This window comes from Geotrypetes seraphini, chromosome 13, assembly GCF_902459505.1.
Source record: "Geotrypetes seraphini chromosome 13, aGeoSer1.1, whole genome shotgun sequence".
Lineage (NCBI taxonomy): Eukaryota > Metazoa > Chordata > Amphibia > Gymnophiona > Dermophiidae > Geotrypetes > Geotrypetes seraphini.
The window spans coordinates 11293070-11437248 of record NC_047096.1 but is presented as its reverse complement, the minus strand read 5'-3'; the positions used below and the strand labels follow the sequence as shown (position 1 = coordinate 11437248).

Below are 144179 nucleotides of genomic sequence, written 5' to 3'. Positions count from 1 at the left end.
TTAAAGTGCTCATGTGGAGGAGTGGTCTAGTGGTTAGGGCTGCAGTCTCAGTGACCTGAGGTTGCAGGTTCAAGCCCAGCATTTCTCCTCGCGACCCTGGGCAAGTCACATAACACTCCATTGTCCCAGGTAGTCAGATTGTGAGCCCACCAGGAGAGATAGGGAGAAATGTAAACTGCTCAGGCTAGAAAGCAGTGTATAAATAACTTAAGGAGTTGGAAATTTTTCTCTCCAGTGAAAAATGTATTTCCTTAAGGTTTTGTTGTTCAATGACAGTATTTGTTCTTTAATTTTCCTTTTAGCTGTTTTGCCTTTTCTGACCTTACTAGCTCTTCTACCCTTCATCAATATAGTTTGTCTTTGCTTCAGCATCTCTGCCTCATCACCCACATCCAACTGGTCACACATTTTTAGATACGGAAAAATCTCACACCCATCTTTAGAATATACAGTATAGCTGTGACCAGATATAAACTAAAATGCTAATATTCAAAGTAAGTTGGCCTCTGAAAATTTACCAGGCCAGAGTGCCTAAACTGATAATTAAAGCTTTCCTAACTTAATGTCTACCTGCACATCCCTAGCTGATTGGCTCTTAAGAGGTAGTCAACAGTACCACTTCATTTCATCTACTTTACTGAAAGTATTCTAAGAACTTCTGCTATCCCATATATTCAATAGAAACAAAGTGGTAATTATCCCTTTTTCTTAAAATGTGATTCCACTTTAGTTCAAAATTAAATCACACATTCTCTCTAGGAAATCAGCCTGTTGTGTACCTTTCCTTCACCCCATGCCTACTCAGCCACCAAGAATTTCTGTATATGAACACATTTACTGTAATTCAGTATTTTACTTTTTTTTCAGAGAGATGTCACCATATGTACATGCAGTTTAAACCAGTCACTCAAGAGATGGTTGTGACTTAAAAAGCTTGCGAAAACTGCTTTTTTTTTAAAGCTGATGTTTTTAAATGTTTAATTATAGCCCTCTTACTGTATAGCCTTACTGATCTTAATACTTTCCTTAGTACCCTGAAACTCATCTGGGAATCTAAAGCAGGTTGTAACCTACACTAAGCAGGCAATCCTGTGTATTTATACAGGCAGTAAAAAAAAAAAACACAACAAACCCTAGTGGATGCATTAACTTTCTCTACATCAAAGCGTGAACCAGAAAGAACAGGGGGAGAAGAGGTGATTCCCATGTGCCTTGACTACAACCACTAGACACACTGATTTTAAAGTTTCATGTTTGAATTCCATTTAAAATCCTAAATTAGATTGTTACCACAATTTGGACTTGAGAGGAAGGCTTTTTTTTTTTTTAGCAGAAACACAGAATAGAGTGTGTTGGATTTCTGCACCATACATTGACTAAGGTCTATTGTCTCTACATCATTAGCACTGTTTGTATAGCAGCTACACTGATTGCACCTTGTTTTAGGACAATCCTTATTGCACTCCCCTTTTTGGTTTTGGGTTTTTTTTAATCTTATGCACCAATAAATTTTTACAAGAACATCGATCCCACATTATGTTTTGTTGTGTTAGAATTAGGATCCCATTTGGAGAGAGATCATTTAACCTGCAACTCCAAAAGACAGCATCCTAGCCCCCCTCCCCCAAATACAAAAATAAATAAATTCAGGGGGCCGCCTTTTAATGGACTAACAATACATTTCTTCAACCAGCCAATGCTCCACTTTGTTATGGTTACTGAAAGAAGTCCAATAACGGGATAAATAAATAGCACCCTTGCAAACCATGGGGAGGGGGGCATCTACATGATTAGCGGGGTGCTTTGTCGTTGATATCTATTGCAGTGGTCTCAAACTTGTGCCTGCCAGGTACTATTTTGAGGCCCTCGGTATGTTTATCCATAATTGCAAAGGTAAAATAAAACAGTTTCTTGATCATACGTCTCTTTAGCTATAAATGACAATATTATTAGTAAGACTTGGCCAAAAGGAAAGATTTATAAACTATAAAGAGTTTTACCTCATGCAAAATTGTCATTTCTTTAATAAGACATCAACTATTTCTTTTCTGAGGCCCTCCAAGTACCGGCAAATCCAAAATGTGGCCCTGCAAAGGCTTTGAGACCACTGGTTTATTACTACATCTTGTTAATTCCCTGCCAGCAAGTGGATTGTCAGATTGCTTTTAATATGGGTGTAGATTCAGAAAATCGGCGGTAGGTTTGGCCGTTGAACAATCAAAAGATACGGCTGAGCCCGGCCTACACCCATAAGCGAAACAAAATAAGAGAAGAGGACAAGAAATTAAAGCAAATTATTGGTGGCCGCAACGGCCCCGTAACCTGCCCGCCACGAGGCGGCACAACATGGCGCTCACGCCCCGGCCGTCCCACCTCTGTGGCCCGGGCCTCTCACACTATCTTCGATTACCGCAGCAGAGACATCTCGGGTGGGAGGGGGGGGACGGGACAAAAAAAAAAAAAAAAAAACAACCAAGCAAAAGGACCCAAAGCTTCCCTCAAATTCGACCTCCCGCAAAAATCCCCCCCCTCAGAGCCGGCGCACACACCACTATGACAAAATGGCGGCTGCCCTTTGTTTCCCAGCCGAGGCTAAACCGCGCCAAGGGCTGGGACCCCTTTCCCTCCCCACCCCACCCCCAAACACAAAACCTACAAAGAGAGAAAAGGGAGGAAGATCGGGCTGGACTGCTCTACGGGGTTCGTTTACCGCTTTTTGTTCGTTGCCAGAGACGCTTCGCGCCGCTAACTCGTGCTCCTTCTCGCCGCTGCGTCTCCTGCTCCGCCGGTGAACAAAATGGCCGGGCCCGCGCGATCCGCCGCTGGAAAAGTAGCTAAGAACGTCGGGTCACGTGAGGCGCCCAGGCTCCGCCTACCTGCCGTGCAGCGACTGGCCAGGGGGCGCGCGCTGCTGCGGGCTGCTGTGGGTATAGAAGACTGCGCTAACAAAAGGCGCGAAGGGAGGGCGAATGAATGGGCCCCGGGTAGAGATGCTGCCCCCCCCCACACCCACATAACACCATCTCTTCCTAGGTAGTGAGGACAGCGCGGGAAGATGCACATTTTCTTCAAGCTGAACTATTACAATTAATACATTCAAGAAAAAAAAAAAAAACCACCCATGTCTGAGTATTTTATACATTTCTATACCGTTTAAAACGAAACGGTTTACAGACCGTTTACAAAATCATCATAACCTTGACATACAAATAACCCTTAAAAATCATATTTACGAACCAAAACAATGGGCTCCTTTTAATAAGGTGTGCTATGGCTTTAAGGCGCGGAATAGCGCACGCTAGACCTTAACGCCAACATTGAGCTGGCGCTAGTTCTAGAAGCGTAGCACGCGGTAATTTCCTGCGTGCGCTAAGAACGCTACCGCACCTTAGTAAAAGGAGCCCCATGTTAAAAAAGATCGTGAACAGTTCATCAGTTTTGCCAAAGAGGGCAATTATTGACTAGAAAAAGGCATCTACAAATAGTTGCGTCTTGAGTAGTTTCCTAAACGTTCCCTTTTCACCACAATTTCGTATTTGGCCACAAGGGAAAGTCATTTTACCAGTCTCAACATGCCTTGGGATCACATTCGTCGTCAGTAAAGCTAGATTTTCAGAACGTAATGATCTGTTTAGCGTAGTGTGTCTCTTTTCTGGGTTTCTTTGGGGGGTGGTAGGACTTCTGGAACAAAGTCAAACTAGGATCTCCAGGATTCTCATTTAACAGTATTGAAATCCTGTTAAAAAGACAGGATTTACAGGATTATCTACCAGATCTATTTCTTCTCCCAGGGGTAGGGTTACCAGATATCTGGGTTTCCCCGTACATGTCTTCTTGAGGGCTCCATCGGGCATCTGGGCGGCTTTTGTCCATTTTTCATTTAGTCCAGATGTCTGCTTGGTGCTCTGGTCCGCTGAAGGCAAGCCTGCATTGCCTTGCAATCATCAAAGCGCTGGCAGCATCATGCAGCTGAGTACGCTGCCTTTGGCGGCCCTGAAGCTTTGCCTCTGCGAATGATCAGATCTATATCAAAGGTTTTAGAACCCACTGCTTTAAATATCCTGATTCATTCACTAATTATATCAAAAACTGACTACTGTAATTCTCTGTATAAAGGTTTACGTCAAAAAGAAATAAGGCGTCTTCAAATAGTACAAAATACAGCAATAAAAATAACAAACTCAAAAAAATACAATCATGTCACACCTCTCCTAAAAACGCTCATTTGCTTCCAGTTCAACATAGAGTATCTTATAAACCAGCCCTCTTAACATTTCAAATTAAACAGTTGAATCAACCAGTATTTCAGGACAGGTTACTTATTCCCCATACTACTTCTAGCACTCTAAGATCTTCTAATCAGCATCTTACATTACATTAGTGATTTCTATTCCGCCATTACCTTGTAGTTCAAGGTAGAGTACAAAAGGAGTTATCTGGCCATTTCCAGAGGAATTGAAGAGTAGAGCGGGTTGCTTTAGAGAGAATTGGGACAAGTCTTGCGGTGTTAGTTTGTCTTCAAGGATTTCTTGAAAAGCATGTTTTTTATTTATTTTCTGAACGATTTGTAGTCTGGGGTCGTTATCAGTAAATTGGAGAGTTGGTAGTCTAGTTTTGCTGCTTGTGTGGCTAGAAGGCCATCGTTCAGTTTTTTCATTTGACATCTCTGGTTGGGGAATGTGTGAACGGTTTGTGGGTTCTTTTATGTCTGGTTGAGGTAATTTGGATTAGGCAGTTATTTAGGTAGGCTGGGCTGTCTCCATTTATGGTTTTAAACTGTAGGCAGTAGAATTTGAATAGTATTCTTGCTTGTATTGGGAGCCAGTGTGAGTTGAGGTAAGCCGCTGTGATGTTGTCTTGTTTACTCAGTGAATAGATAAGTATTGAAGGTTATAAATAGTCCAGGCGAAACAAAATTTTTTCAGTAACAGCCCCCAGCAATGTGCAGATCGAGACCATCCCCCAGCGCTACACTACAGTCTCTACACAGACAGAGGAGGCCGCGCAGCTGGATGGAGATCTCATGCAGGAACTAAGGAGGTGATGATACGCCTGGGAAGGTGTGATACGCCTGAGAAGCATCCGAGAAGACGAGGCCTACATCGACGGAGTTGTCCAGGAGCTGTCCCAAATCACCGAGCAGGCCCATGACAAGTCCATCCTCAAGACGCCCAAATCATCAAGGGTCTCTTGTATGAAGAGAGACTGAACAAATTGCAGCTCTACACTCTCGAGGAACGTAGGGAGAGGGGAGACATGATTGAAACATTTAAGTACCTCACGGGACATGTCAAAGTGGAAGATGATATTTTCTTTCTCAAGGAACCCTCGGCCACAAGAGGGCACCCGCTCAAACTCAGGGGCGGAAAATTTCATGGCGACACCAGAAAGTATTTCTTCACAGAGAGAGTGGTTGATCATTGGAACAAGCTTCCAGTGCAGGTGATCGAGGCAGACAGCATGCCAGACTTTAAGAATAAATGGGATACCCATGTGGGATCCCTACGAGGGTCAAGATAAGAAAATTGGGTCATTAGGGCATAGACAGGGGGTGGGTAAGCAGAGTGGGCAAACTTGATGGGCTGTAGCCCTTTTCTGCCATCATCTTCTATGTTTCTATGTTTACAGAATTCAGCGGCCCGATTTCTCTGTAAGGCTAAACTGTATGATCATGTTACCCCATTATTGATTTGTTTACACTGGCTTCCAGTACAGTATAGGTGCATTTAAAAAATATTATGGGGAATATTCTCAAAACTTTGTGGTAAAAACCGATGGGCCGCTGTCACAGCCATATTCTCAAAAACCACACATGCAAATGAGGTTGGTGGAGGATAGTGAAGGTTTGCTAAATTTACTTGAGATGAGTCACTGGTGATAGCAATTGGCACATGCTCAGAATACACCTCAAAAGATGCATAAATGTGTACATGTGCTGGGAAAAGCAACACTGAAAGCACACATATGTGCATGCCTTATTGGAGCATAATAGGCGTGCCAGCGCTATTGGATGAAGGGGAAGAGAAAGGAGGGGAGATACAAACATCGGCTTTCAACTACTATAATTCATGTAAGAAACAAATAAGACATGCCTATAATATGCTCAAGAAGTGTGCTTTTGCTCCCCGCCCAAAAAAAACCAACTACTATAATTTAAGGGGCATATACAATTTACATGTATGTGATTATTGTCATTTTATTTTTTTGTTTCATTAGCCACAGTCAAAACACACGCCAGAAATGCACTTTTCACAGTGCTGGCACAATACCAGCACCCCCAAACCAGTCACTGATTTTTGTTCATCAAAAGCCAACGCTGCGCTTGGAGAATCACTTGGCGATGATGAAGAATCAACTGGAATGCTCGTTTAAACTATTGTTGGACAGAGGGCGCCGAACTAAAAGGACCCCTTTCTGCACTAAGATCATAGGTTCCTAGAGCTTTTCGCATACTCCTCTGAGCCCATCTCACTATACTTCCATGCTAGTCTTGGGAAGTGTAATTTGACAAATATGAATATACAGGTTATCAGTAAAATGTATTTATTTAAAAAGTTCACATGTGCCACCAATTAAATGGCTGTTTAAGAGACTCTCAGTGAGATTGTAGCTCCCTATAGTTTCCAAGGAACCCAAGAGTTTCATGAAACCATGCCTAGACAAGAGTCCTCTTCCTAATTACATTTTCTGATTCTAGCAATTACTGGGCAAAGTGAAGTCCCAAACATCTAATCTAATTTGGCCACAAACTTTATCTCGTAAGTTTAAGGACACTCATTAAAGACCGTCACTAGACTACCGTTATTATAAAGGTTGAAGCACCTGCTTCTATGCAGGTGAAATCTAAAGGACTGATTGATCATTGATTGCACAGACACTGTACATTCTGCACCGTTTTTAATGCATTGCCCTAGCTACAGAGCTAAATTGGACTTTTTATGCAATTCAATAGCCTTTGAAACAAAATTGAGATCCTTTCAACAACTGCTTCCAGAGACCTGATACTAAAAATACAGGCAAGATTTGGAGCAAGGTTCCTTAAATCATCTAGCATCTAGTTTATCAAGCTTGTACATGGGAATTAGTCCCGGTAATTTTCTAAATAAATAGTATGGGGTTGGGGCCAGTTCTGGTCTCCATCTGCAATGAGGTAAAGGAAATAAACACAGAAAGCATGGAAAGTAGTAAAAGATAAAAACCAGACAGCCTATCAAGTCTGCCTATCCATACCAACTATTAAGCTCTAATATCCCTTCCTCTCCTTCAGAGATACTTTGTTCTTGTCCCAAGTATTCAGCAATTCAGTTAAAGTTTTTAACTCCACCATGGGAGGTTGTTCCATGCATCCACCACTCTCTGTAATAAAATATTTTCTTAGATGACTCCTTTCCTCTTCCCCCTTCATTCTATGCCCCCTTATTCCAGAGCTTCCTTTCAATCAAAAGATTTCCAATTGATGACCTTGCATGATGGGTTTACATTAGAGAATGACACGGTGACAAAATTCATAACCATTCCCGTCCCCGCGGATAACCGCGGGAAACCATCTTCATGTCATTCTTTAAGGAGAGAGAGAAGAATCAGAGTATGAATGGCCACAACCACTGACCCGCAAGCTTTGCTTTGAAGAATGATGGTGTAGAAGGACCGAGTTCGAAATAGACACTAGAAAATGACATGGGATATTTCCCGCGGTTATCCGTGGGGACGGGAACGGTGATGAATTTTGTCACCGTGTCATTCTCTAGTTTACATTCAGGGCCAGTGTCAGACATACTGGGCTCAAGGCAGAAATTAAGGAGGGGGCCCCTGATCCCCTCTTCTTCACACACAAAATACAAACTTTCATCAAATACAGAACAAGGGATCACAAATTAGAAATATGAAGACCAAAAGTGAGCTGGGAATTCCAAGAAGTTAAACTAGGCAAGGACTGCAACGCTGAAGAAATAAGAACAGACTGGGAATTTGAGTTCCTGCAGGAACGGGGACAAATTTATCACCATGTTATTCTCTAACCCCCCCAGTTCGCACCAGCCGAAGACCTCCTTTTCTGGTCCAGTGACCAGAACGCTTCAAGCTCTGCCACTGACATTTGTGTGTCCCTGAGTTGCCGTCCCCACTACCACTGCTCCTTCCTTCCCTGCACAAAAAACGAGCATGCATGGCAGCAGCTCTACCACTATACTACTACGATTATTTCTAGAGTGTTACTAGAGATACGCAGCACTGTACAGAGCCATAAAGGAGCCAGTCCCTGGTCAGATGAGTTTACAATCTAAAAATCAAGACAGACAAACAGGATTACAGAGTAGGGGTTTACAGTTAGAGGGGATGGTTAAACTAATGGCTAGGGAGGTGAGCAGAGGGCAGTGGGGAATGGAGTTATGAGTTGAAGGCTAGCGCAAAAAGATGGGTTTTTCAGCTTACATTTGAATAAGGGAAGGGGCGTGGTGGACGGACTCGGGTAGTTTATTCCAGGCATACAGGGCAGCGAGATGAAAGGAATGAAGACTGGAATTGGAAGCAGAGGAGAAGGTTACAGATAAAAGCAACTTATCTGAGGAACAGAGTTCTCAGGAGGTGTATAAGGAGAGATAAGAGAGAGACTGGGGGGCTGCAGAATGAATATACTTGTAGGTTAGTAATAGGAGTTTGAACTGTATGCGAAGGTGGATAAGAAGCCAGTGAAGTGATTTGAGGAGAAGGGTAAGGTGAGTGTGCAGCAGATTTTTGTACAGATTGCAGCTGCGGAGAGGTGGTTCAACGGGAGACCTGTTAGAAGTAAATTGCAATAGTCCACGAATGTGGACAAGGGTTTGGGTAGTGTGCTCAGAAAGGAAGGGCAAATTTGATGGTTGTAGAAATAGCAGTAACTGGCTTTAGCAGTCTGTTGGATGTTTGTAGAAAATGAGAAGTCAAGAGTGCATTCATGACGACTCTAAGGTTATGAGCAGAGGAGACAGGACATGCATGGGGAATAGAAGGATGAGTGGGAGAAATGTTGGATATGGCGGTGGAGAAGGCAGATTGAAGGTGATACAACGAGGAGGAATATCTACCTCACTCCTCTCTCTCTATGCCCAATTTTCCTTTCTTTCTTTCTTTCCCTATGTGCACCATCTCTCACTCACACATTCATACCCATCAATTTTCCCTTTCTATTCCATCCCTCCTATGTGCCATGTTCATGCCCTTTCCCTTCCTTCTGTGTCGAGTTTGTGCCCCCTCCCTGCCTTCTAGCTTTGTCCCAAAATTAAGTTGCACGCCAGGGATCCCTGCCTACCCCGCCTGTACCCCCTCCCCCGAAGTCTGCCCGCCTGCCTGCCCCGTGATGAAGCCGCTGCCAGGGATGCCTCCCTCCCTGCCTGTCTGCCCATCCTCCCGCTGCACCATCACTGAAGCCGACCCTTTTACTTTGTTGGAGCCGGACTCGCTCCATCCTCACCCAGCAGCAACTTCATGCAGGGTCAACGCGTGCAGCGATTCACACGCTGTACATGGCTGGCCCACAAGCTTTCCCTCTGACGTCAATTCTGGTGTCGAAGAGAAGGTTCTGGGTCAGCTACGCAACGTGTGAGTCGCTGCCTGTGTCCCTACATGGAGTGCTGCTGGGGAAGGAGAGAGAGCTAGTCCGGCACCAACAAAGTAATGGGGGCAGGGGGTGGTGCAGCAGCTGGGCAGACAGGCAGGGAGGGATCCCCGGCAGCGGCTTCAGTAAGGGATGGGTGAGCGGGCAGGGAGGGATCCCCAGCAGCGGTGGCCAGGCCGCATACCCACAACAAGCAGCTCGTGTACCCCCAAGGGTACGCATATCGCATGTTGAGAAACACTGTTGTAGAGGATCAAGAGTCTTTCAAGATGAAAGGAAGTCAAGACAGTGACGGTGGATGGCATGCTCGAGTAGCTTGGATAGGAATGGAAGAAGGGAGACAGGGCAATAGTTGGAGGGGCAGGTAGGACACAGCAAGGGTTTTTGAGAATCGGCTTAACCACCACATGTTTGACCATCAAGAGAAACTAGAAACTGCCTGGCTGGCCAGGAACATTCTCTCCGACGTCAGAATTGACGTCGGAAAGAAGAATTCTTGTCAGCGATTGGCAGCAGCAGCGGGGAGGTAAGATTGCAGGTGCGGACCGGGGGAAAGGAAGGGCAAGAGGACCCGGACCTGGCCGGCTGTGCACCCCCCCAAACCATGCACCCAGGGCGGACCTCCCCCCCGCCCCCTTTGGTACGCCACTGGATCTCCGTCAAGCTGAAGGTGCCCAATCAAGAGCCGGCAGGAGTATGTGTACAGCCACAAGAAGCGTTGCTAGAGATGTTTTCCCTGACGCAGCGGGGAGGTAGTGTATCCCGCGAAATGCAAACCGCATCGGATGTTTAAAAGTTACAAGCAACGGCCTTGGTTTTCTAGAGCAGGAGATATGTACTTTTAAGTTTTACAAGCAGAAAAGAACTAAAGAAGTTTACAGCATGGATGCACTTTTCAATACAGCACTTTAAGCACCAGTGCACTTCCTTAAGATAAGTACTATTTTTCGGTCGGTTCTGTGTTCCAAAATGAATTGCTAGGTAATAGTAAATTTAGTATGAATTAGTAAATTTAGTATGAATTAGAATATTTACATTAAATTAATTTTATGAAAAAAAAAAAAAAAAAGAAAAAGTAGTGAATTAAATGAATGAATTAAAATATTATAGTATTGACTGAATTTAAAAAAGGTAGGTAGGATGGGCTGAAGTCAGTGATGTAAGTAGGAGTAAGAGAACAACTTGGCTTGTCTCTTTGAGAAAACCTGGAATGGGTGTAACTCCACGATCTGAGGCTTGTTCCCTTATTTTTAAAAAAATCCTTTCAGTATAATTTTGGTTACTGGTGGTTCATACATTTGATCTCTTTAAATCTTTGCCAGCATGAGTAGCTTCTCTGGCCTGCTGCTCGCGCCATCATTGGCTTTCCTTCTGACGTCACTTCTTGACCCCGTGACTAGGAAGTTATTTCAGAGGGGGGAGAAGGGAGGGTGCGAGCGTTGCATGGGGTGGGGGGCAGAGATGTGTCGGTGCCTCCACCAAGATGGTGCCTGGGGTGGGCCACTCCCTCTTTACTATGCCAATGGCTGCAGTGAGGAAGTCAGAGTACCAGAGATGTCAAGGCTGGAAATTTGGGGACAGTCCTGGATTTCTGACCACCCCATCCTGATGCATTAATGGAATCTGCAGCACTGATTTCAATGGTCAAGATTAGGCATGTTTTAAACTAGGACTGGCCAAAAATCTCCAGCCTAAAACTGAGTAACTATGGGTATACCCTTTACCACTGCCTTCATCTCTAATGGGTGTCAGCAAGGCTTTCAGGAAGAGGTGTGCAGGGGAATGAGGAGATAATAGATTCTGGAGTTTGACAGGTTGTACTGTGATTACAGTCTGGGTCAACTAGTAATTCTGTGATGAGAGAGATATGTTTGTGAGTGCCAAGGCAAGGAATGAGATGGGACACAGGATGCTGAGAAGGGTGCTAAATACATATGCCCTGGGAACTGTGACACCAGGGTTTGATCTATTGACAGCTAACCTCCAGCAGAAGTTGTATTGTCCATATTGGTCCACAAAATATTTCACAGTGACAGGACCTTCACACAGGCAACATATGGTATAAAAGTTAGCAGAGCTTTTCTGTTACCATGCTAGTGTTTACTTTCTCCTGGTATCTCCTGACCATCTTGGAATATAGACTACTGTTTGTTGGTCTGTGCCACTTTATGTGTGCTTTCTATGTTCGGTTTGGTTCCAACATGCAGAGGTTTTAATTTGAAATATTGACAAGAAATCCTCTCCACAAAACTTTCTGTCCCACCCTTGACCCTAGCGAAAAAATGCTCACATTGTGACTGCATCCAAAGTGAACGGCATACTCTCTACACTGCACAGAATACCTAAATTAGTTCATCAGCATGCATTTTTAATACAGAATGCAATTATATCTTCAGTGTGAGAAAACACCCGCACACAAGTCCTGTTTACATCGCTAGATGCATACAATCACAGTGCATACAAGCCCGTGGTTGCTTTCTGCATAGGTTCCTAAGAGCACCTTGGGTCTTGCATGGTACTCTCATTCATTTCCTACAATAATTGACTTTTATCCTCAATCTGCCATGTATATGGGCTCCTTCTAGGCTTGTGTCTTGGAGGCTGCCTCATTCCCCATCCCTTAATCCAGCACTGATAGTCCTTACTTGCTCCACTTCACGCTGACCCATTCTGCTTCTATTCCTTTCTCTCCTCTCTTCTACCTTCCAAAGTATTTAGATCAATGCTGTCTTGTTAAAATGTTTATTTTATTTTTATTTTTCCTCTAACTCTACTTTTCACTTCTCTATTACCCTCCAGGTACTTTAGTTAGATTGTGAGCCTTCGGGACAGTAAGGGAATTTTCCAAGTACCTTTCTTATTTTTAATCTTAATGTATATTTTCTGTAAACCGCTTAGAACCTAACGGATGTAGCGGTATATAAGAAATAAATTACATTACATTACATTACATTACATGATGTTGTGCATCAGTATAGGAAGACAGGACATAATTGCATTCTGTGAGTCATCTCAACATCTGACTTGAGAGGCTTGCTAAGGCGACGAGAGAATTTCTGGAGAACAAGGTGTTAATCAGGACCATTGGCCAATCTCCGCTCATTGTTTGCTTGATATTGCATTGGTATAAAAGATGCAGAAATACAGAATTTCTCAGTGCACCAGTAACTATAGAACCAGGAGGGAGAGAGACTGGAGCTTGTCAAAAGTCTGTTCTACACTTTCAGATCTGACCAGTAAGTATCGGCTAGGCTGGTAAGCGTAAGAATGTATATTTCTAACTTCTTGGAATTCACGTTACAAGCTGGTAATATGGTCAACTTTGCAATTTCTTTTATTGCAAGGGTGATTTTCTGTTAACACATTCAGGTCCTTTTCCAAAGCTGTGCAGTCGAACAGAGCACACTCAATTCTGAGCCACTCACTCTATTCCTATGGGCGCCATGGCATTTAGCATGTGCTGCTTAACTGTGCAACTTTGTAAAAAGTCCACCATTGTTTTTAAACAATTTGCTTTAGAAAGACAAGATTTTTTATATCTGTTTATATCTTCATTTGTGCACGGCTGTCCTGCAAGGTGACATATTACATTATTTTTATTTTCACTTTTCTTTATCATATTAAGAACATAAGAATAGCTTTACTGGGTCAGACCAATGGCACATCAAGCCCAGTAGTCCGTTCTCACGATGGCCAATCCAGGTCGCTAGTACCTGGCCAAAACCCAAGGTGTAGCAATAGTCCATGCTACCAATCCAGGGCAAGCAGTGGCTTCACCCGTGTCTTTCTCAATAACAGGCTATGGACTTTTTCTCCAGAAACTTGTCCAAACCAGCTACGCTATCTACTCTTACTATATCCTCTGGCAACATGTTCCAGAGCTTAACTATTCTCTGAGTGGAAATTTTTTTCCTCCAATTGGTTTTAAAAGTATTTCTCTGTAACTTCATCGAGTGTCCCCTAATCTTTGTAATTTTTGACAGAGTGAAAAATCGATCCACTTGTACCCATTCTACTCCACTCAGGATTTTGTAGACTTCAATCATATCTCCCCTCAGCCGTCTCTTTTCCAAGCTGAAGAGCCCTAACCATTTTAGTCTTTCCTCATATGAGAGGAGTTCCATCCCCTTTACCATCTTGGTCGCTCTTCTTTGAACCCTTTCTAGTGCCACTATATCTTTATTGAGATAAGGAGACCAGAATTGAACGCAATACTCCAGATGAGGTCGCACCATGGAGCGATACAGGGGCATTATAACATTCTTAATCTTATTAACCATCCTTTTGTAATAATTCCTAGCATCCTATTTGGTTTTTTTTTCCCCAGCAAATATTTTTTATTGAAATTTTAAACATAATAACAGCATACAAATATAAAAATCCACTTTTGCTTTTTTGGCCGCCGCCACACATTGGGTGGAAGATTTCATCGTATTGTCTACGATGATACCCAGATCCAGATCCCCAAGGTGGACCCTAGCATCCAGTAACTGTGATTCAGGTTATTCTTCCCAATGTGCATCACTTTGCATTTGTCCATATTAAATTTCATCTGCCATTTGGACACCCAATCTTCCAATTTCCTAAGGTCCGCCTGCAATTTTTCACAATCCACATGTGTTTTAACAACTTTGAACAGTTTAGTGTCATCTGCAAATTTAATCACCTCACTCGCCATTCCAATTTCCAGATCATTTATAAATAAGTTAAATAGCATTTGTCCAGAAAGCTATTTTTATGGGGCTTAAGACTATTCTTCAGTGCTGGTTATCCCCCAAAACCCCTACAGTGTCGCACTGGCGGACTCAGATGATCCAGTTGGCGGGGTGTGAACGCCTGGCTATTGCTGATATGGACTCTAAGCCCGGTTCTCTTTATTTACGCTGTTGGTTACCCTTTTGTTCTACTTTAACACCCACTGTACGCAGTAGACTGCTGAATTGATTTGTTGCACATTGGAATGGCTGTTCCCATGGGTGGGAGGGTGGTCGGTAGGGAGGGTTGGGGTGGGGGGGGATTTTCTTGTGTGAAGGTTTGCTGTTTGCTTGTTTAGTTTTTCTGCTTCTTTGAAACTAATAAACTAATAAACAGATTTAAACCTAAATAAGTTAAATAGCACCAGTCCCAATACAGATCCCTGCATCACTCCACTGTTTACTCTCCTTCATTGAGAAAAATGATCATGTAAAGGGTTACATAATCATTTTGCCCTCGGATAGAAAACCCTCTGTTTTCTATCCGATAACCAATTCCTAATCCACAACTGAACTTTGTCACCTATCCCATGACACTTTAATTTTCTCAGGAGCCTCTCGTGAGGAACTTTATCAAAAGCTTTCTGAAAATCTAGATACACTATATCAACCAGCTCACCTTTATCACACCTTCAAAGAAGTCAAGCAAATTTGTGAGGCAAGATCTCCCTCGGCTGAACCCATGCTGACTCCGTCTCATTAAATCATGTTTGTCTACGTGTTCCATAATTTTATTTGTAAAATCGTTTCTACCATTTTGCCCTGCACTGAAGTGAGGCTTACCGGTCTGTAATTTCCCAGATCTCCCCTGGAGCCCTTTTAAAAAATCAGCATAACATTGGCCACCCTCCAATCTTCAGATACCACAGATGATTTTAGTGACAGGTTACACATCACTAACAGCAGGTCAGCAATTTCATTTCTGAGCTCTTTTATTACCCTGGGATGTATACCATCCAGTCCTGGCAATTTATCTCTTTTTAACTTGTCGATTTGGCTCAGTACCTCTTCCAGATTCACCAAGATTTCTTTCAGTTCCTCCGCATCATCACCCTTGAAAACCATTTCCGGTTCAGGTAGATCTCTTACATCTTCTTCCATATAGATCGAAGCAAAGAATTCATTCAGTCTTTCTGCTATGGCCTTATCCTCCCTGAGTGCCCCTTTCGCTCCTTGATCATCTAATGGTCCCACAGATTCCCTCACAGGTTTTCTGCTTCTGATGTACCTAACATAGCACCCCATTATACTTCCCCAGGACCTTACTACCCCTGTATTGTGCCATTTTTAATGAATGCTGGCTGAAACCTCATATAATATCAACAGAAGATATGATTGTAGGCAGTGTTCCTTCTAAGGTACATTTGAGTCCAATGCCCACACTCCTATTGTTGTAGGTAGATCTTAAGCACAGAACTTTCAATTGCACTGGACAGGCAGGCACCCTGGGAGTCCAGCAGAACTTGCATTTCCTGTATGATTGAAACCACAGAATTATTCTACAACCCTTGACTGGAGGAATAGGAGTAGCAGATACCTGCATCCCTTAGGGGAGTTGCAGGTTTGGGGTTTTTTTTTACCGTTTGACCCATGATTGTGAAGGAGAGAGGGGGCTGTTGGATCAGCAATTGTGGAGGGCTGCTGTACCCATGAAGGGGGAGGGGGTTGCTTGGGCTGGTGGACCAGCTGAAGGGAAGGGAGACAGGTGCTGGATCGGGATTGGGGGAGGGAGGAACTGGAGCTAGAGGGAAGGGAAGGGAGAGGTACCAGACCCACACCTGGGTGCTGAAGGGAGGGGAGAGAGGGAAGGGAGAGTGGTGCAGGACCTGCAGGGAGGAGGAGAGAGAAGGGAAGGAAGAGAAAAAGCTGAATCAAGGGGATGAAGGAAGAGTGAGTGAAATATTGAAAATAGCAGAGGGAGGAAAAAGAGAGTATGAGAGACACATTGGTGTATGGAGGTAAGACACAGTGAGATATACAAAAAGAGGGGAGATGGTGGGCATGAATGGGAGCATAGGAACAGGGACAAAAAGGGAAATGTTGCTTGGGGTGGTATATGGATACATAGGGGTAATGCCAGACATGGGTTGGTATATGGATACATAGAGAAGATAGCTAGACATGGGGGAGAATAAGAATGCAGAAGGAAGATGCTGGACTTAGGGTGGCAAAGGGATAGAGAAATGATACTGTACACAGGGGGAGGGGATCATAGAGTGGTGACGTGGTGCAAACCTCTGTTGCATCAGGTATAAAATTAGGTTGTCAGCATACCAGAGATAGTGAAACACCTACTGTACCTGAATGTAACTCACATTGAAAAAGATATGAGCAAAAACCCGATAAATAATACCATGGCACACTTCATTGTATAGAAACCTATATATCAGCCTGGGCTGTCATTTGTAATAAAAACTAAGAGAAAAAGAGCAAACAGAATATCAGGAAAGAGTGTTAAAATCCCAACAACATTGATCCTGTGATAACATATTGATGGTTGTATTTTAACTGAAAATGGAAATAAACACAATTGGAGGAAATAGAGAGATGTTTATATTTTGCTATATTTCTTTTTGTGTTTAAACAGGTTGTAAGGAAATTAAGAATGATGTTGTTATCCCCAAAATCTCTTCATCAAGCAACATGTCTGGGGATCCTTTTTCTTGCCTCCTTTGCAACCTGCCAAGAAATTGAAAAGTAAGACAAATACATTCAGCAGAAGGCAAGAAGCTTTCAGTTTGAAGGGATGGTCAGGGCTGACCCTGCGGGAAGACCCCCCAGTTCACTCTTTGTGTTGGCTCAAGGCTGGGCTGCTTTGGAGGCAGCCTTTACAACTCCTGGGAAAAGCATGATGTGGCAATATGATTAAGGATGACCCCTGATGGCCAGATCTAGAATCTTATACAGGGTGCCCATCTCCCAACCACAGAACCATTGCTGCAATGACTAGACTAGGAAGGAATCTATTTAAAAATGGAAAAATGCTTTTGCATTTGTGAACAAAGGATTATACACCAGGCTCATATAACGGCACTGGATTAGAAAGAGGGAATTATGGGAACAAAAAAGATATACAGTCAATATTTAGCTGTAGGCAGTGAGCATTTTTTAAGGGCTTACCATCGCCAGCTAAGTTAATCTTGAATATTCAGTGCCAGGCTTTATGCAGTCACTGCCATTTAATATCCATGCAACACTAGATTAGAGGCAGCCGCTGGTACTTATGTGGGTCCTAAATGATATACAGCCAGACACCCACATAAGATATCCTCATAAAGATTTCTGATCAGTTTCTTTTCTTGCTGTCAATTTGAACCCCCTCCCTCCACCTTCCTCCCATTCCCAAAAGCAAAGACCTCCCTCCCTCCAAGCCAGTCTCCCTCTCTCTCCTCCCTCAACATGGACTCCATCCCCACGTCTATGTTTCAAATTCCTGGTGATCTAGTGCCCAAGGGGCAGGTGTGATCCTCTTTCCTGCCCATTGTGGCTCCAGATTCAAAATAGATGCTACAACCTCTAAAGGCATTCTTGCATTACTAGCAGTGTAGCTCTGTTGCAGAACATCAAAAAGTAATGTAATTATTTTCAGTTCTACTTTTGGAAACTGATGTACCTCTACACCCTCCTATTGAGAGGAATACAGTGAGCAGATAAGAGCCTGTTGAACAAGCAAACGTGACCAATTCACTGGTTCATCCATTCACAAATAGCAATACACCAATGACACAGCTTTGATCTGAGTCCTTGTCCATCATATCTCTTTCTTTCAAGGCTTCTCTCTTTTTAACCAACCCCATGTCCTGCTCTAAACACCTCCCTCCCCATACCCCACGATTGGGCAGCTCCCCCATGTACCTTTTTCAATGCGGTTTTGCCGTTTGGAGAAGTGGCAACATTTCACATTATGCTGTTTTGGCCCCAGTATCTTCCCTCTGCTGAATCACACCTCTACAGAAAATGAAGTTACGTCAAAAGGGACACAACACAGCAGAGGGAAGACACCAGGGCTGACACAGGCAGCTTAATGTGAAATGCTTCTGCTGCTCTGAAGGGAAAAAATGCATTGAAAAAGGTACTTGGAGTTGCCTGATTGCGGGGTGGGGGTAGGGGAAAGATGTTTAGAACAGGCTATGGAAGTTTTAAGAGGGAGAGAAGCAGGGGATGTGGGAACCTATTGCTGCAGTGGACCAGGTGGAGCAGGCCTTCAGTGCCCCCTCAGGCTTTAGGTGCCCTAAGCAAGTTCTCACCTGGTCCATGCCGCGAGCCATTCCTGTATCGTAGAAAGTGTGGATGACTCGAAGGAAGCAGCCGCAGCTTATGGAGAGCTGTGGTCCCACACAGCTTTGTTATATACAGTATTTAGTACTTTGGCCCAGCTGGCAGAGAAGGTAACAGAAAGGAGCAAAGGAAATGTGTTATAGCTGGGTGAGGTGGCAGAGAAAGGCAATGTGGAGATGATCCTGGTTGTAGCAAAGGAGACCTAGACTCCCAAGCCTCTTATACCAGGCACCTATGTCCCCAGTTGCTTTTACCCATATCAGCTGTAGTCTCAAAATGGCTGCTATGAACTCTTGTGGCAGTCTCACAACATTGCTACTAGAGATCATGGAAGCCATTTTGAGAGCAGAGTCATCATGGGTAGGAGAGACTGGGGATCACTCCTACCCTGACTATAGCCCTAGAATGCTAGGGGTTGTAAGACAGTTCCAAGGAGGGCAAGGGGGTAAGGCAACTCCTGTTCAGAGGGAAGGGGAAGAGAGGGAGCTATAAAAGAAACAGTACAAATTGTCAGCTTCCACCAAAAACACACAGTTTAGGCCAAAATCAAAACCATTGCTATAGCCTTTTGACCAAAACCGAAACCAGACAGAAAAATGATTTGGGGCCAGTTTCGGCACCATAACCAAAACTGAAACTTGGTCAGATTCTATAGAAAACATTGAGAAAGACATGGGGGAAGCCATTGGTTGCCCTGGATTGGTAGCATAGAATATTGCTACTCCTTGGGTTTTGGCCAGGTACTAGTGACCTGGATTGGCCACCGTGAGATTGGGCTACTGGGCTTGATGGACCATTGGTCTGACCCAATAAGGCCAGTCTTATGTTCATATGGAGTACTGTGTGCAATTCTGGAGGCCACATTACAGTAAAGATGTGCGCAGAATTGAATCGGTTCAGCGGACGGCCACCAGGATGATCTCGGGGCTCAAGGGTTTCTCGTATGAAGAGAAACTGAACAAATTGCAGCTCTACACTCTCGAGGAACGTAGGGAGAGGGGAGACATGATCGAAACATTTAAGTACCTCACGGGACGTGTCGAAGTGGAAAATGATATTTTCTTTCTCAAGGGACCCTTGGCCACAAGAGGGCACCCACTCAAACTCAGGGGCGGAAAATTTCATGGCGACACCAGAAAGTATTTCTTCACAGAGAGAGTGGTTGATCATTGGAACAAGCTTCCAGTGCAGGTGATCAAGGCAGACAGCGTGCCAGACTTTAAGAATAAATGGGATACCCATGTGGGGTCCCTACGAGGGTCAAGATAAGGAAATTGAGTCATTAGGGCATAGACAGGGGGTGGGTAAGCAGAGTGGGCAGACTTGATGGGCTGTAGCCCTTTTCTGCCGTCATCATCTTCTATGTTATGTGGCACCTGTCCACATGGCTATGAGCAGTTTGTTCTTGGATCTGCAGTGTAAGAGAATGAATGTATATACAGTATGTACTTTGATTTCAACTAGGCATATTTAGTAACTGCAATGCATTGCTACATTTCAGTAAAAGAACAGTGACAGAACACCAGCTTATGCATGACAGAGGAAAACAGCTGGAAGAGCTGAAGAGAAAGATGTGGGTACAGAAGGCAATGGAGGCTGTGCACACCGCTAGTGGCAGAGACCTCTCTTACTCCAGCTTTATGTGGGACGTGCCAAAAAATCCTGCTATCCCCGACCTAGTCAAAGATATTCACACAGAAGCACGAGATCTGAAGAAGCAGTGGGGTGCTTCAACCCATGATGGGAACGGTTCATTCCAGCATGTAAAGAAGGCAGTGTCTAGTTGGGATTTGCGCGATCTCTCTGCCAGATTTCAGCACCAAGACATGGAGCATTAAGATTACCACCAGCCTTAATACAAACTAAGTAAATCTTCCCTTTGATTATGCCCTCATTTCTCTCCTTGCTTTTCTCAAAACATTTCTTGCCACTTACATTTTTATTTCACCAGCTGTTATTAGCACTGTAAAAGTCAGATATCAATTTGTCAGTGATATTACAGATGTGTATTACCAGTGTGTTAAGAGATTGCATACATATTTTCTTTCTGTCTCCCTCCCTCCTATTATTTGTCTTTCTTTCTATTTGTCTCTCTTCCTGCCCCCTATGTAGCATTTATCTCCCCTTGTCCACTTTCCTATACAGTAGCCATATCAGCATTTCCTTCCTCTCCATTTCCTTGTGCATTAGCATTTCCCCCCTTCCTACTTCCCTGTGCAGCATTTTCCTCCCTCCCCACTTCCCTGTACAGCAGCTGCTGCAGCATTTCTTCCCCTGTCCATTTTCCTGTGCAGCAGTTTGTATTTTTTTTTAAATGCGAGAAGGGATGGATCTGCAGTATACGAGAATGAATGTATATATAGTACTGTGATTTCAACTAGGCACATTTAGTAACTGCAATGCATTGCTACATTTCAGTAAAAGAACAGTGGCAGAACAACAGCTTATGCATGCCAGAGGAAAACAGCTGTTGAAGCTGAAGAGAATGATGTGGATACAGAATTTATTGGACACTGTGCACACCGCTAGTGGCAGAGACCTCTCTTACTCCAGCTTTATGTCGGACTTGCTAAAAAATCAGACCATCCCTGACCTAGTCAAAAATAATCACTCAGAAGCACGAGATCTGAAGAGCCAGTGGGGTGCTTCGACCCATGATGGGAACGGTTCATTCCAGCATGTAAAGAAGGCAGTGTCTAGTTGGGATTTGCGCAATCTCTCTGCCAGATTTCAGCACCAAGACATGGAGCATTAAGATTACCACCAGCCTTAATACAAACTAAGTAAATCTTCCCTTTGATTATGCCCTCATTTCTCTCTTTGCTTTTCTCAAAACATTTCTTGCCACTTACATTTTTATTTCACCAGCTGTTATTAGCACTGTAAAAGTCAGATATCAATTTGTCAGTGATACTACAGATGTGTATTACCAGTGTGTTAAGAGTTTGCATGCACTATTTCCCATGCTAAACAGCGAATGTGGAAAACACCATTTTAGGCTGGTTGATGGGCAGGAACTCTGTCTTACATTTACTTTTAATGATATTTATATCCCATATTATCTCTATTATAGTTCAATGTGGTTTACAACTTGATAAGCATCATAAAACAATAATCCAGAACCTTTAAAAGTTAAAGCAGAAGTTTTTTTAATGCACTAACTGTTAATGCAGCAGATAATGCTGTGTTTCCGCTATCTGAAGAGTTGAAGCTAAATGCTTTGCAGTTAACAGGCATTACCGACTTTTTCTATGTAATAACTGGATGGTTGCTTTCCTCCTGAAATGTTCAGAATGCCCCCAACGCTTATTGCAGAGGTTTAACAAGTTCATAATTGAATAAAATAGAAATTAATTGGATGATAGGTGCCTATCTTCTTAGGCGTGAATCTACAAAAGGTAGGCACCTATCGCATAGTGCCTAACTCTAAAGTAGATATGTTTAGGGGCAGAGTAGGACTTAGGTGGCACTAGGCACATTTCTCTAAAGGAGTTAGATGCCTATAATGTAGGCCTTTAAAACTCTAGATCCGGTTTCCCCATACAAAAGATATAAAAGTAAAAAGTCGCCCGGATTCCTGCCACAGGCCTCAAAAAGAGGACATGTCCAGGGAAACCCTAAGAAGGGGTTACCCAGTGGCATATTAATGGGGGGGGGGATGCAGACCACCCCGGTTGCCATCTTGGTGGGTTCGCCAGCAGCTCTCTGACCCCCCCCATGCCACACTCGAGCCCTCCCTCCTCCCTGTACCTATTTAAAATCGCCAGCGCAAGCAACTACTCTAGCCTGGCTCACTCTGAAATTGAAAGGTCACTTGGACACACAAAGTCAGAGGCGTGAAGAAAGTACAAGAGGTTTATTACAGCACGCCGGACTCTAGTACAGTGAACAGTCTGCCTACTAGAGTGTTAGAATCAGAAAATGCATGGACTTTTATGCCCTTTTCACTAAACATATGCAAACTAATACATGCAAAAACTACAACTTCTCATTTGTTACTTCTATAACTTTTCTATAATTATTATTGGTCCTAAGCCAGCACTTATGATAGGTTCAGGGCTACAACTTATAGTCCTATAGGGAACTAGCTCATTTCTCTGCTTATCTAAATCTTACAGGTCTAAATGTTACATATACAGAAGGGCAGGGTACATCATGGCTCAAACTCTTATCTATTTAGCTTACAATGTGGTAAGGCAGGGACATACATTTCAGGCAGATGAGGTCAGTAGATTATACACTGTTTTCAGCTATGTAGGCCAGAGCAATATTTTAAACAAGTTAACCATTTCATGACCATACAAAATCACTTCTGGGTCATGGGGCCAGGAAGTGACATCAGAGGGAAAGCCAGGTTGCAAAGCAAGTGGGAGAAGCTGCTCGAGCTGGTGTGGAGGGGCAGAGAGGATGGTGCAGGGTGGGCGCCACCGTCCCGGTTGCCTCCTACTCTCACTATGCCACCGGGGTTACCTTTGAAAGCTAATCATAAGCTACATTAAGTTAATTCAATAAGAAAGGTATTATTTTTTTCCCCTTGATATTTTCGTTTTATTTGCACATATTACCCTGATATACAGAAGGAAACAAAGAGTAACCATATTGGGTCAGGCCAAAGGCCCGTCTAGCTTGTCACCTAGCAACAAAACACCGCCTTCCCGTTCGCCCCGCATGTCACGTGATCGACTTCAGGCGGCGCCGGGGCCTGCGCGGCCACGCAGGCGCCTCGCCGACGTCGTACGTGCGCCCTACGTCGCGCTCGGGGGAACACGCAGTCCCTTCCCTGCCGCGACGTTTCCGCGCCTCGTTCCCGGTCGCGCGACCATGGCTGAGCCGCTGGACGTCGTTCCCGCGAGCGCTCTGGAGCGCGCGCCGCGGCCGGAGTAGCCGTCTTTCCCGCTCGCGCCTTTTTTTTTTGTTTTGTTTCGTTTCGCTGTGGGACTTTTCTCCTTCCCCACCTCCTCGTCCCCCGTCATGGCCACGACGGGCCAGGCCCCCTCCTCCTCCATGAGCTGTCACACCAAAGAGCGAGTCACCGTGGCCAAAGTGACCTTAGAGAACTTCTACAGCAACCTCATCGCCCAGCACGAGGAGCGAGAACTGAGGTGAGGAGGACACGGAAAGGCAACGAGAGCTACGAAGCCGCCAGTGGAGGTCGAAGAGCCTGGACCATAGGAGCCCACTGTTTAAAATGATGATGAGATTTGGGGGGGGGGGAATGACCCCCCCTCAAGGAGTTTGGGGGATGACCCCCCTCAAGGAGTTTGCCCGAGCACCCACAGAGCTGGCTCCAGTGGCCTGGATCAACTTTGTCTGTGTGCGGGGAAACGGGTGTAGGCAGTGGGCACGGGGAGTTCGCCAACTGAACAGACCAAGGGCTCCTTTTACAAAGCTGCGCTAGCGGTTTTAACGCACGCACCGGATTAGCGCCCGCTAGCCGGAAATCTACCGCCTGCTCCAAAGGAAGTGGCTAGCGCCTGCGGCAGTTTAGCGCACGCTATTCCCCGCGTTAAGGCCCTAGCGCGGCTTTGTAAAAGGAGCCCCAAGTTTCAAGTTTAATTCGTATTTGATAGAATCGCTATTTTCATAGGTTACAAAGCGGACAAACAATTTTTGGAGAGTCACAGACGTACATTCGATAAGAGGGAAATGCAAGGAAGAGCTACAATTTGGTATAGAAAAGAGAAGAAAGAAAGGCTAAAATAATAGAAGATTTATTAGATCAGTGCTTGCCTTTTTTGCAATGATTACTACAAACAACTATATACATTCTATGTACGCAGTTGCGTTATTTTACCTCTTAGGGTTTGTTTGTTTTTTTGCTAAAAAAAAAACAAAACTTGAAGCAGTGCAAAGTTGTAGTAATCCGCTCTAAAATCATGCCTAGAACTTGTATGATTGTGTCTGAAAGCGAAAAGGACAGGCTTGCTAGTTATTGAATTGTATTTGTGGAGTGAATAGTTTTCATTTGCCAGACATTTCACTGGCGATACTTTAAGTGAGAGCAGTTATCCCTAATCTGTATGAAATCTGAAGTCGACAAATAAAAAGTACAAGTAAGCCCCTTATTTTCTAAATTGTAAAAAGCTGTAACGTCAAAGAATCGGGAGAGGGTGGGGGAAGTTCTAGAAAAGAATCATAACATTTCAACACACCGGTTTTGTAACAGACTAGGCTGATATGCTCTTCCTGGTATGCATTTCCTTTTGCTGTACACCCTTATTAACCTAAAAACATAACAATTACCATCCTGAGTCAGGTCAAAGGTCTGTCTAGTCCAGTATTTTGCTTCCAAAGGTGGCCAAGCCAGATCCTAAGTACCTGGCAGAATTTCTAGAAGTTCGGATTCCATGCTCCCAGCACCTGGGATTCTCAGGATCTACTTTTAACTTTATCTCCAGGACCTTATCCAATTATTTTTAAAATCAGTTACATTAACTGCTTTTACCCCATCCTCCTTCAAAGAGTAAAACATATGTTTTCTTCTTTTTTTTCAAAAAGTGTTGCTCATTCCTGGTAGAATGATCCCTGGACTAGTTTATGTTGAGGTGCTGATTTCAGTTCAGTTTCTTTGATATACCATGTATATGAGTATTGACAAAAGACAAATCTAGGCAGTTTACAATATAAAAGTAAGAGAGGGGACATTTCTAAAACACTAGACATATAGTAAAACCAAACAGAAACACAAAAGGGGAAAGAGGTGAGTAAAGATTATAAAAAAATTATTATACAGTAGGTTAAAAAGGGATAGAAAATAACAAAAGGATAAAAAGTAAAAAGATTGCTCTGGTTTAGAAGTAAAGTTGAGATTATGAAAGATGTTGATTCAAAAGCTATTGTGAAAAAGTAGGCCTGTAACTTTGTCTTGAAGTTTCTGAATGATGATTATGCCCTAAGATATAGTGGAAGAGAGTTTTCTATAAATGTCTAGGAATATTTGCTCAAAGGAGGGGACAAACAAAAGATTTTGTTAAGAGCGAAGATTCTTACGAGGAAAGAAGGGAATTTAAAAACTGAAAGAAAGCCTGAAGACTAAGGCCTCCTTTTACAAAGGTGCGCTAGGGCCTTAATGTGCGCAATAGCGTGTGTTAAATTCCCGAGTGCGCTAGCAACGGAGGTGGTAGATTTTAGGCACGCAGTAATTTTGTGCGTGCACTAAAAACCCTAGCACACTTTTGTAAAAGGAGCCCTAAATCTGAAGAGAGAGGATGTTGTACTTAAAGGGAATTCTGTAGGTGATTTGAAGTATGTTTTTGGATGTAGTGGAGTGATGCGGTCGAATTTGGAACAGTGGTATAATATACAAAATACCGTACTTCATATAATTTGAAGTCTGTGAAGATGATAATGAGGAAGAGCAATTAGAAGAGAATTACAGTAGTCAAGTTTTGAGAAAATGAGGGAGTGCAGAAGAATCCAAAGACACTTTCGATTTAAGAGCGGATGGAAAGAATGTAGGTGACGGATGAAGTTTAAGAAATGAAGAAAAGACAATTCTAGAGATGTGGAAGTGAAATGATAAAATGTTCATAATGTCAGAGGACTTAATAGCACAGCCTAATTTTTTTTTTTTTTTTCTTTCGGTCTGAAATGATGTGAAAGCTAAAAGACTTTTGGGAGTGCCTGTTGTAGGCAATCCATAAAAAGATTCGGAGTAGCTTTTGTCATATTGTGGCATAAATTGTATAATGGCAGAGATGCTCTAATACCAAGTGATAAAATAATTATTTAAAATTGTTTTGTAGCTGATGTTTTAAAGGAAAGGCAAGGAACCCTTTTTTGACTGATCTTTTGAAATATCTTCTGATTTAGGTTTTTGCTATCTAAGGGCTCCCTTTACAAAGCAGCGTTAGGCTTTTTTATCGTCAGCTGTGGCAGTATCAGCACTGACACTCATAGAATTCCTGTGAGTGTCAGAGCTAATACTGCTGTGACCAGCGATTAAAAAAAAAAGCCTAACGCATCTTCATAAAAGGGGGCCTAAAGTTGTGGTCTGAGCATTGCTATAGGATTTGATAGGAAAATGATTTGATTACTGGAAATAAGTCCCTGTGCTAATTTGTTGTCCTATCCTGTCTAACCCATCCAAAGCCCTATGAATGAGACTAACCTTTTGTGGGGGTGGGGGGAGGTGAGAGAAGCAGTGTTCAACATGCATGAACAGAGTGCAATTTATATTAATTTTACACAAGTAATAACATTTTTGAAGGTCTAAGGGCCCCTTTTACAAAGCTGTGGTAGCAATTCACCTGCGGCAAAAGCACAGAAGCCCTTAGAATTGAATGGGCTTCAGTGCGTTTGCCACGGGGGAATTGCTACTGCAGCTTTGTAAAAGGAGCTCTAAATGTAGCTCTCTCTGACTTTCAAGAGTAGCAGTCATTAAATCAAGCAGTCTAACATAGGAAGCCTGTTATTTTTCCTATTTTACAATAGTTGTATACATCCAAAGCGCACACGTCGAGGATGAATTGATTCCAGACATAACCAAGGTTCAGCAATCTTTATCGCCACCTCTCGGCACATTGATATGTTTGTTGTGGTATGTGTTGTAGATAATGCATCTACTCTCATTTTAAACAGATCGTCAGTTTATGCATCAATGTGGGATTCTTTTACTATGCTGCAGTAAGAACTGGCCTTACAATGCTATTAACATAGATAGGTCTTTCCCATGTGCTAAGGCAGTGTTCAAACTTTTTAGCTCACATTATAAGTGAAATTATAAAATTGCAAAACCAACAAAAAATTAAATTTGAGAGTTATTTATTTAAAGTTCTTTAAGCTATGTATGGGTAATTGTAACAATGGGGAAACAAAAATAGACAAAATAGAATTGATTATAATTAATTGGATGAATGTGCTTGTTTTTGAGTGCAAATTAACTCAAAACGCAGCTCAACAGTCAACAAGCAAACATCTCCAAGAGTATTCACCACGTGCCTAGTGGTGGTTGCAGCAGCTCTGTGGAACCATGGTCTTCAGTTGTTTCCTTACCTGGACGACTGGCTCATCAAAGATTCAACATCTCAGGGGGTTATTGTAGCAACCCAACGGACTACGTGGTTCCTACAAAGCTTGGGATTTGAAATCAACTTTCCCAAATCCCACCTTCAGCCCTCTCATACCTACAGTTCATCGGAGCTGTTCTGGACACTGTTCAGCTCAGAGCATTCCTTCCTCAGCAGCATCTGGATGCTCTCCTTCAGCTTTGCCGCAAAGTGTCTTCCCTTTCTTCACTCTCAGCGAGACACATGATGGTACTACTCGGTCACATGACCGTTCACGTGACTCCTTTTGCCAGACTTCACCTCAGAATACCCCAGTGGCCTGGCATCTCAGTGGGCGCAAGCTTGCGACCCACTCTCTCAACACATTACAGTTAACTCCTTCCTTGAGACAGTCTCTCCACTGGTGGATGCTCTCTTCCAATCTCTCCAGAGGTTTACTGTTTCAGACACCCCCTCATCAGAAGGTCCTCATGACAGATTCCTGTGTTAGTCTGCTTGACTTATTGACTGCTACTCTTGAAAGCTACATTTTTAAAGCTGTGACTTCACTTGCTTTTTTTGTTTTATAAAATTATTTCTTTTGTAGGCAAAAGAAGCTGGAGAAAGCGATGGAAGAAGAAGGCTTAAAAGATGAAGAAGTAATTACTTTTGAATTGATTATAAATAGAGGGCTCAGTCCAAAGATGGACATTATTACTGTCAAGTAGTCTGGTTTTAGAATTAGCTTATTAGGGTCTTACATATTCTGCATGTGTTATTTTAGAATTTTAGAATTCTGTAGTAATTTCATCCAAACGTGTTTTTCAGTTTAAGAAATATTGGTGATTTCATAGGTGGGTATTTTGAAACTCAGCTTTACTTGCATGTGTGCTGCTGAAAATTCTCATGAACTGCTCCCACACTATCTGTAGTACCAGAGCGGGGCGAAGGCATTTTGCAAAGCTATTGATAGCAGCAATATTCAGTCACTATGAACAGATAAGTGGTTTAATTTAGGGCAGTCAAAGTTGTCCTATGTTTACCAGATTAGCTATATATGTTGTAGAAGCAGAGGGTAAGCATTTGTTATATGTTCATGCTGCTGCTTATTTGTATAGCAGGGCTGAATATATTTTTAATGCATGGCCAGCATTTAAGCAGCAGGATATTGAGCATTTCATGAAACCCAAATATTGTTAGATAAAAACCAACGAAATAATGTGACTTACCCTACTTTGCACAAATGCAGAAGAGAGAAACAAAGAAACATGACAGCAGATAAAGGCCAAATGGCCCATCTAGTCTGCCCGTCCACAGTAACTGTTATCTCTTTCTCTCTCTCAGAGATCTCTGAGAGGCTCAAAACTCATTCCTCCTTACCTTGTATTGTCCTTAAGGGCCTGTTTTACAAAACCGTGCGACAACAGCCCAGAAGCCCTTTAAATCTCTATGGGCTTCAGGACCGTTACTGCATGGCTTTGTAAAACAGGCCCTAAGTGTCCTGATCACCAAACCATGCTTTCTCTAAGAAACCCTGGAGGTGTTGGCCAGCAATTACTATACCATAGTCTTTCTGTTGAAATATATAGAAGCGAATGAGGAGGTCAGCACATGCCCGAAAAGAGACAGAATTTCTTCGCCTAAAGAGGACCAGACTGGGGTTGGAAGATTTTGAGTCTTTAAAAGTAATAGGAAGAGGAGCTTTTGGAGAGGTAAGCAGATCTTGGAAGAATATATGACTGCTAAATAGACCTTTTCAGTAAAGTCACTTTTCTGGCCAGTGTTATAAAGAAGGTATAGGGTTGGGGGGGAGGGGGAGGGGTTTCATAGTGTTTGGGTGAGGAAGTATACAGTAGTGTAACATTTGGGTCATTGTATAATTGTTAGGATTTGATTCTATTGTTTGCCCAGACTTACCTCATATACCTCGCATCAAATTCTGCTTTTTATATCTGTATCTCTGAGATATTTTGCTTTTAAAATTTAGGTTGTTGGAAATAACAAGGATTTTCTAATGAGACTTTTAATTTGTAATGGCAGAATCATTTGAACATACTCTAAATTGGGTTAAGATTTGGTTCCCAGTTGCTGGAGTTTTTCTTGGTGATAAAGAAATGGTGTTTTGCTAACGAGTGTGTAGTTGTGTGGCAGGAGGAAGTAGAGATTAGTGAGTCAAGGCCTCCTAGCTAGGCAGGATCTCAAATCACAGTGTGGTCCCTTCACAGCCATTTGGCTGAGATTGAAAACCTATTCTACATTGGCCAGTGGATCCCATTAGTGAGGCAGTGATATAGCCAATGCTAGAACAAAAGGATTAAACAAAAAAAGAGTCTCTGTGGAACAACCAGCTTTGCACACTCTGCTAGTTTTGGAAAGGCCACAGGAAAACAAATCCAATCAAGTATGAAAATATGCAGATTAGCTTGTATTACTAGTAGTAATATGAGCTACTGATGCATCTCCATTCCTTTCTGAAACATTGCAAATGTACTTTTCATGACAGCGTGTGAGACATTCACAATATTTGTGTTATTTATAGGTACGACTAGTTCAAAAGAAAGATACAGGCCATGTGTATGCAATGAAAATATTGAGGAAAGCTGATATGTTGGAGAAGGAGCAGGTATGTGCACACAAGCTAGTTTGGTTTGGCCGATTTTATTTAGCTGGAGAAACCAAAACATCTGAAGTGCAGAAATGAGAGACTTTTTATCAGGATGAGATAGATTGTAAATTCAGGTTTTTTGCTCTCAAAGAAAAGAAATACAAAAGTTGCATTTTATGGAAAATTATTTTGTCACAATGGAAAATTGCTTTATAAACATTTTGTATTCTTGCTGTTGTAATACAGTGGTTTTAACCCTGTCCTTGAGGTGCAATTTAGTAGTTAAGCTGAATATGCACGAGGAAGAGTTGTATATACGGGGTCTCTAGTCTGATTGGTTATGCCATCAGGATTGGATTGGGAGCACTGATGGCAACATATGTTGAATATTCTTATTAAAGTATAAAGAAGCAGTTTAGCCTTGGTTCTACATGTAACTTGTTTATGGAAAATACTTTATCTTGTCAAAGATAATGGAAACGCACATTAATGGGATATTTCAGATATGGCATAATGAACACTTTGTAATGTGCATCTTATATTAGGTCATCTTCTGGGTGCATCAGTGACTAGGTATCAAAACCTTGTACATGAGACTAGTAAAATACCAGAAAACCTATTGAGGCTTCCTTTCTTTGATTTATAATTCACCTAGTCACCACAGTTCAAGGCAAGATATATTAAACATTTGCAATGTTGACATTCAATGACAAGTTACAACTATGTAGTGAAATATGTCAGTTCAGTATATTTTCACATGAAATCATGGCTCTGCCTGTTGAAAATATGAAACAAAATAACATTTAAAAGTGAGACACTGAACTGTCGCTGGGCATTTTGAGTCATTTTAATGTTAGCATATTTATAGTTTTGCATTGTCTGGTACACTTGCTTTTAAATATTAAGTGTTATAACAACTGTCCTGTGTCTCATAGTAAAAGCATTGCAAATGTTGTTTCTTGACAATTTATGTATTTTCCTGCAGTCTGCTGTTAGCAGATTACTCAGAAGACTCCATATGTGCTTTGCATTCTGACATTTTGCTTTTAGCTTTGAGTGTTTATTCAGAAAACTGATGTGCCCTCTTAACCCAAAGCTGCGTTGAAATTAATCCTGCTGCGTATACCTCCAGGTTGGACATATTCGTGCAGAACGGGACATACTAGTGGAGGCAGACAGTTTGTGGGTTGTGAAAATGTTCTATAGTTTTCAGGATAAACTAAACCTCTACCTTATCATGGAGTTCCTGCCAGGAGGTAATTACTTATGACCTAATGGTTATTTTTCATTTTCTTCTCTAGCAAGCTTCTTTCCTTTATAATGAAACTTCTTGTAGGTTTTTGTTTCCTGCTTTGCTTACACTAGTGACAGGCTGGGCTGGGCTGTGCGAAAGGTGGGACTCTGTCCGATCACTGTGTTGACATGACAGTTCTTCACACGGTTGGTATGAAAACAGTATGCTAGTCATGTCCTCTCACCCTTTTTATTTGGGATTGCAAAATGTTCTTTAAACTATTTTTTTCATTTTTGAAAACATTAAAATAAGTGAATGGGATTTTCCTGGAAGCTGCAGCCCAGAATTTGTACAGTATTGATAGTTTCTCAGATGTGACTCTGGCAGTATTCTCCAACCGCAAATTTAATATTTTCATTGAAATGATTCGCACAGCCCTCCTTGTCTGGATCATCTTATAGTGCCGACCATTGAAATGATCCCTTCTTTTTACCTCATTTCCATTCTTTTGTGCAGATAAAAGCTGGTAATTTTCCCTATAATCATGAATTCACTGCATCTAGTATGACAGTACCGTATTTTCACGCATATAACGCGCGCGTTATACGCGTTTTTACCTACCGCGCATACCCCTCGTGCGTTATATGCGTGAGCGCGGTATACAAAAGTTTTAAAACATAGTTCCCACCCCGCCCGACGCCCGATTCACCCCCCCAGCAGGACCGCTCGCACCCCCACCCCGAACGACCGCTCGCACGCGCTCCCACCCGCACCCGCATCCACGATCGGAGCAAGAGGGAGCCCAAGCCCTCTTGCCCGGCCGACTCCCAAACGTCCGATACATCCCCCCCCCCGGCAGGACCACTCGCACCCCCACCCCGAAGGACCGCCGACTTCCCGACAATATCGGGCCAGAAGGGAGCCCAAACCCTCCTGGCCACGGCGACCCCCTAACCCCACCCCGCACTACATTACGGGCAGGAGGGATCCCAGGCCCTCCTGCCCTCGACGCAAACCCCCCTCCCTCCAACGACCGCCCCCCCCAAGAACCTCCGACCACCCCCCCCAGCCGACCCGCGACCCCCCTGGCGACCCCCACGACCCCCCCACCCCCCTTCCCCGTACCTTTGGTAGTTGGGCCAGAAGGGAGCCCAAACCCTCCTGGCCACGGCGACCCCCTAACCCCACCCCGCACTACATTACGGGCAGGAGGGATCCCAGGCCCTCCTGCCCTCGACGCAAACCCCCCTCCCCCCCAACGACCGCCCCCCCCCAAGAACCTCCGACCGCCCCCCAGCCGACCCGCGATCCCTCTGGCGACCCCCACGACCCCCCCACCCCCCTTCCCCGTACCTTTGGTAGTTGGCCGGACAGACGGGAGCCAAACCCGCCTGTCCGGCAGGCAGCCAACGAAGGAATGAGGCCGGATTGGCCCATCCATCCTAAAGCTCCGCCTACTGGTGGGGCCTAAGGCGCGTGGGCCAATCAGAATAGGCCCTGGAGCCTTAGGTCCCACCTGGGGGCGCGGCCTGAGGCACATGGGCCCAACCCGACCATGTGCCTCAGGCCGCGCCCCCAGGTGGGACCTAAAGCTCCAGGGCCTATTCTGATTGGCCCACGCGCCTTAGGCCCCACCAGTAGGCGGAGCTTTAGGATGGATGGGCCAATCCGGCCTCATTCCTTCGTTGGCTGCCTGCCGGACAGGCGGGTTTGGCTCCCGTCTGTCCGGCCAACTACCAAAGGTACGGGGAAGGGGGGTGGGGGGGTCGTGGGGGTCGCCAGGGGGGTCGCGGGTCGGCTGGGGGGGCGGTCGGAGGTTCTTGGGGGGGGGCTGTCGTTGGGGGGGGGGGGGGTTTGCGTCGAGGGCAGGGGGGCCTGGGATCCCTCCTGCCCGTAATGTAGTGCGGGGTGGGGTTAGGGGGTCGCCGTGGCCAGGAGGGTTTGGGCTCACTTCTGGCCCAACTACCAAAGGTACGGGGAAGGGGGGTGGGGGGGTCGTGGGGGTCGCCAGGGGGGTCGCGGGTCGGCTGGGGGGCGGTCGGAGGTTCTTGGGGGGGGGCGATCGTTGGGGGGAGGGGGGTTTGCGTCGAGGGCAGGAGGGCCTGGGATCCCTCCTGCCCGTAATGTGCCCGTAGTGCGGGGTGGGGTTAGGGGGTCGCCGTGGCCAGGAGGATTTGGGCTCCCTCCTGGCCCGATATTGTTGGGGAGTCGGCGGTTCTTCGGGGGGGAGGGATGTATCGGACGTCGGGGGGGGGCATTAGGCTTTCAGGATGGGGACAGACCTTCAAGGGGGGACAGTGCACGGAAGTCAGGGGGGGTGAACGGAGAGTCGGGACAGCGCACGGAAAGTCAGGGCGGGCGAAAGGAGCGTCGGGCAGCATGCGCGGTATACCCGTGAGCGCGGTATACCAAAGTTTTTGTACATATTATCGTGATTTCTGCGCGCTATACCCGTGTGCGCGTTTTATACGGGTGCGCGTTATTTGCGTGAAAATACGGTACATAGCAATGGCCAGTACTGTGCATGCAAATACAAAATTTACATTTAGTTGTTTTTTTTAAATTTATTTTTTGAGTAATAATACAATGTTTAAATGTTTTGATGTCTTAGTATCTGATCCTTTATTACAGTAAAAGTGTATACAGACAGTCCTCAGTTTAAGAACGAGTTACGTTTTTAAAGCTGTTCTTAAGACAGATTTGTATGTAACTAAGAACTTGCAGATTTTAAGATTCTTGCTGCTTACCTCTGCTCCTAGCTGACAAAAGGGCCAACAGCATGCACAACCACACTATTATTCCTGAATCTATTGCAGGAGAAATGGAGGAGTTTATGCCACTGGAAATACTACTCAGTGAAATTGAATGAAGCCGCAACCGCATTCTTGAGTACGAGTTGTACTTAAGTCGGGTGTCTGTAAATCAGGGATTGCCTATATAACAGACCAGTTTGCACAAGCTGTCTCCTGCTGCTAAATTTAAAATAAATGTAAATACACAGACACTTTGCTTTGTGTAAATATTTATATACTAGTCAGATTATGTGGAGGCTATGGCTGAGTTTTTAAAGTGTATGTGGGGGAAGGAGGTCCTCAATGTTTCTTTACCTTAGAGAATACTTACCACTCTTTCCTTTTAAAGTAGCAGTGTCTTTGGAAGGTTTTAACACCTTTACTTTTGATATACTGCAAAGCATGATTAAGTTCTGATGAATGTTTCTTTTCTGTTTCTCTTCGCTCTGGGTCGTTTGAAGAATCTGGGTTTAACATGAATAAATATTTTCCTCTTTATATGTCTAAGAATCAGAAACACTTAGGGCTCCTTTTACTAAGCTGTGATAGCGGTTTTAGCATGCGCTAAACATGCGCAGAATTGCCACACATGCTAGACACTAACGCCAGCATTGAGCTGGCGTTAGTTCTAGCTGCGTAGTGTGGGTTTAGCGTGCGCTAAAAACGTTATTGCAGCTTAGTAAAAGGAGCCCTTAGAGTTAGATGCATTAAAGTCAGCGATCATCTAACTGGTTTAGCGACAATCGGATTTGTCAACCCGATGCACAAAACAGCTCACCGCGTGGTTTTGTGCACAATCGCTCATTCTCTGATCCGGCCATGCAAATAAGGTCAATAATATTGAAATACCATGTAAACTAGCAGAGCGATTGATGCTCTAACATGACTTCTCGATGCACAAAAAAACAATGATCGCTTATCTGTCCTACTAATAAAAATTAATATATTTATAACATCCCATACCCCACCTGGTGCGGGAGGGGCCTCCATTGGCAGGAGCGAATGTGCATCCCTCCTGCCATTTTTGCTGCTGCGGGTTGCTGAGGCAGGAGGGAGTGGCCATCTCTCCTGTTGCAGGGACGGCTGTCATCGTTAGGAGGGAGGGGGGTTTCATAAACCTGCGGTTGTCATCAGGAGGGGGGCCAGCACAACTTTTTTTTTTTTTTTTAAATGGAGACAGATATTGTGCATGCACAATATTTGTGTTCATTAAAAAGAAAAAAGGTTTCCTGCACTGAACAACTGAGTGGCAGGAGGCTGCTTCGGGACTTCCCCTGCCGGCTCTGCACATGTGTGAGAGTCGCTCTCACAGAGATCCATTGGACAGGAGAGACAGGGATTATGGCGAACCTCTGCGCAAAATCATTTGCATGCAAACTTGTTTGTGCATCAATCGCTTTTTTGGAATTGCCCAAAAATTGGATTGCAACGGGCCCACGCGTATTACCTACCCTTTTTAGTGCATCTAGCTCTTAATTATTTTTTTAATCCTGGGAATTTTCTTCCTCCCTATCTTCCCTTGCGTTTTCAAGCTCAGTAACAGCCTCTCTTGGGTTGTGATGCCTTGAATCTCTGACAACTAACTGGTATATTTGCCTTTAAAAAAAAAATATCCTACCTTCAAATTAACTCAACCCAGCCATCATAGCCAGAGGCCCATAAACCATCGGGGCTCCTTTCTGAACTTAGTCAACATGAGCTATTGGTGTTGCAATTGTACTAATGAGATATCCTCCCCTGGTGGACTGCAAGAGCTCCTTCTACAGCATTGCCAGCCAGTTTTTGCTCAGATATAAAACTTGGCTCCCTCTGCAGTGTTGTGTGCAACACAGCCACTGAGCCATCAGGCTGGCTGAAGAATTTATAGGGCTTCCTTTAGTTTTTTTTTATTGAGGGAGGTGAAACAGGTTTCCTTGGATTGTTCCAAAATTGACACTATAATTGGCTAGACTGGATAAATCCTCAGGAGGACTGTTTAGCCTTGAAAAAATAGAAGAGTAAACCTATTAAAAATATTGGTGAACCTCAGTATGAGCTCTTCGTATGTAAACGAGGGATTTTTTCAAAGCTCATGCAGCAACTCATGGGTGACCAGCACCAGACACTTTGAGGGGTTCTTTTAGTTTAGAGTGTATTTATCATTAACTTTTCTAGTTTGGTTTATTTATAACACCTTGTACTTTATCATACTTTGCACCTTATTACATTCACATGGTAGATTCTTGGGAGCTAAGAGAGTTTCAAAACTAAATATCTCAGGTGTGACTGTTTAACCTTGATTCTTCTAGCACATTATTTACCTGCGTGGTTTGCACACTCTGGACCAGATGATGTATGAGGCAGTGCTTATTTAGACTTTGTGTCTGGTGCTGGTCACCCATGAGTTGCTGCCTGAGCTTTGAAAAAAAAATCCCTCGTTTACATACTAAGAGTTCATACTGAGGTCCACCAATATTTTTAATAGGTTTACTCTTCTATTTTTTCAAGGCTAAATAGTCCTCCTGAGGATTTATCCAGTCTAGCCAATTATAGATTATTTTGTATATCGGACATATTAGTAACATAACATAGTAGATGACGGCAGATAAAGACCTGAATGGTCCATCCAGTCTGCCCAACTTGATTCAATTTAAATTTTTTTTATTTTTTCTTCTTAGCTATTTCTGGGCAAGAATCCAAAGCTCTACCCGGTACTGTGCTTGGGTTCCTACTGCCGAAATCTCTGTTAAAACCTACTCCAGCCCATCTACACCCTCCCAGCCATTGAAGCCCTCCCCAGCCCATCCTCCACCAAACGGCCATTCACAGACACAGACCGTGCAAGTCTGCCCAGTACTGGCCTTAGTTCAATATTTAATCTTATTTTCTGATTCTAGATCCTCTGTGTTCATCCCACGCTTCTTTGAACTCAGTCACAGTTTTCCTCTCCACCACCTCTCTCAGGAGCGCATTCCAGGCATCCACCACCCTCTTCGTAAAATAGAAATTCCTAACATTGCCTTTGAATCTACCACCCCTCAACCTCAAATTATGTCCTCTGGTTTTACCATTTTCCTTTCTCTGGAAAAGATTATGTTCTACGTTAATACTCTTCAAGTATTTGAACGTCTGAATCATATCTCCTCTGTCTCTCCTTTCCTCTAGGGTATACATATTCAGGGCTTCCAGTCTCTCCTCATACGTCTTCTGGCAACTGTTGTGTCCATAGGGTTATATTTTTTTACTCTGTACAAAGACCATGAACTGGAATCTTGAACATAACTAAAATTTAGCTGTTTTATTGGTCATGACACATTTTATTGAGCCAATATATTAAATAATCTCTGAATTATCCTTATCTGAACTTTCCAGACAATGCGAGCTTTTCTTTAGACCAAGGAAGAGATGTAGAAAGCTCAAATTCTTCATCTTTGGATTAGTTCTCTGTTAGTATAAGAAAAGATAGCAAAGCCGGCAAACTGGGTGTAGTGTTTTCCTCCAGCAGTAAGAGCTAAACTTCTGCTTCAATCAGTTTATAGAATATCCTTGTTGGTAAGTGAAGACACAGGAGACATAGTATACAGCAAGCAGTGTTGGGTGTGGGCTTGTCTGGAATTGCTCTCAGGGAGGAATTCTGCATTTTTCCCTTCCCTAGAGTAAAACAGACTAATATTTTAGCTAGGTTTTGAGATCAAATGGAGCAGTGCTGCTTGTGATTCCTAGTATTGCTGTAATACTCTTCAACAAATGCTGTAGAATCAGAACATGTTTTTGAAACATGCACAATTTTTTTCATTTTAAAATGTATATCTTAAGAAATACTTTCCACAGTGGAGAGGGGCTTCAATCAGTTTATAGAATATCCTTGTTGGTAAGTGAAGACACAGGAGACATAGTATACAGCAAGCAGTGTTGGGTGTGGGCTTGTCTGGAATTGCTCTCAGGGAGGAATTCTGCATTTTTCCCTTCCCTAGAGTAAAACAGACTAATATTTTAGCTAGGTTTTGAGATCAAATGGAGCAGTGCTGCTTGTGATTCCTAGTATTGCTGTAATACTCTTCAACAAATGCTGTAGAATCAGAACATGTTTTTGAAACATGCACAATTTTTTTAATTTTAAAATATATATCTTAAGAAATACTTTCCACAGTGGAGAGGGGCATCAATTTGTCTTTTTCTTTGCTCTGTTTCTTCTTTCTCTGGTTTTATTACAGTATTCCTTTCATGTCTCAATCTATTTTATGCATATATTCTTAACTTAAACTTTTAAATTAATGGTATATGCCTTATATTGGAACACTGCCGTGAAAGTCGCCTGAGTTTGGTTCTGTATTTGTGTTTTGCCTGCATCAATGCAACATTTGCATTTGTTGGGGTGAGGGAGAAGATTTCTAATAAGTATCTGACAGTAGATCACTAGTTTACTTGGTCACTGTCACCTGTTAGAATCTAAGTAGAATGAGCTTTCAAACACTGTACTACTGTCTTCAGGTATTAAGAGCAGTGTTGGAATAAAAAGAGGTTCTTTGAGGGTTTTTACTGTTGGCAAGTTCTTATCAATAACATGGTGGTGAAATTGTGAGCAAATCGCCCCAGAGTCTGCCATGAGGCAACCTTTCCTTCCTTACTAATTTGCTCAAGATAATGTGCAGTCGGCTTCTTTACCTCCTGCATTTCTGTTGGTAACTGAATGCCAATAGCATTTTTGCCCTCATTTGCCCTCTGCTTTCCCCCCAAACTGACATTTAACATTTATTCTTATCCTCCACCATGTAAAACCAATATAGTTTGGTGTAGAAATGATAAAATGCAATAAGAGATTCTAAAGTTTGTAAGCATGAAAATGTGATTGCTGGGATTTTCTCAGATACTTAGCATCCCTTGAGTTGCATCCCTCAGGGTTCGCCACTCTCTCCTACACTTTTCACCTTATTAGTGCAATCATTGGGAGCTACCCTGGAACAGAGAGGGATTAAACATTTGATCTATACAGATGACATTACTATCTCCACCATGCAACTTCACTGATAAGAGTATTAAAAAACAAAATCTGTAAAACAAAGGGATGGAGAGGAAGAATCTAGTTAAGGATATAACAACTTGGTTTCAAATTGTTTGGCATTCATTGTTGTGGTGTTTTAGGTGATATGATGACCTTGTTGATGAAGAAAGACACTCTTACGGAAGAGGAGACTCAGTTTTATATTGCGGAGACAGTGTTAGCGATTGATTCCATACATCAGCTTGGATTTATCCACCGTGATATCAAACCAGATAATCTTCTGCTGGATAGTAAGGTAATTCTGCTTGCACTCCAGTTCTAAGGGCTCCTTTTACAAAGCCGCACCAGCGCATGCTAGATTGCCGCACACGCTAGCCGCTACCGCCTCCTTTTGCGCTGGCGGTAGATTTCTGGTTAGCGCACGCTAATCCGGTGCGTGCGATAAAACCGCTAGCGTGGCTTTGTAAAAGGACCCCTAAGTTATTTTGCTTGTGCATAGAGATAGAAAAAAAAAATAGGAGAGGGGGAGTGAATGACATCTGTAACATAGTTGTACTTGGATGAGGTCCATCTGAACACTAATGACAAATTAAAAATGAACCTCAGAGCAAAATTTGGATAAAGTCAACAGGGTAAAGCAGGGGCAGCTGTAAAATATTCCTTTTTTACACAGGAGCTGTAGTTCTTTAATGCATTTTTTGGCCAGCAGCGAATGCCAAGAAAAAAATTTGATTTGGAGATAATACTGATTTCCATTGTAACTCTTTATTTCCTAGAAGAAATTCAGGTTAATGAATTTTTAAATTAAGTATAACACACAAGTCCAGTTTTCTGTTTGTTGTTAATGTTGTTTTAGAAATGGAACAGAAGCCATTCCTCCCAGAAGAGAACTTACTGTCTCCTACTTTTTGATGTTGCAGTGTCTAAAAATAAAAATAACAAAAGTTGTCATTTCTGCTTTTTAGTCAGTTGTATGACTGTTTTTGTAATGGGACTTCCTGCAGGATTTGGTATCCTTTAACTAAACTTAAATTTTGGAGATCAGCAGATGATTTGTAAATTGCACAGGAGTTTCTAGAATCCTTGTGCTATTAGTCATTATAGCTTTGACCTTACCTTTGGCAGGATAGTCCTGAAAGTCTGAGGCAAATAGCAGCAGCTTATCAGGTTTAAGTGGGGACCTTGTAGGGTTAAAAAAATAACACTTTATTCTTCATGCACTATTTGTTTTATTATTAACTCATTAATTTGCATCTCCTGGTTAGGGTCATGTCAAGCTCTCTGATTTTGGCCTTTGTACCGGACTAAAGAAGGCCCATCGGACGGAATTCTATAGGAATTTGAACCACAGCCTTCCTAGTGACTTCAGTAAGTCCATAGGCATGTACATATAGGTTGAAAATCATACTTGCAATTGAGTACTGTATATACTTGAATATGAACCAAGATTTTGGGGTGAAAAAATGGCCCAGATATGGGGGTCTTGGTTTATATTCGGGTCCTCAAATCTGTATTCTTACCCCACCCCTGACCCATTTCAGGTCTCGCATGGACCTGCCTTAAGCCCTGGGGATCCAGGAGTGTGTGGCGCAGTGGTTTGATCTACAGCCTCAGCACCCTGGGGTTGTGGGTTCAAACCCCGCGCTGTTCCTTGTGACCCTGGGCAAGTCACTCAGTCCTCCATAGCCCCAGGTACGTTAGCTAGATTGTGAGCCCACCGGGACAGAGAGGGAAAATGCTTGAGTACCTGATTGTAAAACCGCTTAGATAACCTTGATAGGCGGTATATAAAATCCTAATAAACTTGAAACTTGGTGAGCTGCTTCACTGCTAGACCACCAGGGTTCAAAAGGTATGTTGTAGAGGGGTCCAGGAGGCAGGAGGGAAGTGGGGTGGTTAATAGTTGGCTGGAACAGGATGTGGTAAAGATCGCTCCTGTTCTGACTCTCCGCTGGACCACCAGGGCTTAAGGGAGGTCTGAAGTGGGCATTGGAGGCTGGGTGCAGAGCTGGGCAGGGAGAGATGGAGGAAGGGAATGGAAGGAGGGAGGGGAGGAGGGCTGGGTGCAAGACAGAGCAATTGAATATAAACCCCCCCGGTTTATATTTGAGTGAACCTTTTTTTCCCCTTTTTTTTTGGGGGGGGGAAGTTACCTCAGTTTATAATCAAATTGGCTTATATTTGAGTATATACAGTAATTCCGATATCAGACATTTGTATGTTTATCCCTAAATATTAAGTGGTGTGGATAAATAAGAGCTAGAAAGCCTTCTTTTTTGCATGAAAAATTTTGGCACTTTTGTCATGAAATATTTCTTACAGATATAGTACAAATAATAACCAGATCTACTTCTTAAAAACTGGGGGGGGGGGAAATATTTTATTTGATCTTTTGGGTTTATGTTAATGCTTTCTTTATATTAAGTATGATGAGGTCAATGATGCATGCCCATATTTAGCTAAAGAATAGAGTCCATCTAAAAACTTGTGCACATATCCTCTCTTCAAAGCTTTCCAGAATATGAATTCTAAGAGGAAAGCAGAGACCTGGAAAAGAAATAGGCGGCAGTTGGTAAGTATAGTCTTTGTGCTCTCTGGTGTGTTAGGCTAACGAAAGCAAATGTCAGGGTCTCTTAAAGGAGAGTAAGAGAGAGTAGAAATTAGTAGTTATGAATGAGTAGATTGGATGGGCCATATGTTCTTTCGCCGGCTGTCATTTTCTATGAATGGCCTCATATGGATCAAGATGAAAACTGGATTTCTCTATGGCAGTGTCCCCAAAAGGAGTTAGTTATGCGTGTACCATGACACCAACAAATCTTACTATTAAGCCAGGATACGTGGACTGTGATCTCAGTGTCTCAAATTTACTTAATTTATCTGTGGGCTTGGTTGGGATGAGTCGATGTGATTCTGTGGAAGACTGAATTTTTAGACAGACATTGTTTGACAGCCATTCAGCATCACTGATTTTAACAATGCAATATTAGCCAAACTTGGCCATTTCAAGCTTTGAGCTTGGAATTAAGTTGTAGGATAATGTTCACAGCAGCGGGCTAAAAACCAGGGAATCTAAGGTTCAAGCCTGCTGCAGCTTCTTGTGTCCTTGAGAAAGTCATTTCATCTTCCACTGCCTTTTTCCTAATCATTTTTCCTGTCAGTCCAAACTGAGAATGAACCTTCGGCAAATAGTTGTCTGAAATGTTCAAATTTTATGGTTTTCCTGGAAAACTTGTACTGTAACTATGGGAAATTGTAACCTGTTAACCATATATTATGTATGTTAACCTGTAACCCATCCTGATTTCTTTGGGGAAGATGGGCTAGAAAACAAACAAATAAATTCAACATATCTTAAGTGATTTATTAGGGGAAAAATAATTTTTAAAAAATCACAAGAGGAAGAAGAGACAAAAATGAACAACAAATTCCAATAAAAATGTTTAAAAATACATTAACTACTTTAATAATACAAACTATAAAACTACTTTAATAATACAAACTATAAAAAGTTGTAAACAATCTAGGGGCAGGGAAATATACTATAATTCAATGCCACTCACTGAGCTATTGGTGGAAAGCTGTAACATGAAGAAATAAAAAAACACAACCAAACACACCTACAATTAAAGACTAGATTCTGTAAATGATGCAAAAAAAAAAAAAAAAAAGAAAAGAAAAGCATACAGAATGCTATTCTATAATTGGCACATCCAGTTGGGTGCCATGTATAGATTAGCAAGTATAGCTGAAACTTGGTGTAAATCCTCATGCATAAATTGGGTATGGATCCCCACAATTCTGTAATACTTAAGTGAATGCCCCTGACCTGCCTATACTTCTCCCATGACCATGCCCCTTTTCCGTTACACACTATGATTTGCATGCACATTTATGATATGCTGTAGGAAGGAGAATATGGAGTTTTATGTATGAGTCTTGGTTATCGAAAACTGATGCAGTTTTAGTGAGACAATGTTTCCCACCTGAGTTTTAGTGGTTTTGGGCGTGTCAGGAGCGAAAGCATGGGGAAGGGGTGGTAGTGTTTTATAAATTATATATGACTTTTAAGTTGGTAGATACAATGGTATGTGAGTTGGGTGAATGTTTGGTGATGAAGAATGAGAGTATGGTGTTGTAAATTTGCCTCCAGGTGTGGGAACTCAGCATGGTTTTCCTTTTTTTGGAATTTTTATTGAGTCTGCTGGTAGATATGGTGAAATTATGTCAGGTGGTTTCAATTTGCCGTTGAAACCAGAAGAGATGTGTAATGAAGATTTGGATTATGCTCTTTTTTATATGACATCTGGCAGGAGGGAGGGGCTTTAGGTATCTGTCCAATTGGAGTCTTAGGCCCCTCCCAGTGCATCCCAGAATGCACTGGGAAAGTGGCCTAAGACCCCAGGTGCCTAAGGCCCCTCCTATGGGATATGGGCAGCTACATAGATTAAAGGCAATGCTTGCGCCTCATGATTTTTGAACAATGGTACAAGCAATGATATTAAGATTGGATTATTACAATGTGATATATGTAGGGGTAACAAAATTAAAATGTAAAACTTTACAACTTCTGATGACAGCTCCTGTGATGCTCCTTTTGAAACAACTGCATTGGTTTCCTGTTCAATACAAAATGCTGTCAATAATCCATCAGACTGTAGCTCCTGTATGTTTTCCATGACTTGATGGAAGTACAGTAGACCCCTGCGAATTCGCAATTCGCAGACTCAGTCATTCGCAGTATTGTCTGACTGCCTCTTCCAGTCAGAAAATACAGGGAATGACTGAGTCCGCGAATTACCCTTCTGCATAGCCGTCGATTCCTTCTCCTCTCCTCCTGGTCAGCCTTCTGCACAGCCAAACTGCCTGCCAGCCTAAATATTGATTTTTAGCACCCGTCGCTGCCCCTGCAGCCTTCTCCTGCCTCCGATCCACTCCTAAACTGCCTTCATGGTTTTCTCGAAATTCGCGGGTGCTCCTTGAACGGAACCCCCATGAATTTCAGAGGAGTACTGTATATCATCCCAGGAGGGTACTAAGATCTGAAAGTAGAATGAGATTGTCAGAAGATAAAGTAGCCAGGGTACGTCATGCAATGATATGATTCAGTGTTCTGAACGGCTGGGGTAAAACTTTGGCATGCCTTATCGGGGCAAACAAGCTTGTGTGCTGGTAGAGCAATTTTCAAAAAAATTATTAAAGAGACAGCTGTTTGTAAGTGCATTTATGTTAGGGTTTGAGCAGTAGGGCAGATATTAGGCTGTATTTTTATACATGTGTATGTAATGTATTTTAAAAGGATTATGTATTTTTGGAAATCACCTAGGTTTTTAGGTGGGATCAAATTTTTTTTAAATAAAATCTTTATAGAATAGCATTTAGCAAGATGCACATGCATATCCAAATTGTTGGCAATAATTGTTAGCGGTCAGTTGCTACTAATTGGCTCATTACTCAATTAAATTGGACACATGTCCAAGTTTGGGCATACAGTTTTATGTGCCATATATAGAATCTGGGGGTAAATGTCTTTTTCCAGCCCCAACCCCATTTAAATCAGTTCATTTACTTGAAGAACCTTGAGGTACAGCATCTTCTTAAGGCATCAAAGTTTGCATAGTTAAGTTTTGGAAAACAATCATGCAAACAACATTTTTCTGGAAAAGTTTTCCATGCAATATTCTTTCCAGTTCGGAGTAGGGCGTATCAGTTGCTTATTGCTGAAGCTGATTTTTGTGGTAATTGGTGAAATGATCTATGTGATCACCCTGGCAATGAGAATTCTCCAATGAGTTGGTCCAGTATGTTTCTACTGTTGTAGCAGAGCCAGATGTGACTAAAGGGCTGGGAGGGGCTAGAAGAGAAAGGAGTTTAGAGTTTACCAGGCTATAAAGGTGGTGTTTTTCTTAAACTGAGTTACATCATTTCTTTGGAATTAGCGCTAGAGAATGACTCGGTGACAGAATTCATCATCATTCCTGTCCCCGCTGATAACCACGAGAAACAATCCCATGTCATTCTTTAGTGTCTGTCTCAACCTCAGTCCTTCTACACCAGCATTTTTCAATGCAAGGCCTAAGGGTCAGTAGCTGGGCCCATTCATACTCTGATTCTTCCCTCTCTCTTTAAAGAATGACATAGAGATGGGTTTCCCCCAGGGTCAGTAACTGTGACAAATTTTGTCGCCATGTCATTCTCTAATTAGTGCATTCACCAGTATCACAAGCTTATTTCAGGAATGCATAGCAGGGAGGCTCCCTGGATCTTATATTTTATGTTTTCTTTTTGACTCTTTTGTGTGTTCTTGATGTGAAAAGAGTATATTAAATGCCTCTCCCCTTTTTGAGACACAGATAGTCAAAAGATTTTGATTTCTTAACTTGTAACTAAGGTTATCCATTTCAGGCCTTTTCCACAGTGGGAACTCCAGATTACATTGCCCCTGAAGTGTTCATGCAGACTGGATACAACAAACTTTGTGATTGGTGGTCTCTTGGTGTCATCATGTACGAGATGTTAATTGGTAAGGTTGATAATGTACCATTTAGAACTTGAGCTTAGCTTATACATGGTGTCAAGAAGATGAGTGGCCTAGTGGTAGAACTGCTGCCTCAGCACCCTGAGGTTCTGGGATTGATTCCCAGCGCTACTCCTTGTGACACTGGGCAAGTCACTTAATCCTCTATTGCCCTAGGTACAAAATAAGTACCTGTATATATGTAAAACCACTTTGAATGTGTAACCACAAAAAGGTTGTATACAAGTCCCAACCCTTTTCCCTCTTATGGCTATATATAGCAACATAGTTAAAGAACCATCTAAACATGTACTGTATTGAATCTTCTGTTTATTGCACCAAGATCTCATGCATATTCATTGGGGAAATCCTGAAAACCCGACTGGATTGCGGCCCTCAAGGAAGGACTTTGAGACCCCTGATCTAAACTGTCCATCCTGCTGTTAACCACAGTGTGTGACTATATGCAATGTTACTCCTTAACCAGACCACTCTTTAGTCTGGCACCTTTGTACTTTCTTATGTTTAAACAATTTTTATTGATGACAGCAATAAACAGAAGATTCAATACAGTACATGTTGTACTTTCTTTTAAGAAGAGAACATAGAAGATTAAAAGAGAGGTTAAAAGATTTATGGATGGGCACATTGGATAAGCTTTGTCATAATTTTCTGTTTCCCACTCAGGCCCCGATGCTCAAAAGCTTGCCGTGCAAGTAAGACTGGTTATAGTCAGTCTTACTTGCAAGGTTGCTCAACCTCCAATGCACAAAAGGGTTCTCGGGGCTTTTACTAATTGCGGTAGCGGTCACTGAGAATCTTATGCAAATGCATTACAAGGAGCTCATTAGTACTGAAAAGAGCACCTTTTAGCAATCAAAATTTTCCAGCTGGTCTGGAACTGTTAGCTTGAATTTTGCTTGAATAGTTGCTGTGTGTGCTTTGTGTGTGTGTCCCGCACCCAACAGCTGCTTTAGGCATGGGACACACATGCACACAAAATATGTACAACAGCTGCATCCAAATTGCACTGTAAAAATACTAGAAAAAAAAAGACCTCTGAACTTGCTTTCGCTGGAAGTTTTGGTTTTGTTTTTCTAAATCTTATTTCTGCTTACCGGAACTCTGTGAACACAGCTCTGCACTGTACTTGTACGGCACACGAGTTGTGCACAATGCTCCGCTCTTGTGCATGGATGCCAGGCACAGTTCCTCCCCTTTTCATTGTGGTACTTGACACAAACAGGGCGTATATACTTTGCATGCTGTTTGTGCTGACCATCGCTCACAACCTGATGTTTTCCACTGGATTGCTGGAACTGTGCGTCTGGCCCTCAGTCCTCCAGCACCCACCTTTCCAGTGCCTAACTACAAGGCTTTCTCTCTCAGTAGCTAGAAACATTGGTGTGGCCTGTTTCAAACATCTGGCTTTCTAGATCCCCTAAATAGCTCCATCTTTTGGCAAGCTAAGTGAGGGCTTCTGTCATTTAGGACTTCTAGTTGATACCGAGATCATAAACCAGCAGTCCAGTTGAGGGAGAAGGATGTGCTCTTTTCCCCTGATAAAAATTACTTTTGCTGGTAGGGATGCCTGAGTTCCATGACCCAAACATCCCCTGGTGCTTTACAGCTGCTGACAGCAGCACTCCTTGTTCATGCTTGGTTCATGTGTGTGAACCAAGCATGTGCAAAGATTGCTGATTTCCTCACACTAGGAGAGGTTCAGACTATGGAGCTCTTTGGTTAGCAGGGCTTGGGCATCCCTGTCAGCTGTTCAGAGAACTTCAGGTTTTGTTTTTTTTTTTTTTTTTTTTTTTTGGGGGGGGGTTGGAAGGGGGGTGGGAGCTACACCACTGGTGTTAAAAACTTGCAGCCTACCAGATGGACCCAGCCACATGGCTGTTACCACTACAACTTCTAGCATTTCATATTAAAGCCTTTGTCATTCATTCTAACAACATCTATTGTAAAGCGCTGTGAATGTTTAAACATGTGTTGCTAGATTATGCTTTCAACTCCGTGTATTTTTAACAAAATGCTTATCTTGTGTCCTCCAAATTTACTTACAATAAATTGTTAACCAGGAAGCCTTTTATGTGCAGGGCAGTTTAGATAAGTTGAATGCACCATTTAAGCCTAGGCTTAGGTAGTTGAGTCTCTGTCTGCAACTGCCTGGGAGTATTTCCGTAATTAATTTTATCTCCCTGCCTAGCCTTGCAGTGATACTTGGCCAAGGAGCAGCAATTCAAGAAGATGTGAGATAGGCACATGGGATCTCTCAGAGAGAGAGAGAGAGAAAGAGATAATGGTTACTGCGGATGGGCAGACTAGATGGGCCATTTGGCCTTTATTTGCCATCATGTTTCTAAGTTTAAATCCTGACATTGGATATCACTATTGCACTCCCTCTCACCCCAGGACTGAGCATTGTCTCTGCAGCAGCTTCAGCTAACCCAGGGAAGGGAAAATCTGACCCAGAAATGGAACTGTGCTGTACTACTTGCCATAGGGCTGGTCCCAATGTCATGTATATAAACTACAGAGATGCACAAATCTTAACTACTTCACAGAAGTTCACATACATCACCAAACTGAGACAGATCAAAGGTCCACCAAGCCCAGCATCCTGTTTACAATAGTGGTCAATACAGGTCATGGCAGATTTCTTAGCGTCGGTTCACTGTTTTGCACAAAGGGTTATCCATTCCTACCAGCAGGTCTTCTCGTGATTTTATAGACCTCTTTCGTATCTCCTTTCAGCTGTCTCTTTACCAAGTTGAAGAGACCTAGCCTTTTATCATAGGGAAGTTGTCTCGGCTATATCATTTTTGAGATGTGGTGATTAGAACTGCACATATTTAAGGTGCAATTGTACCATGGAATGATACAAAGGCATTGCATAATATTTACCATTCCTTTTCCTAATCCTTAACATTCTATTTATTCTCTTAGCCACCACTGCACACTAAGAGGATTACAGTAGACCATCAGTGATGGCTTCTAGATCCATTTCCTTGATGTTAACTCCTAATGTGGAACCTTGCATCATATAGCTATATTTTGGATTGTACCTTCCTGCATGCATCTCTTTGCAATTTCTCACATTAAACTTAATTTCTTTAGTGTCCCTTCAGTCCGGCACAGAACTTTATGCTCCTCTGCCAGCAGGTGGAGACTGAGACATAATGACTTTTAGCAGCAGTACAAGTGGGTTGTGCAGTCCTATCAGCAATCAGTCTGTTCTCAGTGTCATGCAGGTGGAGATGGTAAACCTTTGCATTATTTCTTTTGGTTAGTTAGGGCCTGTTGGATCTGTTCAGTAACTTTCTCTTGTCCCTTTTTCTGTCCGGGCAGAGCTTGGGGGACCATCTTGGGGGGGGGGGGGTCCTACCAACCTTGGAGGTGCCACACTCAGAAGGGTCAAGTCCCTCCCCCCCATTTCCAATTCTTAGAGGAGCCTCAACTCTACACATTAGCCACCCTTTAGGTACAGACTACAGTTTAGTGAGCCAGTGGGGTCTGCTCTATTAATCTTTGCAGTTGTGTGCTGTGAGATTGAAAACAAAAAGACGCCAGTTTCCTTGGTTGGGGAGTTCAATGTCTCGGTCGCTTGGTGCAAGCTTCCTGGTTGATCAGTGTTCTGGAGATCAGAGCCATTTGGTTGGTGTTGCTGGCTTTCCAGCTGTCGCTGGAGAGCAAGTCCATTCAGGTTCTCTCAGACGGTACCATGGCTGTGGCGTATGTCAGTCATCAGGGGGGAACCAAGAATTATCTGGTATTGCAGGAGGCAACTCTTCTCATGGAATGGGCAGAGGCTCATCTTCTGGACATATTGGCCTTCCACAAAGTGGGAGTGGACAACATCCAGGTGGACTTCCTCAGTCTCTTGTTCTAGATCCCGGAGAGTGGTGACTCAGGTTGGAAGTCTTTGAGTTGGTGGTTCAGACCTGTGGTTGGCCAGTCATGGACCTTATGGTCATGAGTGTCAACACCAAAGCACTGAGGTTCTTCAGTTGGTGCAGGGATAACCAGGCGGGCTGCATGCTCTGGTGTAGGCTTGGCTGATGGACAGATGGATGGTTTTCTTCCTTGGCCTCTGGTGGACAGAGTGTTTCATTGGATTGCCCAACACGAAGGCTGCGTGATCCTGGTGGCTCCAGGCTAGCCCCGCGGTATATAGATCTGGTTCATCTTCTGGTGGCAGATTCTCTTCCTCTGCCCCTATCACCCAACCTTCTGACTCAGGGTCCCGTTCCCATGTTCGATCACGGTCCCTTTTGTCTTATGACTTGCCTCTTGAAAGGGAACGCCTAAATAAGAAAGGTTATTTGGATAAGGTGATCTCCACTGTCTTGGGGTCTCAGAGACTTTCTTCCTCTCGATTTTATGTGCACATTTGGCGTCTTTTTGAGGAGTGGTGTTCCATACTTGGCATGTTCCCCTTCGCACGTCTTTGCCTCGCTTGAAGTTTTTGCAGGATGGCTTGGTGCGGGGCCTTGCCTGGTCCTCTCTCAGGGTTCAGATTGCAGCTTTGTCTTCTTTTCATGGTCTGTTGCATGGTCGGCGTTTGACCTCTTCTCTAGATGTGATTCAATTCTTGAGTGTCGAAATTGCTTCAGCTGCCGGTTCGTCCGTTGGTTCCGTCCTGGGATCTCAGTCTGGTTCTCTCTGTGCTGGTTTGTCCTCCTTTTGAGCCTCTTGGCTCCTGCACATTGAAGGACCTTACTCTTAAGGTGGTGTTCCTGGTAGCCATTACTTTTGCGAGGTGCGTTTGTAAACTGCAGGCCTATTCATGTAGGCCTCCTTTCCTGGAATTCTCTAGGGAGCGGGTTGTGCTGCGGTTGGTTCCCTCCTTACTGCCGAAGGTGGTTTTGCCTTTTTTATGTTAACCAGTCTATTGTCCTTCCGATCTTAGGTAGTAGGGAGGGCTCTTTGGAGCAGCGATAGTTGCGCAAGTTGGATGTCCGTAGGGTCCTTCATGCTTATGTTCAGCAGAACCAGGAGTTCTATCAGTTGGATCGTCTTTTTGTCCTTGTAAGGGGGATGGCGCTTCCAAGTCTACAGTTGTGCATTGGATCAAGGAGGCTATCACTTCAGCGTACCTTGCTCAGAAAAAGCCTGTTCTGGATTTTGTCAACGCTCATTCCACTCGGTGGTCAAAATCAACCATTGTTGTTGTGTTCTTTAACTTGTTAGCTTCCTTAATTTCTGCTAACAGTTCCCACATCTGTCTGTTCATTCTGGGCAGGTGAAAAGTAGTATACTCTCACTATCTTCTTCTCTTTCACACATGGAATTTCTATCCATAAGGATTTCAAGGTGTATTTTGTTTACAGCAGAATTTTTATTCGAGGTCCTCTTTAACACACAATGCTGCTATTCCACAATTTGATTCACTGAATCATTGTGATATAATTTATACTCTGCTATGACAGTGTCCCATTTTCGTTATCTTTCTTTCATCAAGTCTAAGAGATGCTTATTATATTTACCTTTCCATTTTTTTTTAAACTATATATTCTAACATTCATTCTTTCCCAGTATGGCAATTCTTATTTCTTTAACTCGCCTTTCCTTTTTTTTTTTTTTTTAAGGCTTCTAGCATTTGATATAGACACTTTAAACTGTTTTTTAAAAAATTCCTATTAATAACTTGCTCAGCAATTAATGGTGATAATTTGTAAGTCTGTCTGCTCTTTATTTAAAGGCACTTGGTCTACTATGACCTTTGTTGCAACCTGTTTATTGGGATGTCCTGACTTTCTTGTTTTGATGATATCCTTAAGCTATGATTTCTTCAGTGATGGTCAGCTTTCCCCCAGTTTCTAGTTCAAAAGCTGCTCTGTCTCCTTTCTAAAAGTAGATGCCAGAAACCTGGCTTTCACCCTGATTGAACTGAAGCTAGTCTCTTTGGAGTTGCCCAAACAGGAGTATCTGATAACTTTGTTAAATAATTATTGCTGTGTAGCCATTGTTAACTTCTCTGTTCTTAGGTTTCTGAGGTATCAGTAACAAGTTGGCATAATCTGACTTACTGCAATTATTGTTCTGTGAATCTGCATAAAACTGATTGTGTCATTCTGCTAATTCTTTGTTGCCATTCATACACTTGGCTGCTTTTACCACTTGTACTGTCTATTTTCTGCCAGGTTACCCACCATTCTGTTCTGAGACCCCACAGGAGACCTATAAGAAGGTGATGAACTGGAAAGAGACATTGAATTTTCCTCCAGAAGTTCCAATCTCAGAAAAAGCCAAGGATCTAATTCTGAGGTACCGATGAGAATGTGTTTACTTGATTCTTGTGATGGGATCATGGGGAAGTCTAGTTGTTTTTGCTTATTTTTGTTTCATGGTGCATGAAATAAGCATTTGCATTGGAAGGGGAGGGAGGAGTGGATAGTTACTGGCATGGAACGTGGAGGAGTTTAGGGGATTCTAACTATAACATTTTAGAGGTCTTAATGTTGACCATCTGAGATAATCAAAGGGGGGTGGGATTTGATATACTACTTTTTCTGTGTGGTTTACATGGGGCAATGAAGTGTTAAGTGACTTGCCCAGAGTCACAAGGAGCTGTAGTGGGAATCAAACTCACAACCTCAGGGTGCTGAGGCAGCTGCTCTAATCACTAGGCCATCCTGCAAAGGAGCATGCTTAGAACCGTGAGTATTAAGGTGGTGATTCTCCAGTTTTGTAATTGTGATGGACATTCTCTGACTGAATGAGGCCAATTAGTATGTTTGTTGTCAAGTTCTAAGATGGCCCCAGTTGCCATATTTTTCTCTTCATAGTGTAGCTTTGGAAAAGTGAGGAGTGGAGTGTGGGCAACCTCTAAGAGAATGCTAGTGATCTCATCTGGGAAATATTTGGCTTACCATGCATGAAAGTGGCTTAATCTTAATTGTTAAAGCTGCATGTAGAGCAATTTTAGAAAACAAAAATCAGTCTTGCATAGAAAGTCAAAACCAGCAATGGTTCACTTTGTCTATAAATTCTATTCAGTTTATTACTTGACATATCAATTTCATCCTCTGGATAATAAGCAGTGTATAGTAATACAAATGCCAATATGTTGCATATCTATTTATCTTCTCCAGTTCCTTATAAAAAGTCTTGAATTGAAAATGAGTGCATTTGCTTTTCTTGGGAAAGAAGGAGAAGCTATGGCCGTTGACGCCAGTTACAAATGCAGTTTATCTAAAACGTAATCTAAACTTGCTTGCTTTTGGGAGGAAGGAAGTGGGGAAGGGATGACTGAAGTGTTTAAAAGTTAGTTTCTTGGACATTTGGCATATGGAAAGCCTGCTGCTGCTCCACTCAGTGCTGTGGCTGTCAAGGAGACTATTCATTTAAGCAGTCACAACCTTCATTCATGGCTGGATGGTTTCTTCTCATGTATTTTTCATTTGTCAGCCTTGTGCTTTTGAAGTGAGAATCTTGGCTAGTTTGTATTTTTCTACAGGTTCTGCTGTGAGTGGGAGCACAGAATTGGAGCATCTGGAGTAGAAGAAATCAAAACAAACTCTTTCTTTGAGGGTGTTGACTGGGAGCATATAAGGTACGATGTTTCCTTACTTCTAGACAGCACAAGCCTTGGTAGTGCGTGGTTGGGACTGAGTGCTTTCTTGGTCAGTACACCTCTGTTACATTGTGTTAATTCTTCTTGAAGTTCCGCTCAAAGAATTATGTTTAAGTGCAGCTCTTTTTTAATTGCAAAATGGCAGCTATTCAGTGCTGCATGTAGCAGATGAACTGGGCACCGAGTAAGAGGCAGCTCTAGATGGAACTGCCCAGTACCCGATTCAGATGGGTGGAGCAAGAATGCATTTGGCAAACTTTGGCTCTCTCAGTGGTCAGACTGCTTCCACGTGTTTGTAGGTCACTGGATTTCTGATAATTTCAGCTTTTACTCTGAAGATGGAGGTCTTGAAGAAGAGAGAACCTTTTTGTTTAAACAGCAGTTTTGAGCTGTCAGATTCTGATTTGATTCTGTTTCGTAGGATGGAATTGAAATACTTATCTCAGATCAGCCCTCTGATCGCCTATTATTGCCATCCACGTATCACTGGCCTTGATCCAGGCACACCAGTATTAATTGCATTATGAATCTACTGCTACCTCAATACTGCCGTAAGACCATCTCAAGTATAACGTATAACCCAAGCCCAGTCCTCCACCAGCTTTGAGGAAAACATTCTTATTTGTACTTTTGAGCTTATACCGTAGTCTCATTACATTTTAAATTGGAAAAGGTAATTAAATTGCCCCACATTCAAAAACAGGAAAAGATACGTTGTGATTGAAGGCAGTGGTTTGTTTTATTGTAGCCAAATGTGGAAAAACAGATGTCATGCTGAGGGTGCTATACTAAAGTGCAAAACATCCTGTATGTAAATTTTGTGTGCAAAATAACCTGCTATACTTAAATGTAACTCGCCTTGAGCTACAACTGGAAAAGGCATGAGCATAACATGCAGAATTTGAAAGAATGTGCATTAATTCAGCTTTTGACGTGCAACCTGCCATTTGTAAAGCTTTTCTGCATTTTCAGGTAGTTCTATGCACAAATGTTATTCAGATTCATACTTAATAATCTGTTGTGCTGGCAAATTATGCAAAACAGATCATTAAGTGTATGTTTGGCATTTTTTGAAAAGAGATATCAATAAGATACGCATATTCCTTTTTCCCCCCAAAAGTTTTCAATTCCAAAATTGTGTGCAGAGCTTTTTTTTTTTTTCTATCCTGTCCATTTACATAGGTAGAATTATGTGCAGAATTTCTGATTCTGCTTGAAAAAACAGTCCTAGCACAGGTCTTCTGTCTGATGGCTTTGTGGGTTCCCATGTCATATCCTTTCCAGCTGCCTAGCCACTCTTGACATTTCCATTAGTTCACTCTTTTTTTTTTTCCCCACGACCTGGCCTGATCTTCACATTCATATGAAGATCATGTTAAAATGAACTCATTGAGGACTGGGGGGGACTTGATTAGTTCTTGCAGCCTCTGTCCAGGGCAGCTCACCTTATGTAGCCTGTACTTATTTGAAGTAGTATGGTATGTGACATGCAGGAAGTCCTGCATGGATAGATGATGCTTTATTTTGTTAATACTATTAACTATGCTATACCCCTACCTCTGAAGATCTTTCAAATTATCATGATGAAAATGAAACTCTTGCTATTAATAGTTAATCCTTGTGTGTATCCTCTTATACTCTCTGTATACTTTTTCCCCAAAATAACTGCATCACTGTTCTGACATGTCTTTTGAGAGGAGGGGGTCCCTATCACATTGAAAGTCAAGGCAGAGACTGTGCATAACAGTGATCTTTCAGCATAGAACTGACCCTCGAGTTACAGCTGAAAAAGGCATGAACATAGTGTGCATTATTTCAGCTTTTGGTGTGCAAAGACTGGAGTGTTAGGTAGATTGTGCTTTAAGATTTTTTTTTACTGCCGCTGTCATATAGTCGTTATGTTCGGCACCAGTTGGCAATAGCAGAAACATACGAGATTTAGATAATATTCCTTTTTTGAGTTTTGGCAAAATCTATGTGAGTGGCAGCTTTCTTTGAACATCATTGTTCGTGATTCTTAAGACTCCTGAGGCAGGCCTGTTGGCCGAAACATGTACATGTCGAGTCATTGAATCATTGAGTCGTTGAATGTACTATTGTGACGTTGGAGGAATAAAGATCTTCACATTACCAGATGAGTTGGAGGACACTTTTTTAGTGCACATCATTCTGATCTGGACAATTTTGTTTCTTTATATATTTTCTATTGCCATAACCAGCAGAGAAAAGAAAGGAACACTGAATCTTCTATAACCTGTATACATTTGACATCTACCATTTCCTTTTCGGGGTGCAATATTCTTGCAATGTAACCTTTCCCTTTAGTACCACCCTATCTTCTGTGAATACAGACAGATACATCCACATCATTCCAGCACACTTGGTTTCTGTCCTGGGAATCCATTAAAATACACAGTATTTTCACAGCATCTACCATATATACTCAAATATAAACTGGGATTTTTGGTCCCAGTTTATATTTGGGCTAGTGCCCTCCTCCCAGAATTATTGCAGGCCGCTACCAGGCTCTGCACCCTGTCCCCCCTCCCTACCCTTGTGCCTCCTCTGCTGATCCCTGGTGGTCCAGAGAATTTGCAGGAGCCAGTCAGGAAGCCGCTCAGCGCCAAAGTGCGTTCCTGCTCGGTGCCGCTCAGCGGCTGAAGAAACCTGATCTCGTGGCAGCCATTGGGAGGGGGGCTGGGTGCAGAGCCTGACAGGGCAGGGCACTTGAATATTAAGCCGCCTGACTTATATTCGAGTCAACCATTTTTCTTCCTTTTAGGGGGAAAAATGGGGGTCTCGACTTATATATTCAGATCAACTTATATTTGAGTATATACGATAATTAGAGAAGTTTAAAAACATTCTATGTACTGTAAGGTAATGGGTTGAAAAATACATCCCCTACCACTGTGACTTTTCATAACCTTGGACTTATGTAATTGCCCATAAAGATGATTCTCTCTTTACAGGGAGAGACCTGCCGCAATTTCCATAGAAATAAAGAGTATAGATGACACATCAAACTTTGATGAGTTTCCAGAGTCTGACATCCTGAAACCACTCGGTAAGTTTTTTTTGTGTGTGTGTGTGTGTGCAGGGAGACTTATGCAGAAGCCTCTCGGAGGACTTAAAGTTGACCCAGTATGCTATCAGAATTGAATGAATTGTTGCAGAGCTGATTTCCACCTTTCTTATAGTGGATTTTTATGCATTTTAGCCAGATAGATATAGACCTCTCTCTCATCGATCCACTTGTAGACATCAATCATATCTCCCCTCACCCATTTCTTTTCCATTTTGAAGAGCCCTAAGGTCTTTCTTCATATGAGAGGAGTTTCATCCCCTTTATCATCTTGGTCGCTCTTCTTTGAGCCTTTTCTAGTTCCGCTATACCTTTTTTGAGATAGGGCAACCAGTATTGAACACAGTACTCAAGGTGAGGTTGCACCTTGGAGCAACAGGCATTACAACAGTTTTGTTTACCACCCCTTTTATAATAATTCCTAGCATCTGATTTGCTTTTTTGGCCACTGCCGCACATTGGGTGGAAGGTTTCAGCATATTGTCTACAATGACACCCAGATCTTTTTCTTGGGTCCTGACTCCAAGGTGGACCCTAGCATCTGGTAATGATGATTTGGATTATTCCCAATGTGTATTACTTTGCATTTGTCCACATTAAATTTCTTCAGCCACTTGGATGCCCAGTCTTCAGTTTCCTGCCTGCAATTTTTCATAGTCTGTATGCGTTTTTAACAACTTTGAACAGTAGTGTCATCTGCAAATTTAATCACTTTTCTCATCATCCCAATTTCCAGATCATTTATAAATACGTTAAATAGCACCGGTCTCAGTATAGATCCCTGTGGCACTTCACTGTTTACTCTCCTAGATTGAGAAAAATGGCCATTTAACCCTGCCCTCTGTTTTCTGTCCGATAACAAATTCCTAATTTACAACTGAGCATTGCCTCCTATCCCATGACTTTTTAAGTTTCTCAGGAGCCTCTCATGAGAAACTTTGTCAAAAGCTTCCTGAAAATATACTATATCAACTGGTTCAGCCTTATCCACATGTTTATTCACAGCTTCAAAGAAGTCAAGCAAATTGGTGAGGCAAGACCTCACTTGGCTGAACCCATTAAATTATGTTTGTCTACGTGTTCCACAATTTTAATTTTTATAATTGTTTCCACTATTTTGCCCGGCACCTAAGTCAGACTTACCAGTCTGTAATTACCTGAATCTCCCCTGGAACCCTTTAAAAAAAACCAGCATAGCATTGGCCACCCTCCAATCTTTCAGGTACTACAGATGATTTTAACGATGGTTATAGATCACTAACAGCAGATCTGTAATTTCATGTGATGAAATTACCCTGGGATGTATACTATCCGATCCAGGTGATTTATCACTCTTTAACTTATCAATTTGGCTTAGTATATTTTCAGGTTCACTGAGATTTCTTTCAGTTCCTCTGCATTATCACCCTTTAAAACCATTTCTGGTTCAGGTAGATCTCTTACATCTTCTTCCGTAAAGATCGAAGCAAATAATTCATTCAGTCTTTTCGCTTTGGCCTTATCCTCCCTGAGTGTCCCTTTTGCTCTTTGATCATCCAACGGTCCCACAGATTCCCTCACAGGTTTTCTGCTTCTGATGTACCTAAAAAAAATTGTTACTACGAGTTTTTGCTTCTTTAGTAAGCTGCTCTTCATATTCTTTTTTAGCTTTCTTTATCAGTGCTTTGCATCTAACTTGTCAGTGCTTATGTCTCCTTATTTTCTTCATTTGGATCCTTTTTCCATTCTTTAAAGAATGTTTTTCAGCTCTAATAGTCTTTTGGCCAGTAGGAAAAAGGAGGTATTGATGTCCCTGTATAAGACTCTGGTGAGACCTCATTTAGAATATTGTGTACAATTCTGGAGGCCGCACCTTCAAAAAGATATAAAAAGGATGGAGTCGGTCCAGAGGAAGGCTACTAAAATGGTGTGTGGTCTTCGTCATAAGGCGTATGGGGACAGACTTAATCTGTATACTATGGTAGAAAGGAGAGCTATGATAGAGACGTTTAAATATGTGGCATAAATGTGCATGAGTTGAGTCTTTTATTTGAAAGGAAGCTCTGGAATGAGAGGGCTTAGGATGAAGTTAAGAGATGATAGGCTCAGAAATAATCTAAGGAAATATTTTTTTATATAAAGGGTGGTAGATGTGTGGAACAGTCTCCTGGTAGAGGTGGTGAAGACAGAGACTATGTCTGATTTCAAGAAAGCCCGGGATAGGTACATGGGATTTCTTAGAGAGAGGAAGAGATAACAGTTACTGCAGATGGGCCGTTTGGCCTTTATCTGCCATCATGTTTCTTACTTTTTAGCCATGCCGGCTCTCATTTCCTCTTCTTTTCACCTTTGTTAATGCATTTAATACATCTGGTCTGGGCTTCCACGATGGTATTTTAAAATAACATCCAGGTTTTACAGTCTAAACCTTTGCCAACAATCCTTTTAGCTTCTTTTTAACCAGTTTCCTCATTTAATCGTTGTTGCTTTTTCAAAAATTAAGTACCGCTACAGTAGATTTCTTTAGCGATGTCACTCCTGATATCTGCTCAAATTTGATCACGTTATGATCACTGTTTCCCAGCGGACCCAACACAGTTACTTTCTGTATTATGCTCTGGATTCAACTAAGACCAAATCTAAAATAGTTTCCCTTCTTGTTTGTTCCTGGACCAGTTCCAAGAAGCAGTAATTTATGATGTCTAGGAATTTTACCTCCCTAGCACTCCCTGATGTAATATTTATCCAGTCAAGGTTGAGGTAATTTAAATCACAATGTAAACAATATAGCAACTCTTCTCTGTTGGAGAAAAGAGTGTCATCGGCCACTCAGCCAAAAAGTGGAGAAAAAGACCTCAAAGTGAACAAGAGTGACACATTGCAGTACACAACTGCTTCAAAGATAGCTCACTCTCATCATTAGTCAAAAAAAAAAAAAATCCACAAATCTTCTGGCCAAACCTCTCTCTTTGGACCAACAGGAATAATATAGTTAAAGCTGTACTTATACATACAAAAAGTATTGGGACAACAAATATATAAATTCAATCTCCATGCAGTCAAAAAAAATTGTAGTATTTAGCTTAAATCCAATAAGTCACACACGGCATCCAGTCCCAATAGGAGACTCCGTTTCACAAAGGTGTCTTCAGGGGAATCACGGATACTATATGCTTTACAGCCGCATGTATTTAGGCTATTAACTAGAAGATCCCAAACGCCGACATTAAGAATTATCAGCGTTGGCACGCTAGCAAAAAACCTCTCCTCCAGCATTTTGACACATCAGAATTAACTCCAATCAACTGTCACACTCCATTGCTGCTGATTGGTTAACCCGAAGTTCATTCAGAAAAACAGCAAATTCCAAATTTACCTTCCAAGCAGACACTCCTTAAACATGTTGGCATCATCAAAGCTGTCACCGATCAGTTGCCACATTCCCTCGCTATCAATGTGTAAACATTTAACTCCTTCAAAAATGATAACATCAAGAAGGCAACTTAAAAAAATAAAATGCCTTCCATTCAATGGAGTGATTAAGACCTCTTGGAGCCATAGAGCGCAGCTTAAAAATCCTTTGCTGCTCTTTCTGTCTTAGACAACAGTGAATGTTGCCTCAACGATTACTTAGTATAAGTTGTTCCAATATTGTACATCAGAGCTAAAAGTCATGATTCATGTTCAGCTATAGGTTCTGAAATTTTTTTTAGTAGTGATATAGTATCAATGCTCTGTCAGTCAAGTGTTAAGTTGCCAGGAAGTTTGTCCCACATAAAGTTGATCATAGAGACAAATCAACACATAACATTACAGGATGTGAAGGTAGTATTAGAATACGATATAACACCCATTATTATACTGTTGCCCAATTTGGCAGTTTTCCTATTCTCCTCTAAAAACATTTCATCATCTATCTGCTCATTCTGTCCCGGGGGATGGTAGTATAACCCTACCTGTATATTCCTTCCCTTCACACATGGAATTTTTATCCATGTGGATTCCACACGGCTATGTATGCCATGCAGAAGGTTTATTTTGTTTGATTCAATTCCCTCTTTAATATATAGCACAACCCCTATCCAATCTGATCTACTCTTATCCTGAAAAACGAGCTCTTATTTGAGGAAACTAGATTTGTTGATTTAGGTAGGATAGAATCTAAAACCTATTTGAGCTCCTATAAACAATGCTGACAGCTGTACAGCAGTGTTATTTTCCACGCTCTCTTGAAATGTATATACAGAGGAGGTGTCGGCGTATTGGAGTAGTAAGATCACAGTTCAGTATTAGCTTTCATGGGGGAGGAAGCTTTTTCTTTCCTGTTTATTCTTTGACTAAATCGGGATGAAATGGGCCAATACTTTTTATCAATTTATTAGACTGACTTTTAGAAAAGTATGCTGATTTCAGTCTGTTCATGATAAGCCATCCCCTTTTGTATAAAGATCTTTTGCTGTCACATCCAACAACTACCTTGTGGCTGATCTTGAATTTCCTACAGACAACTTTTCCTTGTGCAGAAAGGCCAACGGTCAGAGCTGAAGGCCTTATTGGTATATAGTTTTTATTTCTACACACACAGAAATAAATTAAAAGAAAAGATGGGCATGCTGTAGGAGACACAGGCTTGAACTTGAATTTCAATTTCATCACCTCCCAAATCCCTCCAAAAGTAAGAAAGTTCTGTATACATCCTACCAGTTATATAGCACTTTGGTCCTTGAGAGAGAAAAGTTGTTATTACAAAGTGACAAATTATAACAGGACTACTTAAATTGTCTTGATATATTTACTGGATTTATAAACTTGTTCATTGGCTAATAGTCTTTCCAGTGCAATAGGTGAGACATTCCAAAGACAGTAGGATTATTTCCTGCGTGCTGCAGCAAAAGGAATCTACTCTGGATTTTTCACTCTACCTCTGATGTACTTCAGTGAGCTCTCTAGCTCCATCTTCAGTTCTTTCCTTCTGCACACATGCCTGCAGGAGTGTTTGTTCTGCTCTCCCGATTTTATTATTTTTAATTCAATGTAAATTTGTCCCTTTTTCAGGCAATTTGGTGCTTGGAGCGAATTTGAAACTCTGCTTGCTTGAGAATTCACCAACTTCAGTCTGTAGCTCACAGGCCGATCCCTCTGGGTACCTGTTAGCCAGCCTGCATAGTTTCTCTGGAGCTCAGGGCTATCCCTGAGGTGGTCTCACCTGAATAAGATGTTGAGCACAGGTGTTAGGCGCCCTTAGTAGGCTTGGTGGGGTTTTGCAGGGTGCCGACTGCATCGTGTTAAAGGACATGCAGGACCACTGGGTGGATGTGGTCCTCAGGCAATGTTTTGATGCAGCTACTTTAAGTATCTGATGTTGTTTGTGGCACATGACTGTCTCTCTTGTCTGATCACCCTGGAGAGTGAGGCAGTGGATCCCCCTCCTCAACTTCTGATGGCTGAGATAGATTATATGGCAGATGCATTGTATGACCTCATGAGGATTTGGCAAAGGTGTCAGCATACTTCCATCTCTGCCCGCCGAATGCTCTAGGTTCACCAATGGGCTGGGATTCCACTTCCAAGGCTACTTTGGTAGGCTGCCTTTTAAGGGGCAGTTATTGTTTGGTAAAGGTCTGGACATCCTTATGGATTCTGTGATGGACCATTGCACTAAGACTGCCTGATAGTAGCTCCAGACCCTCCAGGGGTTCTGGGCGCGCTATTTTTGTGGCTCACTGCATTCCAAACTGTATGCAAATGCCACGTTGCAGAGATTTCCCAGGGCTCCTGCCGACAATGTACCGGCTACAGGTGTTCCCAGCCTTCCACCTCCTGTTCTGCACCCTCTGCCAGAATGGCTCAATGACGCCAGGTTGAGGGATGCCCTCTGCAGATAGGGGGCCGGCTCTCAGCGTTTCTTCCTGCCTGGATGTGCATTACATCTGACCACTGGGTCTTGGACATTATTTGGTCAGGTTACAAGCTGGAATTTGCTCGATGTCTGACAGATTGGTTATCTCCTTCAGGTTGCTCGGACAAAGCGCTCAGGGTTCAGATCACCGTTCAGCACTTGCTGGATGTTCAAGCTATAGAGCCAGTACCTCCTGACTTCTCAGGCTCAGGCAGATACTCCATTTACTTTATCATGCAAAGAAAGGCTCAGAAGATTGGAGGCATATTCTGGATCTTCAGCACGTGAATGCAGGTCTCAAGATTCCTTGATTCCAAATGGAGACTGTGTGTTCGGTCATTGCAGCTGTGGGAGTTTCTTGCCTCTCTGAATTTCAGAGAGGCATACTTGCAAATTCTCTTTTTTGCGGTTTCATGTTCTGGAACAGCATTACCAGTTCTCGGCACTTCCCTGTGGGCTGGCGACAGCACCCCAAATCTACACCAAGGTGATGGTGGTAGTGGCAGCTTATCTGCAAAAGATGGGTCTCCAGGTTCACCCTTATTTGGACAACTGGCTGATCAGAGCTTCCTCATTGGCCAAGGGATGACACATGGTGGAGAGGGTGCTGGAGGACCTGGGCTGGATTGTCCACCTTCATTTCGGCACGGACAGCAGCACATGCTGGTTCTTCAAGCTAGCCATTCAGCCGCATATGCAGGTTTCACACGGAGTGGTACTTTCCACGATGAGTAAAAGAGCATTGTGATTTTATCTATTACGACTTAACTACAAGACTTCTGAGGCAAGCTCCTTTTGGGCCGAAATACACCAGTTAGTCACCTTTGTTGTTATTCTTTGCAACTTAATCGCTGGAATACCTGGGAGTCATTTTCGACACGGTGGCAGGCTGCATCTATCTACCAGAAGCCTCCAGATTTCTTCCCTTCCAAGACACAGGACCGCCTGTTGAAGAAACTGGATGTGCTTAGAGTTCTTCTGTGTTATTTGGAGTTCACCAACGAGTTTCGTCACTCTGACCATTTGTTTGTGCTAACTTGTTCAGTTAAGCAGAGCGCTCCCACTTCCAAGGCCAATGTTTCCAGATGGATCCGTAGGGCCGTTTCATCAGCCTACATTTTGGGAAATGATCTCCTGTTTCCATCAAGGCAAATCTACCAGGAGTGTAGCTTCTTTGTGGGCCAAAGCTAGATCTGTCTCTCCTGAGGAGATTTGCAGAGCGGCGACATGGTCTTCTCCACACGTTTGCCAAGTTCTACAGAGAGGATGTGGTGGCAAGACAGGACTCCGCCTTTGTGTCCTCAGTCTTGAGGGTCGGCGCAACAAGCCCACCCTAGCTTTTTTGTGGGACTTCTTTTGTACATCCCTACTGTCTAGAATATCTCACCTATTGCATTGGAAAAAGAGATTATGTACTTACCCTGGTCAGCTCTTTTCCAGTAGATAGGTGAGACATTCTAGACTCCTGCCCTGTCCTTCCTGTTTACAGTCTGTTTATGCTTCTCCAAACTGATCTTGGATGCCTGTCAGCCCTTGTGGGCTGGGAAGAATTTGTATATGTGTTTCATTTTATTGGGGAGTAGCTCTGAGCTCCTTTGAAGCCAGTGTTGGCGGTTAACGGTACTGTTTAGTTACTTTTGAGCAAAACAATTTGTTTAAGCCTGTTGCCACAGGTGCCTCTACTTCACGTGTATTAGGTGGCTCCAAGTGCTTGGGTACTAACCAAAGGTGGAGCCAGTGAAGTACAACAGAGGCAGAGTGAAAACTCCAAAAGTGGATTCATTCTGCAGCAGCATGCGGCTATGGGAAAATAATCCTACTGTCTAGAATGTCTCACCTATGTACTGGGAAAGAGCTTACCAGGGTAAGTACATAATCTCTTTATTACATATGCTTCATATTTTGAATATCATAGCAGTATGCTGAATCTGCTATAAGCAGACTAACACATTCATATCAAAATATCACATCATAAATCGAGGCAAACAGCATTGAAGCTTAGGTCATGAATGTCCTGAACTTCTTGAAACTAATGTTGACCTTTTTTTGGGGGGGTGGGGCCACGAGTGCAGTGGGGGAACCATGCATTTCCTTTTTGCTCTCCACCACCCACATTAAAAATCATCTTCTGCTCGCTTCCCTCCCAGTCCTCCAGAGTCCCTATTCTCACTCACCCCAGGGCCCCCCAGTTGGGTTCAATATCTCTTTCTCTTCTTCTCTGCATCTTGTTGCAGCCCAGTATCTGCTTCCCTTCACCCACCTGCAGTTTGATGTCTTGTAGCAGCATCAGAGATCAAGTCAGCCGCATTGCTTGCTGATCCTGGAAGTCTTCCCTCTACACAACTTCTTGTTCCTGCATAGGTGGGATGATTCAGAAGGAAAGCTGCTGGGGCCAGCAGGCAATACGGCTGACATCTTGATCTGTGATGTTGCTAGAATACAACAGTACCGTAAGGCAAGAGGAGAAGAGGAAGATATCAGACCACAAGTGGGAAAGGGAAGGGAAGCAGATACTAGGCAGCAGGAAGATGCGGAGCAGAAGAGAAAGATACCAAACCTGACTTGGGGGAAGGCTTGGGCGCCTCACCACCACCTTTTCTACATCCCTGAACTGAGACAACAACAATATAGTTGATATACTGCAGTCCTCTTTGTTAGGATGTATCTGTGCTGTGGGAATGCTGATTGCTCTCATCTGGTCAGGAGCCATTGGCAATATTACAAGAGTGTAACAACCTTTCTGAATAGACTTTTATTTTCTTCTTCCTAGTGGCTGTGAGTAACCATCCAGAGATAGACTACAAAAACAAGGACTGGGTCTTCATCAACTACACCTACAAGCGCTTTGAGGGTCTGACGGCTCGTGGAGCTATACCTTCCTATATGAAATCGGGGAAGTGACCCCTACACTCTGGGACTGCTGTTTAGCTTTTCTGTACTGCCTGTGCCTTTGAAACTTTGCTCTTTAGGACTTCTGATATTTAATGCCATTTGGCAGGACAGTATTTTTTTTTTTTTTACATGGATGCTGAAGTTTTTCTTTTTTTTTTCATCTGATTCATTGATACTAAACTCCGACCCTATCTAACACAGGCATCTGTTTTGCCTGCATGCTCCTCCCTCCTCCAATTGGAGTATGACCTTACATTGCTCCATAGGTAGCATTTATTCTGTTACAAGTTGAATGCAGTGAGATAACTCCAGTGAATGGAACAGACATTCCTGCTGCTGTCTGAAACCACAGACCACTACAGAGCACTTCATTACGTCAGGATTCACTCTGCATTCTCCACAGCATGAGGCTTCCATGCAGAAAGAAAATTAAACCAAATCTTCCTATTTCCACCAACCAATGTTTTTTGAAACCCTGTTGAGCATAAGACTTTGCATCATCTTGTCAACAGGAGTAGTGCCTGCTAAGAGAGAGAACTGGGGAATGCATGAATTTTTGTGTCTAGAATCTCACATTGAGAGGCGCACTTTAATATGATCAGTAGGGGTTCAGAATCAGAAAGTGAGTTATCTGTGCCAGTACATGTGGATATAGCTGACTGTATATGGCTCAGGTTAGAACCATTGGCAGGAACCTTTGAAAAGTCATCCTTAGCCCTTGCACCTCCATACTGTGCCTTTGATGCTCAGAGGCAGCCAGTCTTATCCCTGGGCAAGGGTCAATGGGCTGATTAGTCTAATGCAAAGCTGGTTTGAGGCTTACAAAATGTGCAGTGGAATATACCAAAGAACGTACCTTCCAGCAAACAACCTTTAAACTGGCTAAAGAGGATTTGTTTTTGCTTTAATGTTGAGTCCTAATTGCTTCATGGATAGGAGGGAAGAAGAAATAGAGGGAGAAGAGATTCTGCAGAACACACAAGTTTGCACAGGTCTCTTGGTCATTTGCTTTAGGTATATAGACTGGTGCCTGTGTAGCCAATCTTTTGGTTTGAAACTTGAAAGCATCATGTTGCCTTTTCTAACTTTCTTTTTAAAACCCCATATAGCAGAATCAAGATATAGAAAGCATGGTCTGCTGCACAGAGGTGTTAAAAGCAATAAATGGAGGTGGATGGGGGTGTCTGGGGAGGGGAGGAGCTTCATTGAATGACCGTTTTCCCGACTTGGTGTTCATGGTGGTAGCCCTAAATTATACTTTTTTTCTTTTCAGGTTTGTGGTCTAAAGTTGTAGCACCCTTTTTACTTTTGTCTTGAAATAGTCACCATATTTTGTAAGTGGATATGACAAGTGTCCTAGCTTTTCTGAGCAGCAACAGAAAGCATTATGTTTATCAGGCATTTGCAATACTGCCTTTCATATGAAACAGTTTGATCGCATTGTTGGACTTGTTGTCTCAGTATGAGAGAAACCGTTTTGTACTGCTGTGGGCTGGAAATCATATTTTTAACTAGCATACAGTGAGGAAGCTGCTCTAGCAAACAGCAGAGACTTTGAAAGCCCCTTAAGGGTACGGGATATGCCATTTAATGAGAAAAGTACTGTCTTTATCCCTCTGCCTGTTCTTGCTACTATCCTCTTTTTTTTGTACTCTTTAAATTTACCTCCTGTCTTCAGGGGGCACCTCTTATACGTGCATGAGACGCAGGCCAAATGAGGCTGTCTGTAGAAGTATCAGTGTTCAGCTGGTTTTACTGTCCCAGGTTTAAATTAGTGGCTCTTTAGAGCATGGCACCATCGGATAATTCCGACTACTGTTTAACTAACTCCATCCTGCTTGTTCATGGAGAATTGTTTTTAAAGTTGCCTCTTCCTTGAGATTACCAGTAGAGCTCTTATTTTAATAGGATGGACTGTGGGAACTGTTTTCATTAAGTCAGACAAATAACGTTCTCGTTATGCAAAAATAATTGCGTAGATGAATACAGATAAACACTTTTCCTTTCCTGCTGCAAGGCCTTGTCTCATTTGCTTATCACGGAAGATCCTCTGTGCTTGTCCCATGCTGCCTTAACATCCAGTTAAAAGCATTAGAGCTGTGCTTCAGCTTAAAAATATGGCTTTCTTTAAAAGGAGGCAACTGGTGTATTGGACCAGAGTGTTAAGTCTTGAAAATGTTCCCTCTTTGCATTAAGAATAAAATGATCGTAGTATTTTTGCATTGTCCTGACCTAGTGCACTGTTTTTTTATTCAGTACTCCCCTGAAATTTGCAGGGGTTCCGTTCCAGGAACACCCGTGATTTTCAAAAAAACGTGAATACGATTTTTCAACTGATCGAAGGCAGGAGAGGTCAGCTGGGGTGTCGGCGGGTGCTTAAATTGTACTTACGAAACCGGGCACATTTTCCAACCGCCTCGTCCTTGTACTAAAGTCATGGTTACACCAATCAGGAGCTGCTTTGATACACCAGATAGTGTGTCAAAGCAGCTCCTGATTGATGTAACCATGACTTTAGTACAAGGAAGATGTGGTCGGAAAATACCACGAATTACTGAGTCTGCGATTTGCGAACCGCAAATTTGCGGGGGTTTACTGTATTATTCAAAGAGGCATGTAATCGTGTCTTGCACCCTAGTGACATTTTTTTGAGTAGCACTGTGATTGTATATAGAATTGGCCATATCTGGAAGACTCAATTCTGTTGCTTGGGTCAGAATTTGGGGACAGCCAGTTCAGTTTTTCATTTACTTTGTAGTGTTGGATGTTCAGAAACCAGGCTTGTGATGCTGGAGGATTTACATGTTAAGCAAGAGGAGAAAATGTAATTTTGCACAATTGCATTAACACTTCTTTTTTTTTTTTTTTTTTTAAAGTTCGAGCATTTGGAAGATATTCTGTGAGCTGCTTGCTGTCATTAGGTCTGGCTTTGTAAAATGGACAATATAAATAACCAAAGAATGGAAGTGGTGGGGTGGGGGGGGCTTGTCAAAGACAGAAGAGCTTGTGGATTGGAAGCAGAAGATGTATGCTTGCAGTTCATGATTTGCTGTGAAGAAAAAGATCTTTATAATTCTTACAAACCTTTGTTCTTTTTAATATATTTGTAAAACCACCTTTGTTTCCTTGTGTATTGTGTGGAAATCAAGATTTGCTTGTAGTCAAAAGGCTGTTTTTCTTTTCTTCACCTTTACAACCTTGGTGCCTGATTAAAGGGACAGGTTAGCTTTGCTGGGGGTTGGAGAGATGGAGGGATGCCAAGAGTGATGACCCTTTTCACCTTACATTTTTGCATTAGATGTAGTGTGCTTAGACATTGTTGGGAGGGGTGCCAGAATGTGAAGCCATATAAATGACGGAAGAACATAACATAAGAATAGCCTTAATGGGTCAGACCAGTACCGTAGTCCATCTAGCCAAGTAGCCTGTCTTCACAATGGCCTATTCAGTTCACAAATACCTGACAAAACCCCAAACAGTATCAGCATTCCATGCTACCGATCCAGGGCAAGCAGTGGCTTCCCTCATATCTGTCTCCTATAGCAGACTATAGCCTTTTCTTCCAGGAACTTGTCCAAACCTTTTTTTTTTTTATAATCCATCTATGTTAACCGCTCTTACCATATCCTCTTGCAGTGCGTTCCAGAGCTTAACTATTATCTGTGTAAAAAGATATTTCCTCCTATCGTTTTAGAAATATCTCCCTGTGACTTGGAGCATCCCCAAGTCTTTGTAATTTTTGATGGAGTAAAAAAATGGATCCACTTGTACTTGTTCTACACCACTCATGATTTTGCAGACTTCAATCATATTTCCCCTCAGCCATCTTTTTTCTAGAAGAGCTCTAACCTCTTTAGTCTTTCATCATAACAAGAGGAGCTCCATCCCCTTTATCATCTTGGTTGCTCTTCTTTGAACCTTTTCTAGTTCCGCTAAATATTTTTTGAGATAAGGCGATCAGAATTGAAAGAATACTCAAAGTGAAGTCGCACCATGGAGTTATAATACAGGGACATTATAACATTCTTAGTCTTGTTTACCATCCCTTTTCCAATAATTCCTAACATCTTATTTGCGTTTTTGGCTGCCGCCACTGCACATTAGATGGAAGGTTCAGCATATTGTCTACGATTACCCCAAGTTGGACCATAGCTCCCGGTAACCATGATTTGGGTTATTCTTCCCAATGTGCATCACTTTTCATTTGTTCACATTAAATTTCATCTGCCATTTGGATGCCCAGTCTTCAGTTTCTTAAGGTCTGCCTATAATTTTTCAGTGCATGTGTTTTAGCAACTTTGAACAATTTCACCTCAGTTGTCATCCCAGTTTCCAGATCATTTATAAATAAGTTAAATAGCACCAGTCTCAGAGCAGCATTTAACCAATATTTGTGGAAGAGCTGCAGCTCCTGTAGAAGATGATTGCTTGATTGTAAGATACAGGCCTTTACTCCTGCTCCAAGTTATTCTTTTGCTTCTAAAGGGCAAAAAGAGCGAACAGAATGCTTGGAATGATAAAGAAGGTGAGTACTAGAGTACTGCGTGTAGCACTGGTCGCCATTCATGAAGAACGACACGGTACTACTCGAAAGAGTCCAGAGAAGAGCAACTAAGATAGTTAAGGGGTTGGAGGAGCTGCCGTCCAGCGAAAGATTAGAGAAACTGGGCCTCTTCTCCCTCGAACAGAGGAGAATGAGAGGGGACATGATCGAAACATTCAAGGTACTGAAGGGAATAGGCTTAGTAGATAAGGACAGGTTGTTCACCCTCTCCAAGGTAGGAAGAATGAGAGGGCACTCTCTAAAGTTGAAAGGGGATAGATTCCGTACGAACATAAGGAAGTTTTTCTTCACCCAAAGAGTGGTAGAAAGCTGGAATGCACTTCTGGAGTCTGTCATAGGGGAAAACACCCTCCAGGGATTCAAGACAAAGTTAGACAAGTTCCCGCTGAACAAGGACTTATGCTGGTAGGGCTAGTCTCAGTTACATAGTTAGGGCGCTGGTCTTTGACCAGAGGGCCGCCGCGTGAGCATACTGCTGGGCACGATGGATCACTGGTCTGACCCAGAAGCGGCATGAGATGTTCTCTTTTAACAGGTGTCACCAGCTTCTGCTTCTGCTTTTGTGGTCACAACATTGATCAAAAGTTGCTTTCCAGTCAGCCCTGCAGCAAATCACAGAAGTATATTGCTTTGCTTGTTTTTCCATAGTCAAATGAGAAATATTTGACTTTGGGGGGATTGGTTTTTTTACCCCCTTTCTCCCTCGATCCTAAACATTTTTGACTAATGTTTAAGGTTCTTTTATTATTTTAACATCCCTGCCATTCAGTGCATTGGGTTTGGTGCTGTATTTTGTCCTCCTTGATCCCCAAACTGGTGTCAGTTCTGTCCAGAAGGATGGCTCAGCTTCTATCAATGATGCAGAAGGCTGCATTTACCATAAATAAATAAAATGAAATGAATCAGCTCTTGGATGCAAACCAATGTCATTTCTAGGACTTAAATAGATTAAAAAAAAAGTGAGGGGATGAATTCTTAAACCCAGTTTTACATTCTGCAGTCTATAAATGTTCATGTTTAATGCAAAGTAGATGACAAGGGCCACTGCATGTCAATAAGTTAGGAAGTAACTTTTCTACAATGCAACTGTTAATCTAAATCAGGTTTGTGCAAGTCCTCAAGGGCTGCAACTAGCCAGGTTTTCAGGGTATCCCTCATGAATATGTATAAGAGTTGCATGCCCATTACATCCATTGTTTGCAAATCTCTCTCATGCATATTCACGAGGGATAGCCTGAAAACATGGTCTGCTCACAGCCTGATCTAAATAAGTAATAGTGGAAGGTGTCGTAGCTGACATCCCCTTGAAAGAGTTACGCTTCTAACTAGATGTGAGAATACAAGAATGCAGATGAAATATATGTTCAAAATCCCTTAATATTCTTATTCACTCTTTGGTGATCTCTAAAATCGATTATTGTAATGCTCTTTTTAAGGGAATTTCTCTGAACGAAATAAAACATCTACAAATCATTCAAAATGCTTCCATTAAACTTATAACAAAAACTAAGAAGTTTGATCATGTAACTCCCCTTATTAAGAATGCGCACTGGCTTCCTGTTACTTACCGGATAACATACTAATTATGTATACTCACTTTCAAATCCCTCTTTTATAAAACTCCAGCATTCATTTATAAACTATTAATTCCTTATTCTCCAAATAGAACATTGAGATCCAATGAACAAAATTTATTGACAATTCCATCTCTTAAGGTTATTAATACAAGACGGCAATTTATTTTTTCTGTTACCGCACCTCAAACTTGGAACTCCCTTCCCATTTACTTAAGGGAAAAGCGCAATCTGGAGAAATTCAAAAGTAATTTAAAAACTTTTCTCTTTAGAGATGCCTTTGATAATTAACTAAGTAGTTCGCAGGTTGAATTATATTTTTTGCTGTATTATACTATGGCTTTTTATTTGCTTCCCTTTTGTATTTTTCCTTGATTGGCCTGTTTTTCTTTAATGATTTTGTATTTCACCTCCCTCCTTTCCTTGTGTTTATGAGTTTGTTAAGTTAGTCCATTAGTCCGCCAGGACGTTATGTATTGTATTGTCTCCCAAATATTGTAATTTTAACATGTTCATCGCTTAGAAATACGATTAAGCGATTAATCAAAAAATTATTAATCTTGAAACTTGATTAGCATAGCATACTGCAGTAGTTCCCCAGCTAATCAGGTTTCCAGATATTGGAAATAACTATTCATTAGACTGCATGCAATTCTAACTCATGTAGATGCCTGAAAACCTGACTGACTGGGTTCCCACTGATTTATTAATTACCACTTATTACTACATGGTGAGAGTTAGCTGGTTAAATCCTTAGAATCATGCCCACTTCCCCCTGTTGTGTGTGGTAGCTAGGAACCATTAAAAAAGAAAAAAAAGTTGCTTTGTTGGCTGGGAGAGTGAATTGCTTTTCTCGCTTTGAGATGACTGCGGTTTGAAAGGTGTTCTTAACAGCGGTCTATGCATTCCCCCTGCCACCTGATATCGGTATTCTAATGCTTTTCTCTCTGCACCTGTTCACTAGCCTGCTGCATAACCAGTCAAAAGGGCTGTTTTGTCACTTCTAGAAATGAAGAGAAATAAGCCAGAGCTTTGCTTAGTGTGGCTTTTATGTTGTCTCTGAGAAGGCTGCATGCCTGGTTTCACTTCATTCATTCTGCTTAACTCACAGTAGATCCGCCACAGAAAATTACATAAGGAAAAGGTAATCTCCCCAAAGAGCAAGGCGAGCTGTTTATTTACACTCGGCTTCTAGTAATGTGAGCACATATTCATGGCAGATTTAAGCTGCAGAATGAACTGTGCAAAATGGCTCCCAGGTCAGTGATTTTACCCAAGGATTTACTTTAGTACAAACTCTGGGGAGGGATGAGATCTAAAGAACAGATTGTGAGGAGCGTTTGTGCGAAATGCACTTGATAGATGACAGGTTGCATATGTTTTTAAACACCTCCCTATGCCAAGAGAAGTTGCTGCTATGCTGTTACTACCCATATTCTCCTCTTTCGGCAGCATCTCCCAGAAGCTGGATCATAAGAAATGGAAATCTAAGTGTAACAGTCACTTCAACAGTGTCTCAGCTCAACATGGCCATTTTGGCTTCCTTCTTTGGGGCTTACTTAATGGTTGGTTGGTTATTTTTCCATGCCTGCCCCAGGGACTTTTGTGAAGGTGAAGAAGTCCATCTCAATCAGGGATTTTGCTGTGGAACCCTTTCAGTGTAAAGACCATTAACTTACCTCTGCACATACTAGCCCAGGGGTGGGAACTCTGGTCCTCGAAGGCCAGAATCCAGTGGGGTTTTCAGGATTTCCCTAATGAATATACAAGAGATCTATTTGCATGCACTGTTTTCAGTGCATATTCATTGGGGAAATCCTGAAAACCCGAGGATTCTGGCCCTCGAAGACCAGAGTTGCCCACCCCTTTCCTAGACCCTACTGTCTTCTTTCTTAGACAGTCCTCCAGTTTCCCAAGAGGGAAATTTTATGCCAGTCCTTGCTTTCTGACAATCCTAGCTCGGTCCATTGTGGGACCTGAAGCACTAATTTCAATTAGGAGAACTAGAAACTCTGCGTTTTTCTTCATTGCCCCCAAAATGTGGAATGACCTTCCATTTGGAACCCAGCTTCTTCAGATTTAGACCCTATTGAAGACACTTCTCTTTGAAAAGGCTTTTAATCTCTTCCTCTCTGGATAAACCTCCCGATTCCCCCCCCCCCTCTACTTTCATGCCAGTTACCTTGGGAGGCTAGAAAGTATGTATTTTTAATCTGTGTGTTTTACTTTCTTGAGTGTTTGTGTGTTTTCTTTCCTATCAATTATGGAGTTCCTTTCTAAATATTTTTTATTCTTCTTCTTTGTACACCGCATTGATCCATGTATTTGAAAATAGCAGTATATCAAGAAACAATAAACCAGAATAAGGAGCTACAATTCTCACACTTTGGTATGTAGATTCAAAACTAGAACTGACCAGCTACAAGTCTTCCTGAAACTGGACATTTGGAAGCTTTGCTGAGGTATCTTGTAGGCACCAGCTGATGTTGCATAGATCAAATCTTTCTCACTCGCAGGTGCTCTGCGCTTTAATTCAGAAATCAAGTCCTCTGCTGCTCTTGCATTTCAATAGGTGATTAACTCTCTCTTTTAACAAGCTGTGGTAGCAGTTTTTAGCTGGTGAGGTAAGTGCTCCGATGCTCATAGGAATATTATAAGCATTTACTGTGCCGACTCGCGCAGCTTGATAAAAGGGACCCTAAGACAAAAGGCTGACTGCTACATTTTGCCTGGTATGTAAGAGGAAGGCCTTGCAACTACTGGTGTTTGAGAACGTTTAGAACTTTCTAGAGCTTTTACACTGAGGCTGTTGCTCTAGTAAAGAAACGGAAAATACAGTACTCTGTTCTATAATCAAAGCAAAAAAATCTTACATCCAGTTAAGGATACAATGCAACTCGGAAGCAAGGATATTGATAAAGAAATCCAGAATAAGCATAGCTGCTTTAATGCAGCTTTCTAGTTTCTCACATTTTAATAAAACCTTATTAAGATTAATATTCTTTTTTTAAATATAGAACTTTAGAGGACGCTGTAAAATAATCTACAGAGGCCAATAAATCTCAAAATTATCTAAGAGGTCTAGTAATATTCTAACAGTTTGGTAGTTCCAGTTGGTTTAGTGTTGTCTTGCCTCTGGTCTTTAGCAGTGCTTGTCCTGAGGGAACCCCAGCCAGTCAGGTTTTCTGGAGCTCTGCAATGAATTTTCATGAGATTGATTACATGCAGTAAAAGCAGTGCTTGCAAATTGTGGGAAGGGGTAAAACGCGGACCTCAAACCGCACGTCCTTAAAAATCTGAGGTCTGTGCCACTTGTGGTTAGTTTCTGGCTCTGACAGACCTCTATGACAATTTAGCGCTGACGAATCCTAAAACTTTTCCCTCCCTATACTGAGACGGATCCGTCAGCGCTAAATTGTCATAGAGGTCTGTCAGAGCCAGAAACTAACTACAAGTGGCACGGACCTCAGATTTTTAAGGACGTGCGGTTTTAGAATTGCGAGGTCCGCGTTTTACCCCTTCCCGCAAATTGTTTCTCATGCATATTCAATGTGAGTATCCAGAAACTCTGATTGGCTGGGGCTCCCCTAGAATAGTTTTGGGAAGTACTAGGCTCTGAAAAGACTTAATAGCATACAGTCTTGGCACTGTTCACTTGGCCCAGAATAGTCTGTTTTCAGGTTGTCCTCTTCTTGTGTTTCCTTTTAGTTTTGGAGTGAATAACGTAATATTCTTTAAGTACAAGAAGTTCCTGCTGAACTGGAACATACTCGGGTAGGGCTAGTCTCAATTAGGGCGCTGGTCTTTGACCAGAGGGCCCACCGCGTGAGCAGACTGCTGGGCAACATGGATCACTGGTCTGACCCAGCAGCAGCATTTCTTATGTTCTTAACAAAGCTAGTGCTTTGTAAAGGTGTGTAAGAAGGGGTATTCTGGTTTGAAATCATCCAGCCCAGAATGATCCTGATTGTGCATGAAATCAACGAGTGCTGTTAAACATCTTTTAGCAAATATCACCTTAGTGATGTGCTTAACCTGTCCAGTTCATCTGTGCAAGGAGATGTCACAACAGCCTGGTACTCTTGGGTTTCGATGACAGTTGCTACAAGGTTATGGATTTGCTTGGAACACACGGGAAGTCCACAGGATAGCTCTTCCTTCTACGATACATGGATTTTTAGGTCATTGCAAGTAATTATGTGTAACTTCCAGGCCTACTCTTCACTTTTGCTTTACAAGTTGGATAATTAGTAAAAACCCATAAAGCTCAGCATGGTATTTTGACATGTTTTTACCTTCTCCAGCTTAAATTCATCTAATGCACTGGCACAAAGAGGAATTTAACAAAATATGAGAGGAGGTCTCTTTTTAGCTGTGATGCACACTCACCCTTTTGGATACAAATACTGGTCGATATAATGGTCATTCAAACTTATCCTTTTTATTTGTATAGGAGTTTTCATGGCCTCTACAGGGAGCTACATCTTACAAGAACTTTAGAAAACTAATGAATAATCGGTAACTTTCAAGAAATGTAGTCAACATAATGGTCCTGGAGAAAACTGGATGCTTTGCAGGCTCTGCAAAATGTTTGTGATCAAGGTTTAAAATATCAGAAAAAAAAACCCTCTGCTTTGCAAAACCAACAGAACATCACAGCGGAGATGACCAATTCGAATGAAGAGACCAGGTTGCACCGGTGGGGTTCTGTTGGAAATATCCAAAGACAACGAAGCATCTGAGCTTTCTGAAGAAGGACTGGGGGTAGTCTCTTGAGATTTACATGCACTGCAGTCGAGCACCGTAGGAAATCTGTGTACAAAATAGGTTTTGAAAATAGCAAATTGGAAGGGTTTGGTCCATCTGCCCATTTATGCAACATTTTGAATATTTTTTCTTTTTTTGAAAATGAGCCGCATAGAGCTGAATAACCCACTGGTTCATATGCTTTTTTTATTTTTTATTAGAAAGAAGATTATTGAAGTAAAAACCTAATCTTCCTTAAGTGCCAGTTAACGTCAATAAGTGCTTGTTAAGTCAATTATTCTTAGCAGTTTGTTATCTAATTTATCTGTACACAAATTAGGGTCATGTAAATTTGTGAACTATATATAGAATCGGGGAGGGGGGGGAGCAATTTAAAATAGCACCTTGCACTTATGTGCCTAAGGCTATCAATTATTGTTGGCAATCATGCCCATAAATACTATGACTCCTTATTTTATTTATTTGTCTGTCCCATCCTCCCCAAAGAGCTCAGGATGGGTTACAGGTTAATATACATAATATATGGTTAACAGGTTACAATTTCCCATAGTTTCAGTACAAGTTTTCCAGGAAAACCATAAAATTTGAACATTTCAGACAACTATTTGCCGAAGGTTCATTCTCAGTTTGGACTGACAGGAAAAATGATTAGGAAAAAAGGCAGTGGAAGATGAAATAACTTTCTCAAGGACACAAGAAGATTCAGCAGACTTGAACCTTAGATTCCCTGGTTTTTAGCCCGCTGCTGTGAACATTATCCTACAACTTAATTCCAAGCTCAAAGCTTGAAATGGCCAAGTTTGGCTAATATTGCATTGTTAAAATCAGTGATGCTGAATGGCTGTCAAACAATGTCTGTCTAAAAATTCAGTCTTCCACAGAATCACATCGACTCATCCCAACCAAGCCCACAGATAAATTAAGTAAATTTGAGACACTGAGATCACAGTCCACGTATCCTGGCTTAATAGTAAGATTTGTTGGTGTCATGGTACACGCATAACTAACTCCTTTTGGGGACACTGCCATAGAGAAATCCAGTTTTCATCTTGATCCATATGAGGCCATTCATAGAAAATGACAGCCGGCGAAAGAACATATGGCCCATCCAATCTACTCATTCATAACTACTAATTTCTACTCTCTCTTACTCTCCTTTAAGAGACCCTGACATTTGCTTTCGTTAGCCTAACACACCTTAAAGTAGACCCGCTATTGGCAATTAAATTTAGGCGTAAGAAAGCACTAAGGCAGACACCCCTACTAGATCCAACATGGCAGATTGAAGAAAAGCAGACCATATAAAGTCAGAGTGTGTTTATTAAATAAACTCCCAGGATTTCACCAAAACTGGCAGTCAGGGACATGATAAGCTCAATTGTAAGCAAAAAGAGTGATACTGTATAATAAATTGTAAAATACATGTGAACATTAAGTTTCATTTGGAGGTTAACTCCCAGGCATGATCCAGTAACATTCTCAGAAAGGCTGCTGATTATTGTTTGTCTCCCTTGAGATATGAAGCCCTAAAAATGACTGACATTAGGTATAGCTTCCTGAAGTTGTGGGTTCAATACCACGCTTCTCCTTGTGACCCTGGGCAAGTCACTTAATCCCCCCAGATTGTGAGCCCACCAGGACAGACAGGGAAAAATGCTTGAGTACCTGAATAAATTCATGTAAACCGTTCTGAGCTCCTCTGGGGGAACGGTATAGAAATTTAATAAATAAATAGTGTGAAAAGTTTCAGCCTCTGATAACCAGCTGGTATTGTGATGTCATAATGCCTCACTCCACCAATGCCTAACAGCCAATCTCGTCAGTGATGTCACACTAGCGTGACTGTCCTTTACTTGGCTCACTTTTACTAAATTTTTGATTTCTAGAGTGGTGCAGTGGTTAACGCTACAGCCTGAACACCCTGAGGTTTTGGGTTCAAATCCACACTGTTCCTTGTGATCCTGGGCAAGTCACTTAATCCCCCTATTGTCCCAGGTACATTAGATAGATTGTGAGCCTGCCAGGACAGACAGGGAAAAGTGCTTGAGTACCTGAATACATTTATATAAACTGTTCTGAGCTCCCCTGGGAGAATGGTTTTTAGAAAATTGAATGAATAAAGATAGGCTTCCCAGTACTGTCCAAGAGATGGGATAAATCCTTTCATCTTAAAAGGCTGGTAATAAAAGAGATAAGTTTACTCCCTATGAAAGTATAAATCTTTGATCCTAAGACACTTAACTCCTGTAATCACCCTGGAAAAAGGTACCTTAACATTCTCTATCTTCAAGAACTGTCCTCGCATGATCTGGATCTTAACTTTGATGCTTTATTGTCATTCCAGAAACAAACTGATCTGATTTTAAGCTTCAGAAGATAACCACGAACTAAAATCTAAATATGCCTTGCTTTGGATCAGCCAGTGTAAGTATTCTTGTGTAATACAGGAAGCATGAAATATGATCAGACAATGGGGGAGGGGGGCCCGAGGGCTTCCATACTTGGTAGGATAGATTTATGCAGTACTACAGTGGACTAAGATTTTCATCTACGCTGCATGCTGTCTTTTCACATTTCCTGTGTGATTCCAGGCATTCTCCAGGGAAAAATCCGCATCCCCAGACACCACTGCAAAAGTCATAATGCCTGTCACAACTTAACCACAAGCAAGCCTCCTTAGATTACCACAGGAGGTTGAGGAAGCTATTTTTGAGATTGGGGATTACCCCTGTCTAGACAAGCTCCACTCTCAAAATGGCCATTTTCACTATGGAGTTTGTGGTAGCTGCTGTGGTCCCCTGTGTGTGGCGCAGTGGTTGAAGCTACAGCCTCAGCACCCTGGGGTTGTGGGTTCAAACCCCGCACTGCTCCTTGTGACCCTGGGCAAGTCACTTAATCCTCCATAGCCTCAGGTACGTTAGATAGATTGTGAGCCCACCGGGACAGATAGGGAAAATGCTTGAGTACCTGATTGTAAAACCGCTTAGATAACCTGAATAGGCGGTATATAAAATCCTAATAAACTTAAACTTAATGCTCACATTACCCTTCTCCTTAAATCACCTCCCTGGCTCCTCCGCATACAGCTCAAACTCATTTTATTGACCAGCAAGTGTATATGCTCTGCAGCTCCTCAATACCTCCTTTATCTCTTCCTATACTCTTCCCCTGGCCACTCTGCTTATCAGGTAAGTCTCTCCTGCCTGTACCCTTCTCCTCTACTGCCAACTCCCGACACCATACCTTCTACTTTGCTGCGCTGTATGCCTGCAACAAACTCCTTGACTCAGTACATTAGACTTTGTCTCTGGTGGTAATCAAATCCAGGCTGAAAGCGTTTAAATCCTAACCCCAACCCACTTATAAAGTTTGCCACTTCCTCTGTAGAGCCCTAACCTATCTACCTCATTATTTAATTTTCTATACTGTTCTCCCAGGGGAGCTCAGAATGGTTTACATGAATTCGGGTACTCAAGAATTTCCTTTTAGTCCTGACAGACTTACAATCTATCTAATGTACCTGGGGCAATGGGGGGGATTAAGTGACTTGCCCAGGATCACAAGGAGCAGTGTGGGTTTGAACCTCAGGTTGCTGAGGCTGTAGCTTTAACTACTGCACCACACTCCCTCCTATTCCCTTTGTAATCCCCTACCTGAGCAACATGTCTAGATTCACCCTTCTGTCCTGTTTCTCTGTCTCGTAATTAGATTGTAAGCTCTTATATTGTACAGCATTGTGTGCACCTGGTAAGTAGCACTAGTAGGTAGTTACGGGAACTTTTCTTGATGGCTCATCTCTTGTTACCAAATAGCAGTGATGTGGTTTCGAATAAAGGGTCACTGTGTGTATAAAGAGACCATTGAGTGGCTGTGTGGGAGGATGGGGTTCCACTTCAGAAGATCAGGAAGCAACTAAAAAGGGTCCCCTCTCCCGCCTTTCCTCCAAAGTACACAGATTGAGATCTTGAAGTCTGTTCCCATACGCCTTATCACGAAAAGACTACACACCATTTCCATAGCCTTCCTTTGGACCAACTCCATCCTTTTTATATCTTTTTGAAGGTGCGGCCTCCAGAATTGTACACAATATTCTAAATGAGGTCTCACCAGAGTCTTATACAGGGGCAGCAATACCTCCTTTTTCTTACTGGCCAGTTGCTGGTACTGTCATCACAGACACACCCTGTTGTGTGGTTGTCTGCTTTTCTGGTAAGATTCCTTTCAAACTTTCCACTAGCAGTATAAATCCAGAGTATACTAGCAGCAGCATAGAGCTAAAAATGTACACAGACAAACAGGCAATATTCAAATACCTAGGCAAAAAAAAAAGTGAATAAATTCACAAACAAAACAACCTCCTTGATACAGTAAAGCCGTTTTAGTGTTCAGAAGAATCAGGATCAATATCTAAAGGGAGAGAGCAGAGAAGCAAACACGAATTGGACCTAAAGAGGGTGAACAGAAGACTTCAAAGAACCAGATTTGTGCTGGGAATAGTCTAAGGTCCAGCTTTAAACACAACAGTGTATTTTGCCCTGGAATCTGTTACAGAGTGACGTTTTGAAACCCAAAAATGCCAGGATGCACTAAACAGGAAAGATTTTGATGTATAATACTTGCAGCCATGTACTGTGAGCATAAGAACATAAGAATTGCCGCTGCTAGGTCAGACCCGTGGTCCATCGTGCCCAGCAGTCGGCGGCCCCCAGATCAAAGACCAGTGCTCTAAATGAGTCCAGCCTCACCTGTGTACGTCCCAGTTTAGCAGGAACTTGTCTAACTTTGTCTTGAATTCCTGGAGGGTGCTTTCCCTTACAACAGCCTCCGGAAGAGCATTCCAGCTCTCCACCACTCTCTGGGTGAAGAAGAACTTCCTTACGTTCAACTTTAGAGAGTGCCCTCTCGTTCTCCCTACCTTGGAAAGGGTGAACAGTCTGTCCTTATCTACTAAGTCTATTCCCTTCATTATCTTGAATGTTTCGATCATGTCCCCTCTTTTCAAGGGAGAAGAGGCCCAGTTTATCTAATCTCTCGCTGTACGGCAACTCCTCCAGCCCCTTAACCATCTTAGTTGCTCTTCTCTGGACCCTTTCGAGTACTACCGCGTCCTTCTTCATGTACGGCGACCAGTGCTGGACGCAGTACTCCAGATGAGGGCGCACCATGGCCTGGTACAGCGGCATGATAACCTCCGATCTGTTCGTGATCCTCTTCTTTATCATTCCTAGCATTCTGTGATTTCTTGGAAGTTTCTAGCAGGGGATTAAACCTTCCAATCCGAATTAAGCATTGTTCAGTTTTACCATCAGCATGTCCAGAACTGCCCAACTAAGGAATGGCTTTCTTTTTGAGAGGCTGCCAGATGTTGACTGTCAACCAAACCTTTTTTTTTAATTATTATTATTATTTCTTTTACAGACACAAGTTATCCAAAATGTTGAAACTACAACTAGCAAGAAAAAAATCCTCCTCTCCCTCCCATCTTTCAGCTCCCATGCCAGACTTCGCTGTAAACCAGTTTTCCGCATTAATATTTTACACTCCCTACAATCACACATTCTTTAAAAATACCCTGGGAAACGTTCTTCTTTCACTCAGTACATAGGGAGGGGGGAGGGTGACGTTTTTATAGGCGTGGAATTATTTTTACAACTGTATGGACAGATCAGATTTTGCTCGTTGTTTACTGTCTGTAGTTGGCAGCCCTGTACGTTTCCAACAAAATATTTGTGGAATGAAAATTTACACGCTCCATTCACAATAGTCCCACTGGATTTTCTCTCGTACGTTAAAGTCTGGTGCCATCTAGTGGCGACTGCCTGTAAGGATGGAAGACGCATCATACTCATCAGAGCTAAAAACATTTAGGCCCTCTTTTACTAAGGTTCGCTAATCGGTTAGCGCACCTTAGTAAAAGAGGGGGTTACTGTACTTCTGTTGAGGCTGGGGGGTAATTCTAGCTCTCAAAACTTCACACAGTTGTACAGCTCCTTATGGTATTTTTAAAATGTGGCTTTTTTCTGCTCAGGTAGAGGACAGCTTTATAGCGTCTTTTCTTCCATAATCACTTGATTGTTGTTTGTTTGGGTTTTTTTTTTTTTGGGGGGGGGGGGATTAAACCGTATTTTAAAACAATAATTGAAATTTTTTTTGCAAAAGCAGCTTTAAAAATTGGCAATCTAAAATTAATGGAAAGGACGGTTATGTGCAGTGACTTAACGGTTTCCCAACATTAGCCATCTAGCTTTTAAAAAATCTGCAAATTTGGAAATTACCCATGAGGTTCTAGGGAGGGAAAAATCAGTGAATAGTTATGGTTTTGATGATGATCTGCTGTTTTGTATTATAGAAAAGATGATTAACAGAGAACCTCAGAGCAGTTACTTCAAAGTCTTCCTGAAGGTGCCACAAACTTTAATTAGGAAAGATACAATGTAATAGATACATTTTTTAATGAAAGGATATAAAGGGGGATAAACGGAGGGGAAAATATTCTGATCCTGACAGGAGACAGGTTGGATCTAGCATTGGTCCAAGTGATTGATTGTAAGCATTAACATGGAGAGAGATCCAGGTAAGTAATCATTCGGATTTAGATTGAAATACTGGCGTTTTCCAGATCCGGGTCACAAGATCCTATGTTCAAAAAGCTGATTGCATGTATTTGAAGGATAACGACAGCGTAAATTGTAAATAAATACCTGTATTCCTCAGTTGGAGGGAGAGGGGGGGTATTTCTTTCTAAGTTTAGATTGACAAACGTATTTTCTTTTTCCGTAAATATTCAGAAGAGATCAAAGGGAAACACCCAACACGTAAAATTCCCTGAACTAGACTTTTGTTTTTAAAAAGAAAAAAGTAAAAGAATATTGGTCCCATGTTTGTGGGTTGTTTTTTTTAAACATTACTAGCTATTATTCTCTCAAAACTTGCCTCAGCTCTGAAGACATAAAGAAGTGAGGTTATATAGACACTGAAAAGTAGTATTTTTAGGATAGTCTATACTTTTGTACGATTATTTTACGCTTGGAAAGCTCTTTATGGTTTGTAAAACGTCAAAAATAATCTTGACTCATTAAAGTTGTACACATACAAGAAAACGTTAACCGTGGCCATTTCAGCCTTGTCGTTGTGTTTACGAGTCCCTTTCTCTTAGAAGAAAACCAGGGCTTGATTTTGGATCCCCCTGCGCTACATGCATGAATTTGTAGATCTGATCTTAGAGAAAGTAGTGATTGAGCATTGCATGGAAAGGAAAAAACAATTCGGACACATGCTAATGTGCACAGACAAGTTTTCTTTGATGCATGCGAAGGGAATCAACAGGAACATATGGAATGCTTGAGGAAGGGAGCAGAGAAGGCGCAAAGCCTCGGCAAGGAAGCCCTGCAGTTTCCACCGCTCGCCCCCCCCCCCCTCCTCCTCTCATTCGGCCACAACATTTCTCGTAAACAACTTTTCTTTCCCGCCTTTCCTGGCCCTCTGATTATTGTTTTTTTTCAGAGGCGCGGCGCGAGACAGTGACCCGCCCTCTTCTGTCCGTTTTTTGATTGGTCCGCTCCGCACTGTAAACAAGGGGGCAGGGCCTTACGACGGCGATTCGGATTGGCTGAGCCGTGGAGGCGGGAGAGAGGGCGGGAAAATGTAAGCCCGGAATGAATTGGTTCGCCTTTGTTTGGGCGCGCGCCGTGGCCCCGGGGGAAGCGCTGTGCAGGCGGCAAAATCCATGTGCATCCCACCCTTAGAAAGTGAATACGGATCTCTCTGCCCCCCCCCCCCCCAGCGCTTAACTTCCTCCCTCAATACATTTCCCCAATGGGCAGCTCTTAAGACAAGGGTGTCAAAGTCCCTCCTCGAGGGCCACAATCCAGTCGGGTTTTCAGGATTTCCCCAATGAATATGCATGAGATCTGTTTCCATGCACTACCCTTTGTATTGGACTTAAGGTTACTATATGGCTCCAGAAAAAGGAGGACGGATTGAGACATCCGGATTTTACTTCCTGCCCTGCTGCGGAACCTAGGCGCATTCCAATTATTCCGAAAGCATCTGAAAACCTGGCTTTTCTCCAAAACATAAAGCTATCTATTTCAAATGTAAAGCTTGCTATCCTCTTCATAACCTCTAATTTCTTATTATGTCCTTCCCTCATTTATTGAATTACCTGTAAACCGTGGGAGCTCTATCTTTATGGAGATGATGCGGTATACAAACTTAAGGTTTAGTTTAAGTAAAACCCGGATGTCTCAATTCGTCTTCCTTTTTCTGGAGCCATATGGTAACCCTAAAGCAGCAGCCGGTTAAACCGAAGGGATTTTGCATCCGCACCTTGCAGTCCTTGATTTTGAAGTGATGGTTGTAGCATCCATTAGCCTCTTGCCTGTAGTACTTTTAAACTGATAAGAACAGATACTACACTTGATCTTAGCCAAAAGGCCGAGAAGCGATCTGTAGTACTTTTTATTTATAACATTTTATTGAAGGAAATAATATAATACAAATAGATTTCATTTCAAATAAAATTACAATTACCATATTTACATAAATATTTCTAGCATTCCTTCAAAATATATTTTCAAATGACCCCAATCAACCCCACTGCTACCCCTCACCTCCCTTCCCCTCACTTCCTCCCTCCTCTTCCCCCTTCCCTTTTTTTCTCCTCCAATTCACATTATATTAAAGTAATTAATAAAACTATAATATAAAATGAAATTTATCATTCCTTCAATATACAATATGACCTATTTCATTCTACCCCACACACCCCAACTTCCCCCCTCCCTCTTTTGAATAATAATGGAAGATGACACATATTACCAGGTATTACAAAGTTAAAAATATTTCCAAAGTTTCAATGTAAAATATTAACAATCATACTTTGTGCTTTAGAGGAAAGATTTTGAATATATGGGTCCCAAATTTTCAACCCCCCCCCAAAAAAAAACAACATGTACGTCTTGGAAACTTATAAATATCCCTAACTTCAAATAAAATTAAACAATGAAGTTGATTCCTCCAATGCCCTGTAGTACTTTTAAAGCTAAGCTGAGAAAATATTGTGCTCAGCATTATAACCAAGCTCTGGAATTGGTTGCCAGAGGATGTGGTAGAAAGCGGTTAGCGTAGCTGGGCTTAGAAAAGATTTGGATAAGTTCCTGAAAAACAGTCTATAAAACAAGGGTAAAGAGCAATGAATCTAGCTATTCTGGGATCTTGCCAGGGATGGGTTTCATGGTCTGACCCAGGATGGCAATTCTTATGTTCTTATGGGACTTTTGGAGAATGTAATCGTGGAATAGCTGTTCTACAGGGGGTGCTGAAAAGTTCTCACCAACTTCCTAAATTCTGAGCATTATTTTGCCACTGTAGCTGAAAAGAATGTTTTCTTATTTTGTTAGGTGCCAATTTGCAGAAACGGAATTCTGTTGTTTGACATTGTTTCAGATTGTTAATTGAACCATATCCATGTCATTCTCTTCTTGATTGGGCTGAGAACTTTTCAGCACCCCTTCCTATACTTAAAGAGTGTTCAGCTTGGAAAAAAAACCCATATAATAAGAGGTTTATCAAATCGTGATGATCATGGTACTTGTTCCATGATCATCACGATTTGATAAACCTCTTATAAATCTTATAAACCTCTTATAAATCTTATAAGAGGTTAAACCTCTTATAAATCTTATAAGAGGATAAACCTCTTATAAGATTTGATAAACCTCTTATAAGAGGTTTATCAAATCGTGATGATCGTGGTACTTGTTCCATGATCATCACGATTTGATAAACCTCTTATAAGAGGTTTGATAAACCTCTTATAAGAGGTTAAACCTCTTATAAATCTTATAAACCTCTTATAAATCTTATAAATCTTATAAGAGGTTAAACCTCTTATAAATCTTATAAGAGGATAAACCTCTTATAAGATTTGATAAACCTCTTATAAGAGGTTTATCAAATCGTGATGATCATGGAACAAGTACATATAAGGCCTAGGGACCACCTATGAAAATTCTAATAAATTTAAAAGAATTTGGAAAGAGCATTTTTTTTTCTCAGTTAAGCTGTGGAACTGCCGGAAGTGGAGGAGGATGGACAGTCGACAAGTTTCCGGAGGAAAGCCCATACACCATTATTGGCTAAGAAGACTTGGGAAAGCCGCTGGGTATCCCTGGATGTGAGCACCAAGGAATGGATATACTCAGTGGGTCCTGCCAGATACTTGTGACCTGGTTTGGCCACTGTCAGTGTCCCATTTGTAAAAAGAAGAAAACCAAGTGGGGGATGGGATTGTACATATCAACCTGGGAATCAACAATTGTATTAAAAACTGTACACAATGTATCAATACCCAAGTGTAATGTCCTTTATCTTCAGTGACCCGTCACGGTCCGTGTTTCGGCCCCTCATTGGAGGCCTGCCTCAGGGGTGGTGGAGCTGGGCTGAAAAGATGTACTGTATGTACATTATATAAATATATGTGCAAAAGAGCCAACATAAATACCTGAAGAAAATATGAAGAATCATATGTAAAACAGCATATATAAAAAACATATATATAACTAAAGTATGAGTAAAGTGTCATGTATAAAACAAACAGCATTGTGGTAGACAAGAATGAAAATTATGAATGTGAACATAATAATGAAAAGGCATAATCTCTAAAATTGTCAGAGATAAGAAAACAACAAATCAAACATGTCTCAATAAGAACAAGAAAATAAATAACAGAGGAAACATGGCAAAGAAGGCAAGACAGTCTGACATGTTGATGTGCACATTCCCATTCCCCACTCGGGTCTCTTTTTCTTGCTCTGCTTGACGTGGGGTTGCTTTACCTGGTTTTAGTATTCTGTAGTGTCACATGTGTGACTTGTCTGGCTTAACTTTATCAGAGCCCCATTTGCCACAGGTGAAGCATAAATACAGTACAGATGCTTGAAAGGAACACTTCGAAGGATGTGTTATATATTGTTAATTAAAAGATCATTCTTTTTTTATTTGTAGGTTTCCCTGGCAAGGAAGATCCTTGTTGGCAAATTGCGCGGCAGCTCATTCATATTGGAGACTGGATCAATGAAAGAACCATTAGGGAATACAGAGACAACTTGTACCAAGACAATCTTCAGCAAGTAAATATTCTTGGTGCTTGATGATACAGTATATACTGCTTGGGCAAAGACCCCCCTCCCGTACTTAAATGTCTCCAGTAACAGATCTGAAGAATCATTGTTGTACAGTTCAGTTCTATAGTTCAGGAAGACTTGAAGTTAGTGCTTTTTGTTTTTTTTTAAATGATTGTCTTTGAGTTGAGAAAGAGGGCCTACAGTTCTAGTGAAATGGCCTACATTTGGAAATCAAATTTTTTATAAAAATCTCAGATTGATTAAGTTAAGTATAACTCATAGCAACTCTCTAGACCAGGGGTAGGCAATTCTGGGCCTCGAGAGCCACAAGCAGGTCAGGTTTTCAGCAAAATATCTGTCCCATAAAAAAAAATGAAAAAGTCCCCCCTGATTGGTTTGACTGAGCTGATCAGGGCCTTAAGCACCTCTCCCTTGTATTCAGGATAAAGAGGGAGCCTAAGGAAGTCCCTGATTGGCTCAGACGCCTAAGACCCCTCCCAAGGGGAGGGACCTGAGACATCTGAGCCAATCAGGGCCTTAGGCCCCTCCCCATGCATTACATGATGCACTGGGGTGGGACTTAGGCCCAGCATTGTAGACGGTGTGAGCACCCCTCCTGCTCCCAACTTAAAAGATACAGGGGAGTGGGTCAGTTTGTATGGGTGGGGAGCATCCAGTGGCAGGAGGGAGTGGGCATCCCTCCTATCATTTTTTTTTGTTCGGTGGGGGGCAGTGGCTCGGGGGTGCTGGAGCAGGGAGGGCATGGTGCGGGGGGGCTTTTTTCTTTTTTTTAATGGTACAGATTGTGTGTGTTTAACACACGCACATCTGTGGCATAAAAAACCCAAACAGAAGCCCTAACAGCAGTGACAGGAAGCTGCTTCCCCTATCAGTGCTGTCAGGGCTCTGTGCATGTGTCAATCGCTTACTGAGCGTGTGATCGGTTGCATTTGCATGCAAATCATTTGCATGCAAACTTGATAGTGCATCGATTGCTGCTGGAGAATCGGCCAACAGCAATCAAGTCGCTATCTTTAGTGCATTTAGCCCTTAGTGTTTTCTATAGGATTGTCCCCTAAACCCCTAATTTTATAAAAAGCGCTGAAAACTACGCACACGATTTTGGGTGCATACTCAATTTTCTCTTGCAATTTAATTGAAATAACAAACTAGCGTCAATAATTGGCGCTAATTAGAATTAATTACAAGTTACACATGTGAATTTAGGCTTAGGATTCATGCCTAAATTTTACACTCGAGTCAAAAAAGGGGTCATGGAAATGGACGGATCAGGGGCAGTCCTTTAAGTTCTGTGCGCAGTCATGGAATAAGAGCATGGTTGTAAGCGTTTGGAACCATATTTTCTTTGGTGCAAATGGGCGCGCCCATACTTTGGCGTGGTTCCCTGGCGTAAGCGTTATTCTATTAACCCTGCCTAACTTTAAGCGCGGCTTATAGAATAGCGCTTTTTATTCGGTGATGATTATATAGGTGCCATATATAGAATTTACCCCCTAAATGCTTGTGCTCCATCTGATGACAGTCCTCCTGCTTAACATAACAGTAATATCCGTGCCTGTGCTTTATTACAGGATCAATGGTTAGATCAGCGGAGAAATGCTCAAGCTGGAAGACAGCACTTCATTTTCTATTCACTTAGAAAGATTTGTGAGGTTTTAGAATATTTTCTGGCTAGTCGTATTTAAGCAACTTAGCAACGGTAGTCCAGAGATAAGTGAAATTGTCCTAGTGTTGAAGGAGTTGCCTAAGGCTCCTGAAACACCTGCCCCCTAGAGGCGATTATCACTATTAAACAGTTCACCTTTAAAATATATATTATTTATTTATTTATTTCACCTAAACCTAAGTGGTTGACAAAGAACATACATTATGATATAGCAATACATTAAAACAAAACACATTAAGGGCCCATTGAGATTTAAAGGGCTTCGGGGCTGTTGCGAAACCCTCACGATCTACATACAATTCCAATTTATTAGAAAATCACTCGTGCTAGGGTCTTCAGTCGTTCTTTTTAGCCCAGTCACGCCACTGCGCAAATGTACGAGGGGACCGCTGAAAAGTTCTCAGCCCAACCAACACAGTCGGGGCAGTCTCCATCGAGGGCTGTACACTCGGCCCAGTGATTTTCCTTTTTTTTTTTTTTCATTCTGTATTTTTCCGACAGAACGAAAAAAGTGGAAAATTGCTGAACTATGTGTCTAGCCCTCCATGGAGGCTGCCCCGACTTTGTTGGTTGGGCGGAGAACTTCTCAGCGGCCCCTCGTATAGGAAGCTGAGCTGCTCAGGCCAACCTCCCCAAAAACTCCCATGAATCCTGTGTATGTACCAGAAGACCAAAGATCTGTGACAATGGATTTATTTCAAGGAAAATAAAATGTACTTATAAGAATGCATGTGGCATTAAAAGTTTTTTTTCTATTGCAAAATTGCAGCTTTTGCGTCCATTAGTAGACAAATGTTAAGTATAAGTTACTTGTATAGAGTTCCTTTTTTTTTTTTTCTTTATAAATAACCGAGAAGGCCAAGTTAAATATCACACTCACAATCAACAAAATATAACCAGTGGTAAAAGTCTGGAAACATGAGGGGCTCCTGAAAAGTTCTCAGCCCAACCAAGAAGAGAATGATGTGGAGCCATGAAACTTACAAATTATTCCACACTTTTCTTGACACTTTTCATTTCAATGAGGCAAATGGGCACAAGTATAGGGAAACCAAGCCATTGTGACATCACCAATGAGGTTGGCTCTTAGGTATTGGTGGAATGAGGCATTATGACATCACAATATGAGGGACCACTGAGAAGTCTCAGCCCAACCAAGAAGAGAATGATGTGGAGCCATGAAACTTACAACTTATTCCATACTTTTCATTTCAATGAGGCAAATGCATCTAGCACATGGGCACAAGTGTAGGGAAACCAAGCCATTGTGACATCGCCGATGAGGTTGGCTCTTAGGCATTGGTGGAATGAGGCATTGTGACATCACAATATGAGGGACCGCTGAGAAGTTCTCAGCCCAACCAAGAAGAGAATGATGTGGAGCCATGAAACTTACAACTTATTCCACACTTTTCATTTCAATGAGGCAAATGCATCTTGAAAATGGGCACAAGTGTAGGGAAACCAAGCCATTGTAACATCACCAATGAGGTTGGCTCTTAGACATTGGTGGAATGAGGCATTGTGACATCACAATTCGAGGGACTGCTGAGAAGTTCTCAGCCCAACCAAGAAGAAAATGATGTGGAGCCATGAAATCTACAAGTTATTCCACACTTTTCAGACTGGCAGCAAATCTTGAGTGATTTGCTGGTAGTCTGAAGGTTGTGTGTTAATGTTCCCCTGCAGTTTTTGCCTGAAGGTGAAACATGACCACGTTGGGTCTTTGTTGCTAATAAATCATACGTCTTCTATTTGAACCAATCTGCTTCTTGGTTGTTGTGTACATTATGACAGATTTTTGCCTCTATTTTGTGTGTACTGTGGTGTATGAATAATGGTTTCCAGGTCTTAAACTTAATTTGTGATGGTTTAAACAGCCAATGCAAAGAAACAAGGTTGGAGAAAAATACTCCAACGAGGAACATTAAAACCAATTTGGCTGTATAGACCTCTACGCAGGCGTGCCACAATACAAATCACTGCAATAAGGAGAACCATTTGATAGACCACCCTTGCAAAATCATCACTTGTGCCCTCGCTGACAAGTATGATTCCAGGATTTCTAAATAAGGAACCTGAGAGCATATATGTACAACATTACTCCCCACTGAGATTACACTAGTGTCTGGGTCCCACAGTCCTTTGAACCGAGCCCATGGCTGTAGCCTTTTGGCCAAAACTTAAATCAGGCAGAAAAAGGATTTTGGACCAGTTTCGGCACTGGAACCAAAACCAAAATTCAGTCCCCGCCTCTAACGTAAGGAAATTCTTCATCACCCAGAGAGTGGTGGAAAACTGGAACGCTCTTCCGGAGTCTGTCATAGGGGAAAACACCCTCCAGGGATTCAAGACAAAGTTAGACAAGTTCCTACTGAACCAGAATGTACGCAGGTAGGGCTAGTCTCAGTTTGGGTGCTGGTCTTTGACCAGAGGGCCGTCGAGGGAGCAGACTGCTGGGCATGATGGACCACTGGTCTGACATAGCAGTGGCAATTCTTATGTTCTTATAACTGAGAGGGGACATGATCGAAACATTCAAGGTACTGAAGGGAATAGACTTAGTAGATAAGGACAGGTTGTTCACCCTCTCCAAGGTAGAGAGAACAAGAGGGCACTCTCTAAAGTTGAAAGGGGATAGATTCCGTAGAAATGTAAGGAAGTTCTTCTTCACCCAGAGAGTGGTGGAAAACTGGAACGCTCTTCTGGAGTCTGTCATAGGGGGAAACACCCTCCAGGGATTCAAGACAAAGTTAGACAAGTTCCTGCTGAACCGGAACGTACGCAGGTAGGGCTAGTCTCAGTTAGGGTGCTGGGCTTTGACCTAAGGGCTACCGCGTGAACGGACTGCTGGACACTATGGACCACTGGTCTGACCCAGCAGCGGCTGTTCTTATGTTCTTAATTGGCCCTACTTTGGATTTGCAAACACAACAGGGTGGCTCTCTTTTACCACGCCTGGAGCACTAAATGCTCCGACATTGCTCTGAGGCCTATAGAATTCCTATGAGCATCGGAGCTGTGTCAGAGCATTTAGCCCCCCCCCCCCCCGGCTGCAGTAGCAATCTCTACCGTAGCTTTGTAAAAGAGGGCTTTTATTAGCACAAAACTATCCATATCAAAGATCCAATGCAGAAAAAGTCCAAATGGTATAGAAAACCGAGGACTCAACACTGTGTTTCGGCAAATTGCCTTCCTCAGGAGTCCCAATCCACAATAAGGGGGAAATTCTGTAAAAGGAACCTAACTTACCCCCCTCCCACCTTTTACAAAAGCGCAGAAGAGGTTTTAAGCACCGGCCAGCGTGCTGGATGCTCTGTGCTGCTCCTATGAGTGTCTGTCCTGGTGGGTTCGCAATCTGTACCTGGGGCAATGGGGGATTAGGGTCTTGAGGCACTAAGAGGATCAGGAAGACCTTGTGGGTCTGCTCCGATCCGTTTCAGAAAGAGCTATCGATGCACTAAAAAGTTTGCATGCAAATGATTCACTTGGATATTCGCCATAATCCCTGACTCTCTGATCCGACGGATCTCTGTAATAGCGACTCTCACACATGCGCAGAGCTGGCAGGGGAAGCCCGAACAGCTGAGAGGCAGGTGAAAGCCTTCTGCCATTCAGCTGTTTGGGGCAGGAAACCTCTTTTTTCTCTCTTTTTTTTTTTAATGGGCGCAGATGCCCATTAAAAAAAAAAAAGAATCCCCCTCCCGCTGATGACTGCCTCCCCAATGACCCCTGATGAATGCGGTATCGGGAATCCCCCCCCTATGCACTAGCGAAAATTGGCAGGAAGGATGGCCATTCCCTCCTGCCATTTGCCCCTCCCCCTTCTACGCGTGAGACAAAAATGGCAGGAAGGATGACCACTCCCCCCCCTCCCAAAGCAGCAAAATGAAAGGAGGGATGCCCACTCCCTCCTGCCACCAAAAACCCATCCCTGCGCCAGGCACCCCCTCAAACATCCCCTCCCCCCTTTCCTCCCTGAAAATAAAGGCAGGAAGGATGCCCACTCCTTCCTGCCATCGGAGGTTGCAGCAGGTTAGGGTTTCTGCTTGTGCTGGGAACGTTAAGTACAGGGGTAGGGATGGAGCATGTGTGTGCAGAAGGAGGGGCGCATTGAAGGAGCAGATATGGGGGGGCAGAGAAGGCAGGGGAGGGGCAGTACTACCCTGGGTGCCTCTCACCCTCGCTACGCCACTGTATGGAACCTAAAAATATCCCGGAAGAAATAAGAGCAATCAGCCTGGCATGTCCATAGGCAATAGATTAATCACCCAGCTGGGGTTCATGGCAGGTGGGCTGATCACCCAAGTCGGGTCAAAAATGGTCCAGCTGGAGAAGGCAATATGGCGGCTGCATGGACTAGGACTGCGTTCCCTATCTGGCAGAACAAGGGGAGAATACCGAATACTGAACTTGAGGCTCAGGTACTTCCTAGGATATCTTTTATAACCTTGGATTAATAAAGGTGTGACCTTTTGTTCACTTATCTTCCCTGAGCTTATCGTTGGGGGTGTCTGGGTATTAGCCAGGCATACGGATGTGTGCAGCCTGCCTTTGTTAACGATATTATAGTAGTCATTATTGAGAATTAATATATAGGCATAAGACTGAATACAGAGAGAGTCCATAATCACTTATATAGCGCTGAAAGGCATACACCGCGTTGTACATTTTTACATTTATAGACGGTCCCTGCATGGAAGAGCTTACAATCTAACTTGGACAGACAGACATGACATACATATAAGGTTGGGGATGCAGAACCCAAGGTGAGAGGAGTTAGGAGTCGAAAGCACTCTCAAAGAGGAGGGCTTTTTAACAGGGCCTTGAACACAAGCAGAGACGTAGCCCACCGCAGGGATTCAGGCAGCTTGTTCCAAGCATACGACACAGCAAGGTAGAAAGGATGGAGTCTGGAGTTGGCACCTGAGGAGAAGGGCACAGATAGGAGGGACTTACCAGCTGAGTGGAGCTCAAGGGGTGGTGGGGGAACACAGGGGGAAATAATCAAAGAGAGATAGTGAGGGGCAGCTGAGTGAGTGCATTTGTAGGTCGGTAAGGGGAGTTTGAATTGTATTTGGAAATGGATGGTAAGCCAATGAAGCGACTTTAGGAGAGGGGTAACATGAGTATAGCGGCTCTCCCGGAATATGAGTCGTGCAGCTGAATTTTGGACAGATTGGAAGGAAGCGAGATGGTTAAGCGGAAGGCCTGAGAGTACTGAGTTGCAGTAGTCTAAGTGCAAGGTGATGAGGGCGTGGATAAGTGTTTTGGTTATGTGATCAGAGAGGAAGAATCGGATTTGGTAATATTATAGATGAAGAAAGCGGCAGGTTTTAGCAGTATGTTGTACCTAGGCGATGAAGGAGAGAGAGGAGTCCAAGATGACCCTGAGATTACGAGCAGACAAAACAGGAATGATGAGGGTGTTGTCCACAGAGACGGAGAACGAGGGGCATGGAGAGGTGGGTTTAGGTGGGAAGATGACCAGCCTTGTTTTACCCATATTCAATTTTAGATGGTGGTGAAACATCAAGGTGGCAATGTCAGACAGGCAGGCTGAGACTCTGGTCTGGGTTTCAGTAGAGATATTTGGCGCAGAGAGGTAGATCTGGGAGTCATCGGCATAGAGGTGATACTGGAAGCCATGGGAGGAGATCAAGTGAGCAAGTGCAGATTGAGAAAAGAAGTGGTCCCAGGACAGTGCCTTGAGGTACACCAATCAATAGCAGGAAGGCTGCGGAGGACGAACCATGGTTGCATACACTGAAGGTGCGATGGGAGAGATAGGAGAGGGCAGAAACTCGGAATCCCAACAAGGACAGTGTATCAAGAAGTAGGTGATGATCAACAGTACCAAAGGCGGCAGACAGATCGAAAAAGATGAGGATAGAGTAGAGGCCTTTGGATATGGCCAAGAACAGGTCATTGGAAATTGGAGCCATAGAGCTGGTTCCAGATGCAGATTCAGGCTCAGACAGATACTCTATATACTTCATAGTGCCCAAGAAAAACTCAGATGACTGGAGTTCAAACCTAGATCTCAAGGCAGTCATTGCGATGTTGAAAGTTCCAAGATTCTGGATAGAAACTGAAATCAGTCATTGCTTTGGTTGCTCCATAAGGAATCGTATGCTGTTCAACAGGAAAGAGAATTATCAGGGTAAGAACCTAATCCTTCCTTTTCCATACTGAAGAGCCCCTCCCCCCCCAATCTCTAGTCTTTCATCATACGAGAGGAGTTCCATCCCATCCCATCCCCTGGATCGGTAGCATTGAATGTTGCTACTCTTTGGGTTTTGGCCAGGTACTGGTGACCTGGATTGGCCATGGTGAGAACAGGCTACTGGGCTTGATGGACCATTGGTCTGACCCTCTAAAGCTATTCTTATGTTTCTGTGGAATGCAGCAGGCGAAAGCCTGACTGAAGCGGATTCAGAATAGTCTGGGAGGAGAGGAAATCTGGGCAATGGCAGTGAACTTGGATACGAAGGGGAGGAGGGAGATGGGGGGGGGATAGTTGGAGGGACAGGTGGGGTCCAGTGAGGGTTTCTTGAGGAGGGGTGTGACAACGGCATGTTTGAAGGCATCAGGGAGAATTGCAGTGGAGAGAGATAGGTTGAGGATGTGACAGATAGGAGGGATGACAGAAGGCGAGATAACACTGAGTAGGTACTATAAGTGGGAATTGGATCGAAGGAGCAGGTAGTGGGCTTGAAGGATGGAAGAAGATGTGTGGTTTCCTACTCAGAGAAAGAGGAGAGGGTGGCAGGTGTTGAGGGGAGGTTAGTAGAAGGGGCAGATGGAGAGAAGGGAGGGGGAAGCTCAAGGTGAATCTTCTGAATCTTATTGTAGAAGAACTCTGCCATTGTCTGGGGAGAAATTGAAGGGGGGGGATAGGCGGCAAGGGTGCTTTGATTAGGGAGTTTAATGTGGTAAAGAGATGGGGAGGATTGGAGCTAAGACAAGTGGTTAGGGGAATCCCTCGTAGCTCCAAGCTGAGGAAGAGCAAAGAATCCTGAAAGGAGAGTGACGTGTCAAGAGTCACTCCCAGATACTTGAAAAATGGGATGGTAATGACCAGGTGGTCCAAACGAATGAGTTTGAGAGATAGTGGAGACAGCGAGCCCCGAATCCAGCAGGCCCTGTTAAGTTTATGGCTTCTGTATCTTTGGTTAATTGGGAAGATGCAGGGTCGGTTATGGCCCCTCAACTGTGGAACTCATTATCACAGTATATTAGAGAAGAAAAAGACTTTTTATCTTTTAAAATTTTTTAAAAAACTTACCTTTTTAAAGACGCATTCAACCGCGTTATACTCCCTGGGAAGGGGTAAAACGCGGACCTCACGGACCTGACGGACCTCGCGGATCTAAACCCATACGGCCTTAAAAATCTGAGGTCCGTGTCGGTCCGGTGTCCGTGCCGCTTGTAGTTTCTGTCGCTAACAGACCTTGATGAGATTTTAGCGCTGACGGATCCGTCTCAGCCTAGGGAGGGAAAAGTGTTAGGATCCGTCAGCGCTAAAAATCTCTTCGAGGTCTGTCAGAGCCAGAGACTAGTGCTGGAGCGGCAGAGCAGAAGCCAAGAGAGCGGGGACATAGGTTTCGGACGTGCGTTATGGAAAAGAAGTCTCCAAAGTCCAGCACGAGTCTCTGGCTCTGACAGACCTCGAAGAGATTTTTAGCGCTGACGGATCCTAACACTTTTCCCTCCCTATGCTGAGACGGATCCGTCAGCGCTCAAATCTCAATCAAGGTCTGTCAGCGACAGAAACTACAAGCGGCACGGACACCGGACCGACGCGGAGCTCAGATTTTTAAGGCCGTACGGGTTTAGATCCGCGAGGTCCGCGTTTTACCCCTTCCCCTTTCATCTTCTGTCTAATGATCAGAAGTTTCAAGTCTTGAAACTATTTTACCCTTCCTTTCGTCCATTCCCTATTTGTTTTTTTCTCTCTAAGAAATCATTGTAACTTTCCCCTTTCCTCCACGACTCATGTAAGTTTTACCCAACAAGTCCGAAGTTATTTTGTTTGTTTTCACACCCTTTTTTAATAAGTTGTACATCCCTTAGTAAACTAAATAAGCGATCCGAGATTTTGCAGGGACTGCACATTGAATCGGATCTCAAGATGAGTTCTAAGTCAGGACCACTGGGCAGACTAGGCAGTTGCCTAGGACAGCATCTTCTGCGGGATGGCAAAGAGCTGTTGCAGAACATAAGAACATAAGCAGTGCCTCCGCCGGGTCAGACCATAGGTCCATCCCGCCCAGCAGTCCGCTCCCGCGGCGGCCCGAACAGGTCACGGCCTGTCTGAGACACCAGAAGGGGCCCCCTTGCCACCTTGGTTTCCCATTGAGTCCTATCTTCCCATCGAAGTCCTAACCCTTCGGTCTTGCACATGCACGACCTGGTTGGGTTTCTATACTTATTACCTGGTTAGCTTTCTATACTTGTGTTACATCCCAGCTCCTCCCTCAGTATCCCACGATCCCTTTATCCCTCAGGAATCCGTCCAATCCCTGTTTGAATCCCTGTACCGTACTCTGCCTGATCACTTCCTCCGGTAGCGCATTCCAAGTGTCCACGACCCTTTGTGTGAAAAAGAACTATGAGCCAGTACCGTGCATTTCCTTGGGGCTGGGGTGGAAAAGTGCCCTCCTGTCCAAAGTGGAATATGCATGCCATTCAATTTTGCATTTGCAAAGCAGGCTTTGGGGAGGGAGGTGATTCACTTTCTGGCTTGGAGGGGGCGCTCAAGGTGTCCCATTCCTTTAATTCAGGTCAGTATTTGCATTTGGCCCCTGTGCCAGCTTCCAATCTTAGGCCAAGTGAGTTGGGCATGAAGCAGGATCTGCAAAAGCAGCAAAAGCCAAGCCTTTAGCCAAGGTGCCCTCAAGACCGGGCCACGGGCACCAAACGCCGCTTTCCTCGCCCAGGTCTACCTGGCAGCTGACCATGCCGCCCTCGCCACCGGTGCCAAGTCCTTTCCCTGCCTCTCAAATCCGGTTTCTTTCATTTTCGCTTCCCGGAAGGACGTCGCGAGGCCACAGCTCCCCCGAGCGGATCCCTTTCGCCTTCTTGCTCCTGGGGGCAGAGTTGGAGGGGGGGGGGGGGGGGCAGGTGGGTTGCCACTGTCCCGAATGACCCTCTCTCGTCCGGAGCCTCTGGAGAGACCCGATCGGACCGGGTGGGCAGGGCCCGACCATGGCTCAGCCGGGCACGGCTGCTTCGCCCCCTGCCGCACCTGGCGGCCAGGTAAGTGCCAACTACTGCTGCTTCCCGACACGTTTGCCCCCCGGGGGGGGGGGGGATACGCGCATAACTAGATCAGAGGGCGACAAGGAAATTGTGGCCGGAAAGTCCCCGGGAGCCATTCATTTAGACGTCCAGTTTGCAGAGCCGACTTAGACGTCTCCAGGCAAATGATTTGTCCCCATTCCTTAACTGATCGGGTTCATGCCACATTTAGTCAGCTTTCAGCGCTGATCTATAGGGAATAACATTTTATTTCAAACCAGCTCGGGTGGTTGGTTTGTTTTTACCGTTTCGGGAAAGTGGAAACCACAAGTTTCGCTTTTACTTTTCTAGGACGGAATCTGTGAATCTTGCAAAACCTGATTTATTTTTCTGTCGGACTTTGATCACAGGATTTTGGTTTTCCCCTGCTTGAACTTTACCATGCCGTGCTGGAAAGACAGGCACTTTTTTTTATTTATTTATTTTTTTTTTTTTTGTGGGGGGGGGAGTGGACTCATTTAATTTGTAGCGGAAAGTGGAACCATTTCCAGATTTTCACTTTTCCTGCTTAATTTGGAGGGAAGGGCAAAGACTAAGGAGGTCTTAGCACCCTCAACATTTGCTCTGTGTGTTGGGGGGGGGGGGAGGGGGATTTTCTTTTTAGGCCGAGGGGGCACTGTTGAGTGGAGCAGGAACAGAACCAAGATGTATTAAAAAAATATATATACACTTCTCCCTCCGTATTCGCTGTGATAGGGGATTAACAGAACCGCAAAACCGTGAATAACTTTTTCATATGTTATGCGCTGTTTTCTATTAAAAACCCATCGTGAATATAGTGAAACCGCGAATAACATGGTGGGAGACCTGGCCTGTTCCTGAAGGAGAGGCAAAGCACGGTGAAGAAAGTGCCGGGAATCAGCGATTTTCTCTGTAAACGCTTGGAATCGGCGATTTCTCTATGCAAGCTGATGTAATTTGGGGGGGGGGAGGAGCCAGCAAGTTAGAAACCGCAATTGCTGAAACTGCGAATACGGAGGGAGAAGTGCAGTATGTGAGCATAATGTCCGACGCACACACATGCATTTACATGGACTTCAGAGCAGGGGCTGCAATCCGGGAGCCTCGTAAAAGTGCTAATTAAGGCATCTATTTTCAGCCTATTTTATAAAGAAAAGGAGGCACCTCCTTCTCTTAATAAATACTTGCACAACTGGCCAAAATTGTGCCTTGATTTCTCATGCAATTCCTTAACCCCAGATATGAGCAACAATAACATAGTAACATAGTAGATGACGGCAGATAAAGACCCGAATGGTCCATCCAGTCTGCCCAACCTGATTCAATTTAAATTTTTTAATTTTTTCTTCTTAGCTATTTCTGGGCAAGAATCCAAAGCTTTACCCGGTACTGTGCTTGGGTTCCAACTGCCGAAATCTCTGTTAAGACTTACTCCAGCCCATCCTCCACCAAACGGCCATGCACAGACACAGACCGTACAAGTCTGCCCAGTAACTGGCCTTAGTTCAATATTTAATATTATTTTCTGATTCTAAATCTTCTGTGTTCATCCCATGCTTCTTTAAACTCAGTCACAGTTTTACTCTCCACCACCTCTCTCGGGAGCACATTCCAGGCATCCACCACCCTCTCTGTAAAGTAGAATTTCCTAACATTGCCCCTGAATCTACCACCCCTCAACCTCAAATTATGTCCTCTGGTTTTACCATTTTCCTTTCTCTGGAAAAGATTTTGTTCTACGTTAATACCCTTCAAGTATTTGAACGTCTGAATCATATCTCCCCTGTCTCTCCTTTCCTCTAGGGTATACATATTCAGGGCTTCCAGTCTCTCCTCATATGTCTTCTGGCGCAAGCCTCTTATCATTTTTGTCGCCATCCTCTGAACCGCCTCAAGTCTTCTTATGTCCTTCGCCAGATACGGTCTCCAAAACTGAACACAATACTCCAAGTGGGGCCTCACCAATGACCTGTACAGGGGCAAGAAGGTGGGGAACGAGGACAGCAAGCCAGTCGGGCTTTCAGGACTTTCCCCGTGAACATGCATGAGATCTTTTTGCATCCAATAGTGGCAGTGCATGCAACTAGATTTCATGTCTATTCGTTGGGGGTGTCCTGAAAACCCAACTGGATTGCAGCCCTCGTTCCCCACTGTCATAGTATTTCATTAAGCATGTGCATACCTGTATGCTCCATCCATGTGCTCGCCTACCATCTACATATGCAGGGCAGGATTAACCAATAGGCCAATTAGGCACGTGCTTAGGGCCCAAAATGGTCAGGGGGGCCCGATGAAGGAGGGCATCAACATAGTTTTTTCCCAAATGGCGATGGGCCCCTCCAGCATCGATTGGCAACGCAGCCCCCCCCAATCAACGGAAAGTAAGACAAGCAAGCAAGGCGGGTAAGAAAGGCCACGGGAACTATAATTTTGCAAGCGGTGCTGCTTGCCCAAAGCTTCCCTCTGACGCAGCTTCCTGTTTCCGCCTGGACGCATGGTGGGGCGGGGCAGGGGGCCCAGTGGGCTTGTGTGCCTAGGGGCCCTCGACAAATTAATCCTGCCCTGTACATATATGCAGTATGAATAACTGGGGTAATTATGCATCTCCTAAAGCAGGGGTGTCAAAGTCTCTCCTCGAGGGCCGCAATCCAGTCGGGTTTTCATGATTTCCCCAATGAATGTGCATGAGATCTATTGGCATACAATGAAAGCAGTGCAGACAAATAGATCTCATGCATATTCATCGGGGAAATCTTGAAAACCCGACTGGATTGCGGCCCTCGAGGAAGGACTTTGACATCCCTGTCCTAAAGTTAGGTACTGGAATGATGCAGGCTATGGGGGCCCATAATCAAAAAACATAGATTGAATCAGGTTGGGCAGACTGGATGGACCGTTCGAGTCATTATCTGCCGTCATCTACTATGTATGTCCGAAGAGCATCCTAAATGGCACTTGGACATTCTAATTGCCAGGACTAAAGATTGGCATGCGCTAAACGAAAAATACTAACGCAAGCTCTACGGAGGCGTTAGCGTGTAGCGCGCGGGGCATTGTGGCGTGCGTTAAAACCGCTAGCGCGCCTTAGTAAAAGGAGCCCTATGTTTGCAAATTCATACACAGTTGCTGTTACAGAATACTAGCGCAAGCCCACAATTCTGCGCCTGACTTTTGGCATGATCACCTGCACCGGCTCAATGCTTGTGCCTAACTGTAGACAGTTAGGCGTGCAACTGTTAGTATTCTATAAATAAGTGCAAGTCACACCTCTGACCAGTGGTAATGAGAGGGGGCGGTCCACCCGGGTGCCCACTTGGTGGGGGCACCAGCTCCCATCCTCTACGCCCTCTCCTTCCCCGCTCCTCTACTGCGCATGTAGGGGCCATAAATTATCTAAACCTTTTTTTTAAACCCTGCGAAGCTAACTTCTTTCACAACATTCTCTGGCAACAAATTCAAGAATTTAATTACACACTGAGATTTACACCCCCAGGGGGGCATTTCTGTAAGTGGGAACCTCCATTTGGGCATCCTGATGTCATGCAGTGAGAGTGTATTCTACAGTGGCACCTGGGCATAGAATACGGGCATAACCCAATATCAGCACATTGACATGCAGGGGCCATGAATGGTGTAACTGTGAGCACATAAATGCAGCAGGGACCTGTAACTTACAGTATTTTGTAAGTTATGTGTGTAAGTGAGAGCCCCGCCTGTGTCCCATCCATGCTCCGCCCCTGTGTATGCCCCTTGCATTTATGTGGTATGCTAGGTTTTGAAAAGCCATCCATCCACCTGGACAATCCTCTAAAAAGAGGACATGTCTGGCTAAATCTGGACACTTGGTAACCCTAATCTATTGGAGGTGCCTGGACAACTCTTGGCTTCACTCAGACTCCATCCTGGGCCGCCCTAGCACTAACCAGATAGTGCTACAGTAGTGTGCCTGGATTTTCAGCAGCCCTATCCAGATATATGTCACAGAAAATCAGCTTCTGATTCAGTAGAATAAGCAATAGTGACTGGCGAATGCTCCAGTTTATATTGGTCCCAATCCCAAAATGGCCACCTGGACCTCCTGTGGCAATCTCGCGAGGCTGTCACACTACCACAGGAAGTGCTGGTAGCCATTTTGGCTGAGGAACTGATGGGCAAGAATGACTGGGGATTGCTCTTGCCTGGAAAAGGCCACTAGACCACCAGCAAAAAGGTAGGCCCAGTTGGCTGTTGGGGGGGGGTTGCCACTAGACCACCAGCAAAAAGGTAGGCCCAGTTGGCTGTTGGGGGGGGGTTTGCCACTAGACCACCAGCAAAAAGGTAGGCCCAGTTGGCTGTTGGGGGGGGGGGGTTTGCCACTAGACCACCAGCAAAAAGGTAGGCCCAGTTGGCTGTTGGGGGGGGGGGGGGTTGCCACTAGAGCACCAAGTCATTTAAAAGCAGGAGCAGGGAGGGCCTTAAGGTGGTGGGAGGGTGGAGGGGTTTTGGGGAGGTGGTGGTGGCTGGCCTGGGAAGTGGTCAGGTGGCCTGCGAATGATCGTAGTGGGAGGAGAAGTTTCAGTTGAAAATGCACTGGAGTTTTCGACCGAAGCCTGGACCCAGATTTTGGGTTCGTTTTGTTGCCAAAACCAAAACTGAAATTCGGCCAGCCTCCACATGAGATTGTAATATGCTTCGTGGATGACTGGTGCATTCAGTCATTACCTCTGATCCTTCTTTTACAGTGCATTGAAATTATTAATTGCAAACTCCCTAACGGAAAGAGTGAAACTGGCTGGTTTCACTTTTTCGTAATTATGTTGAACAGCAGAAGTCGATCAGACCGTTCAGCCTTCTTCTAACTACCTTTTCTGCTACCTGCAGGACGGACTGGCTCTTGGTCGCTCTTCCTTGTGGCTGGGTTGTGTGGATCCTCAACTTCTGGCGGAGGATATGGAGATCTGTTGTGTGCCGGGGAGACTCAGTGAGTAGACATCCCTTCACCTATTGCATGTTAAAATCAGGCACACAGGTAGTTTTCTTAGACTGAAAGCCATGTACAGCTTGGATTTGCAGAAGGAGAGAATTGACTCCGAAATCCAAATCCATGTATGCAATTAAGTAATCCCGAGCACCATACAATGTACTGGTATTCCATAAAATACAATGACGTCCTGCCTCAGAAAGCTTACAGTCATGTTGGAAAAAGATGGCACTCTCATCCACACTGATGTAAACTGGATAGAGACTTGAACAGTGAGGGTAGGAGGCCCCCAGGCTCTGCCCCCTGCTTCTTCCCTGCTCCCTCCTCCCCGCTGTGTGTGCACGCCTTCCCTTCCCTTCCTTTAACTACCCCGGTGCAAGCAGCATCTGCAACTTACTATCTAAGCCGGCCTGGCTCTCCCTCTGATGTCACTTCCTGGTTCCGTCACCAGGAAGTGATGTCAGAGGGAGAGCCGAGGCCAGCACAAACAGCAGGTTGCAAAACTTATGCACGGATCCTGTGCCTACATTTAAACACATACGTTTTGATTATAACCAGTTAGCAGCTCATTAAGATCCCAATTGTCGGTGCTAATTGGCTTGTTATTTCACATCCAAATTGGGAGCAGCGCGGCTCACGGCACTAAGACCACTAGTGCGGTTTAGTAAAAGGTAGCCAAAAGGAGGAACGCCAAAGAGAACACTTTATAAAAACGAGAGAGAGCAATGTCAAGTGATATTTTTTCTTTGGGTTGAGTGGAAAGCAACCAGGGGTAGTGGTAAATGGAATTCACTCTAAGGAAAAAGAGGTTAAGGGTGGCTTGTCGCAACAATCGGTTCTTGGTCCAGTTCTTTTTAACATTTTTGTGAGCGACATTGTGGAAGGATTGTCTCATTGTGGATACCAAAGTCTGAGATATTGTAGATACCCTTGATGGTGTGGGTAGCATGAGGAGAGACTAAGATTCATCACTAAAGAATGCAAGCAGCGGCTTAGTGGGGGAAGGAGGCGTCCGGGACAAAGTAACCAAGTTAAAATTCAATTTATTTGATATACCGTCAATATAAAACCAAAGTTAAAATCTAAGCGGTTTACAATAAAAACTGGGTAAAGGGACTGAAGACACAAACTAAAAACAAAACCAAAAACCAGGATAAAAACTAACAAGACTGGAAACATAAGGGACAAGGCGAAGGGTAAAATTGCAACTTTTTTTTTTTTTTTTAATCTTTATTCGTTTTCATATCTTACAACAAGTGTGTAATATTCAATCAAAAATAAATTTTACAAATCACTTGACATTCTGTTTTAAATTTTTTATTCATTTTCATACATCCACAAGTGTAACATAGAAATTTAAAACGATCTCATAAAACATACACTTGAATTCCTTTCATGTTACCACTGTAAATACAATATATTATTCTGTATTTATGAACAAAAATAACTGAAATATATGTATTACCTAATATGTATAATAATTGTTATTAAAATTTAAACCCCTCCTTTCCCTCCCTTCCCAATACACATAACAATTATAATAAAAATAATGTCAAATATTTTATGAGATAAATTAAATAAAATGAAACCCACCCCCCTCCCTTCTTAATAAGATTTTTATTATGGGAAAATGATTTCATTCATTACAGAAATCTGCTACAAATTGCAACATTTTTTTAACGGAAAAAGGGGATGGCAAAAAAATAAAGGTTGCGGGATAATAAATGATCTCAATCAAAACAAAAAATAAGCGATGTCTGTGAGAAAGAGTAGGCTTTTAGTTGAGCTTTAAAAGTTGAAAAAGACCTTTCCGTACGAAGGTATAAGGGAAGGGATTTCCAAAGAGTGTGAGCCATTACGGACAAGGCAGAGTTTCTATGAACATCCAAGAATAACTGCCTATCAGGGGTCTCAAAGTCCCTCCTTGAGGGCCGCAATCCAGTCGGGTTTTCAGGATTTCCCCAATGAATATGCATGAGATCTATGTGCATGCACCGCTTTCATTGCATATTCATTGGGGAAATCCTGAAAACCCGACTGGATTCCGGCCCTCAAGGAGGGACTTTGAGATCCCTGGCCTAGATGAAGGAACAGTCAGTAGTGATTGAGATGAAGAGCGAAGGGTTCTCCGGGGAGAATATTGAACTCAGTAACCGAATTTAAAAAAAAAAAAAAGAGGGAAGACCGTTGAAAAGAATTTGAAAAGTAAGAATATTGTATTTAAATGGAATCCGATAAGAAACAAGAAGAATGGGTTCAACTTTTAAGAGAGGAGGAACACGATCAAATTTTGATCAGTGATAGAGTAACCGAACTGTACTATTTTGAACTAACTGTAACCAATGAAGTTGATAGTAGCAAACCTGAGGGGGAATGGATTATGGGATGGAGGGGAGGATCGGGGGGGAAAGAAAAGATTTGGAAGAAGGGGTGGAGAGGAAAGGGGAGGGAGGGGGTAGGGAAGGGGAGAGAGGGGGGTGATAGGGGGGATTATGGTTTATTATATAAAATGTTTGGAGGAATGATAGAATTTTATAGAATATATGGATTAGAATTTTAACATTTGTGAAATCAATTGTAAAGAATATCTTTCTGTATAATATAAATGTATTTTTACTTTATTCTTTCAATAAGAATGTTTGAACATGAAAACAGAATTACAATAATCGAGCTTTGAAAGAACTAAGGAATGAAAAAGTGTATACCTCCCCTGCACTCTTCCCCGTCACGGCTGCCCCTCCGTAGTTCTTCCATGCTTTGCAGCCCCCCTTCAGTGTACCTCTTCAGATGATCGCCAGCAGCGAGAAGCAGCTCTTACCTGCTGCTCGTGCCAGCCTCAGCACTTCCTCTGACATCACTTCCTGGTCCTGCAATAACTGGTTGAATGCAATATCCAGCACTTAACCAGATAAAGATGGGAGTGTTCTTTGTCCTATTTATCCAGTTCATTTATCTGGTTAAGTGCTGAATATCGGGCAGCCCTGGACAAGAAACTTAAAGAATTAGAAGCCTCTCCTGGCTATTTAAATTGCTTTGAATATCGACCCCACTATCTTTATCTGCTGAGAAGGAAGTTTAGGTGTCAACAGTTACTCAGCTTGCAGAGAAGTCTGCTTGGAAATCCCCGTAGTTCCTTGTGTGTGTTCAGTCTGATTTCGTGTTTTATATTAGCGAGAGATCTAAGGCTAGAGGCCAAAGGTTTTGGAAGTTGGTGAGTAGGAAGCCAGCTCAGCGGAGAGAGGAGGAGGAGACAAACCATTTCCACAGGATGCTCTGCTTCGGCTGCATGCAAGTTACACCAGTGCCAATGCCAATACTGCATGCAAATTACACCAATGCCAAAAGTGTGTTAACTGCGTGCATGATGTACTAGTGCCCATGCATCAAATCATGCCATAATCCAGTTCTACAGTGGCACAGTAAGGGAGGTGTGTATGTGTGTGTGTGTGTGTGGGGGGGGGGGCAGTCCGTCCCAGGCACGGTCTTCCTAAGGGCGCAGCACCCCGCCTCCTCTCCGCCCTTTCCCCCGCTCCTCTCCCTGCCCCCCGCACGTCCCCTTGCCTTCCCCTGTACCTTTTTTTTTTTACTTCCCCAGTGCGAGGTTATTGCCCGCATTGGCATCGGCGCTCTCTCTGACGTCACTTCCGGGACCCACCGCCTAAGAAGTGACGTCAGAGGGCGAGCCGACGCCGACGGCACGCTGCTCATGCCGGAGAAGTTTAAAAGGTACCGGGGAAGGAGAAGGGGGGGGCGTGCGCATGGCGGGGGAGGGGCGCCGCTCACCCTTACTCCGCCACTGCACATGCATTCAAGCTGCACTAATACCGCATGTTGCAAAACATACGGGCACGGGAGGCGCATGGCCAGGGAAAACCGAGAGCTTGTCCATAGGTCAGTCATTTTCTGACTGGAAAATACCGCGAATGACTGAGTCCGCGAATCGCCGACCGCGAATTCGCGGGGGATCTGTCCTGTAATATGTAAACCACTTTTCCTTCTCTTTTGAAAATTACATGGGTTGCTGTTGGACTTTAGGACTCCAGCCTTCTTTATGGACTAAGGACGATGTGATCGACTGGCTAAGGTGGGCCGAGAAGGAATATTCGCTCCGGAGGACAGACGAAAGCAAGTTTGAAATGAACGGAAAGGGGCTATGCATTCTGACAAAAGAGGACTTCCGACACCGGTCTCCTAGTTCAGGTCAGGGAAAGCAGCTTGGTGGGAACACAGGCAACTGTTTAAAGATGCATCTGAGTGGTAAATGATCTCTAGGTCCACCCTTGGCGATTTCTCTATTAATCACATTCAATATTGATATGATTTCTCCTATTGCCCTCTTGTTTTCAACCTTAATTGTACTCTTTTCTTTTTAAATTGTATTTCCGCCTACTATCTTTTTGTTTTCATGTAAGTTACGTCTTGTCTTTAACAAGTATGTTAATTGTTCCCCATTTTAATTTTTTAATTGTTAAACGCTTAGAATTTATAATTAGCGTTTCATCAAATTTTAATAAACTTGAAACTTAATGTTTATTATATATTAACTCTAACTTTTGGTTTTCTTCTTGTATTTGAAATGATTTTTTTACTATTTTGTTTGTATTTAAAATTTAATAAATATGATTTACATTAAAAAAAAAAAACCAACAAAACACCTTGAAACTTAACATTGAAACTTGCAACTGCCTAGGGGGCCAGATTTTGAAGCTATCGTATACCTGGACTACAGCAGAGCTGATTCCATTTGCTCTGTGATTTTGGGGGGAGATTCTTTCTCACCCCACCTATGGTACTAACATTATTGAATTTGGCCCTGTTGCGTGTAGGTTTCTGTCTTATCAGTCTACACTACAGCCAGTTCTCTGATGCAGGCTCCATCCAGGCTTCTGGACTGAAGGTACTCTCTGACTCAGAGCAGCCTTGAAGCAGGCTCAAAAGAACTGCAGAAAACAGAAGCTTGAAAGGAAGAATCCAATGTTCTAACACACTCTGTCCTGCTATTCGCCATTCTTGTCATACTGTACACCAGGGGTGCCCACACTTTTTTGACTCGCGAGCTACTTTTAAAATGACCAAGTCAAAATGATCTACCAACAATAAAAATAATAAAAAAAAACACAACGCACACTGTACGCATAGAATTGTTAATTATCATTCCAATTCCGGGGTTTTTTCAAAGAGGTCAAAGCAGATGACTCTATGCACTGTCACCTCAGTAACAACCATACAAAAATAGACAAATACCCACCCCCCTCCCTTTTTACTAAACCACAATAGCAGTTTTTAGCGCAGGGAGCTGCACTGAATGCCCAGCGCTGCTCTCGATGCTCATATTACTGACTTGTGTATTCATTGCCATTGTTGTATTTGTTGTTTGCTGTTTCCTATTTCTTTGAATAAAACAGATTTGAACGTAAAAACCACTATTGCGGTTTAGTAAAAGGGGACCATATTGTAAAATATAGACAGCAGATATAAATTCAGACACATTTTGATCACTAAATTTAAAATAAAATCATTTTTCCTACCTTGTCTGGTGATTTCATGAGTCTCTGGTTGCACTTTCTTCTTCTGACTGTGCATCCAATCTTTCTTTCAGCCTGTATGCTTCCTCTCCTCCACACCTCATTCCCTCCCCCAACTTTTTCTTCCTCTCTCCCTGACCTTTCTTTCTTTCTCTCTTCATGCCCCCTTTCTTTTTTTTCTGTTTCTCTTCTTTCCTTCTGTCTCCCTGCCTGCCCCCTTTCTTTTTTTCTGTTTCTCTTCTTTCCTTCTGTCTCCCTGCCTGCCCCCTTTCTTTCTTTCTTCCTGCCCTTCCCCAAGCCACTGCCACTGCCTCTGCCATTGGGGAACAGAAGCCAAAACACCACCAATGGATAACAGGCCCCAACGCCGACACCACTGCCGCCCCATGCTCTCTCTGCTTCGGGCCGATCAGCATTCCTCTCCCCGATGTCAATTCTGCTGTCGGAGAGGAAGTTCCGCCCATCCAGGCAGCGATTGGCTGGCCCGAACTTCCTCTCCGACGGCAGAATTGATGTTGGGGAGAGGAAGACTGATCGGCCCGATAGATTGCCAAGGCAAAGTGAGTGCTGGGTGATCGACTCACTTTGCCTTGGCGAGCTACTGGTTGATCGCGATCGACCTATTGGGCACCCCTGCTGTACACCATCCCCCTGTTCCACGAAACCGCTCTAGCGGTTTTTGGCGCAGAGAGCCACGCTGAATGGCCCGCGCTGCTCCCGACGCTCATGGGAAGTCAGTGAGCGTCGGAAGCAGTGAGGGCGATTTAGCGTGGCTTTCTGCGCTAAAAAACGCTAGCGCGGTTTCGTAGAAGGGGGGGGGGGCGTATTTACCATGCTATGTTTGCAGTACTAAGTTGGCCCTGACACAGTCTCTCATGCTATGTTTGCCGCATAATGTTTGCCGTTCCGTGTCTTCCATGCTATGTTTCGTCATTCATGCTTGCCTAACCGTTTTTGCTAGTCATGTCATACTATGAGGGTCATTTCATAAATAATGCACACTATTTTTTTTAATTTACATGTTTTGTTTTGTTTTTTTTTTCTCCAAGTATTTCTTTACAATCTTTCAATATAGTCTCCCTGCTTTGCAATGACCAAGTCCCAACGTCTGGAAAGCTTCATTATTCCATCCAAGACACCGTTTTTGTTCAGTTGCCGAATGGCTCGGGTACCGGCGGAAAAAAGCTCTTCCAGAAATGCAAAACGATGTCCACGCATAGGTTGTTTCAACTTTGGAAAAAGGTTGAAGTCTGGTGGACTCATGTCTGGACTATAGGGAGCATGAGGTGACTCCCAACCTTATTCGCACAGTTTTTCAATGACGAGTGGAGAGCTCCATCTTCCCCATGACCAAAAAAATTTTGACGAGCTCAATCAAAAGTCAAACAAATGGTGATTTTTGCTAATGATCATGAAGCCATCATCATCACAGACAAAGTTCCATGTGGAAGAAGTGTCACAGCAGTGTATTATCGTGATTTTTTTTGCAAAAAATGCACAAAACCCGACCTCAGTTGCTCTTGGTTGGGCCACTCATTCTTCATGACAACACTCGCCCGCACATAGGGAATGTCGTCATTGAAAAACTACGCAAATATGGCTGAGAGGTGTTACCTCATGCTCCCTACAGTCCAGACATGAGACCACCAGACTTTCACCTTTTTCAAAGTTGAAACAACTTATGCGTGGACATCATTTTGCGTCTCTGGAAGAGCTTTCTTCTGCCGTTATCCAAGCCATTGGGCAACTGAACAAAAATGATGTCATGGAAAGAATAATGAAGCTTCCCGGATGTTGGGACTTGGTCATTGCAAAGCAGGGAGGCTATATTGAAGGATTGCAAAGAAATACTTGAAAAAAAACCCCAAATATGTAAAAAAAAAAAAAAAAAAAAAATAGTGTGCATTATTTATGAAATGACCCTTGTATGTTAGCCATGCTTTATGTTTAAATGATTTTTATTATTCCAGCAGTAAGAAGCAAATACAAACAGTAGTACCATTCAGGAAATAACATTTTCAACAATATAATCAGTTCCCCTCCCATCCCCCCTCCCCTCCCCTCCCCAAGAATCCATGGCCAGCCCAACAGCTGAGAGTGGGAATAAAATCTTAAAGATTCAAAAGTCTATTGCGAGCACGCGGTGTTAGCCATGCTTTATAATACTATGTATACCGTGCCATGCTTTGCTGAACTATGCTTGCCACTGTACCAAGTTTTGTCATATTATATTTTTGTGCCCAACAAATATTCTGTTACCACTTGTGCATCTCTATAACCATTGCGTTCCCTATAAGGTACAAGTGGTAACAGAATATTTGTTGGAACTGGTGAAGCAGAGAGTTGCATATGAAGGAACACTCGCTCCAGTGTACAGCTAAGTGAAATTGTTTTCAACTCCCTGGCGAACAGTAGGAGTGGTCAGGGATTGATAAGAAGCTATGATGGCCCCTTGTACAACTTCTGCTTAATATCACTATTAGAGCACTTAGGTTGTGGGTCTGAGCACTTATCACTATAATTTATGTATTTTTAATTGTTTATGTGAGGAAGGAGGCCATGAGATCAAGTACTGAATGAGTGTATCCTGTGTTGGATGAGCACTTAAGCATTATCACAGGAAAGTTTATCAGTTGTGCTTCAAGGTTTATTAAGAAGTTCATATTATATTTTTACCATGTTTTGTAAACTTTGATTTGCCATCTATGTCAGACTTGCCCCAGGTACATTAGATAGACTGTGAGCCTGCCAGGACAGAAAGGGAAAACGCTCGAGTACCTGAATAAATTCACGTAAACCGTTCTGAGCTCCCCTGGGAGAATGGTATAGAAAAGTGAATGAATGAAGGAGAATATAACACAGCCTAGAGAGGACCCAGAGTAGCAGCTGCCTTCATCTCCGAGCCTTCTCCGGTGCAGTTCTTCCTTTGGCCTCTAGATGTCACCTGCGTCCTCTTCCTGCAACCCTGGGGGGGGGAGGGGGGGGCGGTGTTTCTTCTGCAACGCTCACCCAGCACAGAAACCTGCAGCAGAGCACTCGCTCTGAGATGTCGGGGCCTTTTCATCTGAGATCCCTTTCTATAGCTCTGTGTGTGGGAGTGGGCAGTTTGATATAACTCCCCTTCTGTTGTCTTTCAAGATTTATCTTACCGATATTTCTTTTTTAAACCACAGGTGATGTTTTGTATGAGTTACTACAGTGCATTAAGATGCAGAGAAGAGAACGAAGCCACACGCCTTTGCTTAGCTTACCTGTCATACAGGTAAAGCACATGCAGAAGATCAGCAGCCCAACAGGTAAAAGGCATTATTTGGAACAACTTTTTTTTTTTCTGATTAAAGTCGTGTGCTAGCTCTGTTAGTCCACCTTAAAAGGTTAATAAGTGAAAACAAAACACGGAAAATAAAGATAATACCTTTTTATTGGACTAACTTACCTCCTCTTTTATTAAGGTGCGCTAACCAATTAGCACACGCTAACGCATCCAGAGACTAACATGCACGCGTTAAGTGGGTGTCACGAAGTCTCCTGCCCCAAAAGGCTTAGGACTTCAAACAATGTATTCCCACTTTCCTAATGTACTTTCAGCTCGATGGATCTTCTAATGAATTCATCCCAATGGAGGTCAGTTTCCACGAGTAAGACGGTGGTTATAGCAGCGTCTCTAGTAGAGGTCTGCACGGGAACGGGGATTGTGAGAATCCCGTGGGTCCCGCAGGGGTCCCAAAGGAATCCCCCCTAATCTACGGGACTCCCATGGGTACCCCCTCTGGCCCATGGGACTCCCACGGGGACCCCGTTCTTGCCAATGGGACTCCCAAGGGGATGGAAGGCTTTGGAAGCAGGGTTCGTCCATATAATATAATGGACACGTCAGCCTTAGTAAAAGAGGGGGTTAAGTTAATTACCTGAACAGAAAACAAAAAAAGGGTTCCACCAAAGAGATTCCACAAGGAAAACAGCAGCGCAAACACAAAAGAAACTGTGGAATTGATGATCCACATGGATTCCACATGGGATCCCGCCGGGGTCCCATGGGAATCCCCCCTAACCCACGGGACTCCCACGGGGACCCCCCTCTGGCCCATGGGACTCCACATGGGATCCCGCGGGGGTCCCATGGGAATCCCCCCTAACCCCTAACCCATGGATTCCACATGGGATCCTGCGGGGGTCCCATGGGAATCCCCCCTAACCCACGGGACTCCCACGGGGACCCCCCTCTGGCCCACGGGACTCCCACAGGGACCCCCCTCTAGCCAACGGGGATGGAAGGCTTTGGAAGCAGGGTTCGTCCATATAATATAATGGACACGTCAGCCTTAGTGAAAGAGGGGGTTTATAAGTTAATTACCTGAACAGAAAACAAAAAAAGGGTTCCACCAAAGAGATTCCACAAGGAAAACAGCAGCGCAAACACAAAAGAAACTATGGAATGATGATCCTGTCAGAAGTAATTGCTGCTTTTTATGGGGACGGGCAGGGATGGAAGTAATTCCTTGCGGGGATGGGTGGGGACGGAGAGGATCCTGATGGGAACGGGTGGGATTTTTGTCCCCCCACAACTCTCTAGTCTCTAGCCTGCTTCTCTGCCATGTTTATTTCTCTGCTCTAGGAAATGGGAAGGAGGTACCACTGAATCCATTGTACAGAAGAAGCCACTTCAGTTGTTCAGCTAAAGTCTGCACCAGTAGCTCGACAAGGGATTCAGTAAGCAGGCTTTCTGAAGAGCCATCAAAAAAGGACAAAATCAGAGATGACCCCAGTCCTGTGCAATCCAAAGCTGGTCACAGCAACACAGGTACAACCTTTTTCTAGTCCTCTTTTTTTTTTTTCTTACAGATTTAATTCGTTTTTCAAAGATTCGTTTTGGAAATAAAAAGTTGGGGAAAGAGAGAAAAGAGAGTGAGATCGTGATTTGTTTTCACCATTCGTGCTGTGGTAGAATGCAGGCAGGCATGGCTAGGTAGTATTTTTGAATTTCAGGGAGGAAGGGAGAGGGAGGGAGAAGTGGAGGATGTGAGGGAGAAAGAAAGGGGGAAGTGGAAAAGAAGAGAGGAAGGGAGCTAGAGAAGGCAAGTTAGAAGTATGGTATCTTTAATTTTGCTCTAATTTGTTATGATTGATTTATATAGAAACATGATGGCAGATAAAGGCCAAATGGTCCATCCAGAGCATCCACTATCTTCTCCTCTCCCTATTGGCTAAGGCTCTTAACATTTGCATCTCCTCTTCCTATAGGCTAAGGCTCTTCACACCTGCATTGTGAGGTCATAGAGCTTTATGATTATAAAAACATGACAGACAAAGGACAAATAGCCCATCCAGTCTGCCCATCTGCAGCATCCACTATATCCTCCTCTCCCTATTGGCTAAGGCTCTTAACATTTGCATCTCCTCTTCCTATAGGCTAAGGCTCTTTACACTTGCATTGTGAGGTCATAGAGCTTTATGGTTAAAGAAACATAGAAACACGATGGCAGATAAAGGCCAAATGGCCCATCTAGTTGGCCCATCCGCAGTAGTCATTACCTCTTTCTCTCTCCGAGAGATCCCATGTGCCTATCCCTGGCCCTCTTGAATTCAGACACAGTCTCTGTCTCCACCATCTCTTCCGGGAGACTGTTCCACACATCTACCATCCTTTTTGTAAAAAAAAAAAAAAAAGTATTTCCTTAGATTACTCCGGAGCCTATCACCTCTTAATTTCATCCTATGCCCTCTCATTGCAGACTTTCCTTTCAAATGAGACTCGACTCATGTAACATCACGTAGGTATTTAAATGTCTCTATCCTATCTCCCTTCTCCTGCCTTTCCTCCAGATTGGGATCTTTAAGTCTGGCCCCATACACCTTATCACAAAGACCACGCACCATTTTAGGAGGCTTTATCTATGTTATTTTATTTGGGGATTTTAGCTGAGTTTTTGAATTAAATTTTTAAATTGCAGTTTATTCTTCCTGCTTTTGAATGTCTTTATGAGAGCATGTTATTGGTGATGTACCGCGGTTGGTTGTTGTTATAGATGGGATTTTGGAAAATTTGTACACGTTGAGCCTGGGAGTTACTATTTTACTTTCTGAATATCATCTTTTTGGCAGGTTATTAGATTTGTGGTGCAAATCCTGAAGTATGTATGCAATACTGTGAGCCGTCTTGGAAAAAGGCGGATTAAAAATAAATAAATAAGGTACGCAGAGTCAAATTAACACTATCTCCCTCTTTCACTAAGGTGTGCTATGCTTTTTAGCGTGCGCTAAACGATAACGCGTGCATGTTATCCTATGGACGCGTTAGCGTTTAGGGTGCACTAAAATGCTTAGCGCACCTTTTCCAGAGAAAGGAAAATGGTAAAACCAGAGGACATAATTTGAGGTTGAGGGGTGGTAGATTCAAAGGCAATGTTAGGAAATTCTACTTTACGGAGAGGGTGGTGGATGCCTGGAATGCGCTCCCGAGAGAGGTGGTGGAGAGTAAAACTGTGACTGAGTTCAAAGAAGCGTGGGATGAACACAGAAGATTTAGAATCGGAAAATAATATTAAATATTGAACTAGGCCAGTTACTGGGCAGACTTGCACGGTCTGTGTCTGTGTATGGCCGTTTGGTGGAGGATGGGCAGGGGAGGGCTTCAATGGCTGGGAGGGTGTAGATGGGCTGGAGTAAGTCTTAACAGAGATTTCGGCAGGTGGAACCCAAGCACAGTACCGGGTAAAGCTTTGGATTCTTGCCCAGAAATAGCTAAGAAGAAAAAATAAAAAAATTTAAATTGAATCAGGTTGGGCAGACTGGATGGACCATTCGGGTCTTTATCTGCCGTCATCTACTATGTTACCTTAATAAAAGAGGGCCTATATTGGAACCTGCTTCAGTTTAGGTGGGCCATTAGCCTTTTAAATAAATAAATATTGGACCCTAGGCAAACATACACTTGTGGGGCCCCCATTTACTTCTTTTCTCATTTCCCCCCCCCCCCCAATATTTCACTTATCTAGAAGTAGGTGGGAAAAGTGCAGAAAGATGAACATTTTGGGATTTAGCTTACACTTTTTTCGGATGTAGCTTACCCCCCCTCTTTCACCAAGATCCGCTAACTGATTAGCGCACGCTAAACGCCACCGCGCCCGTAGACTAGCCCTTAGATTTTGGCTGTCCTCTTGCAGATGTGAGCACTGGATTAGCCAGAGCGGTGGACAGCGCCCCCTCCTCACACCCAGTGGCTGTGCAGTCAGCCCACAATCCGGATCCAGTGGAAACGTCCAGATCTCCGCAAGAGACCTGCCACAGAGTGGAACCGCTTAACCTGTCACACCAGTCGGAGGTCACCGGCCACAGAGAGGTCGCGCGCTCCCTGTCCATCTCGCCACAAGCCCAAGTTGATGGCAAAATAGCAGGTGAGTGTGAAGCCTTTATGGCTGGGGATAGACTTTGGAATCTGCGTAAAATGTTAGTAATGTTCGGGGGAGGGGGACCAGTTCGACTGCAGTGGATCCTGCCAGAATCAAGGCCATATCCTGTATGTGACAACTCAGCCAATGAAAGTGCACACAGCTCCTGAGAGCCGTGCAAAATCAAATTGACTGAGTTGCTCTTCGGAGGACCTTACATGGGTTATGGACCCCCCCCCCCCCCCTTATATCCTGCTTAATACAATTATTGCCATCAGACTTAGGGAATGTGGTACATACAAGACTCAGTTTCATGAAACTAGCCCTGGAAGTAAAGGTTAATGACAGCAAAATATAAGGCGATACCTGGTTCAAATGAAACTAAACACGATAAAAACAAGATGACTTTGGCTTGGTCCTGAAATTGCAAACCTTCCCAGTTCAACCATCCTCAATTGAGTTTTCCTCTACAGCAGGGGTGTCCAACACCAGGAAGTTCTTTTTCACACAGAGGGTGGTGGATACATGGAACGCGCTACCGGAGGATGTGATCAACAGGAGCACGCTACAGGGGTTCAAAGAAGCTTTGGATAGGTTCTTGGAAGACAAAGGGATTGAGGGGTACAGATAAGAGTAAAGGTAGATTATAGGGATGGGATTAGAGGTAAGTTACAAAATTAATCAGGGACCACTGTTCAGGCACTAGGCCTGATGGGCCGCCGCGGGAGCGGACCGCTGAGCAAGATGGACCTCTGGTCTGACTCAGCGGGGGCAACTTCTTATGTTCTTATGTGGTCCCATGAAGTATTTTGTGCGGCCCCGGTCGAGGGCGATTCAGTGTTTTCCTCTGCTGCCCCTGGGTGTTTGCCGTCTTGCTGCCTCCCTCCTCTGTCTTGCTGCAGCATTTGCGTGGCCCCAGAAACATGTTTTTCAACCAATGCGGCCCAGGGAAGCCAAAAGGTTGGACACCCCTGCTCTAGAGTGTTGGGAATCTTTTTCGATTCTTCTCTTTCTTTCCATTGTCAGGTAAACCATCTAATCAACACATGTTGATTTTTTTTTTCAGTTTGCGTAACCGAAAAGTGTCTGTCATTTATTTTATCAACATCATTTTGCAATATTGGCCCAATATAAACATGCAAAATGTTGTGTGATCATGGCACGAAGAGACTCCCCTCTTCAAACCCAGCATGCATCCAAAAAGAGGGAGAAAAAAGCCTCAGACTAATGGAGCAGTATATAACCCGAAGGTACACAGCAAACTGCTTTAAATACTTTCACTGGCAAAAAAAAAACAACAAAACAAAAACTACCTCACAAAACAGCACAAGTTTAGCAAAGGACAAAGTCACCCAGAGGCTTTGCTAAGATGTTGATACTTATTTTTTTTTAAGTCAAAAACATCAAAACTAAAGACCTAGAAGAGGCAGAAAAGTGGCCTGGAGGGCTGGGAGCTGCCACCACTACTAATATTTCTCTAGCACTACCAGACGTAAGCAACGCTGTACAGAGTCACGAAGGAGACAGTCCCTGCTCAAAGGAGCTTACAAGCTAAACAGAAAAGACAGACAAACTGGATGCCAGGGATACAGTTAGGGAGAATGGTTAATCTGCTGGCTGGGTTGGAGGGCAAAGGTGAGAACAGGACAATCAAGCCATCGTGAGGTTGGCTCTTATTGGTGGAATGAAGCATTATGACATCACAATCTCAGCTCTGCTTCCCAAAGAGGATGTCATGGATACAGTTAAAGGGAACGGTTAATCTGCCGGCTGGGTTGGAGGGCAGAGGGGAGTACAGGACAATCAAGCCATTGTGACATCACTGATGAGGTTGGCTCTTATTGGTGGAATGAGGCATTATGACATCACAATCTCGGCTCTGCTTCCCAAAGACAAACAGGATGTCAAAGATATAGTTAAGGGGAATGATTAATCTGTTGGCTAGGGCAGTGGGGAGTAGGGTTATGGATTGAAGGCTGCATCAGAAAGGTAGAACAACCAGTGCTAAAATCCAGCGTCCAGTTGTGCCCCATCTAGATTGTAAACTCTTTGAGGAGAAGGGTGTTTCATTGTAAGCCAATACTTAACACCATTGTACAGTGCTGTGTAATTCAAGTGGTGTTATAAGAATAAGCGTGATTAAGTGTATTTTCCAATGTGGGATTGTTCTGTGCAGTTTGCCATTTTTCAGTGCAGAATTTGAAATCCCCTTTGTGCATGGTATGTTTAATGGGTGCGATCACAATTCCAAAGCACAGAGATTCTGAACAAAAAATGTCAAAGACTAAGGGGTCCTTTTATAAAGGCGCGGAATACCGCGCATTAAACCACCTGACGCTCTAGTACCTAATGCCTCCATTGACGAGGCATTAGGATTTTAGGCTGCCGCGGGGATCAGCGGGTGATGAAATGTCCGACGCGCTAACCCCCGTAGCACGCCTCGATAAAAGGAGCCCTAAGATGCACTAGCGCACCTTAGTAAAAGGACCCCTAAATCAAAAACGAAATCAAATATTTAAGAGTGCATAAAGTGCTCAGACCATACCCAAGTGCTCAAAAGGTTCGAGCAAAGGGAGCATCGGGACCATCATTGCAAGTATGGTCCCGATGCTACCTTTGCTCAAACCTTTTGAGCACTTGGGTACAGGGCTGTGGAGTCGGTAGATAAATGTTCCGACTCCGACTCCGATTCCCCGACTCCGACTCCTCAGTTTTATGTACTTCTGACTCCGACTCCTCAGTTTTTTGTACTTCTGACTCCGACTCCGACTCCCCGACTCTGACTCCTCAGTTTTTTGTACTTCTGACTCCGACTCTGACTCCCCGACTCCGACTCCTCAGTTTTATGTACTTCTGACTCCGACTCCTCAGTTTTTTGTACTTCTGACTCCGACTCCGACTCCCCGACTCCGACTCCTCAGTTTTATGTACTTCTGACTCCGACTCCTCAGTTTTTTGTACTTCTGACTCCGACTCCGACTCCCCGACTCTGACTCCTCAGTTTTTTTGTACTTCTGACTCCGACTCCAACTCCCCGACTCTGACTCCTCAGTTTTATGTACTTCTGACTCCGACTCCTCAGTTTTTTGTACTTCTGACTCCGACTCCGACTCCCCGACTCTGACTCCTCAGTTTTTTGTACTTCTGACTCCGACTCTGACTCCCCGACTCCGACTCCTCAGTTTTATGTACTTCTGACTCCGACTCCTCAGTTTTTTGTACTTCTGACTCCGACTCCGACTCCCCGACTCCGACTCCTCAGTTTTATGTACTTCTGACTCCGACTCCTCAGTTTTTTGTACTTCTGACTCCGACTCCGACTCCCCGACTCTGACTCCTCAGTTTTTTTGTACTTCTGACTCCGACTCCAACTCCCCGACTCTGACTCCTCAGTTTTATGTACTTCTGACTCCGACTCCTCAGTTTTTTGTACTTCTGACTCCGACTCCGACTCCCCGACTCTGACTCCTCAGTTTTTTGTACTTCGTACTTCTGACTCCGACTCCTCAGTTTTTTGTACTTCTGACTCCGACTCCGACTCCCCGACTCCGACTCCTCAGTTTTTTGTACTTCTGACTCCGACTCTGACTCCCCGACTCCGACTCCTCAGTTTTATGTACTTCTGACTCCGACTCCGACTCCCCGACTCCAACTCCTCAGTTTTTTGTACTTCTGACTCCGACTCTGACTCCCCGACTCCTCAGTTTTATGTACTTCTGACTCCGACTCCTCGGTTTATTGTACTTCTGACTCCGACTCTGCATGAAACAAGATCTTCATCTGCATAAAAAGATGTTGTGCGTATGGTGGAAGAGCTTGGTTGGATGAATTTCTCGAGTCTACACCAGGTGATTTCTACCCACGAGGTATTGAAAACCTTGTTGAACGTTGGAAATAAGTTGTAAACAACAAGGGAGAATACATTTATAAGTATTGGTGCTCCGAATTGTGCGTTGCGTGCCATATAGTGAAGCACGTGTTCGTTTTGCGGTTACGTGAGGCACTGCATGCATTGGTCTTTATTCTTACAGTAGAGAAGTCATTAATTATAACTTTTTGTGAATTGGGACATTTAAACTTGCTTTTTTTAAATTCCAATCTAAATTTAGTCGGAGTCGATGCATTGTTTGGCAACTCTGACTCCAGGTACCCGAAATTTACTCCGACTCCGACTCCACAGCTCTGCTTGGGTATGATCTGAGCACTTTATGCACTCTTAAATATTTTATTTTTAATTTAGTCTTTGACATTTTTTTGGTCATAATCTCTATGCTTTGGAATGTAATTGCATTCATACTAGTGAACGCAGAGGTATCAGATTTTATATACTCCCTAATTCGAGTTAGAATGCTTCATGGGTGTCCAGACCAATATGTGTTAACCTTTCTCGTCTCACCCTGGAACCTTTCTAAGCATTCCCTTCTGCTGCTGGTTGCAGACTGCAAGCTCCTGTGGAATTATGTGTACCAGCTCCTGTCTGACAGCCGATATGAATCTTACATCAAGTGGGAAGAGAAGGAGGCCAGAACTTTTCGAGTTGTTGATCCTAATGGACTCGCCAAACTCTGGGGTAATCATAAGGTGCTGAGATTTACTTAATTAGATTTATTGTTCCTCGTCACCCAGGTTTATAGATTTCCAGGTGGGATGCAACATGTTATAAATGGGTGCATGGAATCGGACACTGCTTTATTATCATAACTGTAAAAGACCTTGGAGTCTGTGGACCATTATTTCTAATTTCCCACTCTATGGCCATGAGATCTTGCTTAACTCTCTAGTGCTCAAATATGGGATTGTAAGCTCTCCTGGATAGGCACTAAAATATCTTGACCACTATTGGTGCCACAGTTCGTAGAGAATGGCACGGGGAACAATTTGTCCCTGTCCCTGCAGGATCTATCTCCATCCCCATCCTGTCCCGTCTACATTGCTTGGAACAAGCTGCCTGAATCCCTACGGCGGGCTCCGTCTCTGGCAGTGTTCAAGGCCCAGTTTTTAAAAAAAACCCACCTCTTTAAGAGTGCTTTCGACTCCTAAATCCTCTCGCCTTGGGTTTTGCCTCCCCAACCCTATATGTCATGTCTGTCTGTCCAAGTTAGACTGTAAGCTCTTCCAAGCAGGGACCATCTATCCATGTCAAAATGGGTGATGGGACTAAATCGCGCGAGACAACAGTGCACCGACAACTGAGCGCAAGGTTGACGGCGCACCGAAGAAAACCATTATTTTAAAGGGCTCCGAAGGGGGTGGGGGGGGAACCCCCCCACTTTACTTAACAGACATTGCGCTAGCGTTGTAGGGGGTTTGGGGGGTGGAACCCCCCACATTATACTTAAAACTGAACTTTTTCCCTAAAAAACAGGCAAAACGTTCGGTTTCAAGTATAATGAGGGGGGGTTACAACCCCCCAAACCCCCCACAACGCCAGCGCGATATCTGTTAAGTAAAATAGGGGGGTTCCCCACCAACACCCCCCGTCGGAACCCTTTAAAATAGTGCTTTTCTTCGGCGCGCCGTCAACCTTGCGCTCAGTTGTCGGCGCGCCATTGTCTCGTGCGATTTTGTCTAGGAACCGTCAAAATGTACAGCGCTGCCTACGCCTTTCGGGGCTATATAAGTGATAAGTAGTAGTAGAGGGCGTGGCATAGAGAGTGGGCGTGGAAATGTTGGCCAACAAGCACAGGAGCGCTTAGGGAGGGATTCATCGAAGTGTGCTACGGTTAAGATGGATTATCTTACCACCGATTGTTCTATTTTAGCTCAGGGTCCCATTCTATTCAGTGAAACCTTACGCTAAAATTTGAGCAGCACAACTTGTGGTAAAGTGGCCTGTCTTAACCGTAGTACACATTGATGAATTTCTCCGTTACCGCCTTCTGAATGGGAGGCAGTACGTGCTCCTGCATTAACTCGGCGCAGGTAGCTCATCTTAATCGAAATGTCAACACGCGACTTTCAATAAAAAAAAAAATTATAGCAACTCCCCTTCTCGATGGAGTATTACCTTCTCCCCCCTTTTTGGAAACTGTAGCGCAGTTTTTAGCGACGGCCGTGGTGGTAACAGCTCTGACGCTCATAGGAATTCTTTGAGCGTTGGAGCTGTTACCACTGAGGCTGGCACTAAAAACCGCACTACGGTTTTATAAAAAGGGAGGAGGGGGGGGGGTTAGTTTTGGGCTTACCAGTTGTTTAAAATTCAGCGTTATAGCATGTTAAGCCCAAAACGTAACACCTTTTAGTAAACGACGCCCATCGTATGGTTTAATTTTCTTTCCCCTAAATTGTGAAATACAGAGTTAACATGTAATATTTTTTCAACACATTTTTAAGAGCTTTTATTTTTAAATATCCAGTTTTCTAGAATTACAGTTTAATTTTCACTCTGGAATTTCCCAATAAAATGTATAGGAATCTATTTGCAAAGCTGCATTAGCTGTTTAATATGGGCATAACTGGGGTAATTTGTATATTAAATACCTAATGTGGAAGGACGGACATTGTGCCTTAATGTGTGATCTGCGGTGTTAGCTGTTAATGGCACCTTGAGGTGGAACTTACTGCTGGCGCCCTCAACAGTTAAACAGAAGTTTTGCAGTTATCGTACATCAGGGATCTCAAAGTCCCTCCTTGAGGGCCGCAATCCAGTCGGGTTTTCAGGATTTCCCCAATGAATATGCATGAGATCTATGTGCATGCGCTGCTTTCAATGCATATTCATTGGGGAAATCCTGAAAACCCGACTGGATTGCGGCCCTCAAGGAGGGACTTTGAGATCTCTGTCGTACATTAATTTGCCGAATTACCATGCGCCAACTGCAAAACCTTTGCTCAGCTTAGTATTTGAGGCGCGTCACGCACGATCTTTAGAAGAGAATCTACACTGCCACAAAGCAGGTTTTAGGCTGCTGAACAATTTTTTTAAATTTGAAAGAATGATTTAAATTTGTATGAAATTTATTGTAATTCTTATTGTATTGAATGTATTTTTGTACTGATTATTTGATTCTTTCAATAAAAATTGTTATACATAAAAAAAATGTGTTCTTTTTTTGCAGAACCGCCCCCATATGACCTACGAAAAGATGTCGAGGGCACTGAGGCATTATTACAAACTAAACATTATTAAGAAGGAACCAGGGCAGAAGCTGTTATTTCGGTAAGATCGTTGAGAGTGAATTCAGTGTTAGAAGCTGGCTCCAGGTCATTCTGGACATGCTGGGCCAGACCTGCTTTTACTGGAATTGCCATATTTGTGAAGTGAAAAAAGAGGACACAGGACCACGTTCCGTCCCCGCCCCCAGTTCCACCACACCCTGCCTTCATCTCAGCCCCACTCCTGCCTCGCCCCCAACCCTGGCCCGGCCTGACCCCCCACTCCTTACTCCCCTTTCCCATTCTCTGTACCCTTTCAGTGCTTCTCTCTCACTTCCATCCTCTCTCCCACTCTGGTGCTCCTCTCTCTCTCTCCCTCCCTGCAAGCCCCTCTCCCATGGGTACTTCTTTATCTCTTTCCAACCCCGTCTTCCACAGTAGAGAGTTGCACGGGGACAGAAATCCCACCCATCCCCTCCTGGATCCTCTCCGTCCCCACCCGTCCCCGCCAGGATCCTCTCCGTCCCCACCCGTCCCCGTCAGGATCCTCTACGTCCACACCCATCCCTGCAAGGAATTACCTCCATCCCCGCTCGTCCCTATAAAAAGCAGCAATTACTTCTGACAGGATCATCAATTCCATAGTTTCTTTTGTGTTTGCTCTGCTGTTTTCCTTGTGGAATCTCTTTGGTGGAACCCTATTTTTGTTTTCTGTTCAGGTAATTAACTTATAAACCCCCCTCTTTTACTAAGGCTGACGTGTCCATTATATTATATGGACAAACCCTGCTTCCAAAGCCTTCCATCCCCGTGGGAGTCCCATTGGCTAGAGGGGGGTCCCCATGGGAGTCCCGTGGGCCAGAGGGGGGGTTCCAGTGGGAGTCCCGTGGGTTAGGGGGGATTCCCGCGGGACCCGCGGGATTCCCACGATCCCCGTTCCCGTGCAGAACTCTATTCCACAGGTGCTTCTCTCTCTCTCCTTCCAATTCCCCCCCCCCCCAGCAAGATCCGGTGGTGCTGAATCTCTGACAGAACCAGAACTCCATGACTTACTGGAGAGTTGCATGCTGCAGTGCCTCAATCTACCTTCATATACGGGGTTGCTTTGGCGTAGAAAGGGTCCATCACCTTGGTCTCAAAAGAGATGGCAACCTGAGGGCTAGAGTTATAATTTTTAAACTCCTTAACTTTGTACCCTGTCTCTCCTGGAATCAAGTACCTTTCCCCCACCTACCTTCTTTGCCAAATATTTAATCTTCGGGCCAACAATGAGGTGAGCTTACTGCCGTCAGCCTGCCCTGGAAGCCTTCATTCTGTAATGACTTCCTGTTTTCACGTAAGCAGGACAGTCAGTCTGACCGGCAGCATTAGCGAGGTGAGCCTTCTTCCGTTAGCCTCCCCTGTAAGCCTTCATTCTGCAGTAACTTCCTGTGTCTGGGTAGGTGGGACAGCTGAAGAATGAAGGCATCCAGGGCAGGTCGATGGCAGCAGTCTCACCTTGCTTATGCCGCCGGTTGGCCCACAGATTAAATATTTGGCAGAGGAGGTAGGTGGGGGACAGGGGAAAGGAAAATCCGGACAAACTCCTCAAATTTAGAAAGATGTTTGGACAGATGTCCGGACAGTCCTCTAAAAAGAGGACATGTCCGGGTAAATCCGGACTTCTGGTAACCCTAACGTTTACTCACATTGCATGCAGGGACTTGATCTGTAAAGTGGGAGCTGGCAAGCCACCAAGTGACATCATGACGGGTAAGCCACTAGGTTATGCAGCAGCTTCTGGGGTGGTACTGGGGATGTTTTCGCCCAATAGGAGGGCTCAGAAGAACAGATTAAAAAAAAACCAAGGATGAGATCTAGAATTCTTTGCCATCCTTGCTTTCCAAATGGCATGGAAGGATTGCAGATAGACTAAAAATGAGATTCACCTCTCTCCCCCCATAACAAAACAAAAATTCCCATAAAGGACATGGAAAACTAAACATATTTTGGGTGACTGCCCCTAGGCTGCATCTTCCCCATATGCAGTTGAGTAAATCAAGGATAGGCTTAGCTCTTCTGCCCATCCCCACCACCACCACGTACTTCAGCCATGGAGGTCTCTGGTCACGGTATACATTCACGAATACTGTTCCTTTTAAGGCTTTTCACTGCTGTATCAAATCAACAAAACGATACAGAAATCATTCATGGTCATACGAAACTTAAGGCAAATCCGAAAATTCTTTGACTGAAAACCATTCCAGCTTGTGGTCCAATCCCTAGTCCTAGGACTTCTAGACTACTGCAACATCCTCTATCTCCCCTGCCCCGCAGTCATAAGAACATAAGAACTGCCATCTCCGGAACAGACCCTGGGTCCATCAAGTCCGGTGATCCGCTCACCCGTATCCCTCTATGTGCCTTTCGAGGAGATGTGCATCTAACGCCCTTAAATCCTAGAACGGTGGTCATGATAAAACAACTACAAACAGTACAAAACACAGCCCTGAGACTGATCTATTCGCTGAAGAAATACGACCATATCACCGCCACATACCTGGACTCACACTGTCTATTCAAATTTTACTGTTTACTATTTAAAGCCATGAATGGAGACAGCCCAGCCTACTTGAACAACCGCCTTATCCGAACTACCACAACCAGGCAAAGGAGAACCCAGACACCATTCACGCACCCCCGAATCAGAGGCGTCAAACGCAAAAACATGTACGATGGCCTACTGGCCACACAGGCAGCGAAACTAGACTGCCAACTCTCCAGTCTACTGACCACGACACCAGGCTACAAAACTTTCAGAAAAGAAAGAAAAACCCTGCTATTCAAGAAATCCATCAAAATAAACTAACACCACAGGAAGCTCTTCAGTCCCCCGAAGCAACCCGCTCAACTCTGTAACTCTTCTGGAAATGTCCAGAGAACCTCTTATTTAATCCGCTTTGAACCGCAAAGTAATGGTGGAATAAAAGTCACTAATGTAGTGTAATGTAGTGCAATGGTGCGCTCGCACCTGGAGTACTGTGTCCAGTACTGGTCGCTGTACCTCAAGAAAGACATGGCGGTACTTGAGAGAGTCCAGAGAAGAGCAACTAAGCTAATAAAAGGTATGGGGGACCTCTCAAATACTGACAAACTGAAAAAGCTGGGGCTTTTCTCCCTGGAAAAGCGACGACTCAGGGGAGACATGATAGAAACCTTCAAGATCATGAAGGGCATAGAAAAAGTGGATAGGGACAGATTTTTCAAACTAAGGGGAACCACAGGTACAAGGGGGCACTCGGGGAAATTGAAAGGGGAAAGGTTTAGAACAAACGCCAGGAAGTTCTTTTTCACCCAGAGGGTGGTGGATACATGGAACGCGCTGCCGGAGGATGTGATAGGCAGAAGTACGCTACAGGGCTTCAAAGAAGGTCTGGACAGGTACCTGGAGGACAAAGGGATTGAGGGGTACAGATAGGAGTAGAGGTAAGGTTATAGGAACAGGATTAGAGGTAAATTACAAAATTAGGCAGAGACCACTGTTCAGGCAGTGGCCTGATGGGCCGCCGCGGGAGCGGACCGCTGGGCAGGATGGACCTCTGGTCTGCCCCAGCGGAGGCAACTTCTTATGTTCTTATGTTCTAATGCATTAATACTCCCTGAGAGCTTTTCATTTTAAGCAATTTTGTGTTGTTTTTTTTAAACTGCAGGTTCGTGAAAATCCCAGATGAGGTCACGCATGCGAAATCAACCAAGCTGGGGCTTTTGGAAGACCAGGAACAAGATGTCCCGGATTATAATGAAGACATGTTACAGGTGTCCCCATAAGTGGCAATGGGAGGCCCTGGATCTCTTTTATTTTTTTTTCAGGACAGAAGTAGCTAAGAATGTGAATAAGGCCTGATTTCAACTGTAGCTGCCCATGGGCGACCGAGGTAGGGATGGGAAGAAATTGGGCTGTTCTTTTACGTGATCCCTTCCCCACCACACAGCAGCAGTAATGCTAATGACAAACTACAGTGCTGTGTGTTGGCCGGCTCTGTGGGCGGTGCCTGTTCTTTTATCTCGCAGGTCTCATGTTACTATGGAAACCCAGACCAGAGGATACAAAATACGGCGATCAGACTAATATTCAAACTAAAAAAATGCAACTCCGTCTCGCCTTACTATAAGAACTTACACTAGTTTACCTGTCAGAACTTGTTGTCACCTTCAAACTATCATGTATAATGTTCCAAATTCTACGCGCAAAAACCACAGAGCCACTAATAAACTTATTTGTCAACTCTTGGTCAACATCAACCAGAAAACTAGAACCACTTCAACTACTCCTTCCATCTCCCAAAGGAGTTCAATACAAACGCACATTTGACTTGCTTTTCAGTTATCTTGGCACCAAGACCTGGAACATAGAAACTATGATGGCGGATAAAGGCTAAATGGCCCATCCAGTCTGCCCATCCGCAGTAACCATTATCTCTTGTTCTCTCCGAGAGATCCCACGTGCCTACCCCATCCACATAGAAATATCCACAGCATCCACTATCTCCTCCTCTCCCTATTGGCTAAGGCTCTTAACATTTGCATCTCCTCTTCCTATAGGCTAAGGCTCTTTACACCTGCATTGTGATGTCATAGAACTTTATGGTTATAGAAACATGACTGCAGATAAAGGCCAAATGGCCCATCTAGTCTGCCCATCCACAGTAACCATACTGAGATTGGGATAGAAATATTCTACAACAGATTCCCAAAACAATTAAAAACTCTCTTCTTTGAAAGCATACACACTATAGCCAACTAACTCGAAATATCTAGTATCACTAAATCCTATACTCAACTCAAGTGTTGTTCCAGTACATTCATGGAACCTCGATCCTCCCTTCCCCATTACTCCGTTCATAACTCGGTCATCCTCAAACAGCTATAATATACCCCCACCCCCTTTTTCAAAACCATAGCGCGGTTTATAGGGGATAGATTCCGTATAAACGTAAGGAAGTTCTTCACCCAGAGAGTGGTGGAAAACTGGAACGCTCTTCCGGAGTCTGTCATAGGGGAGAACATCCTCCAGGGATTCAAGACAAAGTTAGACGAGTTCCTGCTAAACAAGAACGTGCGCTGGTAGGAAAAGGTAAAGGAGAGGGTGGATGGAAGGTTTGGGGAAAAGAAAAAATACAGCAGACCCTCAATATTTGCGAGAGTTAGCGGCAGAGCCGGCCCGCGAATAGGGAAAATCGCAAATAATATTTTGGGCCGGCTCTGACCCACCCTCACCTCCCTCCTGCCTCCCTCTTGCGCCCCAACCTTACCTGGTGGTCTAGCGGCGAGACGGGGCAAAAGCGATCTTCCTATGCTCCTGCCCCGTGCAGACCCGTCATCAAAATGGCTGCCGTGAGTTCCCGTTGTAGTCTCGAGACTACAACGGGAACTCACAACAGCCATATTGATGGGTCTGCACAGGGCAGGAGCATAGGAAGATCACTCCTGCCCTGCTAGACCACCAGGTAAGGTCTGGGGCAGGGTTTCTGAATTAAAAATTCAAGGGGCAAAAAAAAAATCGCAAATAACTGAATTCGCAATTGGGGAAACCACGAATCGGGAGGGGTATCTGTACCTCGGAAAGAAGGAAGAGAGATTTAAGGAGGGGGGTAGAGAGAATGGCTAGTAGGGATAGAAACAAGAAAAAGATTACTTTAGGAGGGGGAAACATAGAACATGACGGCAGAAAAGGGCCATGGCCCATCCAGTCTGCCCACCCTAATGGCCCACCCCCTAACTACCTCCATGAAGAGATCCCACATGCCAATCCCATCTTTTCTTAAAATCTGGCACGCTACTGGCCTCAATTATCTGTTGTGGAAGATTATTCCAGCGATCAACCACCCTTTCGGTGAAGAAATATGTTCTGGTGTCGCCATGAAATGTCCCACCCCTGATTTTCAACGGATGCCCTCTTGTTGCCGTGGGTCCTTTAAGGAAAAAGAGATCCTCTTCCACCTCGATACGGCCCGTGACATATTTGAACATCTCGATCATGTCTCCCCTCTCTCTGCGTTCCTCGAGTGAGTACAGCTGCAACTTACCCAGTCGTTCCTCATAAGGGAGATCCTTGAGTCATGAGACCATCCTGGTGGCCATTCGCTGAACCGACTCAACTCTCCGCACAATGTTTTGATCATGCGGCCTCCAGAATTGTACATAGTATTCCGAAGGCCGCATTATCAAAAAGATGTGCGGAGGGAATATGTAGGGTTGGGGGAGGGTTCACCTCAGGGAAGGAGGAATACTGGGTTCACTGCAGATGTTTTATGGGTGTCTTCTGGTTTGTACATTCACCAGTACAACTTCAGGAGATATACATTACATACTAATAAAAGATGTTCTATTTTCCTAAATTTGGAACGTTATGGCATATTTCTGCTTAGCAATGACTTCCTGTCTGCATGCAGTTTGATCTTCCTGAAATGACACTAAGCAGGGTATTGTGAGAAGTGTATGAAATGAAAGATGCCCAAGCTTTTCATCTCATGCATTTTAACAGTTGAACAGAAGATTGATCCCGGTGGCATTGCTGGGTTGTCCTGAACTCACCTGAGCGTGATTCTCAAGCCAGATCTTATTATTATTTTTTTACATTTCTGGGCATTTGCTAAACTACCATGATGCAACCCTGCCCAACCACCTTTAGGACCTCCCTGGGCCTACCATAGAAAGCTCTGGTGGTCTAGTGGCCTCTTTGGGGACAGGAACAAACTTCAAGTGCTCCTGCCCTGAGGCTGCCATGGGAAATCTTGGCAGGCATTGTGATGGAGCAGTGACATGGGGCAGAAGTGGGGCTCATCACTGCCCCCCCAAAGAGGCCACTAGACCACCAGAGCTTCCTAAGGTAGGCCCGGGCAAGATGGGAGCATGGCGGAGAATGATTGTGGAAGGGAGAGTTTTGGTTTTGGCTGAAAATATACAGGCTGAAACTCAAACCCAAATTTGGGGCCGGTTTTGGGCCGGATCCAACACCAAAACCGAAATCCAGTCAGCCTCTAATCTACTGAGACACAAGAAGGACAATTCTGTAACTGAATGCTTGCTTTTGTACATCACATCTGTGCATGCTTGGAGGCCATTTAGACTCTGGAAATCCATCTGGACACATCCGGGTTTCCCCCAGATGTCTGGTTACCCTACTTAAACCAGGTAAATGAATGGCAGGCCTAAATTTATGATCATAACTTTTAAACTCCTAAATTACGATGCATTTTCAACTGTTCCTAAATTTGGCTGAATAAAGAGCACAAATGAAGGATACTAACTTAGAAGCCTAAACTTAGGAGGTCAGAATTTTCGGAATACTTTATTTTGGCCTTTCAAGTTTGCATGCTTCCGCCCCAAATTCCAGACCAACGGAAGTAATACATTTAGTTATTTTTATACATTCTCCCAAAATCATTTGCACCACATCAACAACTTGTGGATTTAGACCCCTTTTCCGGTTTTCCAGGTATGTGAGCATCGGTGGTTACAGTTCTACTGGATTTGTAGCTATAAGGAAGGGTGTGAAGTTGCCCTTTCTAGAAATAGCTTGTTTCTGATTCATGGGGAGGTCTCCCTTCTAAGGAGGGAGATTTGGCACTTGTGATGGTTCTTTCAGTAGGATAACATGCTTGATGACTGGCACCAGGTTGTCTCAAAGTTCCCTATTATCTCCTAAAAGAAAATAACCTGGAATGAGCCCCGCCCTGAATAGAAATTTCCGATGTATTTCTCAAGCATTCCCTCCTGCGTCTCTGATTAACTAGGAAGCTCAAAACATAGGTGTTTCCCCACCACCCATTCTTCTTGCCAAACAAGGTGACAGACAAACACATATATTTCGTACACATGACCAAAAGCTCTAATGAATACCTTTGTCATGTGGTGGAGTGGGGGAGGGGGCAGCTAGCATAGGGTTACCAGACGTACGGATTTACCCGGGCACGTCCTGGCGTCCGGACTGCTTTTCAAAGCCCGGCCACTTTGTCCGGGGTTTGAAAAGCTTCCACCTCAGGACCGCGTCAGGAGGGGCATTTGCGCACGCGCCGATGCAATGCGGTAACGTCAGGTGCATGTGTGTGACATCACCGCGTTGCATCCACACACGTGCGGAGGCCCTTCTGACGCGGTTCCGAGGATGAGAACGGGTTGAGGGGGCGGGGCTGAATGGGGGCGGGGCTTGGGCAGAATGGGGGCGGGGCTATCGGTCCGGATTGTACCGGAGTAAAATCTGGTAACCCTAAGCTAGCATCATGAAACCTACCGGTGTATGAAAGATGGCAGAGAAGACTTTAGATAAATAACACACGAACTTGAATTACTCTTGACTAAGAAAGCCAGAATGGAGTAATAACAATCTTAATATGAAACCCTCAGAGTCCTGCACTGCTCAATAATGGCATTGAGACAGATGAAAGCAGGGGTACAGTTTATCTTTCATTGGGTAGTCATACTTATTGGCAAACCTTATTCCATCTTAGCCACCGTGTTAACCGTGACGTGTGCTACTAATGCTAATAAATAGATGAATGAATAAATAAATAGCTAGCAACACTTAGCTTTATCATGTTGCTGCGTGTATGGCTTCAAACGCCTAGGCCCGACGGAACCCGTTTCGCCGATTAAGGCTTCTTCGGGGGTCGTGAAGTTCGGGTGTGAACAGCCTGACCCGCTCTCAGCAGATCAAAAAATGGCGCCGGCTCCCTATAACCGTTCCCTTGGCAAGACACCGTACTAACCATTGTGTCAGGTGCACACAGATTCCTCTGGAACAGGGACTGACCTGCCTGCTGTATGTGTCTGTATATGGCCGTTTGGAGGAGGATGGGCAGGGGAGGGCTTCAATGGCTGGGAGGGTGTAGATGGGCTGGAGTAAGTCTTAACAGAGATTTCGGCAGTTGGAACCCAAGCACAGTACCGGGTAAAGCTTTGGATTCTCGCCCAGAAATAGCTAAGAAGAAAAAAAAATAATAATAATAATTTAAATTGAATCAGGTTGGGCAGACTGGATGGACCATTCGGGTCTTTATCTGCCGTCATCTACTATGTTACTATGTTACTATGTAGTTAGATTTGGGAAGGAAATAATCCCATGCGAATCTAAGTTTCAGTGTCTGTAGTCTAGCGTTTGGATACAAAGAAATCTCCTTTTGTGGGACATAGGTACACATATATAGTAGAGAGAGAGAGAGCGAGTTTACAGTAGAGAGCTGCGCGGGGACAGAAATCCCGCCCGTCCCCGCCAGGATCCCCTCCGTCCCCACCCATGCAGAGCAAATCAGGGCAGTAGCAGGCCGCGAAGCAGCGTGTTTAGAGTGCTGTGGCCCCTGCTGGAGTAAGGACGTTTGTCGGGACCCGCGGAGCAGGAAGAGAAGAGGAGCGGCGGCAAGGGACTAAGGGAGCCGAAGATATGGTCGGATGGGAGGCTGAACGGGGGTTCAGGTGTGCCGGGGAGAGGAGCGAAGACGCCGATGATGACCTTTAGTTCTGACCGAAGTTAGTTTTTAAGTTGTAAGCCGCGGCAGCGGCTTCTCTCACGATCCTTGCCTGCGTCGGAAGCCTTCTCCGATGCAGGTGCGGCTCATGAGAGGAGCCGTTGCCGCAGCTTAGAACTTAAAACTAACTTTGGTCAGAACATTACCTTGGGTTCTGCGACCGGGTTCTGTTTGCTCTGCCACTGCCTGGAGGAGCTGAAGAGCAGGGAGTCCCGTGTATAGATTCTCTGCCAGCCAGAGAGAGAGATTCGCGCGCATACGCACTCCTACCGGTACCCTACAGCGCATGGAAAACAGAACACGCAGATGGAGTGAGCATGCGTGACTAGCGTTTTATTATATTAGATAATAATATCAGTTCAATAAATGGAGAATAATTGGATGGGATCCCAGAAAGACATAGGTTGTATTTACAGTATATTAGTGTATGTGTGTGCTTGTGGTATGTGTATATTCAGTGTGTATGTGCATGGGTGTATATGTATACATGCATGTATGCATGTATTTATTTAGATTAAAAATTCCTATCCCGCTTATATACTATGCATGGGTTTGTGTGAATGAGTGTACATCTGTATGTTTGTGTCTGTGTGCACATACACTGCTTGAAAAGGACAAAACCCCTTCTATAACTGAGCTAGAAATAAAAAAACACCAAATATGCCCTACAACCCACTCTCAAACTCCTTGGAGTAACAGTAGACAGAGGTTGCACTCTTCAGGTGCAAAACAACAAAATCACACAAAAAGCTTTCTTCACCATGCGCAACCTTCGCAAAATCAGAAAATTCTTTGAAAAAGAACAATTCAGACTCATAGTCCAATACCTAGTCCTAAGTCTATTGGATTATTGCAATATCCTCTACCTTTCTTGTCCTACCTACCTAATAAAACAACTACAGACCGTGCAGAACACTGCCCTCAAAATGATCTATTCCCTTGGAAAATTTGACCACATCACCAACGCCTTCCTAGACTCACACTGGCTTCCAATACAAGCCCGCATCCAATTCAAACTATACTGCATGTTATTCAAAACATTAAACGGAACGGCACCCACCCACCTAAACCACCGTCTAAACAGGAACCTCTCAACCAGACAGAGGAGAACCCAATCCCCTTTCTCCTTCCCCCCTTTTAAAGGAACTAAACGCAAAAAGATGTATGACAACTTACTAGCAACACATGCAGCTAAATTGGACCCCTCCATCACCAACCTACTGACAGCATCAACTGACCTCAAGGCTTTCCGCAAAGAAATCAAGACCCTATTATTCAAGAAATTCACCCAAACGTCCTAATCCCTTCCTTTTCCCCTCTCTCCCCCTCTTAGAATCTACTCATCAAAATTGCTTTAGACCTTACGCCTTAATTGTAATTTGTATTTCTCTTCCTGGAAATGTCCAGTTATCGTTCTGATGTAATCCGCTTAGAACTGAAAGGTACAGGCGGAATATAAGCCAGTAATGTAATGTAATGTGTGAAGTGTAAGCATGCATGCATGTATGTGAACATATCCTGCTGCCACAGATAAGGAAAATCCTTTTGGAAAACTCGCTGGGGATGAGTGGTCTCTCTGCAAAAATCTCTCTCATTGTCTTTGCCCTCTGTTTCTGTGCACGACGGCAGTGAGGGCACACACACAAACATTTCTCTTTGTGTGTGTTGTACACGTACGAGGTCTATTCAAAAAGTTCCAGGCAAGTTTGAATTGCACACCAAAGGGAAGTTCTTTTGAGATCCACTAGGTGGCGCGAGTGTTTTGCAAGACGAGTAGCTTGGTTTGCGAGTGTTTTGCAAGACGAGTAGCGTGATTTGCGAGTGTTTTGCAAGACGAGTAGCGTGGTTGGCGAGTGTTTTGCAAGACGAGTAGAGTGGTTGGCGAGTGTTTTGCAAGACGAGTAGAGTGGTTTGCGAGTGTTTTGCAAGACGAGTAGCGTGGTTTGCGAGTGTTTGCAAGACGAGTAGCGTGGTTTGCGAGTGCTTGCAAGACGAGTAGCGTGGTTTGCGAGTATTTGCAAGACGAGTAGCGTGGTTTGCGAGTGTTTTGCAAGACGAGTAGCGTGGTTTGCGAGTGCTTGCAAGACGAGTAGCGTGGTTTGCGAGTGTTTTGCAAGACGAGTAGCGTGGTTTGCGAATGTTTTGCAAGACGAGTAGCGTGGTTTGCGAGTGCTTGCAAGACGAGTAGCGTGGTTTGCGAGTGTTTTGCAAGACGAGTAGCGTGGATTGCGAGTGTTTTGCAAGATGAGTAGCGTGGTTTGCGAGTATTTGCAAGACGAGTAGCGTTGTTTGCAAGTGTTTTGCAAGACGAGTAGCGTGGTTTGCGAGTGTTTTGCAAGACGAGTAGTGTGGTTTGCGAGTGTTTGAAAGACGAGTAGCGTGGTTTGCGAGTGTTTTGCAAGACGAGTAGTGTGGTTTGCGAGTGTTTGAAAGACGAGTAGCGTGGTTTGCGAGTGTTTTGCAAGACGAGTAGCGTGATTTGCGAGTGTTTTGCAAGACGAGTAGCGTGGTTGGCGAGTGTTTTGCAAGACGAGTAGCGTGGTTTGCGAGTGTTTTGCAAGACGAGTAGCGTGGTTTGCGAGTGTTTGCAAGACGAGTAGCGTGGTTTGCGAGTGTTTGCAAGACGAGTAGCGTGGTTTGCGAGTGCTTGCAAGACGAGTAGCGTGGTTTGCGAGTATTTGCAAGACGAGTAGCGTGGTTTGCGAGTGCTTGCAAGACGAGTAGCGTGGTTTGCGAGTGTTTTGCAAGACGAGTAGCGTGGATTGCGAGTGTTTTGCAAGATGAGTAGCGTGGTTTGCGAGTATTTGCAAGACGAGTAGCGTTGTTTGCAAGTGTTTTGCAAGACGAGTAGCGTGGTTTGCGAGTGTTTTGCAAGACGAGTAGTGTGGTTTGCGAGTGTTTGAAAGACGAGTAGCGTGGTTTGCGAGTGTTTTGCAAGACGAGTAGTGTGGTTTGCGAGTGTTTGAAAGACGAGTAGCGTGGTTTGCGAGTGTTTTGCAAGACGAGTAGCGTGATTTGCGAGTGTTTTGCAAGACGAGTAGCGTGGTTGGCGAGTGTTTTGCAAGACGAGTAGCGTGGTTTGCGAGTGTTTTGCAAGACGAGTAGCGTGGTTTGCGAGTGTTTTGCAAGACGAGTAGCGTGGTTGGCGAGTGTTTTGCAAGACGAGTAGCGTGGTTTGCGAGTGTTTTGCAAGACGAGTAGCGTGATTTGCGAGTGTTTTGCAAGACGAGTAGCGTGGTTGGCGAGTGTTTTGCAAGACGAGTAGCGTGGTTTGCGAGTGTTTTGCAAGACGAGTAGCGTGGTTTGCGAGTGTTTGCAAGACGAGTAGCGTGGTTTGCGAGTGTTTGCAAGACGAGTAGCGTGGTTTGCGAGTGCTTGCAAGACGAGTAGCGTGGTTTGCGAGTGCTTGCAAGACGAGTAGCGTGGTTTGCGAGTATTTGCAAGACGAGTAGCGTGGTTTGCGAGTGTTTTGCAAGACGAGTAGCGTGGTTTGCGAGTGTTTTGCAAGACGAGTAGCGTGGTTTGCGAGTGTTTTGCAAGACGAGTAGCGTGGTTTGCGAGTGCTTGCAAGACGAGTAGCGTGGTTTGCGAGTGTTTTGCAAGACGAGTAGCGTGGTTTGCGAATGTTTTGCAAGACGAGTAGCGTGGTTTGCGAGTGCTTGCAAGACGAGTAGCGTGGTTTGCGAGTGTTTTGCAAGACGAGTAGCGTGGATTGCGAGTGTTTTGCAAGATGAGTAGCGTGGTTTGCGAGTGTTTGCAAGACGAGTAGCGTGGTTTGCGAGTGTTTTGCAAGACGAGTAGCGTGGTTTGCGAGTGTTTTGCAAGACGAGTAGCGTGGTTTGCGAGTGTTTTGCAAGATGAGTAGCGTGGTTTGCGAGTGTTTTGCAAGACGAGTAGCGTGTTTGCGAGTATTTACAAGACGAGTAGCGTGGTTTGCGAGTGTTTTGCAAGACGAGTAGCGTGGTTTGCGAATTTTGCAAGACGAGTAGCGTGGTTTGCGAGTTTTGCAAGACGAGTAGCGTGGTTTGCGAGTGTTTTGCAAGACGAGTAGCGTGGTTTGCGAGTGTTTTGCAAGATGAGTAGCGTGGTTGGCGAGTGTTTGCAAGATGAGTAGCGTGGTTTGCGAGTGTTTTGCAAGATGAGTAGCGTGATTTGCGAGTGTTTTGCAAGACGAGTAGCGTGGTTGGCGAGTGTTTGCAAGATGAGTAGCGTGGTTTACGAGTGCTTGCAAGACGAGTAGCGTGGTTTGCGAGTGTTTTGCAAGACGAGTAGCGTGGTTTGCGAGTGTTTGCAAGACGAGTAGCGTGGTTTGCGAGTGTTTTGCAAGACGAGTAGCGTGGTTTGCGAGTGTTTTGCAAGACGAGTAGCGTGGTTTGCGAGTGTTTTGCAAGACGAGTAGCGTGGTTTGCGAGTGTTTTGCAAGATGAGTAGCGTGGTTTGCGAGTGTTTTGCAAGACGAGTAGCGTGGTTTGTGAGTGTTTGCAAGACGAGTAGCGTGGTTTGCGAGTGTTTTGCAAGACGAGTAGCGTGGTTTGCGAGTGTTTTGCAAGACGAGTAGCGTGGTTGGCGAGTGTTTGCAAGACGAGTAGCGTGGTTTGCGAATTTTGCAAGACGAGTAGCGTGGTTTGCGAGTTTTGCAAGACGAGTAGCGTGGTTTGCGAGTGTTTTGCAAGACGAGTAGCGTGGTTTGCGAGTGTTTTGCAAGATGAGTAGCGTGGTTGGCGAGTGTTTGCAAGATGAGTAGCGTGGTTTGCGAGTGTTTTGCAAGATGAGTAGCGTGATTTGCGAGTGTTTTGCAAGACGAGTAGCGTGGTTGGCGAGTGTTTGCAAGATGAGTAGCGTGGTTTACGAGTGCTTGCAAGACGAGTAGCGTGGTTTGCGAGTGTTTTGCAAGACGAGTAGCGTGGTTTGCGAGTGTTTGCAAGACGAGTAGCGTGGTTTGCGAGTGTTTTGCAAGACGAGTAGCGTGGTTTGCGAGTGTTTTGCAAGACGAGTAGCGTGGTTTGCGAGTGTTTTGCAAGACGAGTAGCGTGGTTTGCGAGTGTTTTGCAAGATGAGTAGCGTGGTTTGCGAGTGTTTTGCAAGACGAGTAGCGTGGTTGGCGAGTGTTTGCAAGACGAGTAGCGTGGTTTGCGAATTTTGCAAGACGAGTAGCGTGGTTTGCGAGTTTTGCAAGACGAGTAGCGTGGTTTGCGAGTGTTTTGCAAGACGAGTAGCGTGGTTTGCGAGTGTTTTGCAAGATGAGTAGCGTGATTTGCGAGTGTTTTGCAAGACGAGTAGCGTGGTTGGCGAGTGTTTGCAAGATGAGTAGCGTGGTTTACGAGTGCTTGCAAGACGAGTAGCGTGGTTGGCGAGTGTTTGCAAGACGAGTAGCGTGGTTTGCGAATTTTGCAAGACGAGTAGCGTGGTTTGCGAGTTTTGCAAGACGAGTAGCGTGGTTTGCGAGTGTTTTGCAAGACGAGTAGCGTGGATTGCGAGTGTTTTGCAAGACGAGTAGCGTGGTTTGCGAGTGTTTTGCAAGACGAGTAGCGTGGTTTGCGAGTGTTTTGCAAGATGAGTAGCGTGGATTGCGAGTGTTTTGCAAGACGAGTAGCGTGGTTTGCGAGTGTTTTGCAAGACGAGTAGCGTGGTTTGCAAGACGAGCACGTATATGCACAAGTACGCACAATATACACACATCGCATCGCTGATCACATCGCTGAGTGTGGCTGAACGTAATCAAGCAGCCGCAGTTCAAGCACGCACATCTCACGCGCAGCTGAACGTAGTACAAGCATCCGCAGTTCAAGCACGCACAACATATGCACATCTCACGCTGAGCAAGGCTGAACACAATAAAAGCATCGCGCCCAATTCACCCGCAGTGTAGTGACTGTTTGAAACGAGCGAGGTCTTGCAATACAAGTATGTACAGTGCTGTATTTTGGATTAAAGTTTTTGGGTTGTGGCACGAATCGTCTGAGTTTCCATTATTTCTTACGGGGAAATTCGCTTTGGTCTACGAGTGCTTTGGATTACGAGCATGCTTCTGGAACGAATTATGCTCGCAAACTAAGGTTTTACTGTACTATGAAAAGAGAGGGGATGTAAGAGAAAGACATTTCCAGGGGCAGGAAAAGGAAGGGGGGGATGAAACAGTGCTGAGGGGAGAGGCAAGGTTCAGGGGTGGGCAGGAGTGGCGAAGGACAGAGTGAAAGAAGAGAGGGAGAAGTGAGAAAGAACCTGGCAGGGGAAAGGAAGGGACGGAATAACTGTGCCTTGGTTGGAGTGGGGATGGGGAGGGAAGGAAAAAGGCATGGTGCTAGGGTGGAAGGAGAGAATTCAAATTGGTGGGGAGCAAATACCGTGCTTCCTGTTTTATGGGTGTCTGCTAGCGTAGTATTATTTGTTTAAATGTTTTTGTACCGCTGTTGTAGCCCTCTGAGCTTTCATTAGAAAGGCTGTTAAGAGGTTTGAAACAGACTGAAACGTGACTGCGAAGTTGTGGATGCTGGAATGCTGACAGATATCTTGTTTAATTTAGTCATAGCCCCAGAGGATTGAGAATAATGTGTTGATGATACTGGGTTATAAAACCGTGACTAGGTGACCTAGGTTGGCCACCACACCCACTGAAGAAAGCTACTGCGGTGAACGGGTGAGCTGGGATGATTTGGGCCTGGTTCCGAATTCGCGGCCTCTCTTTTTGTATCGGGTGTTGACAGAGGTGAAGGAAGTTACTGGGACAGATAAACACGAGTGACCTCTGCTGAACTTTTGCATATGTCCTCTGGGGGTTGGGTGGGGCAAGAACCTCACGGAGTTTCTTGGTCTTCCAGCCTCGTGATGCTTTTGATTTCTCTTTCTCTTCCTGAATTGATCGGTCAAGCGACCACCTTTGAGATGCCTATGGGGCTTGCAGTGGACCAAGCCCTGGGCATTGGATCTCGAGTTGGACCAGGTGTGGGTGGGAAAGTGCACCCAGATCTGGAACTTGAAGGTACAAAGAATTGGATTGGAACTGGAATCTGAGCAGGGCTGCAGGCCTAGATCTGAAGTCTTATTTTATTTATTTTAGTATTTATATACCACTTATAACCTGTGTGGGTGTACATTCAAGTTATCAAGCATTTTTCTCTATCTGTCCTGGCAGGCTCACACTCTATCTAATGTACCTGGGGCAAAGGGGGGATTAGGTGACTTGCCCAGGGTCACAAGGAGCAGTGTGGGATTTGAACCTACAACCTCAGGGTGCTGAGGCTGTGGCTCTAACCACTGCACCACACACACTCCCCACAAGGCTTGAACATGGATTAGGAAAACACTGAACTTGCCAAGCTTTAATCTGAGTCTAGAAGCATCCACTGGGCTCGTACCTTGACCTGAATAGGGGGCTCAAGCTCTGCTTCAGAGTTTCAACCTATACAGGCTGCAGCTTCTCCTAAACTGGTCTATGCCAAGAAGAAAAGGCCACAAAATCATTGTGGGTGGTCCTGGGGGAAGTTGGAGGCTTGTGTTATCTGTTTCAAGATCTCCAAGGAGCTGGAGAGGTGCATTAGAAATGGCAGATTCTTGATATACCATCTTTCTGTGAGTTACATATGACGTACGGGTATTTGCTGTGTCCCTGGTGGGCTCACAATTGTGTTGTTATACCTGGCGCATTGAAAGTTCAAGTGACTTGTCCACAAGGAGCCATGTTGGCGATAGGACCTGGGCACCCCGGTTCTCAGCCCGCTCTGCTATTAGGCTGTTCCTCCTTGGTGCATGGTCTTGGGTTGAATCAATGACACCCTAGTATGCCCCATATCAGTGGTTCACCTCTCTTGTTCCTGAGTCTCTCAGCAAGCTGGGTTACAGCTTCCTTTGTTCAAGTACATCAGTTGCCAATTTCTGCTAGGATAATTTAGAAGCCCCGTGTATTGGTTTCTAATATTTTACATGGCCTAGCTCCTTATCATTTGCTGGATTTAGTTTCCTTAATGATGGGTAGACAGGGTCAAATATAACAAAATCAATTCTGTTTACAATTTCCGTCGCCTAAATCAATGAAGCCATCCCGTCAACTTTGTGCTTCTTTTAGTTATCAAGCTCCGACTATTTGGAACAAACTTCCCCTCACTGTTAGATCAGAAACTAATCATTTAGTCTTTAGAAAGCTTTGAAAAAACAGTTTTATTCAAGAAATTTTTGAACTGATTGTTTTTTTTTTTTTAATGATTTTTTTTCCAATATTGCCTGTTTAACCGGGTTTGTTTCTGGTCATCTGCTTGATTGTAATCCGCCTGGAACTCATAAGGGCTATGGCGGGATATAAAAAGCTTTGTGATGTTATGTAATATAGTGTAATATCTACAATAACTATCCATGATCTGCATTTGCTGTCACTGCTTCTCATTTCTACAGTGCGATGACAGGTAGGCAGCGGTGTTTTACTCAAGAAAAACCTATTTGTGGGTCCTCATGGCCTGTAGTTGGGAAGGGAACCACTGGTTTGTGTGCTGTAGGCTATAGGGTAGAGAATGACTCGGTGACAAAATTCATCACCGTTCCCGTCCCCGCGGATAACCGTGGGAAACCATCTTCATGTCATTCTTTAAGAAGAGAGGGAAGAATCAGAGTATGAATGGCCACAACCACTGACCCGCAAGCTTTGCTTTGAAGAATGCTGGTGTAGAAGGACTGAGGTTGAAACAGACACTACAGAATGTCAGTCTCTGGTGTCCAGAGCAGATATTGTGATGTCATAATGCCTCATTCCACCAGTGCCTAAGAGCCAATCACATCAGTGATGTCACAATGGCTTCATTATCCTTGGCTCACATAAGAATCAGAGTATGAATGGCCACAACCACTGACCCGCAAGCTTTACTTTGAAGAATGCTGGTGTAGAAGGACTGAGGTTGAAACAGACACTACAGAATGACAGTCTCTGGTATCCAGAGCAGATATTGTGATGTCATAATGCCTCATTCCACCGGTGCCTAAGAGCCAATCACATCAGTGATGTCACAATGGCTTCATTATCCTTGGCTCACATAAGAATCAGAGTATGAATGGCCATAACCACTGACTGCAAGCTTTGCTTTGAAGAATGCTGGTGTAGAAGGACCGAGGTTGAAATAGACACTAAAAAATGACATGGGATTATTTCCCGCGGTTATCCGCAGGGACGGGAACGGTGATGAATTTTGTCACCATGTCATTCTCTACTATATGGGCCCCATTTCAGGCGTGTTCCTCATGCGTATATGAGCACAACCACAACTGCTTGCAAATTTCTGAGGCTCTAAAACATACAAGAGGTCCCTTCAGAACTTGCATACTGTCCATGTCTTCCGGGTCTACATTATCATTTATTCTTTAGCTTTTCTTGGCAGAGTTTCCTGATCACATTCCAAGACTATGAGATCATTCTCTCTGGTAAGGTGTCTGAGTTCAATCCGTTTTTAACATCTGATCACCGGCAAAAGTATGTCAGGTATGGATGCCAGCTCACGCGCTGGAACAGCACAAGGTGTTTCGCTCGAAGCTGTGGCACCATCAAACCCCTGAACTCTCATATCCACAGCGAGGAGTGGTCCCTGAAGGAGTCCCAGCTTGAATGGTGGATGCGGAACTGAGCAGAACAAAAGGTGCCATGGCCAAACCGTGGACCGAGCGCCGAGCATGCCAGGTGTTTACGAGAGAGCCTACGGGGTGCCCATCACGTGCAAAACAAGAGATGCTGACTCATGCTGCCCTGTAGACATAAAGTGCTTGCTCGTTGCCATGAATCTGTTACAACAAAGATCGTCTATATTTTTATCTCCTTGTTAAACAAACCCTGCAACTCTTCCTGTTTAACCCTTTCAGGACCAAGGGACATATTTGTCCCATAACTTTAAAATCCTATAAATTTTAGTATAAATTTTAGATAGTCTACAGTTCTAAATTTGATATGTACGGATTCCATAGGATGCTGCCTTTATGTAAACAAACTGGTTCCGACATTCATTCATTAGCGTCGTTGCCAGATTGACGAGAAGATTCACTTGCCACACTGTCCATAAGCCAGAAGTGTGATTTAAAAAAAAAAACAAATAATGATATTTCACAAAAAAAATCAATTTTTTGGCATCTGCAAGCCCTTTTTACCATAAAAATGTCGTCAAAACCACAAAAATTGGCCTATGATCCTTATGGTCCTGAAAGGGTTAAAGATGCTTTTACCTCCTATATGGAATGATCACAGTGCAGCAGTCCTTTATCAAAAATAGAATAATAAAAAAAAATAAATACCCCTCCTAATGTTTTTCTTTTTTTTTTGTCTCCCTTTTCTTAAAATGATTAATATTGTAACCTTATCCCCTCATCCTTTTCCATCCAGTCAAGTCTGTTGGTCTGTAGGTCTAACCCCTTTTTTGATTTGTTATTATCATTCTTTTGTATTTTAACGTATGTATAAATTTGGATTTTAATGTAATTCGCTTAGTATTTTATGTATAAGCGATTCATCAAATTTCAAAGAAACTTGAAACTTCACAAATGGTCCCCACCCCACCCCCCCACCCGTGGGCTTCCTGCGACCACAGTTTGTGCTGCAGCTTTGTCCAACCTAAGTTTCATAGTGGCAGTAAGTTGCTTGGTAGACACATCGGACATCGGTAGCAGAAAGACAGATGGCAGAGGAGCGAGACTAGGCAAAGTTAAACAGAGCGGCGGAGTTGTCATGCACATGCATGGTTTATGCACCCATTTATTTCTCCTTCATGCAGGTGTACTTAGGGCAATGGGGGGCAATACATTTGATAGAGCACAACCAAAGCATTATATATCATATACAGGTACTTTTTTTTGTCTCTAGTGGGCTCAAGGTTTTGTACCTGATTTGCCCAGAGTCTGCACCCTAATGAGATGTAAGGAAAAAAAAAACAAGTCGAACTGGGATACAATTACAAAGGAAGAGAACCAAGTTGGTTTGAATCTAAAGGATGTATATAGTCAAAGATTAAGATAAGGGGAAAACAATTTGGGTTGGAATATCATTACAAAATGGGGAAAACATAAACATAAGAACATAAGCAGTGCCTCCGCCGGGTCAGACCATAGGTCCATCCTGCCCAGCAGTCCGCTCCCGCGGCGGCCCAAACAGGTCACGACCTGTCTGAATCACTAGAAGGGGCCCCCTTGCCACCTTGGTTTCCCATTGAGTCCTATCTTCCCATCGAAGTCCTAACCCTTCGGTCTTGCACATGCACGAGCTGGTTGGGTTTCTATACTTATTACCTGGTTAGCTTTCTATACCTATGTTGCATCCCAGCACCTCTCTCAGTATCCCACGATCCCTTTATCCTTCAGGAATCCGTCCAATCCCTGTTTGAATCCCTGTACCGTACTCTGCCTGATCACTTCCTCCGGTAGCGCATTCCAGGTGTCCACGACCCTTTGGGTGAAAAAAAACTTCCTTGCATTTGTTTTGAACCTATCTCCCTTCAGTTTCTCCGAATGCCCCCTCGTACCTGTTGTCCCCTTCAGCCTGAAGAATCTGTCCCTATCCACCCTCTCTATGCCCCTCATGATCCTGAAGG

At 43.7% G+C, this 144179-nt stretch overlaps 3 protein-coding genes and 1 pseudogene across 6 annotated transcripts in view; 2 read left to right on the top strand and 2 right to left on the bottom strand.

Annotated features, from left to right (window-relative positions):
* The window catches only part of SRSF3 (serine and arginine rich splicing factor 3), a 20928-nt gene extending 18065 nt beyond the window's left edge, over positions 1 to 2863 (bottom strand). For both annotated transcript variants that reach the window (XM_033918039.1, XM_033918040.1), the window contains exon 1: positions 2711 to 2863. The gene's annotated coding sequence lies outside the window, so the exon portion shown is untranslated. The remainder of the gene's footprint in view (positions 1 to 2710) is intronic.
* A 20361-nt stretch (positions 2864 to 23224) lies between these two features.
* STK38 (serine/threonine kinase 38) lies at positions 23225 to 68344 on the top strand. The gene is made up of 13 exons (XM_033918509.1): positions 23225 to 23726; positions 28219 to 28270; positions 29201 to 29323; positions 30151 to 30234; positions 31349 to 31472; positions 39364 to 39518; positions 40489 to 40591; positions 41734 to 41795; positions 45629 to 45746; positions 51890 to 52013; positions 53206 to 53301; positions 56295 to 56389; positions 65056 to 68344. Exons 1-13 carry the CDS (start codon positions 23596 to 23598, stop codon positions 65184 to 65186), a joined length of 1398 nt encoding a protein of 465 aa, XP_033774400.1. The 5' UTR covers positions 23225 to 23595; the 3' UTR covers positions 65187 to 68344.
* Positions 68345 to 84390: 16046 nt separating this feature from the next.
* Positions 84391 to 84530, bottom strand: LOC117347920 (annotated as a pseudogene).
* A 13223-nt stretch (positions 84531 to 97753) lies between these two features.
* On the top strand, positions 97754 to 127618 carry ETV7 (ETS variant transcription factor 7). 3 transcript variants are annotated; one of them, XM_033917475.1, is made up of 9 exons: positions 97768 to 98156; positions 103020 to 103119; positions 107155 to 107319; positions 111818 to 111940; positions 113260 to 113445; positions 115808 to 116038; positions 120471 to 120602; positions 123091 to 123191; positions 126817 to 127618. In XM_033917475.1, the coding sequence occupies exons 1-8, from the start codon at positions 98106 to 98108 to the stop codon at positions 123159 to 123161; spliced, it is 1059 nt and encodes a 352-aa protein (XP_033773366.1). In that variant the 5' UTR covers positions 97768 to 98105; the 3' UTR covers positions 123162 to 123191; positions 126817 to 127618. The 3 variants fall into 3 exon arrangements, with proteins under 3 accessions (XP_033773367.1, XP_033773366.1, XP_033773365.1); XM_033917474.1 differs by having other exon boundaries at positions 97778 to 98156; positions 120471 to 120613; XM_033917476.1 differs by lacking the exon at positions 107155 to 107319 and having other exon boundaries at positions 97754 to 98156; positions 120471 to 120613; positions 126817 to 126954.
* Positions 127619 to 144179: the final 16561 nt, after the last annotated feature.

What these genes read in the sequence shown, in the direction of transcription:
- ETV7 (XM_033917474.1), top strand. Translation starts at nt 98,106, where the DNA reads ATGGCTCAGCCGGGCACGGCTGCTTCGCCCCCTGCCGCACCTGGCGGC. An exon ending in CTGCCGCACCTGGCGGCCAG is followed by an intron (nt 98,157 to 103,019) that starts GTAAGTGCCAAC and finishes TGCTACCTGCAG; the next exon opens with GACGGACTGGCTCTTGGTCG. An exon ending in GAAGATCAGCAGCCCAACAG is followed by an intron (nt 111,941 to 113,259) that starts GTAAAAGGCATT and finishes TCTCTGCTCTAG; the next exon opens with GAAATGGGAAGGAGGTACCA.
- STK38 (XM_033918509.1), top strand. Translation starts at nt 23,596, where the DNA reads ATGGCCACGACGGGCCAGGCCCCCTCCTCCTCCATGAGCTGTCACACC. An exon ending in ATATGTTGGAGAAGGAGCAG is followed by an intron (nt 30,235 to 31,348) that starts GTATGTGCACAC and finishes GTATACCTCCAG; the next exon opens with GTTGGACATATTCGTGCAGA. An exon ending in CAGCCTTCCTAGTGACTTCA is followed by an intron (nt 40,592 to 41,733) that starts GTAAGTCCATAG and finishes CTCTCTTCAAAG; the next exon opens with CTTTCCAGAATATGAATTCT.